Source organism: Xyrauchen texanus, chromosome 41 (genome assembly GCF_025860055.1).
Source record: "Xyrauchen texanus isolate HMW12.3.18 chromosome 41, RBS_HiC_50CHRs, whole genome shotgun sequence".
Taxonomy (NCBI): domain Eukaryota; kingdom Metazoa; phylum Chordata; class Actinopteri; order Cypriniformes; family Catostomidae; genus Xyrauchen; species Xyrauchen texanus.
Genome location: NC_068316.1, coordinates 10,239,120 through 10,383,298, shown reverse-complemented (window position 1 = coordinate 10,383,298; position 144,179 = coordinate 10,239,120). Strand labels below are relative to the sequence as shown.

General features: G+C 38.5%; 2 protein-coding genes across 2 annotated transcripts; both read left to right on the top strand.

Moving 5' to 3' along the window:
• Positions 1-7,894: 7,894 nt before the first annotated feature.
• Positions 7,895-9,065, top strand: LOC127634116 (C-C motif chemokine 20-like). Its single transcript, XM_052113523.1, has 3 exons — positions 7,895-8,072; positions 8,281-8,398; positions 8,809-9,065. Exons 1-3 carry the CDS (start codon positions 8,009-8,011, stop codon positions 8,984-8,986), a joined length of 360 nt encoding a protein of 119 aa, XP_051969483.1. The 5' UTR covers positions 7,895-8,008; the 3' UTR covers positions 8,987-9,065.
• Positions 9,066-26,659: 17,594 nt separating this feature from the next.
• Positions 26,660-128,055, top strand: LOC127634113 (ephrin type-A receptor 3). Its single transcript, XM_052113517.1, has 18 exons — positions 26,660-26,842; positions 42,181-42,245; positions 44,155-44,824; positions 80,404-80,559; positions 81,947-82,306; positions 85,446-85,558; positions 91,588-91,750; positions 94,020-94,128; positions 106,788-106,855; positions 107,683-107,808; positions 108,678-108,863; positions 117,753-117,814; positions 118,749-118,958; positions 119,682-119,831; positions 121,207-121,400; positions 123,055-123,192; positions 124,881-124,977; positions 125,097-128,055. The coding sequence occupies exons 1-18, from the start codon at positions 26,755-26,757 to the stop codon at positions 125,100-125,102; spliced, it is 2,961 nt and encodes a 986-aa protein (XP_051969477.1). The 5' UTR covers positions 26,660-26,754; the 3' UTR covers positions 125,103-128,055.
• The last annotated feature ends 16,124 nt before the right edge of the window (positions 128,056-144,179 follow it).

The window sequence follows — 144,179 nt, the reverse complement described above, 5'->3', positions numbered from 1 at the left end:
TGCTGTGTCTAAATTGTAGCTTAAGTAACAATCAGTTGGACATAGTAAATTCAGTGGTACATTTTAGACTGTTTTGAGACTTATATTACTACTGTTGTTAAATTATGGTGAAGAATGTTGTTTGTTGTTTATCCTATAGAAAAACAGAGATGCCCATTTCTGTCATGATGCAATCTCTTTCATACACTATACTTCATTGAGTTGTCCTTGTCTGTCTATTTTAAAACAAAAAGGAGAAAAAGACAGTGAGGTAAATGGGTCAGGTTTCTGTGGTCTGGGATGATGGTTGCATGTCATATCGTATGCAAAAGTACAGTGACATCATTCAAATGATCAATCTCTATGACTGGTCTTGGCACTTAAATGCAAAATTGCAATGCAAATAATGTAGCTTAAAGGTATAAAAAAAATTGACATTATTTCATAATTTACGGTATTCACTGTATTGGCTTTCCAAACCCGTTTGACTTTTTCTCTTTCATGGAACTCAATAGGAGATATCTTGGAGAATGTTCATACCACATTTTTTTCTCCATACAATCGAAATGAAAGTATAGGCCCTACTGACTAATCAGAGCCAGCCCATGGGTTTGTGGGGGCCTAGGCAAAGTCATGAAAATGGGCCTCACCGATGTAAATATTGTCATAACTTAAAAACATCAGTAGAACCACAGCAAAAGTGATGTGGATTTAAAAAAAAAAGAGAAAACACTAAAAAACAAGCACTCTATAGCTTGGTAGAGGACAAATAATGTGTCCAAGAACATCTATTCCACAACATAACGATGTTTGGTTAAAGCTGCACTATGTATAACATTAGACATAACTATTGCTGGTCTGATAAGGTCAAATGTTGTAAAGTATTTATAACTGCAGGATATTCTAGCCAAATGGACCATGGTAGTAACTAATTTATAGATTATCATTGTTACCAACAGGGTTGGGAGGGTTACTTTTTAAATGTATTCCACTACAGATTACAGAATACATGTTGTAAAATGTAATTTGTAACATATTCCGTTAGATTACTCAAGGTGAGTAACATATTCTAAGTACTTTGGATTAATGCTTCAGCACTGGTAGATATTATCACTTGTTTTTACTATAAAAACTCTGCCAGTACAGTAAGACAAAATACGTAATAAGACATAATAATATATTAAAAATGCATTCTCTGAAAAACCTAAATATCTTATGCAGTGTTGTTTCAAAAACAAGGTCAATCTAATTGATCTTGTTTTAAATATTTTTAGATATTTTTACAGGAAAACAGTACAAAAATTATTATCAAGATTATGATTTTTGCCCTAATATCAAAGGTCTTACTAGAAAAAAAGAAATTGTTATCCAATGTGAATTTTCTTGATAAAAAGATATGATCGTGTCTGGTAAAATGTGCATGTAAAATGGCTAGAAATAGCATTTTACCTTAGCGTAAAGCTGAAAATGTACACAAGGTTTGCATTTTCAATCGCTTTCCACTCATAATACATTTACAAACAAATAGCAAAAAACGAAAAGTTTATCCAATCAGAATTTATTCCTCAATGCTTACAAGCAAAGTGTGACAACTGTTTCACAAATTGCATGCCTGAAGTCTGAAGCCGAAGCGAGTCTGAGCTCCACCCCCATCAGGCCTTCAGAATTTCCACAGAATCCCTCAACAGTGTAAGTAAATAGGCATCTAATGTCAGATTGTCAGATTCATCAGCGAATCAGATTGATTTATTTGTTCTTGGTGGGTGTGGTCTTTAGGATGTGTTCTGGTCGAGGCCTTCTAGCCGGCCTTGAGTGACACAATCACGCTTTAAGTGATGTACGTAATTTGAAAGCGAAGAGCGTGAGATCTTGCTGACAAGTCGGCTGTCATCACTGCTGGAATTACCATAGAGAAATAAATCTTTATGGATTTAAAAACCAGAGACGTTCTGGATGATCATGCGATTGATTAATTAAACAGGAAATGAGGACTGATTTTAACTTCAAGTAAATTGGTAAGAGCTTTTTGCATTGTTATAGCAACATTAGGAGTTTTCTAAGTGTAAATTAGGCTGCTTGAGCATTCGGTGTCAGATCAAGTTTTGAAAAATAACCGTGTACCCTGACGAAACAACATTTATTGCAAGCTAAATTTAAATTGCAAATATTATTAGTGAGCTTTTTTGTGTTATATTAGACCTCCTAGGTTCTGGCTTTCCTGCATGACATGTTTTTAAAATGTCAATTGGTATTATTAGTTGACTGCCACACAATGTATGACACCGTATGGCATACAATGTCTTAATGTTCTTAATGGCATGAATCACATTAAAGGACTAGAATTAAAATGCACGGGCCGCCACTGTTGTGATTACACAACTATACATAAAACATATCTACAAAATATCTTACCTGATGAGTAAGAAAATCTATCTCTGGGTCGCTTTTAAATCCTTTCAGATCTCAGAGTTATCGCCTATGAAAAGCCAAGCCGATGTTGATTCGGGTTATATTACAGACTCTGTCACTTTCCCTTTTTGTTGTAGACTCTCCCTGGAGGTTTGCTGTGTTGAATGATCCATGGTAAGTTTTTCTCATTAGTTGTGACAACAAACTTTCAGCTTCAGCTACTCCCTCACACGCGCTATAGAAGCCGGATCTTATTTTCTCGTACGGATATGACGTCAAAACGCACGGGTGAATGATGTATGTATGCAATTTCCGGCGAAATCCATCACAACAGCTCTAAAATATAAATAATTATTATAGGTTTAACAAAGTGTATTTGGGTAAAGTATAGACATGGTTTGGAAGATGGATTTTTGTTGCACTCTCACATTAATATCATTTTTCTATTTAAAAAAAAAAGTTACATAGTGTAGCTTTAAAATGTTCATGTATGTATAAGTGAAAGTGTGTATATTAGGTGCTGTGACAAGTCTGAATATTTTTACTATTTGAAGTTTTTCAACTTTTTTTGAGGAGTACAAAGAAACTAGGGTCTCAATTAATGTGAGGTTTTTGAATTTGCAAATATGATAATTACAGTGTAACACTTTACAATTGTAACGAACACAAGTTGAGACAGTCACAATGTCGGGGTAAAACTGCTTTATTGAAAAAAGCAGGCAACAGTACAAAGGGCAAATCCAGAGAAGCGTAGTCAAGCGGAGCGTAAGGTCGAAGCCGGGAAATCAGTAAATATCAAAAGGGGCAAATCCACAGAAGAGTAGTCCAGGGGAGCGTTAGGTCGAAGCCGGGGAATCAGAGTATATCAAAGGGGCGAGACAAGCAAGAGGAAAATACAGGGGATACTAGGGGAACACTAGAGCTGGCAAAGCGAAGGGGTAAACTAAACAATAACCAACAAGAGTGAGACGAAAGGGCAGCGTATAATTAGGGGAAAACGAACTGTGCAGGTGAGACTAATAATCTAGTGATTAGAATGAGTGCGGGTGAAACTAATAACAGGGAATGTGCACGCTAACAAGGGGACTGTGGAGTTAAATACGGGACGAAATGGGCAAAGAAGAGGTAAGGGCAAAACGGGACAAGGTGAATGTTACAACAATAAGGTTGTATTTGTTAACATTGGTAAATGCATTAGTATCATGGACTAACAATGAACAAAATAATTTCACAGCATTTATTCATCTTCGTTAATGTTCATTTATTAAATACAATTGTTAATTGTTTGTTTAAAATGCATTAATTGATGTTAACATTTAACATTTTTAATGTTAAAAATGCATTAGTACAGTATACTGTATGTTGAAATAAACAGTATTTTTTGTTGTTAGTTTATGTTAACTGTATCACCTAGATATCTCATAGCGACTGTATCTGTTCCCCGAACTACCAAACACAAAATCATTTAGAAAAATTTGATTAAGGTCAAACTTGAGCAAAATAAATAAATTAAAGATAAACATCATATAAGGATAGGCCTACTGAACATTAGATCTCTTTCTACCAAAGCACTAATTGTAAATTAAATTATTACCGATCATAGTTTGGATGCGCTCTGTTTGACTGAAACCTGGCTTAAACAGGATGAGGAGTTGCTACAATTTACAGTGATGTTTTTAGTGTTACTCAGAGGACAGGATATAATTTGTCATTTGAACTAATAATGCTTATTGTGACACCGTCAGATATAAATAAAACTATGTTGTCTTATACCCTTGCTGCAGTGTATAGATCACCCGGGCCTTATTCTGATTTCATTGGTGAAATTGCAAATTTTTTATCAGATCTAGTAGTTACTTCTGATAGAGCTTTAATTATTGGTGACTTCAACATTCACATAGATAATGAAAATGACACATTGGGATTAGCATTTATTGATATTCTCAACACTCTTAGAGTCAGACTAATGTAACAGGACCAACTCATCGACATAATCATATGCTAGATTTAATTCTGTCATATGGAGTTGATGTTGATAATATAGAAATTCTGCAGCAGAGCGATGACATCTTGGATCATTACCGCGTCTCTTGTATGCTGCGATCAGCTAATGTTACTCAATCTACAACACGCTATCATTCAGGTATAACTATTCTTTCGACCTCTAAAGATAGCTTCACTAATAATCTTCCAGATCTATCTCATACACTCAGTAAACCCCAAAGACCAGAAGAACTAGATGAAATAAAAAATATATAAATACAGTCATCTCTAGCACTCTTGATAGTGTCACCCCCCTTTGATTAAAGAAAATTAAAGAAAAAAGCCCTGCACCATGGTACAAAGATCACACTCATGCTCTCAAGAGAGCAGCTTGGAAAATGGTGCACATGTGGAAGAATACAAAATTAGAATATTTTGCGGTGCATGGAAGGATAGTGACTGTAGCTACAGACAGGCACTAAAAGCTGCTCATATTTGAGCAAACTCATAGAAAATAACCACAACAATCCTAGGTGTTTATTCAGTACTGTGGCTAAATTGGTTAAGAATAAAGCCTCAACAGAACCAGATATTTCGTCGCAGCACAAAAGTAATGATTTCTTTAAATTCTTTACTGATAAAATTGAAATTGGAATTTTGCAATCATCTGTCATAGCACCTCAGAAAACAGTGTCTCATAATTTTCCTCTCGTGCAACTTCAATCCTTCACTGTCATAGGTCATGAAGAGCTAACTAAACTTATCGAAACATCAAAAGCCACAACATGTTTGTTAGATCCAATACCAACTAAGTTCTGAAAAGAGGTATTTCCTATAATTTCAGAACCTTTTCTTAATATTATTAACTCTTCGCAATCCATAGGACTTGTCTCAAGAAACTTTAAAATGACAGTCATCAAATTGATTATTAAGAAGACACATTCTGGAGAACTGGCTAATTATAGACCAATTTTAAATCTCCCATTTATGTTGAAAATACTAGAAAAGGTAGTATCCTCCCAAATATTTTAATTTCTACAGAGAAATAGTATATATGAACAATTTCAGTCAGGATTTAGGCCCCATCACAGTACAGAGACTGCACTTATCAGAGTTACAAATGACTTGCTCTTATCATCTGATCGCGGCTGCATTTCACTTCTAGCGCTTTTAGATTTTAGTGCTGCATTCAACACGATAGATAACAACATTCTCTTGAATAGGTTTAGAGAATTATGTTGGCCTTTGTGGAGTTGCATTAGCATGGTTTAGGTCATATTTAGCAGACCGCTACCACTTTGTCAATGTAAATGAGGAATTGTCAAAACAAACAAAAGTAAAGTATGGAGTGCCTCAGGGATCAGATGTAGGGCCTCTGCTTTTCTCCTTGTATATACTTCCCCTGGGAGATATTGTCAGGGATTGTGGAATAAGTTTCCACTGTTATGCCGACGATACCCAACTTTATATTTCTTCAAAACCTGATGAGATTTCACATTTCTCCAAATTAGCATAGTGTATCAATAAAAAAATGATTGGATGGCCAGAAAATTCCTTCATCTCAATTCCGACAAAATAGTGGAACTAATTATTGGACCAAAAACCTCTAAAAAATAAGCCGCTAAAATTTTATTTCACTCTCGATGGATGTACTGTTACATCATCTTTAACAACGAAGAACTAAGATGTTAAATTTGATACCAATCTGTCCTTTGATAATCAAATTACCAATGTTTGTAGAACAGCATTCTTCCACCTAAGAAATAATGCTAAATTACGGCATATGCTCTCTGTTGCTGATGCCAAAAAACGAATTCATGTGTTCATGACCTCAAGACTAGATTATTGTAATGCATAACTAGGAGGATGTCCAGCAGCCAGAGTGCTGACGAGAACCAAGAAATATGATCATATTAGCCTCATTTTAACATCGTTACATTGGCTACCTGTTAAATGTTGTATTAATTTTAAAATTCTGTTAACTACATACAAAGCTTTGAATGGTCTTGCTCCACAGTACTTAAGTGACATTCTGACATGCTACATTCCATCAAATCCACAAAAGTAGGTAGATCCTTTACATATTTGGATCCTAAATTATGGAATAGTCTCCCTAACACTGTTCGAGATGCAGACACACTCCCTCAGTTTAAGTCAAGATTAAAGACTCATCTATTTAGCCAGACATACACCTAATTTTTCCTTCAACCCAAAATTAGGCTGATTTAGATAGGTCTACCACAACCAGAAACCAGAAACTTTGATCATGATCTATAACTCTGCAATACATTGAATGGCATCTGTGCTAATATTATTTTATTTGTTTCCCTGTCTCAACCTCAGGATACATATCCTGAATTTTCCAGACCCTGCCAGATCCAGCTCTGGTCCTGCCTGATATCCAACTCCCACTGCTACGGGTCGCTGAGTGATGACAACTAACTGCAGCCTGTGCCAGCCAGATATAACTTCTGTTTGCTATGATGAACTTCACAGAGGATGAACTGATGCCAACTCCAACCGTGAGACAAGGGATACTTCACTGGCCACTGCCTGAACCTTGGACTAAGGATGGACTTCACTGGAAATTAACTTCTGCAAGCTTCAAGTCAAACTGCAGTGCAACTCACTGACCTCTGCCTGCATCATCTTGATCAAAGGATGGACTACAATCTATTAAAATGCAAACTAAAGCCTTCATCAACCAAATAACAAAGGACAATACATCTGTGCAGTTAATTCACCACTTCCACAGTTAATTCAGGATGGACTTCAAATACTTTTAGTTATTAATCTTACTGTTCATTCAAAATATTTTTTTTAAACATTGGCCCCTAACATTTACATAATTTAGTCATTTAAACCATGACTTGTACTACACATGTAGTCCATGTGGCCAATTTGAATAGAGATTCACTTTTTAATGCTTAATAATTAATTACAAAAAGTGATCGAATGCCTTCAGAAGACTTAGTATATATGATGCGCAACTCGCATAAACTACTTTAATGACACTTTTGGGTGCTTTATCAAGCATTAAAGTTAGTCCCATTGTTTTGACATTGTATTCAATTCAGCCAAGGACATTCACTAAATAATTTACCTTGTTTTCCGCAGTAGAAATAAATTCATGCAGGTTTGGAGCGATATGAGTAAAATTGTGACAGAATTAAAATTTTTGTATGAACTATTCCTTTAAGTTTTAAAAATGGCACTATTTTAGAAATCATAATGTATCATTTTATCATGTGATATCATGTTGTTTGTTGAAAAATTGCATCTGCCAAAAAAATGTATGTTGTATGTGTTCTCAGAGCAAGACAGCAATGCTGTTCCATAATTGGACATCTATCTGCAATGCAACTTCATTCACCTATATGCACCCACACTGTGGTGAGCTACATGGGTGGAAGACCACAGCGCTGAGACATGATCAGTGACAGCTTCTTTCCACTCATCATCACTCTCTAAGACCCACTTACTCACATGCATTTGCACACACACTGTACACACTTTCTCCATTTCTGTGTAGGGGTTGGGGGTTGTGTGCGCATGACAGTGTAGTAAAAGAAAGTGTGAAATAATACGTTGGAGTAAGTGTAGTTTCAGTCAGTTTCTGTCCACACAGCTCTCCGTCATGATGAAGCCAATTGTCTGTCTTCCTGTGTGCCTGGTGTTGTTACTGTTCTGTATCACTGCAGGTGAGTGTAACCTTGACATGTTTGTTACACATTCATGATGCCTGGAAAAAAATTCTAACTTTCTAACAATGTGCTCAAACACACTGGGCTTAAAGAAATGTTATATAAAGCTGTGATAATTCTTTGTGAAGTTGTATGAGACATAAGTATTTTTCTTTTAGAAAACTAGACTTGAACTAAAACAATGCTGTTTAATTTTGTCATGCAGTAACAAGTAAGCCTTCTTCAAACTGTTGTTTGAAGACAAGCAACAAGAAAATACATAAAAGCAAAGTGGTGGATTATATGATACAGAGAGCAGGACTTTGCCCCATCAATGCTATTGTGTAAGTTAACAGACACTCTGTTTAAGGTTGCAGATTAAATTAAGGACGCATTACAGGGATTTCCTACATTTCAAATTCAGGGTCCGGATTCATGAAACACTCTTAAGAATAAATTATTTGTAATACTATGTTCTTCTTACTTTCTACTTAAAATAAACCCTATTTTACAAATTCAAGAATATTTCTTCTTTATAACTTATAACTGAAGAATCCCCCAAACTTTTTCCTTCTTAAAAAGAGTTATGTAAATCAGACAGTAGATCCTGGAGTTCTGGATGTTACAGTGCTTTAAGAATAGTAAAGTAGTTAATAATTAAAAAAAATGTTAATAATTAAACACATTGGCTATTTTTCCAATCTCTTATTTGTTTTCCCTCTGTCTTTCTGTTTCATTTTTGTTGCTTCTCTAGCTTGTTGACAGAAAAGAGGAAAATAAGGTGTTCCGATCCAGACTCAACTTGGATCAAAAATATTATGGCAATGGTGGACCAAAGAAAAATGCAGCTGAAACAAAATTCTGATCCAAAAGTCTTGCAGAGCCAAAATAAAAGAAAAAAAAATGGAAGAGGAAAGGGAAAATGCATTTAACGCAGACAGGGGAAGCTTATTTGAAGTTAAGGTTTTGCTGAATGATTACATTTCAGATATTATAATATTATATAATAAATAATATATAATATATAAATTATATTTTATAACGTAAGTTATAAAATACAAAAAGTGTTGGATATACAATATGCTGGACTAATGACTGTTTAATGCTAAATGTTGCTCACTTTAACTCAACATGAATGTATTCTGCTTTAAAGGCTTTATTGTCTCTTTATCAAGAATGTATTATTGTATTTAATGTTTTATAGGTATTGTTTATAGTTATTAGTACTTATAGTTATCAATAGTTATTATTGTATGTAATGTTATAAAATGTATATGTTTACCTGTGTAGATTTTATTTTGAAGTGATTATTGACCTCTAATAAATGAAAAGATACCATTTAATGGCCAAAATTTTCACAATGTTTCTATATAGGTATGAAAAAAGCAAAGCTTAAAATAATAATAATAATATTAATAATAAAAACAGATTCTGCCTGTACAAACTATCAGAACAGGTACAATTAAATGTATTTGAAATGATACAGAGCAAATATTTTCACCACAAAGCCACACTGTTTCAGTTCTGTTTCAAAAAGTGACTTCCTTTTTGAAGTACATGCAGAAATACTTGGTGAAATTCTGTGAAAAAGAAGCTACACCCTACCTACACATCTGAACACAAGAACAGGGTTCGGGGCATCAATTGATTGGCAGGTCAATTGTAAATATTGGCACTGATGCTTGTACAAAATTGTTATTTTAATTTTGACCAGCAGGCGGTGTTATGGGACTGGAAATACACCATTAAAACCACCCAATACTGGTGTCTTTATGTATTGTGGTCTTCTGCAAAGCCTGCTTCTTCACATGGCACTAAGTTGAAGTATGATGTCAGTGATCATTTACCGATGATAATGATAATGTGTTAAGTTACTCAGAAAATCCTTCTCTATCATATAGCACAGCATTGCTTATGTTCAGGATGAAAATTTGATAAAACTTTGGCTACATTTACACAGCTGCAGAATATGGTTGTCAGTCCTATTTTAGAGTTCTAAATGGTTACATTTGTGACAACCGCATTATATAACCAAACTGACTTATAGTTTTCAGGACTCACACCCACATTTTAACCTCCTTTAACCTCCACATGACTGCTGTGTGCATTTTCTATTTCCCTTTTTGATTTGTAATTAGTAGCACCTAATAAACAAACAAAAATAATACAAAAAAATCTAGAGCAAAGAGTTTTCCTAAAAATGTATGTCCACATAAGTGCACAGTGAGACTACATCATGAACAACGAGCTATAAAAAATAAGATTACTTCTCATCAAATGGTTTATTATGTGTCCGGGAGTGTTGGTTATTCATGTTTTTGACATGCTACAGACATTACAGTGGATTTTCTGTTAAGCTGAATAAATAATTATTTTTCAAAATAATGTTCAGCAGAATCCAATCACTGCCAACCATGTTAAAATACAATGTAGCATTATACAATTCTGAATCTATGTACTGATAATAATTGTCTCATGTCTGACAAACATCTTGAGTGGTACAGATATCATCTGCAGCCTGAAACTGAACTTTTGGTCAGATTTTAGGATTGAATGAACTTAGATGCATAGAAGCTATAGGATGCTCCCTTTCCCCCTCTTTAGTGAATTACTTAACCTCCAGAGTGCTGTCTGTCTGCACTGGTCTCAGAAATACACCTTATATTCACCCTTACACCATATAAAGCCCCTGAAAGCAAAAATGTTCAGCTTTTGGATGAACCCATTTATTCTCAATGTGAAAATGCACAGTGAATATAGGAATTCATTCAATAATGTTAATGAACATAATTGTATTGTACAGTTATAGCTGTACAAAATATATCAATATAAGAAAATGTATATTAAAATGAAGTGTTATGACCCATAGCTGTGTTGAAAGTTATTTAAAATAAAATAAAAATATTCTACTTTTGAAGAAACATGATGCGTTATATACACAAATAAAAAATTATACCGCACACATTTTAAAATGCTAAAATAAACCCTTGTAACACATCCTTTCAAAAGTAGCTTCTGAGAAGAAGTCTTATTGGACAGGAAACTGAAGCACCTCATGGTTTCTGTTTTGGTTATTGTGGTAAGTTTCTGTACGACTGTGAGCAATTTTTTTCTTTCCTTTAAACCTTTTCTTGCCTACTGTCTTTCTTTCAATCTCTCTATCACTGTGTCGCTCTCTATGTGTCCTTTAACCATGCAAAATTGTGGGTTTGTTATGGAAGTAGTGTGTTGCATTTTCTGGTGTTTGAATGTATGTCTGTGTGTATATGTAAGAGGAGGAAGGCAGGGTTAATTAGACACCTGCTGCTTCACTGTGTTCTCATCAGTGTGTGTGTGTGTGTGTGTGTGTGTGTGTGTGTGTGTGTGTGTGTGTGTGTGTGTGTGTGAAATGCAGTGAAAAACCCACCTACTCCTTTTCAGAGGGGCAATATGGCCACTGCACTCAGAAAACAGGAAAGTACATTGGTGATAAACACTCTACAAGTGGATGATGAAAAAAATGATTTCCAATACCAGAAGGTAAAAACCTTTCTGGAAACTTTCTGTGTTACCAGGGTTTTAGAACGTTACCATGGTACTTCCATGTTTTCTGGACATGTACCATGGTAACACCATTGTTTTTGGATGCAACCATAATGGCAATACCACAGTATTCTTTTGAGTACCTTGGAGTGCCAGGTAAATACCATGTATCACGTACAAAAATGTGGCATGGTACTTCCATGGTGTTTTGAACATGTAACATCCCTTTATAAAAAAAAATACCCATACCGTACAAAAATACCATGATGGTCGCATAAAAAAAAAAATAAAAAAAAATTATATATATATATATATATATATATATATATATATATATATATATATATATATTTTTTTATTATTATTATATTTATCTGTACCATGGTAGTGCCATTGTGTATTTGGTACTGTGAGGGAACTTGTTGTCATGAATGCAGAGACAGAACCCAATGGCAGTGAAAAAAAAAAGGAATTTATTGAAAACGAAAAATAAAAGAAAAACTCATACTCCCACAAGCGGGAAAATCAATAAACATAAACTACCCCGAAGGGGAAAAAGGGTATCCATGCTAGGGTAGGTAAAACAGGTCACAGGTTACAGGACCGCCAGACCAGGTAGGGATGATAAACAGGAACGATACGAGACAGGAAACAAGACCGATTAACAAGACCAACAAACAGGACCGACTGGAATTGGAACTGGACTGGAACAAGATAAACTGGCAGTGGACAGCACACACAACGAGTCTAAAATAGGGAGAGAAATCAACAGGTTAACAAGACAGGGCAGGTGTGACTTATAAACTAATTATGGGCAAAAAAGGAAGCAGGGAAAGAGACACACGGCGATACAAAAACAAAACAAAGCCACGTGTTCTCACAAGACAACAAAACACCTGAATGGCATGAGCGCCCATGCCAACTGACAAACAAGACAAGAGAATGCATAGCAACGACAAACAAAGCGATGCTACGCATTCTCACAGTAAACAAAACCAGAGCTAGGCAAACACCACGCAATGCATGCAACAGGCGTCAAAAACAAGTCAGGACACCTGTGTAAGAGTTCAGCTAAACACACATACCCGACACCTTAGACTGAAGTGTCCAAACCTCAGCACAACATGAAGACAGCTCGAGACCCAGGTGCACAACAAAAGAGACTACTAACATGAGAAGACGCTGCCAAGATGACATAAGCGCGATGCACCCACGTCAATAACAGACAGACATGGAGCATGAGTGTCCGGATCCAGAAACACTGACCGAAACCAAACCAGACAGGAAGTCAGGATCCAGACACCATGCTCCTGACACAGCAGAGAATACAACCGAACCCGTACGCTCACACAAAGACAGACAACGAAACACAAGACGATGATGCCATGGTCCTGTCGGATAAAAACCCAGACTGACAGAGTTACAGGACCATCACACTTGTAGAGGATGGTATTACAATGGATTTGTAGACATGTACCATGGCAGTATCTTGGTTTTCAATTAAATTGTATTTTATATAGTGCTTAACACAATACACATTGTTCCAAAGCAGCTTCAAAAAGAAAAGTGTTTGTATGTTCTCAAGATGTATTCTTTTAAGTACCTTAGATTGCATGTAAATACCACAGTACATGAATTTTAGATCCATGATGTATACTAAAGTACCATGGTATTGCTATGTCATACCATTACTGTACCATAGTACCACCACATTACTTTTCAATGAGTGTTTGCAGATGAAAAAAATTCTATAAAACACCAGACGCTTGAGCGCCATTCCGACGTGGATTGACCTTATCCTTTCTGACATCTCAGGCTCAGGAGAGACAGCGTTATCATCGCAGGTTATGAATATCGACTATTTTCCTGTAGATCAATACAGAGACCTTTCACATAGCCCACAGCTATAATACAGCACAGATGAGGGAGCTCCATCATTTTCTTCTAGGTCACTCAGGTAGAACTTGAAAAGACTGAGAGGCATCTGTGCTATGGATATGTTTGACTAACAAAAGTCCATGTCTTTCTGTATCTCGGCACAGGGCCAAAGAACGTCCTGGAGCTAACATCAGTTCTCAGTAGGCAGCTCTAGTCGTACACTGTAATTCCCTAGGTCAGGTCAAAGCCTGGATCTAATCCAAAGCGTCTGCATAGCTTCTGTCTAATTGACTCAGAGGCTCATTATGCCACATTTTGGTGGTTATTACTGTAAAAACCAGATGAAATGTAATGTAATTTATGGAATAGTTCACCCCAAAATGAAAATTCTCTCATCATGTACTCATGCCATTCCAGATGTATATGGTTTTATTTCAACCATATACATCTGGAATGGCAAACTAAGGTTTTTTTTAGAAGAATATTTCAGCTCTGTTGGGGGGGTTGGGGTAATAACATGCAGAGGTAAATTGCACTCAATAAGACATGCATTAAAAAAGTCAATTGGGTCAATTATTTAAACCCCATTTTGTGTTTCCCAAATATACATCCTTCTTTAAAGCACATAAATTGAGCCAAAAACAAGTTTCTTTGGATTTAGAGAATAGGGATTCAAGGGCTTTAAGAAGACAGACATTTTTTTCTTTGGAATATAAAAACATGCTCTGATGAATAATTCATATTAATGCATTCAGCCAGTATTTTTATCCAAAATGCATTCTAGGTTTACATTTGATCTATTTGTTTGTACCCTGAGAATCAATCCCATGATCTTGCTGTTGCTTGTGCCATGCTCTACGAATTATGTTGCATGAACACTACTGGAATCATTCACAATAACTCCAGAAACATGGATTAAAAAAGTTAAAACGGTTCATTTGTTTTCATGATTCATTCACAATGACACCAGAAACATGCATCAATAGAGTGAATTGTGTTCATTTTGATTTCATGTCGACTTTAAACTCTTTTCCCGAGGCAACTATAAAAAGGCTGCAAAGAAGAGATAGTAGGCTTGGGTTAGCTTAAGGGATTTCAGTCTTTTAAATAAAGAGGTTAACTGGGGTCATGGCAGACCAGTGACGTTATAGGGGCATAAGGCCCAGCTGTGTGCCTCTGATTAGGAAACAGTCTATATGATGAGGATTTGAGGTTTGACCCTGCATCTATCCAGGGACCCTCTAGGTTTAAAAAGAAAGGGTGTTAATAATATCAACGTATGGCCAACAGTCACACTGTCATCCCAAGAGAGGGAAAGAGGGGGAGAAGGCTAAATAATGTATGTAAACACTGCATGAATGCTACACAGATATACTAGAAGACCCTACTTCATCTAAAGCAATAACTAATCCTACTGCTTCTGCAATAAATTGTAGTTTTTACAAAACAGGCCAAAGCATTCTTAAAAATATCCCTCATTCTCTTGAGTATTTGAATCGCTGTAGTCCAGAAACCTGAAGTTGCATAACTCTGAAGGAAAACCCTGCATGTTGACCTACTTAAGGAGACCGTAAGAATCGACTATAGCCAGTTTAATGCCACCCCGCTCTGCAGTTGAATGCATGCAAGATGCCTTATCACTAAATATTGATTAAATTAGGTAGAGCAGCTGTTTGATAATGAGATCTCAAGTAATTACAAAGACTAATCCCTACCGGAGCATTACAGATTGATTTGTTTTGAACAATTTCTGTGCCTTGAAATTGAGAAAAGCAGGGAGGATTTTTTTGTCAGTGCTTCTATGACACATACGATGGAAGCAAACCCAACAAACCCGAGTACAACATCACAGAGCCAGTGCTGCAAAAAGCATCAAGTCTCTCTTGATTATTATATAACCACGCCAGAGGGATGGGAGTCTTTCTTCTCCTCTGTGATCTAAAAGAGACATCCAGTGCCCACTACAGTGTTGAAGAAGAAGACATATTCAGATATATTACAAAAATCCTGGGTTGTGTTTGTGCATGAGTCTAAGGAAGCAAAATGTGTAGAAAAAGAATAGAGAATATGAAATAGTGGGAAATGGCTTTGCAAAATATATGAAACGCCTTTAAAAGGCATGTTAGCATAGTGTTAAATTGTTTTCTTTTTTAATAGTACATATTCATAATACTTCCTATCAATTGCTCATACAGTACTTGGGGTCAAGGATGTAAACAAACTTAAAGGAATATTCCAGGTTCAAAAGTTATGCTCAGTGTCACGATCCTGTGTTGTCTGCCCCGTGTTTTCTGTTTCACATGCCACTTTTCACGTTCCATGTCACGTTTTCCTTGTTGTCCGCCCGTCTGTGTAATAAAACTACATTTCCCATGGTTCCCTGCCCTCATCACCACTGCCACAGCCTTATTGTCTGCACCTGAATATCGTTTGTTATCTTCCTGTGTCACTGTATTTAACCCCGTTTGTTTCTCCATTCCCCTGTCGGTCTTTAATGTTTGTGGATGCTTGTTTCCGTGCTCTCCGTCATTGTTTCTCCTACCTGTTAAACCCATCTAATGTCTTTCGTGTTGTTTTTGTTGTTTTGCTTTATTTTTCCCCGTCGAGGGTATTTCCTTTGTTCTTGTAGTGTCTGTTACCATTTGTTTTGTTTCAATAAAAACCGCTGCACATAGATCCTCTCTCCTCGTCTGCCTTCACCTACATTCGTGACACTCAGTAGACAGCATTTGTGGCATAATATTGATTACCTCAAAAATAAACGTTGACTTGTCCCCTTCTTAAAAAAAAAAAGCTAAAATATTTTCCATGCTCCACTCGTCCCCCATCTCGGATTAACACTCAAAAAATCTGTTCACCTTAACTATTGACCTGTTTCATGTTATGTTACTGTATGACAGTGGCGCCATGTTTGTGACTACATTTCCATTTACTTTCAATACACAGTCAAATGCGACAAAAGCAGGCGTAATTTTTGTTTTTATTTATAAATCATGAAAAGGTGATACTGCTGTTTAATTACCAGAGCCTAAATGTTTTTGTTTTTTTTTTGTTAAATTTTGTTAAATTGTTATCTTTTAAGTGACACGGCTTCATTTTGACAAAGTCAAGCAGCGATGAATGGGGAGAGCAGGGATAAAAACACTTGTGGGTCTTTGCTCATTTATTCAGACAAGCCAGTTATCTGTACACGTGTCAATTATATTTATAATACCATCAGGGGTGGAAAGAGTACTGAAAAATCGTAGAAGTACTGTTACTTCCCCAAAATTTTGTGTGAGTAGATTAAAAGTAGCTGTCCTAAAAACTACTTAAGTGTAAAAGTGTAGCTCATATAAAGTACTCAAGAGTAGTGAGTATTGAGTACTGAGTTGCAAAACCTATGCTCCATTATAATGAACACTGTGTGCAAACTTTTAAAAAACATTTAAAGGGAAACATGATAACAGAAATGAAATGATTAAAAAGTTATTTGCAAAACACTAATCACCATTTTAAATCATAATGTATGAAACAATTACATAAAAATAATTTTATGTGTAGGGTCTAAATTTCCCTTAATGCTGACAGAGCGTTATTGTTGTACATAAAACATGTTCAAACAATGCAATGAATGCAAAACAAATGCTAAATAAGCAGGATCACTTGGCACATCATGCCCTGCACAATAGAGGAGGTAGAGCAGACATGGGAAAAGTTGTTTGGTACAGGCACTACATCACGCATAAAAAGGAATAATTCACCCCAAAATGAAAATTCTCTCATCATTTACTCACCCTCATGCCATCCTGGATGTGTATGACTTTCTTCTGCAGAACACAAAATAAGATTATTAGAAGAATATCTCAGCTTTTTTGGTCCATACAATGAAAGTGAATCAGCGCTAAAATATTGAATGTCAAGTCCAACATTTTGATGCAAATATGCTGTTTGTCCCACTGTTTAAGTTAACTTTAGACATAAACAACTGCGTTTACATTAAATCCTCACCAAGATGGGCATTGACGGATTTATAAAGTGTATTTGACCATTTAGGTGCGAACCCGCATTAGCACACAAACATTAGCCACCTGTCAATCAAACAGCATTTATATTTCATCTAGATCAACCAAACAGTGGTGCTCTTGCACTCGCTATCATTGTGATGAACACCCCTGTTCTAGATGTATAACATAGGCTAAATATAGAAAAGTACTCAAATTTTGATCGAGGACCGTAACGAGTTCAAGCTCGAAGATGGAAGGGAGGAGATGGAGAGCAGTGATGCATTCAAGTAAGGCTCTTTATTTCTCTGCCTTCCACATTTTGCTTACACTCTTCTCTCTGCTTTTCTCAGTTCAATTAGATCAGTGTAACACAAATTTTGTCTGAGTCTTCAGCTTCTCAATAAAGTAAAACACTCAATAAGACACGCCAGTCACTGGTGACTCTTGTCGTTTTCTCTCTCTCTCTCTCTGGCGGTGGTGTGGCTGTTTATATACCGCTCTCCTCATGCTCACAGGAATTAGAGACAGGCATTTGACAAAATTTAGCTCAGGTGTAAGCACCCTTACCACTTTCTCTCCTCATTTAAATGTTCGGCAAAGTCAAATTATAAATATAAAATATTTGTGCTGACATCAGACCTGTATACACCTTTCCTGGGACTTAGCATGGATATCGATCAAATGCATTTTTTGAGGTTTTTCTTGATATCGTTTTACGGGTGTTTTTCCATTCACCGTCATTGTTTCCTCCCGCTAATGGTCACAAATATGGCGGCTTCAGGGAAAAAGTGATGTCACTGAAACAAGTCAATAACACGATGGGTGAATGACATGAGAAGATGTTCAGAAGTGTCGTAAGGAGATATATTAATGACTTTGTGTTGTCACTTGGAGTTTCATGAGCACAGAGGCATATTAGTATGTCCACAGTGTGAAGGTAGGATCCTGTTCATTTATGACTGAAGTACTCTTGCTTTAAAATCTCCCCGCTCTACTTTCAGTTGTTATGACATCCTCTGAACACTTTAAAATACTCATGATTGCTTTTGACAACTCTACAACATGTAAATCCACTTTGCTAGCTAATTACACTTTAGCATCAACACCATAGATATCTATATAGAACCGCTAAAACAGAAGTTACGAGACAAACTTTTTAAGGTGTCTGCGCGCTAGTTTTTCTAGTGCATAAGGTAAATAACAACAAGACATAAACAATATGCATGTTAACATGCATTTAGTGTGATTAATTTGCTTGCTAACCTTTTCTGTGTAAAGTTATAGCAAAGTTTACAACTTCGTTGCCATGACAATGTAATGTCAACAAACCCTAAAACGGCACAAAAAATTACGTATTCAACAACTTAATACATATGTTTTAAATCGATGAATTAATGTAAGTGCATTAATACAATTATAAACTTCATATTTCTGCCTTTACACCCTCCAAAAATGGGCCACATTCACTTGCATTTAAAGAAAAGGATGGACAAGTCTAAACTATTGTTTGTGGTTATCAACATTATGGCACAAATGTTGTCAATTTACCTTAAAAGGAAAGGAATATTCTGGGTTCAATACAAGTTAAATAAAGTATTAAACTTGACTTATTCAAATTTGGTATGCAACTTTTTTTACAGAAATGAATGATACCTCAAATCATGTGGCTTGTTGAGGAGAAGTGTGATATTACTTTCTAAGTAATCTGATTTACAGTTTTCACCTGGCAATAATTAAATAGGTGAAAAAATCTCATTCTGGTATTCTGAGACCAATCTCTTCATTAGTTTTCGAACTCATCAATTTTAAAACTTGGCATCACAGAAAGTCTTAGACTGAACTTGCAGACTGCTAAGATTCTGTTGTGTGGACCCTGCAGAACGGAGCCATCTGGGACAGGTTAATCGAGGGCCATGCCACTCTGCAGTGATCTGCTTCTGCAGGGCCCCATACACTGACCCTGGGGCTCTGTCTTCTGAATGAGAGCATTGCCCTGTCTGCCATGGAGCGGAGGCTGGGTCTTAGGTCCCTCCCGCCTCTCTGGAGACAGGCATTGTGCACTTGCCTCTTCCCACACTCCTGCTCACCTCTGGTGGGCGGAGCCTGGACCCCTGTCAATCAGCCAGCATGCAGTCCCTGATGCACTGCAAGCCAGCACAAAAGAGCTCTTTTGTTTTTGATTGGTTTTGTGCAGTTTTACAAAAGTGTCTGGTGCAGGGAAATAGAAGGGGGGGGGGCACTGTTTGTCTCTTGCAGGTTACTGAAAGTTACTAAGGTTTTTCTTGTGGTAAAATTACACTGAACATGAACTAAGCTACTTCTAGTAAAAGAACTTCATCGCTCATGAGTGTAAAACCTCTAGAACTCATTGGCAGCAGATTTAAAGTCTAAAAAAAACCTGAATGAGTCACTCTGAATGGCCAAATGCTGAGAATTCAAGGCCACTTGCCTGACTAAAGTTCAGCGGCTCTGTTTGTTTAAATACTTTGGCACTACTTGTAGGATTGTTGAACTTGTTTAGCTGTTTGAATGTGTGGCCCACTCTTGCTTACACTGCTACAGCAATAGAAAGAGACAAGAAGTGAAAGTGCAGACAGAGGATAAAGGATTTCAGTTACAGATGTTGTTTCTTTTTGTATTTTTGTGGCTCTTTGACAGGACCAGTGTTTAAAGCTACACTAGCATCCTTCACCGGAAGTGTTCCACTAGATTTGTAAATTTTCTGAAGAAAAGTACACGAGTACATTTTCAGAATAAAATGTGAGTGGTATGAATTTGCTTGGGCATTTTAAGTGGTTGCTAGGGAATTCTGAGGAGTTGCTAGGGTGTTTTGATTGCTATGTGGTTGTTAGGCATTTTAAGTGGATGCTAAGGGCATTCTGAGAGGTTGCTAGGGTATTCTGAGTGGATATTAGCACATTGCTATGCAGTAACTAGTGCATTTTAAGTGGTTGTTCAGGCATTCTGAGAGGCTGACGTTTTCAGACGATCCCTTCCCCATCATTAAATGAATGATCTTAAAGGATTTCACCGTGACACCATAGGACCAGTTTAAATATGGGACATATTGCGTCCCATATTGATTCAATATGGGAAGCAATATTTCCTTTTTAAATATGGGACGATCCCGTATTTTATAGGACAGGTGGCAACACTAGCTATGAGGTTGCTAGGGCTTTCTGATGTGTTTTCTAGGACATATTCGGAGTGTTTTTTAACAAATTACTATGTGGTTGCTAGGGAATTCAAAGTGGTTGTTAGTGTGTTCTGAGTAGTTTTTAACACATGCAGTTGCTAGTGCATTCTGTGTGGTTTTTTTAGCACATTGCTATGTGGTTGTTTGGGTGTTCTCAGTTGTTGCTAAGGTGTTCTGATCCCTTACACGAACTATGAGCGACAGTGATATTAAGTTTTGCCATAGAAAGCAATATTTATTAAACCTTTTTCATAAACTTTTTCATCAGTTGGACATAATTTTTAAAAGCTTTTAAAAAGTGACTTTGAAATCTTACAGTGCATGCAATTTCAGTTAATTAACGATAGTAATGACAAGCTCTACTTTTGGCAACTGGTTATTTACTATAACCATCATATTCCAAGCAGCATGGGGCACCTAGAGGTGGATAGAGACATTTAGAAGAAATTATTCAACACAATTAGACCACTGCAACCCATTTAGAGGTGTTCTTCTCTATATTAAATGCTCTGCCCATATGCTGCAGCAGCAGCAGGGTTCTGGCGAACCAGAAGCAGGGGCCCCTGCTCAAAGTTCAAGAGATCCACTGTGAACCCCCCTCCCCTTCTAACCCCATCCACCATGGTTACACATTCGTGACACACAAATATAAAAGCATGTGGCTCTTGGCTGCAGCTGACATGATTGTTTGTGCTTTGTCTGGCCTCTGGAACTCACCAGGGCTCATTAGGCTCAGGCTATCATGTATTAGCCAACGGGAGGTCTTAGGTTGATGGAGGATACGTATGTATTTGTCATCCCTGTTACAACTGTCAAAGTTCAACCCTCTTGATTAATAAGAGCAATCTCGAATGCACCTCTGATTTTGGATTCAAAGGCTGATGGGTACAGATTCTCATTCCATCGTGCTGAATAATGAAAAGGGGTTATGTTAGGGATGTGGTGCAGTTTGAGATACTGTGGTAGACACGTCGTGACCACATCTCCCTAAACAGGAAGGTTCACTTGACATGGTTACCGATGCATGCAGGAGAAAGGAGGGGTTGATTTAAAAAATTCAATAAGCCTTTTAGTTATTTAAGGAAAGGGAGTGTTGGCATTTAATGTACAGACAGAAGAAATAACTCATGTGAATTTCTTTAGTGAAATACAAATGAAGATATAGTATTTTGCAGAATGCCCTACTGTAGCTGCTCTTTTCGATTAAAGGAATAGATCACCCCAAATTTATAAATCTCTCATCATTTACTCACCCCTTTGCTGTCTCAAACACATATGACGTCTCTCTTCGTGGAACAAAAACAAAGATTTTATGAAAGAAATGTTATGTGTATTTGTTCTTAAAATGCAAGTCAGTGAGGTCCACATAGTTAAAATCCAAAAAGGACATAAATGTAGCATAAAGGTAATCCATCTGACTCAAGTGGTTTAATCCATGTCTTCTGAAGTGACACGATTGTGTGCTCTGTTTGAATGTTTCTGAAGCCATCTCTATGAAAAAAATGTATAAAAATCAGTCTAAGGTGGTTTGCTGGTCTTGGTCTGGCTGGTCTGTTTGCTAGTATTAGAAGGGTTTTGGGCACTTGATATCTGGTCAGGTTGAGAGACTATCTTAAGACTAACATGGCCAGACTGGGAAGCCAGATAAACCAGTGTAAAGCAGCTATCAAATCTATTTTTGGCTTTTATTTCCAGCAGGGATATAAAAACATTGTGTGAGGAACATGTTGACATGTAACATCATGAGGGTGAGTAAATTATGACAGAGTTTTTATTTTGGGATGAAGTATTACCTTAATGGTGCAGGAGAGATTTATCTTTGTTTAAAGCACAGAAGTGCATTACAATTTCGATTTTTACACTTTATTTCGTCTTATTTATGTTGTTTTCTGCATGTGCAGAGTAGGCACATGTTTTCTCCAGGCATCCTGTCTGTCAGCAACAGGGTGATAGACAGAAACAGAAAAGACAGAAAAAGAAATGCAGACAGATAAACTGAGAGACAGACACCAAGAAACCTCACTGCATTTAAATTTCACCTTTGGTGTGTACATGCTTGTCTGAGCCATCACAAATATGCCCCACACTCCTCCACACACCCAGGGCATGGTGCCTGATTATCTGTCAGACATTGTTGGAGGGGGCTTACACTGTAGAGACGTCTCATTTACAGTACCTGCCACCACATTTTTTTGGTAGGTGACAGGGCTTCTGCGTGGGAGGGACCAGTGTGCAGCGTGGAAAATGGTGGCCTTTTTCCAAGTGCAGTAAAAGTATAGATTTGACCTTCATCTTTAAATACCATTGAGGCTTTTGTCTAAAGGGACCTGTTGTGTTTGTTCAGTTTGTGTCGCCGTGCCTGTGATATGACTTTCTGTCTGGCACGGCGAGGTTAACATGGCAGCACGTTACTGCAGCAGAGCGGCAAAGTGACTTTAACCTAAACCCTCCTCCCTGATCTAGCTGCCCATAAGTAATTGTCCCTGACAATGGGTGATGTAATCTAAGGCCATCACCAGTCCAGAAAAATTCCACTTAACTCATACCAGGCAAAGCAAATAGTAGGATGAAACATTCAAGTAACTGGCACTCTAAACACACATTGAGGAAGACAACAGCTGCCACAATGCACTTGCAGCACACTGAAACCAGATATATTAATGTGATACATAAAATACAAGGAGGTAGTTGTTTTAGGAAGTCACTTTTATCCTAAGCACCTTATAAATACACTTACTACAGGGAAAATCCACAACAAGCAACCTGAGGTTAAGTGCTGGCTCCTTGCAGGGCTCCAACCAACAACATTCTAGTAGCCAGCCTTTAAAGGATTAGTTCGCCCAAAAATGAAATTATTTACTTAACTTCAGTGATGCCATCCCAGATGTGTATAACTGTCTTTCTTCAGAAGAACACAAATTACGATTTTTAGAAGAAGATAGAGCTCTGTCATGTCCTTATAATGGAAGTACATTGGTGCCAGCAATTTGACGGTGTAAAAGTCATATTTCGACGGCATAATAGTAATCCACACAACTCTAGTCGATCAAATGAATGTCTTCTGAAGAAAATCAATATGTTTGTGTAAAAAAATAAATCAATAATTAAAACTAAAACGCTATTAACTTTGAAAAAGAGCTCCTGCCAGCAGCTGACTCAAAGTGTGACGTAAGTGCGTCGGCGAGTTCACAAGAGAATTCTGAAGCGGCAAACAAACCCCACACGAGAGTTCAGCCATTTCAAATAAGCTGAGCCTAGGATGGAAATGCCGATTTAAAGTTAAAAACGTTTTAATTATCGATTTGCTTCTTACATAAACCTATCGATTCACTTCAGTAGACATGCTGCTTAAATGAGACGTCAATGGGCTGGCACCAGTGTTCTTCCATAATAAGGACCTGACAGAGCTCTATCTTCTACTAAAAACCTTCATTTGTGTTCTGCTAAAGAAAGACAGTCATACGCATCTGGGATGGGATCAGGGTGAATAATGAGACAATTTTCCTTTTTGGGTGAACTATTCCTTTAAATTCACCACTAATAAACTGTGTCTGCTGTATTCAATACAATTTTACTTGTGGAAGTAAATCCATCCATTCATCCCTGTTTGAACACTGTATATGTATAGGCTATATATATATATATATATATATATATATATATATATATATATATATATATATATACAACAGTTAGTTCCGGTCATCAAATCTGATTGGACGAGAGACATTCCATGAGCACTGATGGTGTGACAGCATCAGCACTCAGACGCTTCACTGTTTGTATCACTCCGCTTGTGTTCATGCCGTTCTACACTAAGGCGTGAGAGCAGTACATATGTCTTAGGAGTTACCGTCTTTATTTTTGAAATTACGTATGTTTGCCATCAGGTGGTGGCAAAACATTATTTTTTGTGTGTAATATGAGCCAATTGAAGACATAAAGTGAATCCGGTAGTCTTTGTTTACTTAAAACAGCGCTCTGTGATCGCTCGTATTACCACTACATTACTTAAGTTAGGGCATTGTTTTAAATGGCTTTAAATGAACAGTTTCAGGATTAAGGTTCATTGCAACTGAGCGACACAAAGGACTGTTTGATTACAGAACTCGAGGGGCTTACCGAGTTTCCACATTGGATACACACTTTTTAAAATGGTGGAGGACATCGCTGTTTCTATAGTGATTGACTCTTGCGCGGCTACCACGAAATAGGGAGAAATACCCCCGCTTGGATGCTATTTTTCCACTGAGAAAGCTGACCTTCAGAACGCTGACAGCATATCTGCTTGGGAGTGGCAACAGGTGATCACACACACGCTCTGTGTCTCTCTCTCTCTCTCTCTCTCTCTCTCTCTCTCTCTCTCTCTCTCTCTCTCTCTCTAACACACACGCACAAACAAAGACACATAGACAGGCACACACCCATCAATACATCCTTTTTTATCCAATAACTTGTTAGAAACAGCACAAGCTGTGATACTATTTCTGAAGTGAACATTTTGAATTACTAATGGAGGCATCATTTGTTTTGAACCAGCAACAGCAGATTCTGATCGGTCACGTAATAAAGTAGCTCCATGCACAAATGCGTTTTTATGACCTTACTTTTAATTTTGTTCTTAATTATTAATTGTTCATTGAACTGTTGTATATAAGCAATATCACACTCGCTATCGTGCTATAAGGCCCTACATCAGCACTGCTGTAATTACCTACGGCACTCGGCCTGCAGCTGAATCACATCAGTGCTGATGTAGGGCCACGTTGCACTCTTGCTCGCGTGATATTACTTAAATATATATATATATATATATATATATATATATATATATATATATATATATATATATATATATAGCTGAAGTTAGAAGTTTACATATACTTAGGTTGAAGTCATTAAAACAAATGTTTTAACCACTCCACAGATTTCATATTAGCAATCTATAGTTTTGGCAAGTCGTTTAGGACATCTACTTTGTGCATGACATGAGTAATATTTCCAACAATTGTTTACAGAAAGATTGTTTCGACATAGTAACCATTGTTGTGTTTGGAGGAAAAAGGGTAAGACTTGCAAGCTGAAGAACGCCATCCCAACCGTGAAGCATGGGGGTGGCAGCATCATGTTGTGGGGGTACTTTGTTGCAGGAGGGACTGGTGCACTTCACAAAATAGATGGCATCATGAGTAAGGGAAATTATGTGGATATATTGAAGCAACATCTCAAGACATCAGCCATGAAGTTAAAGCTTGGTTGCAAATGGATCTTCCAAATGGACAATGACCCCAAGTATACCTCCAAAGTTGTGGCAAAATGGCTTAAGGACAACAAAGTCAAGGTATTGGAGTGGCCATTATAAAGCCCTGACCTCAAACTGAAAGAAAATATATGTATTTAGATAGACAGACAGACAGATAGATAGATAGATACTAATATATTCTCCTGCAATAGATGCGGTTCTCATATTATTAAAATCATAATATTCTCATATTTGTATCTATTATGTAAATTTTCTTTAACACATTTAAGCAACATTACATCAAAATGGTACATTTTGAGCAGGCTTATCTTTCTCAAATGCATGTGACATCAAATAAACAAGAATTAGGTCTGGAGTAATATAAAAGTAATCCAACGGCAATACCTTAAAAATGTAATCCAAGAGATTATGTTGCCATTTTAGTCATGTAATTTGAAATCAGATCCCAGATTACAATTCAGAAGTAATCTACCCATCACTGTACATACTGTATATATAATGAAAAGCACTATGAAAATATTTTTATCAAAACTAAAAAGAGTGACTTTTTACACAGTAATGTAGAGAAAATTGATTGACAAACTACATAACAAGTCTTCCTACCTTATTCATCCTAACACACGCACGCCTATACGCACGCATGCTCTTGACACCACGCACACACACGCGTGACGCCCCCTTCATCCAGCCGCTGTGGATGGAGCAGCTCTCACTCCAGTATTGGATTCTTCTTTGAACAGTCTCGCTGTTTCTTCGCTCCTTTCCTCTCCAGTTCAGCCCAGTTCTCCAGCGCTCTCACCGGCTCACTAGCCCAAGTTTACGCACAGGGATGCGGGCGCGTAGAGCAACCTGAATATGGCTCTCTTTAGGATTTACTCATTTCTCATTCCTTTCCACATATTAGTATTGTGTCAAGCCATAAGGAATTATCCGGATAATGAAGGTAAGCTATACAATATTCGCTGTCATTTTCGTGTTCTTTTGATGTTGGCGCTTACGGAGAGCGCATGGGTTTCAGTGGACTTTATGGCTATACATGATAAATTACTCAAGGATAACGTTAAGAAGCGTGCGCATTTGTCGCCGCTCTGTTTTTTGTTCTTTATGGTCAACATAACCCTGCATGCTGGTTGCACCCAATTACTTCTATTTGGGGGTCAAAAGCATTTTTAAATATTTTAAAACAATTATTTCACTGCTTATTTTTTTATTTTTTCAAGAAATAACAATAAAATATTATTCTGCACTAGTCATGCCAACATTTCTTTTTTTCAGGAATTTCACATTTTAATGAGACTTTGACTTATTTTTGTAAAAAACAATGTAACTGTCTCTTGACACCACATTAATAATTTTTTTATTTAAGCCCCAGAAACAATATCAGTATGACTTTAAAGTCAGAACTTGAAAATATGCTCATCATAGAAGAGGTGTATTCAAGTAAATTGTGTGTTTGAATTGCATTTTTTAATGTATTTTTAATTTAAATGATCTGGACAGAAATGAGCATCACTTCATTAAACCTAGAACATGTGGCCATAATACGCATCTGTTACCCTTTGTTATTATATTTTCAGATGAATTTTGTGAAAAGAATCCACATTATGATCAGGATTTTTTTTTTTTTTTTAGATAACTCACAGACACATTTGTTCTACTCCAGTAACTGAACTAAACAAAGTTTGGGCTGTTTCTGAAGGATGCTTAAACAGTTGTGTAAAAAGTTGTTCTACACACAAAAGGGTTTTATGAGCAAAACCCTGAAAATAGTTGAATTAAAAACATGAACATGTTGTAACTGTACACTCGTCATAGCAATATCTTACATTCTCTTCTCTTCTTTTTAGTAAATAAGACTAAATATTTTGTTGAACTGTTATTTTGGCCATTTCTGATTACCTTCTGTGGCATAAGTTTCATGTGAATTCTAGAAAGGACAAGTGAGTCAACCCATCACTAAACTCTGACATGTTTGCCAGTGTTTTCCAACAATCAGTGTCTTTTCACAGTGAAGAGAGAGCTTGAGCGCTCAAGGTTGTCAGATTGCGTGACTAAAGTGTAGCCCTGCCAGAATATTTCCAAACTGTACAAGTGTCAAGATCTAATTGGAGGATTTCACCTATAGAAATCTGGCAACCCCACACTTGAAAATAAATTGACTTTATTTAAAGTCTGCTTTTTATCAAATGTTGAAAATTCAGTATTTTACTTGCATGATTATATAAGTAATACATGACACAATTGATCTTAACTTGATGGTAAGGGGTGATGGTGGTTTTAGAAGGGGGATGCTTTTTGATATTTCTTTCAACAAGGGGGGTGCCATCTCCTCGCTTCCCCCCTCAACTCGAGCCCTGGCTGTAATAAATGAATAGACAGCACAACATATTCCAAGTAGGTTAGCAGAATTCAGAGAAACTGTTCTTACTTTTAGAACTGTGTTCAGACTAGTGCAAGCTGTTGAAATGTACAGTATTGGATGCGCTTTTATGTTTGTGGTTTGATGTGCATTTAACCAATGCCATGGACTGCTTGGACACGTATTGCTGTGAGGAATGACAAATGGAAGCGAGACACTCATTTGCTTAATTAAACAATTAATTAAAATAGATCAGAGAGTTAGTCCCAGGGAGTATTGCTAGGCAGTGACATCCAAACCTAAAGATCACATAGTTTGACCTTTGAAAGTGATCTCATTTCTGTTATGAATTTACAATCAGCCAGAGGTTGTTTTGTAAAGGGAAGGCATTAAGATTACATTTAAATTTGACTCTCAGTTATGGTTATAGAGCTCTGTGATTAAATGGTTCTGAATGCTTTGTTGACATCAAGAGAAGTAATAATACTACAAGAATGTTAATAGGAAATTCTTACATGATATTCAGACTGTATCTGTATTGGGTTTACAGAGAAAGAATGTAGTATGTCATAATTTTAGCTACAATGATCCAGATTGACTTGTTCCATGCAGACCCTTTAAATATCTAGACAATAAATGAACCTCACTGGATTAAAACACGTTTACTCCGTAATATTGTTATGAGATTAGGCTTAAGCCACACATTGTGCTCTTGACAAAAGGAACGTTCAATTGTGGATTAAATTCACATATAGACAGAATAATAGATAGGATTTTCTGTAGAGCATTTAACATGATGACTGTGGCAGACTGGAGGCTTTGCGAAATTAAAATACACTTTGCTGGGCTTTGTCAAAGGAAGTCAAATAATACAAATATTTGGGACTAGTTTTTAGTGTTGCTTGTTTTTGAATACATACACACACATGATTCACACAATAACTTTTTATGTGCAGGTGTAAATTGCAACTGAGCCCTCTTCATGTTATAAGAGGTATGCACTTTCAACAATAACCAGATGGTGGTATCCCTGAGGTGATTTTACAATGGGTTGTATATGAGTGTTTGTGTGCAAGTATGCATCTGTGCACGAATGTTGACAAAGTGTTCATTAACTTCTTGATGTGGAGCTTTTGTGTCTTGTAAGCATTTAAGGGAGTTAGAAATCTCCCATATTGACATATGTTTGATTTGTGTCCTCTGGCCAAACCAGAACACATCAGCTCGGATCAGCACATATTTAATGTTAATGACTACATTGGCCAAATGACTGACTTCCTCAGCACATTTTCTGTTTTTGGAAGACATTAGTGCAGCATTTGGATATTTGCACACCTCTGGATATAAAAATGACAACGATTATGCAGAAATGTGTAAAAAAAAAAAAAAAAGAAAATCTAAACTTTTTTTGACTGTACAAATTATCCTAAGCTGCTTCACTGGTTTCAACTGGTCTCCAGACCTGGCAAAGCTGGCTTTCACCTGGTGTAGCTAGTCAGCCAGTTAGTCAACTAGCCTGGCCAGTAGACCAGGTTAATAGACTAGTTAAGACTAGCAAACCATCTTAGGATGATTCAGCAAAGTGATCACACAATTTATATATAGGGTTGTTTAACTATTTGTGGAATTAATGATAGGTACCATTGAATAATCAAATTGAATTTTCAGTTACGATTTTGACTTTCAACGATTATGAAAACAAGATAATCAAGATTAAAACTATTATTGTGCCGCATTCCGTTTCGCAATGGAACACCCAGCATTAAATCTTTAAAGCATCCTATATTAAAGTTCAAGCGGGTTATGAAAATAAACTCTGAAACCAGCATTTAACTATCTGGCCAGCACCGCATCTATGAGTTGCGTGAAGTGACCGGGGAAGAGATCGAATCTTCTCCCGGATGATGCTCACTCTGGCGCGGGTACGCTCGTCATTCGCACGCGTTTGCTGCAGCTAGATTATAACGTGATGGCTTGTGACGAAATTAATCATAATATATGTGTCACTTCAATGTGTGTATCATATCATGAAGAAAATCGGTGATAAGCAGCTTTATTAAGAAGATAATTTTTTTTTTTTTTGGGAGTTAAAGATAGATCGAAGTGAACATAAAGGTGAGAGAGTAGCCCATTATACAGTGGAACAAAATAAGTTTTTGATTATAATTTTTCGGCTTGTTTTCCAAAATAATACCTAAAACAATGTGCATTTACTTTAAGAGCAGAAGAAAAAATTATTATCAGAGAATGTTGAATACAATATTAAATCATGGCTCGACATCACCGCTTGTCCGGGACAAGTGGATTTTTGAAGGCGCGAGTGAAAGAGAATTTTACTTGACCGACCGGACAAACAGACTGATTAAAACTTCAGCTAACTAAAAATAACCAGCTATATTTGTGATATCCTAGACCTATGTCACTTATTAGAAAGTTTGTATTCTTATTCTGCTGTTTGACAGTAATCCAGAGTACGTAATTTTATAATTTGCTAGTGATCGAGTAACAGCTGTGCCCTGTTTGATTGACAGGTGGTGTATGTGTGTGTGCTGAGCATGTGCGTGTTCCAAATTTGCTCGCATTAATGCGCACCTGAACAGCCAAATGCATTTCAAAATTCTGCCAAAATGCCAGTCTTGGTGAGGTACACACAGAAAGTGATGTCTAAAGTGAAATGTTTGAATAGTAAGTATATAAATGTAAGCTAATAGACCTGCTGCCGGAAATCCATTATTAAAAAGGCATGATTCTTTTTAAAGTTCAATAAATGCATGCTGTTTCCAAAGTCAATGAGTAATCATGTTAAATAATCATGATCTCAATATTGACCAAAATAATCGTGATTATGATTTTTGCCATAATCGAGCAGCCCTAGGTACCATTGGCACCTTTTGGGTTGTCCAAAGATCTTTTCTGTTTTAATAAGGACCGTCTGCTGCCATAGCGTTTCGCTAGTTAGCGCTAAGTTAGCTCCTTCTTTGTGCATGTTCCTACTGCATTTAGTGATGGTTTCTCATCTGCTTTTGTTTCCCTTCCCAGCACTCCGGCAGAGAAATTAGCATGAGAAAAAACACTTTATGTTTCATTCAGCAATGCTCAAAGGCTCCGTCTCTCCCTCGTTCTTTCTCTCTCCCTCTCGCCATCCCTTAGCTACTGACATTGAGAGAAGCCTGTATTTGCATCTCTCTTGTTTGAGGGTTAATGAAGTCTGTTGATTAGTCTAACCTGTGGCCTTTGTTTTGTTTTTCAAGGGAATCGGTAATTCTTTCCCTCTCGTTGGTTGAAAAAGGTTTAAACATATGCTTTAACCACTCGACTGGTATTTACTTTGTTCCTTAATTGTCAAAGATACGTTTTAAAATCTGAGGGTGCTTTCCCACTAGGCTTTTGGTGCGATTCCCATGTCCATTTAACATCAGACTTTGGTTAGTGTGAAAGTGGTTTTCCTAACTTGTGTGTGCAACTGCACTTGTATTCTATAGATGCCATGTTTTAATATATTATCGGGTTAGAAACAGGTTTGGGTTTCCAGCATTTCTACAACAACAACAAAAATGCAGCCACTGGGCCTCATTACATTTTGAATGGTGATGATTTGAAAATGTTGCCTTGTATGGATAGATCGTATGTCCAGCAGCTGTATTTGCTGATCTCATGCTGAGAGAAGAGCTGTATTGATTCATTTGTGTGCAAGTCTGATTGAACACTCAGAGCTGATTTTATCTGTAACTAAGTGTCAGAACGGTTAACATGAGAGGTATTACTTTCTGTCTCCTGCTGATCAAAGCAGCACACCTTAAACCTCCTCACTCCAAACTGTAGAACAGACGGCTCATGCGGTAGGACGAGTCTCATTGCCTGTGGCATCTCAGAACAGAGACACAAGTTCCATGATTCAGGGCTGGAGACCTGTGTGCATTCTGCTGGGTTATATGCCACGTGAATCAACTGAATGAAACAGTTCATTATCATGAGGTTATTTTATGCAATGGTTATCTTTAGTTTACCTTGACTTGAATGCACCAGCATCATATTGCATCTTGTATTGATGAGAAATGTAGTTATTTTTGTTTGTATCTCATTTCAGTCTCATTAGTTGTTTCTTTGTATTATCTTAAAATCAGAGGTTTGTTTTTTGCTTCAAGACTTAAATCTTACATTGGACATCAAGTGATGACCAGGTCTGGATTTGTAATCTGGCATACCGGGCATTTTCCCAGTGGGCCGACACTATTTGGGGCCGATCAGGGACGTACAGCGAAAGCCCCCCCCCAACATGTTTTGGGCCAGTTCCCATGTAAAATCATGCCAATTTCTCTTCCCAGTCCAACCCTGGTGTCGACCCAACACAGTACCACAATTGTTCATAGTACAGAAGTAAAAAGTTATGTCCTTAAATGAAATACTGAATTGTATTAAAATGACCATGACTGCATAGGCCCAACAATATGCTAAATTATTAACATGAAAATACTGAATAGCAAAATGCATAAACAACAACAGATGTGTGATTTACCAGCCTAAGGCATTGAACACAAAATGGGCTAAATTTCATATTTTATTAGCCATATTTTAATAGACAAATTTGCACCATGTGGATGCATAGCCTTTGATGTCAACAACAACAAAATATATAGTAAGGGGTTTCTCCTGTCTTTAAAACCCTATCTACCATAAATATTTTATGGTTAGTTGCGTTTCATTTTAGCATTGTTTTCATCCTTCCCACTTCAACCCTTTCAAAACAGACCTGTGACCTGAAGTTGATAACCGCTGATCTAAATCTCAATGAAGTTACTTCAATCAGAGGCAGAGGATCAACTTGTATCTAGCCTATCAATCAGTGGTCAAAGTTCATTGTGTTTTATCAGCCATCCTTTTTTTATGAGGGTTTCATGTATTTGCATTTAGGACATCTCAGTTCTGTCAGGTAATTAGACTTGATTTAAAAAGATCCTTGGTGTGTATGTGAGCTTATACGTATTCACATGTACAAGACCCTTTTAGCCGTCGACAGCTTTGATCTATCATTATTGTGCTGCCCACTCCCTCACCTTCATTAACATACTCTCTGCTCTCTTTTCTACCAGTTCGATTCTCAGACTTAATGTTTTTTAATGTCTGAGATGGTGTGAATTCTGTTCTGCGTTCCTCATTAACAGCACCACGCTTATCCCTGATGGCCAGCTCTTTTGGGGGTTTGAAGCTTGTGCACTCTGTTTCCCTGGAGGTTTATTGGATTGGACCCCCGCATATTGTTAATGCATAGGCTTAATTGCTTAGAGACGCATTCAGAATTTGAAAGTGTTTGGTGTTATACGCATAATGACTATCTTTTTTCTCCCATGATTGAAGTTTAATAAGTATGTTAAAACAAATTAGATTTGTATGTTGAATTATTAGTGGTGTTAGCATCACTATAACACTTGCTAGGGTTAGGGATTTGAACAAATCCCAAACCCTAAATATCACATTTCGGTGCATAGCTCTGCTATACAAATAAAACTGATTTGAATTGAAATGATACTTCAAAAAGTGTGGATGGGTGATTCTTATGAAACCTGACGAGAAAATGATGGTCCAACTGTACTCCAAAATTAAAAGAAGCAAAAAAAGAATTATGTTTTAGAAAATGAAGCCTTTTTAAGAGTATTTTAAGGTCTATTAAGATTTTAACTTTGAGATTATTTTCCCGACATTTATACACATTTGCAACAAGAATAAAGATGTCATTGTGATGTTCTCATTACCGGAATGTGATAAACAGCCTTTCATTTTTGCTGATTTTAATTTAAAATGCAACTTTTTACTGTAATATAGTACTAAATTACTTTTACAGGAATAAAAATCATAATTGAAAACAATTGGAATAGTACAAGTAAAACATCCAAATGCATTACGGTAACGAGAGTTGGGGAAGGTGGGGTGGGGTAAAATGTGCCTACTGTAGGTGTCCTGAAAATAATGTCAATGCAAAAAATATAGGCTTTGTTTTCTTTGTGCACAATATAATTTCATATATTGTTTTAATAAATTTGAGGTCAAAAATGACCAGGACATTTTCTTGACTGATTTCGTGAAATTCGCCTGGCAGAAAACTGGTCAAAAAATGTCATAGACTTATATTGACGCAGGATCCCAAGCCATATCTTGGAACCAGAAGATCATAAATGCTTTGGTGTGGGCTAATTCGTCTTTTGGCCAGTAAGCATGCAGAACCCTAGCAATGCCCTAGCAAACACTCAGTGCACCTTAACAACTGTATTGCAAACACCCACAACACCATAGCATTTTGGTAGTGAGTTTTGCATGAGCAAGCATACAGTATTTGTATTATATATATATTTGAATGTAGATCAACTGTAGATTTCTGCACCTGCAAACCTCTTCACTTTGTCATTGATGTCCTGAAAAACTAATCTTTGCAATCAGTTTAAATTATAAAGATTTGTTATGAACCACAATTTCAATTATGATGTCATCATCTCCCAGTCCAACCCAGATTAATCAATCTAAAGATTGTGCTGTTGTGTTGTTGTAACGCATTGTATGCCCTCTAAAGGCATGATGTCCAACATGGGTGCGGTTTTATGGTTCAGACTGGAGCTTACTGTGAGTCTCTGTTGTGTGACTTCAAACACATACACACTCACCAGTATGGCAGGTGGGGTCTGAGTCGTGTCTGTGCTTCTAATGAGGCATCCCAAGAGTGCCTTCCCTGCTGTCTTTTGCTAACTAACACATATGGGTCACCATTTCATGCCATGTCTGCCAGTCGCTCATTTACACCTCTCATCATTAAATAGACCTTGGCGTGGCCTGTCAGTCGTGTCTGACACGCATTACACACGTTATTAGGTTAGGAAATGGCCCCGATGTCCACAGCCTTTCACCATTATGATTCACAAGCTGATCTGCTTCCTGTTTAAAGACAGCAGTTAAAAAAATTCAATTAATAAAAACACGTTTATAGTCACAGTTTCATGAATCCAGGCTTTCCATCAGGAATTTTCATCCTGTCTCAGGCTACGTCTACATTAATCCGGATACATTTTAAAATGGTGTTTTAGTTTCAAAACGCTCTCCGTCCACACTAACGTTTTCAAGCGTTTTCCAAAAGTTACTTGTCCACACTGAAATGTATGAAAATGCTTAAACCGTGTCATTGCGCATGCGCAAAATCCCAGCTGCATGTACGTTCTGAAACGTAATTGTCCTTGTGTTCCGTCGGCCGACACCAATTCCGAGTAAACTTCCCTTCGCCTTTGAAGGAATGCAATGTGAAGGTTGTGCAAAGTGACATTTATTTTTTAACAACGCTATCAAAGTGAGTATCAGGCAAACAGCACCGCTATAACACAGGCCGCCATCTTGATTGTTTTGGTTGGTTAGATCACAAAAATGACTAAAAATGCATCATCGTTTTCCAAAGCATCCGTTTTCACAGTCCACACTACACATCCACGCGAAAACGGCATTTTCAAATTTATCCACTTTGGAGTGCGTTTAAAAAAATTCAGTTTTCGCGGACAAAAACGCCGTCTCAGTGTTGACAGAAGGCCCAAACTGAGAGAACAAGATGCGTTTTCAAATGAAAACATATTAGTTTGGACTAAGCCTCAGGCTGGTTGATGTTGGTTTGGTGCAGGTTGATGTCTAGTTGGTGGACCAACAAACAGTAGTCATGTGGTTTACCAGAAAAATGTAAAGCTTTTATATCAACTTTTCTGGTGAAACTAGTTGATCAAGGACATCTTGCTGGTGAAGCTAGTAAAGAAGCCTTTCAAGGACATCAGTACATCAGAATCTCATACTGTTTACCACCATTGCAATGATGTACATAATTTGAGATAAGTGTTGGACTAAGTTTGGCTAACATGCTAAAGCTAGCAGAAACATACTGTGTATGTTTGAAACGTCACTTCCGTCAGCTGAAAAATGCAAAAGCTTCCATGTAGTAAAAAACTAAACAAAAATGTTAGTGTTCCATTAGAGACTACACTACACTTTGAAAATTCAACAAACTAGATGTCTATAGTATAAGTGCATGGTGTATAAGGCATCATTTGGGACACAGCTTTAGTTTGTGTTTGTATAGTCCACTGAATTAGTTTATTTCAAAATATCAAAGAAAACTTTGATTTCTTTGATGTGACCCCTTTAAAGATTCATGCTTCATTCATAGTTTATTAAAACAGGGTTGTCAATGGACATTAGCAGATCAGTCATGGGTGTCAGGCTGTAGGTTTTGGATCAGATGACTGTGATGGTTGTGCAGGATGGGTTTGAATCTCTGTGGCAAATCTTATCAGTCTGTTGAGACAGAATGGAAGCTCTTTTACTGCCCTCCCTGTAGACCGGACCTCTGACTCCACAAGAGTGAGTGACTGACAGGAACTGCTGACTGCATTTCAAATATCCCCTACCACTTCTCTCAAGAGACAGCACTGCGATACCAATCTTGTATCGTAGAATTTGCTTTTTGAGCTTCGAGTGGATTCTATGGAAACTGATATATCTGTACATGCAGGCTCTTTGTGTTTTATGCTTGAGAAACCTTGCCATCTGTTTCTTTAAACTGTACAATTCTATTTTCAAATGTAACTGATTTATGAGCACATAGAGAGATTAAAAGCAGAAAGGAAAAAACAGTTGCACAAAACACACTTCATAGAGAATATCTGATGAATAGGATGAATGAATAGGAATGCATCATTTTATGGCCATAATTTGTTATAGGAGACTCAAAGGGATAGTTCACCCAAAAATGAAAACTCTGTCATCATTTACTCACTCTCATGTTGTTCCAAATCCATATGACCCTCTTTCTTCTTTCGTTTGAGCATTCCAACCAGCCCGACACAGCAACATTGATTCAACCAATGGTGTGAGTTTGGGGCAGGCTTCCTGTTTTTCTGTCCAAGGATAGGCAGAGGAGTGTTCGCGAAAGCTGTTAGAGAACAATCATTATTTTTGCAATTCCATTTATTGACTAGTGGAGTGACAATTATACAGTTCACCTATAAAAATACATCTAAAACCCAGAAGGGCTTGATTAGAAATAGTTTCTAAAGGGGGGGGTTAAATTTTTTTATTATCTGATGTATCACGATCTTCATTTTGAACGATCTTGATATCGATTTTTAAATCCCAAGATCAATATTTTACTCTATGGGCAACTCTACAACAGTGAGATGAAATCACTTGCTTCTGCAACCAAATTTCATGCCTTGTGACTTGAATTTATATATTTTGCAACTGGCTGGTAAATGCATTGATCCACTGTATAATTATCAGTATTAGCTGGGAGAGAATTTCTTTCATTTGTTATCAAAAGGGACATTATAACTGAAATATACCCATATAAATCGATATCGAATCAAGAGCTTGTAAATCGAAAGTGAATAGGGAAATCTGTATCAATTCCCAGCCCTAGATTCTGAAGCCCAATAGTTTTGCATAAGAAATAATAATATCAATAACTCTTTATCTAGTGATATTGTCACGTTCCTGTGTTGTCTGCCCTATGTTCTCTGTTTCACTAATCACGTTTATGTCACGTTTCCTTGTTGTCCGGTCCGTGTTTTCCATTTCATCCGTCACCGATCCTGTTCCATGTCACGTTTCCCCTGTTGTCTGCCCTGAGTCTCACTGTCCGTGTGTAAACTGCACTTCCCACAATTCCTGGATCACGCTCCCAGCCCTGATCACTGTGTGCCTGTATGTTATTTTGTCATTACCTTGTCTGTTTATTTAAACCCCGCTTTCTCCCCTTCCCGTTGTCGTTCGTTGATGTTCCATGTCTCAGCTTATGTATTGTTTGACGCTCTCTTCGTGTTCCCTGCCTGTCTGTCAGCCCGTTCATGGTTACCCCGTTATCTGTCCATCCAAGTTTACCCTGTCGTTCTCCGCCCTCCGTTTCCTCTTGTATTTAGTTTGCCTTTTTCCCATCGAGGACTTTCTTTTGTTCCTGTGTTTTGTTTATTCTGTTCTTTTGTTTCAATAAAGCCCACATTTGGATCCACAGTCCCGTCTGCCTTCTCCTACTTCCACAATTCATAACAGATATGAATAATGATAAATTGTATTCTCTGACTAACTGATTTACCTCTTAAATAGACAATACTTGAGCTGCAGAGAGCCAGACAGTGACTACACATAGGCTAGAGTGACCCCATTGACCTTTTCTGTTCCCCGAGGACATCCATCCAGCTGCATATCAATCTTTTCCCTCTCTCTTAGCCTTCTCCATTTTCCATTTTAGTTTTTTGCTCCTCTCTTGTTTGCGTTGGAGGTGATTGCTGACCGCTGCACTCTTGCCGGTGTAGTTGGTTAATCTCATCTGTTGCCTTAAGGTGCTGAGCTCTTTCTTTTACCCCGAGGGGATTCCAGCTTCTTCCATATCCAGAGCTGCACAGCTGAAAGCTAATGATGGAGAAAAGCCCCCATCCTCACCTCTTTCTAACCAGCTGCTGTTATAGAATTCATTACAGATATTTACCAGGTCCTGTACAAGCCTGTAACTGCATTCTCAGGATTGGAGGGGACGCAAATGTAATAGGCCAGTAAAAAAAAAAAAAAAAAAAATAAATAAATAAATAAATAAATATATATATATATATATATATATATATATATATATATATATATATATATATTAGTCACCCGCTAATCTGTATATTTGGAAGGGACGTGCCCCCCTCGATGTCTATGATGGCTATGGCCCAATTCTGTTAATACTGCCTTTAGCAATAATGTAAAATGTGTGCATTATAGTGATCTGTATTAGTGTCAGTTTTAGGGCTTTGGTACCTTGAGAGTCTAAACTGATTTTAGTTTTAAAATCTTTTCATATTTTGTGTGCTAATATCAGGTCTCTTATTAAGTTGGATGTAATAAATCTTATTAAGTTGGATCTCTCTTAAAAGGAATAGTTCACCCAAAAGTGAAAATGTATTCAGTCTCACATTGTTCCAAACCTGTATGACTTTCTTCAGTGGAACACAAAATGAGATGTTTGTAGAAAGTTACCCCCAGTAACTGTTCACTTTTATTGTATGGAAAATAAGTGTATGGTGACTAAACATGACAGTGAGTAATATTGACAGAAATTAAATTTTTGGGTGAGCTATCCCTTTAAGGACAGAACACAATCTTTGTGGAAAACCTCTCTCTCTTTCTCTATATGACAGGAGAATTAGAGGTAGGTTCTGTCATAGATTGAATGACAAAGAAGCATAACCAAGAAAAAGAAAGAAGTAGAAAGAAGTAGACTCATTTCGAAGTAGACTAATCACCCCTTTGTTTTCTTCAGGTGTCAGATCCCTAGAGAGCTTGATCTGTACAGGAGCTGATACATTTCCCCTGATAAACAGACCAGCTGAGACCAGCATGAATTTCCATGCTGGCCAGGATGGTGGTTTCCCAGAGGACAATTGTATTGCTCATAGGTTTTTTTTATTTTTATTATAGCTTTTCCATTTTAAAAATCTCATTTTAAAGTTCTTAGCTATGTTTTATCTAATAAGTATCAACTTCTTATCAAATCACTGAATTCCTTAGGAAATGAAATGGACAGAAATGAGACAGTTGTTGACAAGTAAGAGTACATAGCTAGGACATTAATATGGATGGTACTAGCTATGGTAGTCTTTACAGCAGGGCCAATATGACAATTCTTTGATAAATGCTCTTTGAGCAACAATCAATGTTTCATGTGGAATACATTTTGCCTTGCTGTGAGTTAAATGTTACCTGCTGCTTGTATTAATATGTTGTACGAGGCCTGTGGCATGGAGCTGTATTCATTTGTTTGTTTTATTAAATGTGTCTTTGAAAGGCAGAGGAAAATGTTTTCCAGATTGTGTGTAATGATATATTGGCCTGTCTGGCTTTACCCCTTCATCAGAAAACAGCCTCACTAGCACCAGTTTTTAACGGCATCATAATCTGTATTCATTTAAGAAGTAATATCCTGCATTGACTCTACATATGGTTTTCCCCTCAAGAGTGTTAAGTCATCAAATTTGCCCAATTGCTCCATATATGACCCATAAAAACAAACCTAATCCCTGTTTCCACATTAACCAACCATCAAAAAGTAGTGTTTGCATGTCACACGAACCCACTGACAGTCAGTTTTAATTAGAATTTGGATCCAGATGGTCTTTGATTTTCCTTTGTTTTTATTCGTCTGAGATTGTCACAAAAGTGCACACACATGTTCCAGGAGAGGGAGAAGTTGATGTTCAGCGTGAAAGAGGAGGAACATCTGAGGTTTGAATGTGATTAAGAATTAATCACCTCGGTTGCCAGGGCTGTAATTTGTTTGGAACGGAGCTCAAAGTGGGAAGTTCAGGACTCCGACCAATGGGAGATTATACAACTGTTATAAATAGCAACATCAACCTCTGAAAATATTGATGTGAGAACAGATTTCAAAAAGACTGTTTGAGGGGCTGTGAATTGCATGTGTCATAATGGCCAAAAATGAACATCTATGTCTAACCTATCTGGCTTTTAGGGATAGATCACCCAAAAATGTAAATTTGTAATTTACTCACCCTCAAGCCCATCGCATATGTGTATGACTTTCTTTCTTCTGCTGCGCACAAATGAAGATTTTTAGAAGAATATCTCAGCTCTGTTCATCCTTTCATTGTAAGTGAATGGTGACCAGAAATCTAAAGGTCCAAAAAGCAAATAGAAGCAGCATAAAAGTAAACCATAAAACTCCAGTGGCTTAATCCATGTCTTCAAAAGCGAGATGATAGGTGTGGGTGAGAAACAGATAAATATTGAAGTCATTTTTTATTATAAATCTCCACTATGACTTTTACATCTGAAAGTCACATGTGGCTCCTATTTAGTGGAGGTTTATAGTTAAAAAAGACTTCTATATTGATCTGTTTCTTACAAAAACCTATCATCTTACTTTTGAATACATCGGTTTAACCACTGAAGTCTTATGGATTACTTTTATGCTGCTTTTGTCTGCTTTTTACCTGCTATCCCTTTAAAGTTAAAGTGTGTAATTTCTGTGCCAGCAAACAGGTTTCACAAACACCCCCATCTTGCATTGTTTAGACAAACAGATTCTGTTGACCCAAACTCAAGGCATTGGTTAAACCAATGTTGATGCTCAGACAAACACAGCAATGTTTTGATAGTGCCACAGAGTCCCATTTTTATAAAAGTTTTTGGGGGAAATCGTCCTACAACAGGCTCACATATAGTTGTTTCAGCATATTAAGTTGGGATAGGTGAAATAAAAAAAATAAAAAATTTTTTTATCTAAATTGTTTAGTTTATGTAAATAATAACTGCACTTAATATAATGTATAATTGCCATTTAAAGGAAGCCACAGTGAAAAACCTTAAATGCAAAGTGTTGATTTGGCTGTTATTGTTACAAGTATTTTTGACATTTCCAGAGCTCTGCGGTTTATATTTTATTAAAAAAAATGCTGCAGCCTTGAATTAATTATGCTTTACATGACATCATGCTGTGTAAATACCTCATTGTTGTTTGTGAAATATCTGAGCAAAAGAAAATCTTGTTCTGATGTTCTGCGTAAAAGGGATAGTTTACCCAAAAATGAATCTTCATTTACTCACTCTCATGGTGTTGAAACCTGTTTAACATACTTCTTTTGTGGAACACCTAAGGAGATGTTAGGCAGAATGACATACTTGGTCACTATTCACAATGAAAGTGAATGGAGACTGAGACTAACCATCTGCCTAGCATTCCCTTTGGTGTTCCACAGAAGAAAGAAATTCATATGGGTTTGGAACAAAATGATGACAGAATTTCCACTTGTGAGTTGACTATCTCGTTAAGTGTAAGTGTGGTTTTTTAATAATTCTATCTATCTCTTTCCTTTTCCTTTTTTTTTTTAAATTATTATTTTTTTTTACAGTTACTCTGCTTGACTCCATGTCTGCCCCAGGTGATCTGGGTTGGGAAGCGTATCCACCAGAGGGGGTGAGTACCTGTGATATTTTAATCTTTACTCTGCAAAGACACAAATTGATCAATAATTTTAAAAAAAACATTAACAACAAAGATCTCCCTTCTTGTGCCAGTCGCCCTGGGCATTTTCTCTCTTTGCCAAGATAAGGAATCAATTAAATATGGAGGCCACTGTCCCAGGATTTCAGAATAGGGTCTATAGGATATTCAAACCATGAATGTTCAATGTTCATTGGGGAGCTCTCACGAAACCTGTCAAGCAAATTTCCCTTGGAAAAAAACCCCCCAAAAAACACACACACACACTATATTTGTGTGTGTACATGCAGTGTGACATTATTTTCAGAACACTTAAAAACATTTTACCCCCTAATTCATGTTACTGTCATGAAAATAGTGTAAAAGTGGCCCTAAAAAAGGCTTCATTTTCTATATACTAAATTAAAGGCCTTATTTGTTTCTTTTGATTTTGGAGTACAATAGGAACAGGACATTTTTTTGTGAGAACCAATCTTCTAAATATAAAGTACCTCAACAACTGTCTCTTGCTGAACTCTTTAGATAGAACTAGTAGAAGTAGCCATTTAGCAAGTGCTGTTTTCCATTGCAACGTGCATTATAGTACTTATTAAAGGTACAGTCTCCCCTGCCCAGTTGCTAGTCACCAGTATGTTTTGAATGCTGGCCTTTGAATACTTAACTAGCTTTACCTGCATGACTTCCATGATCAACCAGCATTATTTTGCTAGAAAGCAGCATGACTAATCTGGTCCACCTGCTAAACCAGCACCAAACCAGCATAAACCAGTGTGAAACAGCAAGCAAATTCAAACTGATCTGAGCTGGGAGTTTTTTCAGCAGGATGGAGTGACCTAGGTCTTGCTCACAGGCACATGACAGCTCATGGATCTCTTCTTGTTGTATTCGAACCTGCAACCTCTCACAGTTACCAGCTCAGAGATTTAGCCACTCCTTTGTGATAAAGACTTTGTGATAGTGTTGTCACACTACTGACTTTTAGCGAGTTCAGTGTCTGATCTTCTCCCAACTCACCCATTTTTGACCCTTAATGGCTTACAGCTCCGGTGACTCCTCACAGGTTCCCGCAGGGGGCCGCAGGAGTGTGGCTTGTTTCGAACAGTCTCTCTAACCCGCTGGGTAGCGATCTCCTGTCTTCTCTGTGGGAGTTAGTCCATCAGGCCACACTTTCATTTCACTCATTCAAATCCTAAGTAAAATGAAACTGGATTGTAATAGTGGCATTGGCACAAGTAGTCACTCTCAGATTTATTGTGCTTGTAAAGAGAAATATCTGGAACGCTCTTGTTTTTATGTGGTGCTACTAAATCAGGGGGAATATTCAAGTTTGGCATGTCCAGCAATATATATAAACTGCTATTCTAAAATGAAAAGAGAGATTTGTGTGCCGTGAAAAATATTAAGATTAAAAATATTAAGTTTAAACATTCCTGCTTATTCTGTCAATATGTTCAAACCTTTACTAACTCCCATGCCAAACCAACAAAACTGTGAACCAATAACTGTGTTATATTTTGTGGTTAAGATATTTTCTTTAGCCTTTGTTGGTTTTAAAGCATTTACCTTATAACAGCTGAAGTTTCCAAGCAAAATGATATGTTTTTCTCTTCAGCAGCAATGCAGGGTTGATTTATCCAAGAACAAAACAGCCGAGACTTTTACATTTGTAACTTTGAGATGATTACCCGTCAGATGCATTTTAATCATGATGACTTTTAAATGAAGCATTTACTCATAATGTGCTCATCATTCATCTGTCAAAGTCTTTCAAAACCTTATCTATTGTAAATGCCTTGAGATTTAAGATTCAAAATACTCAGAGGAGTATTTTTTCAGAGATGTCTTCCTCTTTGAATTTACTGACTTTTTGTCTGTTTGTCAGTGGGAGGAGATCAGTGTGATGGACGAAAGGAACATACCTATGAGAACCTACCAGGTGTGCAATGTAATGGAGGCCAATCAGAACAACTGGTTGCGCACTGGACTGATCCAGAGAGAGGGCGCCCAACGCATCTACGTGGAGATCAAATTCACTCTACGTGACTGCAACAGCCTGCCTGGAGTTCCTGGAACCTGTAAGGAGACGTTCAACGTATACTATCACGAATCCAACAATGCCATTGCTGCCCCTTTACGTCACATACGCGAGAGCCAGTATGTCAAGATCGACACCATAGCGGCCGATGAGAGCTTTACGCAGACAGACGTCGGAGATCGTGTCATGAAGCTAAACACGGAAGTTCGAGACATTAGTGGTCTCAGTAAGAGGGGCTTGTATTTAGCGTTTCAGGACCTGGGTGCTTGCATTGCTTTGGTGTCAGTTAGAGTCTTTTATAAACGTTGTCCTCTGGCAGTGCTCAATCTGGCCCGCTTCCCGGACACAGTGACTGGCGGTGATTCAGCACTGGTGGAAGTGCGTGGCACTTGTGTGGAGGATGCGGAAGAGCTGGAGGGACCTCGGATGTTCTGCAGTGCTGATGGAGGTTGGCTGGTTCCCATCGGCCGCTGCGTGTGCCGTCCAGGCTTCGAGGAGGTGGATGGACACTGCCAACGTAAGCATTATTGCTTTTCCTTTCTCAAATGGTTTCTTTTGAAAATAGGAATTTTTTTCTGGTTAGCTGGGCATGCTTACTCTTGATCTTAAACAATTTCTTTTGAAATAAATATTGAGACCACAGTGTGTCCTGCCCAATAGTGGTCTTTAAATAAGAAAACACTTCCAATTCTGAGGTTCTTCATATTTGCTCATGTGCTCTTCTTTTGTTTGTTACCATTACACAATTGGTTGTGTAACAGAAACTTGAGGTTTTTCTTTTAGACACTGTAGGAGATGTGGTTTAAGGTTTTGGATTGATTTAGTTACCCCCACAGAAATCTGATGACTGGCAGAAGGAGATTAAAGGTGGATTCTTGTTAGATTATTATTGAGATGTGACAGCCTGACACTGATCATATACTTTACTGAGCTAGATGAGATTTAAATGTGTGTATGTCTGTGTAAAGGAGTGTGAGTGTGTTTTATGAACTGAAGTGCATTGTTTCCTGAATACTGTTTTATTCTGTATATAACTTTGCTACCAAGTGCAGATTTCTTTTTTTATTGTGTCTAGATGGTAAACCTCATTCTGTGGATTGTGTGACAGTCAAATCTGCTGCTACAATGTTGGGATTAGGGATAAGGGTAGGGTTAGGTTTAAGCGAGTGGCACACCAGATGCACATGTATTGCAAACAGAATGCATTGGTGTAGTGAATAGAGGTGACAGCCCAAAACAGAGAATCCCATTGACTCTTCGTTAAGCCCCGCCTTAAACACATTACTTACAATTAGATTTTAGCAACTGTTGCGTCCAACATTTCTCTGACAAGTTCTTGCTTTTTTCCAAAGAGACTACAGGAGTAATGTGAGTAGTTTTAAGCTGAATTTCATAGAAATTATACAAAATTGTAAAAAACTTTGTTGCTAGGTCACTTGTAATAATGATCTGAGGTTCCTAGAGAAAAAACAAACAGTGTTATTTTCCCCTCCTTTTTCAAATCTTTAAATAAATCTTGAGAAGAGCATGCTATGGATTAAGGCCCAGATATACTTCATAAGAAATCGAAAAAAGAACTGGTTTGACGTAATTTAGAAAAAAACCTGGCCAAAAAGAAGGTGCTTTTGCATTCGTTTCGGTGGTTCGTAACAGCTTGTCTGGGCAAATGTATAGGAAAACATCTTATTGGTTGCTAAACACCTTCTTACTGCCATCGGTAGGTGTGACCTGAAGCTCCACCTACAACTATGTATAAATTGTTCAGTCTGTATTTAACTTGAGCACACTGGTGTGTAGAGTTATTAGCGAGCTGGTGCACATTTACCTACATCAGTACAATAGTTCACATATTTTCCAAGAACATGTCATGTGAAGGAGGAAGCAGGGACCAACTGAACAGTCCACATAATTCTTTATTTTGCACACTTTTCAGTTTATGGTCTGTCACCATATCTTTTTTCTGTATTATGAAGATTAACACTACTATACGCCAATTGTTGCAATAGAATCAGTCATCATAAATTATAATAACAGAGTTTAATCGGCCTATATTATGGCCATATATATCGTGGTAATGCATAAGTGTCATTAATTTGCAATGTAAACAAGACAAATTAAACATTATCTACTGCATGTACTGTGTATTACTTTAAATCATAATCGAGTGGTTAAAACAGCCTCTTTTACTGACCGTGACTTCTACTGAAAGAATGAGGCAATTAGTAATTGATAACATTTTAAAGGTTTTACATGTAGCATCCTAATATTTAAATACTTCTCTAATCACCTCCTACAGCAGTGTGGTGGGTGTCTGAATGTTCGCAAACAGTATAATTTACATTTATACATTTGGCAGACGCTTTTATCCAAAGCAACTTACAGAGCCCTTATTACAGGGACAATCCCCCCAGAGCAACCTGGAGATAAGTGCCTTGCTCAAGGACACAATGGTGGTGGCGGGGATCGAACCAGTGACCTTCTGATTAACAGTGCTTTAGACCACTACACCACCACCATTGCTCAGCTGTTTAGAACTTATTTTTAGAATTAAACACTTGTCCATGTGTTAGCCCTCATTCCCAAATGAACATGTATAAAATCGTCTTGGGTTACATGTGTAACCCTTGTTCCCTGAAAAAGGCGGAACGAGATGTTGCGCTGCTAAGCGCTATGGGGGAACAGCTTTCGCTGTGAGCCGAGCTGAATAATGTGTGGAACACGTCAATGGACATTGACCGGAATTTATAGCCTCGGCTGATGTAATCATTAGATGCACCTGAGGCCAGGCTATAAATGGATACGTCACCAGGTGTCATCAGATACTTCTTTTTGAAGAGCAGTCCTGGGACGTCCCAGTGCGGCAAAGCAGCACAACATCTCGTTCCGCCTTTTTCAGGGAACAAGGGTTACACATGTAACCCGAGACGGTCCCTTTACAAAAGGCTTCACTACGATGTTGCGCTGCTAAGCGCTACGGGGAACGCAATACCCACGCCGCCGCACTTGGGGCTGTCCGGACCCCTACGGTTGTGCAGTGTACTCACAAAAACGCGAGAGGTCTCAGACATGAGCTTGAGATGTCGACTCAAGGGCATAAGAGCCCGGAGTAGCATAAATATCTAAACCATTAATTTTTTGATGAATGTGTGCGGAGAAGACAGTCTGCCGCATCACAAACTTGTTCAGGCATGGGCTGAGATGTCGACTCAAGGGCATAAGAGCCCGGAGTAGCAAAGCATCTAACCCACAAAGTTCGATGAATGTGTGCGAAGAGAACCCTATCGCAGCACAAACATGTCATAAAAACTGATGAATGTGAGCGGAGAGGACCAGCCTGCCGCATCACAAACTTGTTCAGGCATGAGTTGAGATGTCGACTCAAGGGCATAAGAGCCCGGAGTAGCATAAACATCTAAACCATCTAAACCATTAATTTTTTGATGAATGTGTGCGGAGGGGACAACCTGCCGCATCACAAACTTGTTCAGGCATGAGTTGAGATGTCGACTCAAGGGCATAAGAGCCCAGAGTAGCAAAGCATCTAACCCATAAAGTTCGATGAATGTGTGCGAAGAGAACCCTATCGCAACACAAACTTGTCATAAAAACTGATGAATGTGAGCGGAGAGGACCAGCCTGCCGCATCACAAACTTGTTCAGGCATGAGCTGAGATGTCGACTCAAGGGCATAAGAGCCCAGAGTAGCAAAGCATCTAACCCACAAAGTTCGATGAATGTGTGCGAAGAGAACCCTATCACAACACAAACTTGTCATAAAAACTGATGAATGTGAGCGGAGAGGACCAGCCTGCCGCATCACAAACTTGTTCAGGCATGAGCTGAGATGTCGACTCAAGGGCATAAGAGCCCAGAGTAGCAAAGCATCTAACCCATAAAGTTCGATGAATGTGTGCGAAGAGAACCCTATCGCAACACAAACTTGTCATAAAAACTGATGAATGTGAGCGGAGAGGACCAGCCTGCCGCATCACAAACTTGTTTAGGCATGGGCTGAGATGTCGACTCAAGGACATAAGAGTCCAGAGTAGCAAAGCATCTAAACCATAAAATGTGATAAGTGTGTGCGGAGAGTGCCAACCTGCCGCACCACAAACTTGTTCGGTGTCAACTCAAGGGCGTAAGAGCCAAGAGTGGCAAGAACATCCAAACTATAAAAGTTTAATGAATGTGCGCAGAGAGGACCAACCTGCCGCACCACAAACTTGCTGCAGAGGGAGACCTCTAGCCAAGGCTTTAGAGGAGGAGAGCCCTCTGGAAGAGTGCGCCCTAAAACCTACTGGCTGAAGCTTGAACGCTGCCTCGTGAGGCCCGGGCAGTAAGGTCCCTCACCCAAAGTGACAACCCGGTCACGGCTTCAAAGTGAAGAACTGCTGCCCTGACTTTACGCCACTAGAAAATGCGGTGGACATAATTCTGAAGGGCACAGACTGGACAAAGTCTGAGTAGTCTTTAGCTGCTCCGGCATTACAAACGGCAGGGAGCAGAAGGCTTAAAGAATGACTGGCCAAGGGTCGAGAAAGGCACCTTGGGCAGGTAGTCAGGGTGAGGGTGCAAAGAATGCTCTTGGTCCTACCTGGGGCAACTCAAAACAGGTCGGCAAAAGAGACAGAGCCTGTAGGTACCCAAGTCTCCTTAGAGACGTAATTGCCATATGAAAAACCATCTTGAGAGTCAGAAGTCTACCAAACGCTGACTCTAGAGGTTTTAAAAAGGGGGGGTCTTACCCTATGAAGAGGTCCTAGCAAGGATGCCTCTTAGAGGGCACCCCGCCCACCAAGGCGTGGCAAACCGAAGTGGAAGCCACATAGAACCTGGCAGTGGCGAGGCAAGTGCCCGCCGTCGAGATCATGTGAAGAAACAGCTGGGTTTGGGGAGAGAGTGAGAGAAAGGGATCAACCCGTCTCTTGCTCCTCAGCCAAAACCATGCAAGAGCCCCACGAACGATCTTCTTTTCGAGAGTGCTGACTCCCGGAAGCAAGTGAGGCGAGCACGACGCACTCTGCCTGTTAAAGCAAATCGCAGTGCTCGCACCCACCCTGCTGCAACGCGAGAGCAGCGTGCTCCCAAACAAACAGCAAAAACTGATGTGTGTCGTCTTCAGCTATAGAGCGAGAAGAGGGGAACACGCACCGCTTGCGGCTTTCAGTCATTCTCTCTTTTTAGAAATATATATATATATATATATATATATATATATATATATATATATATATATATATATTATATTTTCTAAACAGAAGAGAAAAGAGAACAAAGAACAAAGTTCACTGCACACTGTCTAACTGATTCTAACTCCTAACAGAGGAAAGAAAGTTTTGACAGGGTGTGTGAAACACACAGAAACAGAATCGCTCTGAAAAAAGAGTTTCTGACGACACCTGGTGACGTATCCATTTATAGCCTGGCCTCAGGTGCATCTAATGATTACATCAGCTGAGGCTATAAATTCCGGTCAATGTCCATTGACGTGTTCCACACATTATTCAGCTCGGCTCACAGCGAAAGCTGTTCCCCATAGCGCTTAGCAGCGCAAAATCTTAGTGAAGCCTTTTGTAAAGGGAACAGCAAGAACACCTACATTTGCTCCAAATGTTAATAACTTAACATTAATTAATGTATTGATTCAGGTATTTGTAAAGGCGATCGTAAATAGAGTTCACAGCATCATAGTGAGTGTGTTATGAGACGTTATGAGCAGATCTGTTCACTAACACTAATGTTACTAGGTGTATAATCACCATCAAATTATGCTTATCTCTTTTCAAGTGACTGATAATCAGTTGCCTTGATTCAGTGTCACAGTCTCCACAATTTTCAATCAAATTACTTTCACAGTCTCCACAATTTTCAATCAAATTACTATGTAATTGAACAATTTATTTTTCAGAAAAATGTCAGATAAATATGCTTTAAAATGTCACTGTTCATTCCAGCCCACTTAAGAATATTATCAGTTCCAGTTATGAGAATGTTTAGCCAAAAAGTGTGCCGTTCACGGCAATCTCCCATTCATTCCCATGGGGAGTTCTGTAGAGCTTGTCAGACTAAGCAACGGTAACCGAGGGGGTGGAGCTTAGCGAAAGGTTAAATTACTGCACAGATAAAAATACGAAGGATTTATACTCATTGAAGAAAGTGAAATTGGTAATTTTTCAGGTTGATGTATGAAAAAAAAAAAACAGTGAGCTGTGCAAATTTAAAGATTAGAAAGGGCCTTGGATATGCTTCATTCAAACTGTCAAACCACAAAAAGACATACTTGTTACTGAAAATACCTTGTGTAGGCTATTTGAAGGATACATATACATATTGTATATTCTAACTAAAGTAAAAATGGCTCAAGTAAAAAATATATGTCCCTAGAAATATACTTTGGCTCAGTGATGTGGCAGCATCCAAAGTCGTAGTTGGGTGTTGCAAATGGACAACGAGCTGCGGCTTTGTAGTGCATACATTCATAACTTTCTTATGATTTACCTACCATTAGGCCATTTAAAACTCATATGACTTTCCTCTTTGGAACATTAACAAAGATATTTTGATGTTTTTGTCTATATATTGCAAGTCATTGGGGACCAACACTTTCAAGCACAAAAAATACATTAAGGCAACATAAAGGTAATCCAAACAGATCAGTTGGTTTAATCCATGTCTTCTGAAGCAATGAAAAACTATTTGCAGTATGAGGGTTACCGTCTATACAGTACATAATAACGGCATGTCGAATTTCCACAACTCAGCCATGTGTGTATAATTGGTTAAAACTCATCATTTTTCTTGCTGTCTTTTCATCTCGGAAGGTGCTAATGGCTTCACTAATGTACCCTGCTTTCTAGCCAATATGATGCTCCTCTGTAATTAATTTTCTTTTGCATTTGTATCTGTCTTCTCTGTGTTTTTTTTTTTTTTCAAGCCGTGTCATTCCTTGTCCCTGTTTGTCTGACTTACGCCAACTTTGGGCTGAGAAGGCTGCCTGTTTTAAATATTCATACAGCCATTCTGGACTGTTTTCTTGTGGGTGGAAGTGATTGTGAAGGAGGGGGTTTGGGGAGCATTACAAGGCATATTTAAGTGGCAGGGAAGTAGGCGAGAGAGAGAGAGAGAGAGAGAGAGAGAGAGAGAGAGAGAGAGAGAGAGAGAGAGAGAGAGAGATTGATTGGAGAGGTGGGGGTGGGATAGCCATCACAACCTAACTCAATGCTCTTTGGTCTGGACCACAGCTGATAGACATCTACAGCTCATGTCAGTGATTGTACAGTATCTGTTAATTGGGCTGTTAGCGATAGGCGCATGTCATGTTTGAAAACCCTCCTTAACTGCTGTGTGTGGTTGTAATTGCATGTGTGCCATAGTGACGGGAAAGAAAAAAAGACAGCTCTTCTTAGTGTCTACATTTACATGCACCCTTATAAGTAATGCCTTTAAATTGAAGCTCATATAATCAAAATACTGTGATGTTAATGTGATCATGCTCGTAATTTGAGTAACCAGAATCGCTGTGAAGTTTGTTGAGTACTGCAGTTTTAATTGCACTACAGGCATGTATACACTTTAATCGGTTGGGAATAATCAGACTATTGGTGTACATATAAACAATATTTAGCCTGACTATGGCCGCATTCACACTAATTCGTTTTCAGTTAAAAACCTATTCTTTTTTCTAGGTTTTGGCCTTCCGTCCATACTGAGACAGCATTTTTGACAGCGAAAAAGGAGCTTTTTAAAACACTCTCAAGTGGATACATTTGAAAACGCCGTCTTTGTGTGGGAGTGTGGACAGGGGAAACTGAGATATCTGAAAACGATGACATGTTTGTTGTCATGTGATCAATTTAATCCAAAACAATCAAGATGGCGTTCCATGTTGTAGCAGCATTGTTGTGTCTGATGTTCACTTTAATAGCATTGTTAAAGATGTAAGATGTTCTTTTTACAAACTTGACATTCCATTCCTTCAAATGTGATGGGAAGTTTACTCGGAATTGCTGTCCAGCGACAGAACATGAGGACAGTTTTGTTTCAGACTGTACATGAAACTGCAATTTTTTGCATGCGCAGGAAGGTGATTTAACAGTTTTTATTAAATCTGTCAGAATGAACGCACTAACACATACGATTAATTAAAAAAGTTTAGAGATTTAATTTTTCTTAAATCACAATTAATGCATTTACCGTTAATACAGCATAAACCAGAATAAACACTGGTTGGAAGGGTGAAACATTTGCAATGTGTCCTCCCGAGTCATTACACTGACACACACTTCACAACACACTCAAACACAACAGTACGTAAGTGTCTTTGATAAAATTATGGAGAATACCATTTAATGCTATTTGAGCCCAGATGAGACATGTTATAGAAATTTTCAGCCTATGTAAGGCGCATTTTAATAAACACAGAACCACCAAACTAGATTTCGCAGCCTTAAAGCCCAGGGCCCCCTGGTAGTCAAAGGACCCTGGGCACTGACCCCATTGGCCCGGTCGGTAATCCATCCCTGCCCTCAACATCCAATCAAACAGGTCCCAGACGTGCTCAATGGGATTGAGATCCGGGCCCTTCGCTGGCCATGGCACTGAGAAAACTGATATTCATGTCTGGCAGGAAATCACACACAGAAAGAGCAGTATGGCTGGTGGCAGGAGGGTCATTTCAGGATGAGCCTGCATGAAGGGTACCACATAAGGGAGGAGGATGTCAACCCTGTAAAATAGAGCATTGAGATTGTCTGCAATGACAACAAGCTCAGTTCGATGATGCTGTGACACACCGTCCCAGACCATGACGGACACTCCACCTCCAAATCGATCTCACTCCAGTGTACAGGCCTCGGTGTAACGCTCATTCCTTCGACAATAAACGTGAGTCTGACTATCACTCCTGGTGAGACAAAACCGCGACTCATCAGTGAAGAGCACTTTTAGCCAGTCCTGTCTAGTCCAGTGAAGGTGGGTTTGTGCCCTTAGGTGACGTTGTTGCCGGTGATGTCTGGTAAGGACCTGTCTTACAACATGCCTACAAACCCTCAGTCCAGCCTCTCTCAGCTTATTGCGGACAGTCTGAACATTGATGGAGGGATTGTGCAGTCCTGGTGTAACTCAGGCAGTTGTTGTCTCCATCCTGTACCTGTCCCGCAGGTGTGATATTCGGATGTACTGATACAGTGCAGGAGTTATTACACATGGTCTGCCAGTGCGAGGATGAACAGCTGTCCTTCCTGTCTCCCTGTAGCTCTGTCTTAGGCGTCTCACAGTACAGATATTGAAATGTTTTGCCCTGGCCACATCTGCAGTCCTCATGCCTCCATGCAGCATGCCTAAGGCACGTTCACACAGATGAACAGGGACTTTCTTTCTTTTGGTGTCAGTAGAAATGTCTCTTTAGTGTCCTAAGTTTTTTTTAACTGTGACCTTAATTGCCTACTGTCTGTAAGCTGTTAGTGTCTTAATGACCGTTCCACAGATGCATGTTCATTAATTGTTTTTGGTTCATTGAACAAGCATGGAAAACAATGTTCAAACCCTTTTCAATAAAGATCTGTAAAGTTATTTGGATTTTTACAAAATTAAAACAGTTATTATTATAATAGCCTTTCTTATCTCATCACATTCGAGTCAGACTGCAAACTTACAATATAATTTCTTTAGCCATTGCACCACGGCTGAATAGCAGTGTAGGAAAAACTGGTTGGGGCTACATTCAGCACTAATGTAAGAAGGTTAACATTTTAACAGCCATTCATTACAGTGAATGATTGAGACTGGGCTGCAACACAAAAATAACCTCAAAGTAAAAGATTTACGTGGACCGAACTGAGAGATTGTTCAGTTCATGAGTGTGTTTGGCTCTGTCAGCTGACAGAAAATTCATGGCTCCAATTTTGTATCTCCATAAGAAACTGAACATTGGCAAGGGAAATGACTCGTGGTGTGTTTTCACCTTGCGGTCTCTATGTGGGCTCTGTAATTGCTTGCTGGTGCTGTTTGCCAGGGCTGAATAACGACTTAAAGAGGCCATATTATGCTGATTTACAGGTTTATCATTTTATTTTGGGGGTCTACTAGAATAGGTTTACATGCTTACATGTTCAAAAAACATATTTTTTTCTCATACTGTACATTGCTGCAGCACATCTTTTCACCCTCTGTTTGAAACACTCTGTTGTAGCTCCTGTCTCTTTAAAGTCCCCCTTTCCAAAAAGTCTGCTCAGATTGGTCTGATGGCCCCGTCTGTTGTGATTGGTCAACAACTTATAGCGTGTGTCAGAAATGTTATAACCGAGTTTCAGCTCCCGAGGCTTCCTGACCAGCACATTCCTGATGCAGGCATTATGCAAATGTGTTACATAGTGACGTAGCTATGTCATGGAAGAAATGGCTGGACTGCTAAGCAGGCTTTCAGGCAGTTCAGGAGCAGTGTTTTCTGTGGAAGAGAGTAAGTCCCATTGGCGTGGAATTTGTGCTTTGTAACTCTGCAGACCTTTTACATTCACAAACAGCTATATAACACGCTAAAGGAAAGGTAAAATCCCCAAAAACGTGATAGGGCCTCTTTCAATTTCAGTCTGTATATGCCTTCAGAAACATTTAATATGACGCACAAGTCATAATTTTATGACACTTTTCTGTGCTTTTGTACACTGCTTATTTCCATTGTCTTTTGTCTCACTCCATTCCTATTCAGTCTCTTGGATAATCTATACATCTCTCCGAACAGTGCCACAGTCTAGCCCACTTACCATTTACAGCCGCCACACAGGGCCTAAAATGATAGAGAAAGACTGAAACATAAAGAGAGACAGCTACTGTTTGGATTCATCTTCTCCCACATCCTCGGCTCAGTGACCTGCCTCTTACATTTATCTCTTCCATTTGTTTCTCTTTCATTTTTTCTTTGGTGCCTGCTCTTAAAGGCTCTTCAGAAACCTCATTCCTCTCTTGTTACCCTCAGTTTAATACTGCTTGTCCTGCCATTCATAAATTCATCCTTCTTTTCTGCTTTTTTCCATTTAATTCTCTACATCTGCACTTAACCTTTCATTCTCTGATTGTTTGCTTAAAAAACACGTTTCTGATATAAACCCTCTTGTAAGAAGTCCCCTCACAGGTGCGGTTCATTCTCACACATACATTACCCACACAGCTCTTTTGTTGGGTTTGAAAGGTTTTTGAGTGGTCTGGTGGAGCACAACATCCTTTGAGTTTGGGTCTGGCATGGGGTCTGACCCGATGGCCCCCCATCAGTGAGCATGCCATTTGGAGATGGGCATTCTTTCTCTCTCCTGGTGCGTATTTTTCGACAGCCCTAAGCTCACAGAGTTGTGGCTGAATGAAGTGCTTTTCATCGGGGCAGGAGCTGTAGAAATTAGCTCTTTGTGACAGTAATCTTACTGTGAGGAGCTCTAGAGTGTCTTCTTCCATAGGATTTGAGCTTGGAAACTGGGTCATGGGATTGTCAGCACCCCAAAGGAGATTCACAGCAGGGGCGGCTTTAAGCAATGATTATGTGTGTGCTCTTGTCCCTCTGGTTTTTAAAACCCAATTTCGGGAGTGTAGATTCGTGAGGTTAACGGAGTTAAGAGACATCAGCTTTGCACACACACACTGGTTCTATTCATCTTTATAGGAGGCTGTAGTAATCACATACTTAGACCTTTAGTTGGGTTTTCACATCTATAATCTTTGACACGTGATGCTTGCCTGCTGGGTGACAGAATGATGGTTGAATTGCAAGAGTTATATCTTCTGCCAGTGATTTGGTTAAATGTACCAGGGACCAGTTATCAGTACCAGTTCTTACCACCCCAATAAACCCTCTTGGCTTGGGAAATTTGAGTATTTTTCTTTTATTTATAGTAGGAATGGGAATGAGCCAGCTCAGAGTCATTCAGAATGGCACTACAGTGGTAGTGGTCATGTTTATTTATTTATTATTCATTTATTTGTCAGGGACCATGCACAAAAACATTAATCTCACAAGAGAAGATATGCTTTAATTTCCATCTGCAGTCCCTGGGCAGGTAAATAAAACAATATATACAAAAAACACGCAAATATATACACATAAATACACACATATACATTAACAATAAAATTCTAACATTGTACAAAATTAATGATGACAAGTTTGAAGTCCTAAATGCCCATTTTTAACATAGAACGTATACAAATCTAAACAAATTTTAAGATCATCAGGTAGTTTTTTCCATTCTTTATGAAAAGGCAGATTGTGCAAATGCTGAATTTCTTTTAGGAATTCTGCAATCTCTCCGTGCAGTAGATCTAGAAACCCTTGTCATCTGTTCTGAACAAAGATGTACAAATCGTTTAAAAGGGGGAGGAGCAATGTTATGAACTATTTTTAAAACAAACCTTACATTTGAATAAACAATACCATTTTCAAAGCTTAATAACCTGTATTTATTTAATATACTGCAATGGTGATACTGCAAATATCTCCTATCTGATACTTTTATGGCCTGTTTATAAAGTGATATAAAGGCTTTAAAGTTATCTTATTTGTTTGCGACCAACAAGAAAGGCAGTATTTATTATGAGAAAATATAATTGCATTCAAATAAGCCCATGATGCCTCATAATTAAGAGAGTTTCTCTTGTATTCTGAGTTCCCAAGCCTATTTTATGGGTTTTTTGACTATTATGGATAGAGCAGTTTAGAGTGACAGTGGAGGAAAGTGGAGGGAGGGACAGGGGAAGTGGGGTTGCATGACCTGCGCCAGATTTGGGATTTGCAAAGAGAATGATTATTTTCAAACAGATTTCCCGAACACCAGTTTTGCTGCCATTTGTCAGGTAGATAGTCCTGCCCCAAATTCACACCATTGGTTGAGCCAGTGTGATTATATAAGGCTGACCAGGATGCTCAAACAAACAGAGCAATGTTTTGATGCCACCACAGTGTTTAGGGTGTTCTGCATATTAATCTCCTGAGACCAGCGCGTGACTTCTGTGCATTTTCCATTACGTTGTTTTGTTTTTTTTTAAATATAACAAAATTTTGATTAAAATGAAGCAAAATGACCCAAATATTTTTTACTGTGAATAGTTATTTAAATTAACGAACATGTTTTATAACGTCTGTCAGAAAACAGCTCTATAGCACTCTTCCAAGTACTTCATGTTTATCAGCATGCTGATGTGTGAAAAATGAACAGATTTTTCAAAGCGGCATATCAAACTAAACTAGAGAATGCCTCTTCACAATCAAATAGCTTTCAATATAAAAACCTTAGAGATTTCTTATCAGTGGCTTTTTTGTTGGTGCTGCATCCTTAAGGAAATCGACAGCATGCTGTTGTGTCATGTGAATCGATGCGGCAGAACTTAACCCTTTAAATGGCAGTCTAAAGTCTTGTGAACAGTATTCAGTCTATTCAGGTTTTTATTCATTTCAATTATGCTTTGTGTATAGCGAATCCAAAATAGTGAGTGCTCACATGAGGTCATGGGTCGCATTAGGTTAAGATGGGATAGAAGAACGATTTCACACTTTATATTTAATATTTGGAGAAAGAAATGTACTTAGTCTGTACTAACAACAAAACCGGTCATTAAGCATTAGCATGCTGTTGCTGTGCCATCAACATAACCCACTTTACATACTGGGTCATTTAAGTGTCACTGTTACCTGCAGTTAGCATGTAAAGCTCAGAGAACCATGAAGCTGACTGTTCAACAATCAACCATATGTCAGTGGCTTGAGCTTTTTTCTTCAAGCCCTCCGTTCCTTATTGCTATCTATTGGCTAACGGCTTATTGCCAGTGTGTGAGGCTGCGTTTAGTGTAAGTTTTGCTTCCAAGATGTTAGTTTTATTGACCAATGCAGATATTTTGAAAGCATTAACAGATGCAAAAGCCATTTAATTTAAGATAGTAATATCTTTTCTGGAACAGAATTTCCAATGGCAAAAAATACTTGCTTATATGTACACTACCAGTCAAAAGTTGTGCACAGCTGACTAAATTTATGTTCCATGTGATTTTAAAAACCTTTCAATCTAAATCAAGGCTTATGCTTCAATCTTTTAATTTAGTTTAATAGACAAATTTGTGAAATAATCAGTCTATTGAAAAGATCTCTTCATATGTAGCCTACATAGGAATTTCTTCACAAAATTATAGGTTTGAAAAATGATTTTTTTAAAATAGTGATAGTGAAAGAAAAGCATCCAGTATAGAACTACCGGACAGAAGTTTGGATATACATGTTCAGTAAAACAGTAAAGATTGTATATTACACAGATGCCAATTATATTAGTAGTATATTGTTAATCAGTTGCTGACAGAAGTGTCTATCCATCTCTGCCCTCCATCATACTGTCTAGCCCATGTCATCTGCCCATTTCTGTACCTCCAGCTGCTGCTCAGATCAATAACACTTTAGTATCCCGATAGTAAACAACATGGAATAACCTGTCAGTGGATGGCAAAATGCCAATCTGCAATTTAAGCACATTGTACAACTATCACAACACAGAGGATTCATGATACTTGTTTTCCTCTGTGTCCAGTTGTCTTCCAGGAAATTGTAGAACATGTTACAGTTTCACATTGCCAGCGTACTAAAAACTGGGTAAAGCAAAATATAAATGACACCCAAATCAAACGCTGACAGAAAACTAGCAGTTGCGTCACTAATGACAATTACATGGAGCATAGCTGGTATTAAATTCAGGTCAGTTCCTTTGTGGGTGAAATATTTTCTTTGTAAGTTTAAAGGCTGGAAAGATTTAAGATTAGAATCACTTTGGGACATTCCTTCTCAGAAATCAGTGAAATGAAGACTGCTGTGAGCTCTGTTGGAGAACATCAGGATGTTATCAGATGTATCTGGTAAGATCTTTCTCTGGCTGTTCTTGGGTTCTTCTCCCCTATAGGAGAAACACAAGCAGTAATAGAGCGTTTCCATAGCCTATGCATTAAAGATGGAGAGCGCCATCAATTATTCAGAGACATTTACAGCTTATAGAACTCTAACATTTTCGTCCAGGACATTTAGCACATCATTAGCCCATTCGATTGTTCCTTTTCCTTGTCTTCAAGATAAACTTATTGATGTTTTTGCATGTATTTACTAGTAGTTATATTTCTCAGGCTATAAAACCGACAGTCTGGCTTAACATATTTTCTTTTCATCGAAGGTTCAGGAAACTAGACATTTCTAACCCCCTCCCCCACCCCATTCACCCTCCGTTTAAAAGTCACAAGAGGCCTCTTATTCCAGTAAACCTTGAGTAAATCAAACCTTGAATGGAAGGAATATTAACTGCAGGATTTGAAAAACAGTTTAACACATATTACAACACTAATTCTGGTGTGATTTCAGGAAGTTTGCTCAAAATAACTACTAAAATGACCATAAGGGGAAGTTAACATCTTAAAAGTAAAGTGTATAATTTTTGCACCAATAGAATAAACAGACCCCATCTGCCACTGATCGAAAAATCAGGAAGTCACATCCCAAATTAACCCCATTGGTTGAACGAATGTTGCTGTGTAAGGCTGGTTGGGATGCTCAAATAAATAGAGCTATGTTTTAATAACCACAGTGCTTACAGTGCTTGGTTTTTTATTATATGAAGCTGAGATAGAAGGTCATATTTTTACACACAGAAATCTTCAGCTTTAATTGTTTCATTTTCAGGATGAGCATTCTAACATGTAAAATACAGAGATGACACAACTCTTTACAGTGTTTACATGTGCTTATGCTGATGTTGCCTCGCAGTGACATTCTAAATAGGATTTGTTTCCGCATCCGTTCTGTCTTAATGGTACTCTGATGTATTTTTTTGAGTGTTTGTGTGTGTCTTGAAGAAAAAGGCGGCACGTGTAAGTGCCCCCACGTGCAGCATCCAACAGTCATCTTGCATTTATTTATTTTTTTAAAACCCTTCAATAATTTATTCGATGGGCTGCAGATGACAAGAGGGCCTTATGACCAGGAGAAACAATCCAATTACTATTTTTTAAAGGAATATAAAATAGGTTATATTGTGATTGTCATTTATACATTGAAGCTGAAGTGTAGATTTTTTTTTTATGATATTAAAATAATTTCTCCTATTTCCCAGATTAATATGCAGAGACAAATATAAGTATGCAATTTGTTCGTTGGTATCACAAAAAAATATGTAAACATGCTCTAAGGCACCATCAAAAAGATATCTGTTTGATTGAGCATCCTGACCAGCTTGACACAGCAACATTGGCTCAACCAATTGTCTGTTTGTTTGACCAATGGATGACAGGGGGAGCATTCATGAAACCAGTTTGAAAATGACCATTATCATTGCAATTCCATTTGGTGACTCTAATCGTGTAAAAGTGACACACTTTTTCCCTTATTAAAAAAAGGCAGAGCCACTGGACAAACCATATTTAAATGCTCAATAGCATTTGCACATGTGATGAAATGGAGCAACTATAAATAAAATGAGAGAGAGAGAGTCTTTTAAGAGGAGCCAGTTTCTGAATGCTGATTCTGAGTCTGGAACTTACTAGTTTAAAAGCCTGATCTACAGTTTGTGATTACAGACCAGCACAACCTTTGCAAATCTGGATTTCTGCAATTGACCTGTATGATGAGAAGGAACAGCAATATTCTGACAGTTTACAAGTGAGATTCCACAAGACTGCATTTGAGTACACTCTTGGGAGGCTTATCATATAGATCAATGTGAATAGATATTAAATTGTAATGAGTCATTTTTTTTCCATGTCGGTGTACGTTCAAAGCAAGCAGTGGTGAGAGTGAGACTTCAGCAGGTATTTTTAATGGCTGTTCTATGTTGAGAAATAATGCATTGCTTAAACACTGTTTGGTGTCTCTTCTTTAAATTCTTGTCATTTGTCATTAATATAGTGAGGCTATAGCTTTGCACGCTCACTCAGAAAGACAAAAAGGAACAAGTATGCAGAAAAGAATGTTTTTATTGTTACTTTTCTCACATGTATGGATAATCTCTTCTAAAGCTCTCCTACCAAGAACTGCGGTCATTTTTTATTATAACTGCTGAACAGTTTGTTATAAAATCATCAAATTGGTCTCATTAGATTCAGTGGGATGTATATAGCGAGTCCAACTATATGAAATTCCTATGTCGACCATTTTGGATGTCGGCCATTTTGAATTTAGACATAAAATGCTGTATTTTACAAACGATTTGGCCTATCATTACGGAACTCGGTATGTGTCTTTGGCACCATTCTCTGAAGGGACTCAAAAAGTTTTGGGACCTTGTGGTCAAAAATGATTATGCTATTTCTAAAAATGCTTTAAGCTATTGACTCATTTCGCCTACTGTCATGAGACTGGTCTTGACAGATTCCATGGTTCATGCCGAGTACGTCATGACTGCTATGTTGCTCGGAACTGCACACAAGAATTTCACCCACTGGTGCACTTGTGCATATGGTCGTGTGACAATAACGTGATTTGATTTGTACAATGATACTATTTATGTTATGATCAAGAAAATTTCCTGTCCTCCATTTTTAAATATTTTGAAAACCTACTTTTTCGAACTCCTAGACTGTTTGTCCGATTTGCACAGAAATTGGCCTGCATTATTTAGAGGCACTCATGACAAAAAGTTATTCACAGAATTTTGATAAACCATACTGTTTTCGAGTGGTGCTTCAACAAATTCGACAAAGAACATGCAAAATTGAACTTGAGGCTGTTTTGAGGGATTGGCATGAAACTTGGTATGTGCCATCACTATTAGGCCCTGCGGTTACATGCATAATTGTGGTGCACTGCCCCCTACTGGTCAGAAGATTTTGGCTTTTAACTCTTGAGCGTTTTCCAGCATGATAATCATCATGCCCAGATGTACCTCAGCAGTTTCAGAACAGTGCCACATACTGGACAAAAATGATAAAAACTAGCTATTTTATTTTTATTTTTTTTTATGATTGAAAGTTTACTTTTTCTAACTCCTCATACACTGTTCACTGGACTCTAACCAAAAACATGTCACAAAGCTTCTTTTGCTGCTCATGGTGCCCATAATTAGCTTGACCCCGGTATCACTGCTTGCAGCTATATTTACTATTATAATTAGTGCCTTTGCAAGCACCTCTATTACTTTTGTTCAGAATTAAGGTTCATTCCGTGTCAACTCAACTGGAGGTCCTTGGCTCAAAATTTTGTTTTTGAAATTTTCTTTTACTGATGAAAGATATATATAAATAATGATGAAAGCCAAAATATTTATACACTGTTTTTTTGTTTTTTAAGAAATAAACATTTTCATCTATGATTTTGGTGCAAATCTACACATAAAATAATATCCAAAGAAAGGAGAAAGCAGCATTATTTTATTGAAACACAGAGAAAGGGTTGACTACTAAAATCCAATTGACTTCAGGGCTGCTTGTTGTATTGTGCCAATGGTGTGAGTCCAAAAATGGGGAAACAACTTTTTTTGTGTGTTGCATTTCCAAAGTTCGAGTGCCTATAACTCCAGATGCATACATCCATCCATCCATCTTCAACCGCTTATCCGAAGTCGGGTCGCGGGGGCAGCTGCTCCAGCAGGGGGCCCCAAACTTCCCTATCCCGAGCCACATTAACCAGCTCTGACTGGGGGACCCCGAGGCGTTCACAGGCCAGTGTGGAGATGTAATCTCTCCACCTAGTCCTGGGTCTTCCCCGAGGCCTCCTCCCAGCTGGATGTGCCTGAAACACCTCCCAAGGGAGGTGGCCAGGGGGCATCCTTACCAGATGCCCAAACCACCTCAACTGGCTCCTTTCGACGCAAAGGAGCAGCGGCTTTACTCCGAGCACCCCACGGATGACTGAGCTCCTCACCCTATCTCTAAGGGAGAAGCCTGCCACCCTTCTGAGGAAGCCCATATCGGCCGCTTGTACTCGCGACCTAGTTCTTTCGGTCATGACCCAACCTTCATGACCATAGGTGAGGGTAGGAACAAAAATTGACCGGTAGATCGAGAGCTTTGCTTTCGGCTCAGCTCTCTTTTCGTGACAACAGTGCGATAGAGCGAGTGCAATACCACCCCCGCTGCCCCGATTCTCCGGCCAACCTCCCGCTCCATTGTCCCCTCACTCGTGAACAAGACCCCGAGGTACTTGAACTCCTTCACTTGGGGCAAAACCTCATTCCCTACCTGGAGTACACACTCCATCGGTTTCCTGCTGAGAACCATGGCCTCAGATTTAGAGGTGCTAATCCTCATCCCAGCTGCTTCACACGCGACTGCCAAGCGATCCAGTGAGAGCTGAAGGTCACGGACCGATAATGACATGAAGACAACATCATCTGCAAAAAGCAGCGATGAGATCCCCAGCCCACCGAACCGCACACCTTCCCCACCCTGACTACGCCTCGATATCCTGTCCATGAATATCACAAACAGGATTGGTGACAAAGCGCAGCCTTGGTGGAGACCAACCCCCACATGGAGTAAACTCGACTTCGTGCCGAGGACCCGGACACAGCTCTCGCTTTGGACGTACAGGGATTGGATCGCCCTAAGAAGGGATCCCCCCACCCCGTACTCCCGCAGCACTTCCCACAGTCTCTCCCGGGGGACCCGGTCATACACCTTCTCCAGATCCACAAAACACATGTAGACCGGATGGGCATACTCCCAGGCCCCCTCCAGGATCCTTGCGAGAGTAAAGATCTGGTCCGTCGTTCCACGGCCAGGACGAAAACCGCATTGATCCTCTTTAATCCGAGGTTCGACAATCGACTGAACCCTCCTCTCCAGCACCTTGGAGTAAACTTTACCAGGGAGGCTGAGAAGTGTGATACCCCTGTAGTTGGCACACACTCTCTGATCCCCCTTTTTGAAGAGGGGAACAACCACCCCGTTCTGCCACTCCTTAGGCACTGTCCCAGATTTCCACACAATGTTGAAGAGGCGTGTCATCCATGACACCCCCTCCACATCCAAAGCTTTCAGCATTTCTGGTCGGATCTCATCAATCCCTGGGGCTTTGCCACTGCGGAGTTGTTTGACTACCTCAGTGACCTCCCCCTGGGAAATAGAATCTGATCCCCCATCAGCCTCCGGCTCTGCCTCTACCATAGAGGGCGTGTTGGGATTTAGGAGTTCTTCAAAGTGTTCCTTCCACCGCCCAATAACCTCCTCGGTTGAGGTCAACAGCGTCCCATCTTTGCTGTATACAGCTTGGATGGTTCCCCGTTTCCCCCTCCTAAGGTGGCGGATGGTTTTCCAGAAGCACTTTGGTGCGGACTGAAAGTCCTTCTCCATGGCTTCTCTGAACTTTTCCCACACCCACTGCTTTGTCTCCCTCACGGCCGAGGCCGCAGCCCTTCGGGCCTGTCGGTACCTTGCAACTGCCTCCGGAGACCTCCGGGACAACAAATCCCGGAAGGCCTCTTTCTTCAGTCGGACGGCTTCCCTGACCACCAGTGTCCACCACGGTGTTCGAGGGTTACCACCCCTTGCGGCACCTAAAACCTTGGGGCCGCAGCTCTCCACCGCGGCTTTGGCAATGGAAGCTTTGAACATTGCCCACTCCGGTTCAATGTCCCCAACCTCCGCAGGGATGCCTGAAAAGCTCCGCCGAAGGTGTGAGTTGAAGATCTCGCAGACAGGGACCTCCTACAAACGTTCCCAGTTCACCCGCACTACTCGCTTGGGCTTCCCAGGTCTGTCCAAAGTCTTTCCCCACCCCCTGACCCAACTCACCACCAGATGGTGATCGGTTGACAGCTCTGCCCCTCTCTTCACCCGAGTGTCCAAAACATATGGCCTCAGATCCGACGACACGATTACAAAATCGATCATCGACCTTCGGCCTAGGGTGCTCTGGTACCACGTACACTTATGAGCATCCTTATGTTCGAACATAGTGTTTGTTATAGATAATCCATGACTAGCACAGAAGTCTAATAACAAACATCCACTTGAGTTCTGATCAGGGAGGCCGTTCCTCCCAATCACGCCTTTCCAGGTGTCCCTGTCATTTTCCACGTGTGCGGTGAAGTCACCCAGCATCACTATGGAGTCCCCTACTGGGGCCCTATTCAGGACTCCATTCAGGGTCTCCAAGAAGGCCGAATACTCTGAACTGCTGTTCGGTGCATATGCACAGACAACAGTCAGAGTTTCCCCCCCACAACCCGTAGGGGTAGGGAGGCGACCCTCTCGTCCACCGGGGTAAACTCCAACGTAGTGGCGCTCAGCCGGGACTCGTGAGTATCCCCACACCTGCCCGTCGCCTCACACCCTGGGAAACTCCAGAGAAGAATAGAGTCCATCCCCTATCCAGGAGTACGGATCCAGAGCCAAAACTGTGTGTCGATGTAAGCCCCACCAGATCCAACTGGTAACGCTCCACCTCCCTCACTAGTTCCGGCTCCTTCCCCCCCAGTGAGGTGACATTCCACGTCCCCAGAGCAAGCCTTTGCTGCCCGGGTCTGGTCCGTCGAGGCCCACGGCCTTCACTGCGCCCATATGGCAGCGCACCCAACTCCTGCGGTTTCTCCAATGGGTGGTGGGCCCAAGGGATGTAGAGGGGGGTTTCACGTCGCTTCTTCGGGCTGTGCCCGGCCGGGCTCCGTGACAAGCCCGGCCACCAGGCGCTCGCCGACGAGCCCTCCATCTGGGCCTGGCTGCAGACGGGGGCCCCGGGCTTCCTCCGGGCAGGGTAACTCCTCCTCTTTCCGTTTTTTCCATGGAGTCATTGTGAACCATTCTTAGTCTGGCCCTTCACCTGAGACCACTTTGCCTTGGGAGACCCTACCAGGAGCACATGGCTCCAGGCAACACAACCCTCAGGATCATAAGAGCACACAAACCTCTCCACCACGATAAGGTGCTGGTTCCCGGAGAGGAATACAATAGGTTCTAGATCTTTATTTTTAAGGCCTTATATGCTTCAGTCCCAAGAGACATGGGCCTCTCAATGTGGCTCCATCTGTAAATTGTTACATTTTACTCATAGTAAAGGCTCTAAAATCATAGTTGAAAATTGTCTTTTTGACCCCCTCTACAAAATAATGGACTACTCAGTAAATATTGATCCATGGCATTTCATAGTTTGGCTTTCATCATTACTTATGTTATTATTTATTTATTTATTTTTCCAGAAAAAGTATAACAAAATAAAGAAAATTCAGCTGGGACATTTCTTAGATTTGATTGATTTGGAATGGAATAACCTATATGGGTTTTTCAGAATTGTTTCTTTTGAAAAAAGTCTGAATTTTTGCTTTGCGGATGAGAAAATGGGTAAAAAGGGGTAGGGACACATAGCACATTTTGGGACCAGAATAGAGACTTGGAATGAACTCTTTTGACTTGGGCCATTAAGCAACACCCTAGCAACTACATAGCAACAAGCTACAGTAACAGCCAGTCAGTACACCATAGTTACACCCTGGCAACCAATCAGAACTTTATAGCATCATGGCTGTGAGTTTTGCATGGGCTCAAAACCACTCAATGTTATTTACTGTAATTGCTTTCTTGCTAGTTTATATTACAGGCTACAGAATGTGATTTCACAAGTCACAAGTTATTTTTCTCTGTTTGGTTCTCAAAAGTGGAAAATATGCTGTAGGTGGAATTGCTGTTGAAGGACACCAAGTAAAATTATAGAGCTCCACTTTTGGGATTGTGAGATAGTTGTCCACCTTGTCTCTTTCAATTGTTTCATGGGATTAAGTAGTCTTTTTGTCTCTGGTGGACATTATATCCCACCAGGTTGATGGGATGCTCCAGCTAGGCGTACCAGCAAAGCCGTTGAGATTGGCCCTGTCACCTTGTGCATGATGGATGGAAAGAGTGAAATAGCCTTTGGAAAGAAAGGGCACTCCTGGGCGATTGAGAGCAGATTAAGACAAAGGAGAAATCTAGCAGTGGAGATGTTTAAACCCTCTCCTGACACTAGCTGCTGCAATTGGACAGGTATTTTGGATGGCCAGGTGGAGGTGGTGCTATGTGAAGTGTGTGTGTGAGTTTTAGAGGTTTGAGCAGCCAGTTTTCCATGATTATTAGAAAAGGTTAAAGGGTTTTACCTCTGACATGCAAATGCATACCTTATAAAAGCCATCTAATATCCAAAATTACTTCTGGGATCAATAGGGTTGAAATAGTACATCTGATAGTAGTGTTATTTTGGGCAATTTAGCTCTTGCCTAAATAATGAAAATTCTTTCCGAAAATATAGCTAAAATATATTCAGTGCATGTTTCAAGATTTAAGTAATTTAGAAAGTGTAAATATGGTGGGCTATAGCAAGTCTACAGCGAGTTCAATGTTTGAGGCCAGATATTGGCTGAGTGCAATGTTTACGTCTCTTTAGAGTGTGTGGATGTGAGAATATTGCGAATGGCCTTCTAGCCGCATTCCCAGCAGGTGCGCTCTGAACAAAGTCTGGTTCTACCATTCTCTAGTCATCTCCTCATCAGCCTGCATCTGTGATTTATCAGATTATTAAATAATCAGTGCGATATTGCGATGGCCAGGGTAAAAATGGCTGAAAAGATTTTTAAAAAGTCTCAGCTTTGCAACTGGATGCTAAATCAATACTGTTATAATCACTAGAACACTTCCATTCCTGTAGGTGAGACTGAGTTCTCGTAATGTGAAGAACATCATTTATACGTGCAAGTTAAAGGTCTGCAGGTCATTACTTACTCGACAGAAGTGCAAATATGAATATCTAAAGACACAATTTCCAAATTACCCATGAGGCTGTTATTATTCGCTTAATACACCTTAGGGAAAATTGGTGTATTTTGACTACAGTTCAGGTTGAGTAAACATTAAAGATTTGCTGTAAGAAACCTACTCTTGGAGCTTCAGGAAACACTATATCCACTACACTATATAAGTTTTTGTTGAAGTATTTTGGTCGACTATCAATTTTCATGTAGTAAATGCAGAATAATACGCTAGAATAAAAAGAAAATGAAGACAATGCCTTATGGTTGCACATCAAACACAGTAAGGTTGAATGAAAGTAAAGATTGTGAGTAGATGAATTCATGGGAAATTTGGGGGAGGCCATATTCATGTATTTGAAGGCCAAGCACCTGAAACAAATCTCTGAAGTCGGCTATAAAGAGTTAAAAGGGAAGAGGAAAATTCATTGAAAGACTTTGAGATGTAATGATGTGATTTTCATTGCTTTAGTTAGTCAGAATCCTTCGCTATGTGTGGATAAAATAAACAATTTCACTCCTCAATCCCTCTAGAGCTCTTTAACTTAAGTCTTGATTCACACTCAGTGAAGAGAACAGTTTTGGAATTATGTTGCCATGGAAACTAGTACATAAGCCTCTCTCCTGAGATAATATAATGCTCTATTTCTGTGGGGACAGTACCCTGCGTCGTCACTCACCTTGCCCTACCTTAGCTATGCTCCTCTCCCTTTTGAGGTAGGCCTGCCATGTTGTTAAATTTAAAAGGGCATTTGAAGTGCTAGAATGGATGTCACTCTCACTGTCTCAGTCTTCTCGTCTGTCTCTCATATTTGAGAAATACTCCCTTAATCTTTTACATTGAAGACTAGCATACGTAGTCGCCTGACTGGATTGACTACATGGTTTTCATTTTCAATTCCTATTTAACATAAAAATTGTATCATAGTTCTAAGGAAAATGTCATAGCTCAGAGGTTGCTCTTTCACAGCTCAGGAGAGTTAATGGATTTACATATTATGTATCAACTTTGTCTCAGATGTTTCTAGTAAAGTTAATTTAAATAAAAAAAAAAGACACAAATCAATGTATAGAGTTTTAAAATTGATGTGGATAGAAATATTTAATGAGAGTTGTTTGAGTTCATATCTGAATTTCGACTTTGGTATCTTGGCAAATCTGAGACATTGTTGAGATTTATTCTAAAAATATTGATTAGACACATGCGAGAGGTGTCTATTTTTCAAGAGAGGAGTCCCTCTAATGTGTCTAGTCCAATGCTGTCTAGGAGAAACAAATTCAATTTAAAAGAGATTTTTTAATTTCTCAATACAGTATTTAACTGGTACTCCAAGGTACTTAAAATAATACCATGGTATTTCATTGTACCAAAACAAAATTTGTAATACCAATGCACTTTTTTGTGTAGTTTGTCCCTTTGATTGGGGTAATATTGTGGGTGTAATGGAGGCTAACTCCAGATCCCCATTCCATGTGATGGGGAATAGTCTCTTTTAGCTGGCTGTTCAGGTGGTGGGCTGATGTCTATTGATTTGCCTCATTCAATATGAACCAAAGGCTGTAGACAGAATGAGAAATACACTAACACCAACCATTTGTCCCCATGGACCAGAGCATTAACACACTCTCCAAACACATCTCTCATCTGCCGCTCACAGGAAGAAATAAAAAAATACAAACTCTCTGCTGTTCATTTTTCTCCTGCTTGCTTTTTCTCTCTTTATTCCCAGCATGGTGTTGCTCTTTCTGTCTTTCTGTCTGAAGGTATCATATAAAAGCTATTGATTATCTTGTGCCAAGGGGACACCAATGTAAATATTTGATAAGGGAGCCATTTCAGATCTCTCTGAGATGTGCTCAATGTTTTTTCTAGCTTTTTGTCTCTTCTGCTCATCTAAGGAGATACAATCTCAAGAAGTTTTGTTCTTGTACCTATTGCTTTGCTCATCCATAATTTGTGATGACTTTTTGTTGATTGCTATAGAAAAAAACATTTTGAATTCAGCGACAGTAGTTTGAAAATTCTTTAGCTGAAATTGGTCTTTACTTACTGAAATTAGAAACACTGCTCCCAGTGGCCAAAGCCTGAATTGATCATGAGTGTATGGGCTTGTGTGAGTGGGTGGAAAGTTGTAATTTTAGTTGCTAATAGTGTAATAAAGTCCATAGGAATGCATATTTTATAAACCATACACCCTACCCTAAACCTAACTGTAACAGGTTCTTTAGCTTTCTTGTGAAGGAGGAAGCGGGGGCCAGGTAGACAGTTGACATAAGTCTTTTATTTAGAATGCTTTTCAGTGTTCTACACAAATGTTTTCTATTCAGCACAACAATCACACACACAGACACACACAAGACAGCTGCTTGCGTAGCTCACTCTCCCCTCCGGATGTCTGGATTGCCCTATTATCCCTCTTCACTCTCACTGCAAACACAAAACAGATGTTAGGTGATTTGCCACAGGTGTCAATCCTTAACTTTCAGTCTCTTCCGGCCATGCTCTCTGCAAACATTGCTTGGCCACGCCCCCATCACCACATACCCCCATCGCCCGACTCAGGCCGGGGACTTCCAGCCTGCCATTTATCCCACCCCCCACCCTTTTCTGGAGAGGAAATCAGCAAAAGCCATCTGCACCCCAGGCATGTGGATCACCTCGAACTTACAAGGCTGGAGAGCTAGGTACCAACGGGTGATCCGTACATTGCTATCCCTCATGCAATGGAGCCAGCAGAGGGGGTGTGGTCCAAAAAAAGGGTGAAAGCACGTCCAAACTGATAGTTTGAGGACTGCCCACTTGATGGCTAAACACTCCTTCTCGATGGTGCTTTATTTAGTCTCTCTCAGCAAGAGCTTACGACTAATGTACAGCATGGGAAGCTCCTCCCCCTCCATCATCTGGGATATTACCACTCCCTACCCCCTGTCTGTTGCGTCTGTCTGTAAGATAAAAAGAAGAAAAAAGTCAGAAGTGCAGCCTTCACCCGCATGAACGCCTGCTGACATGGCTTCATCCACTGGACTGATCTGGTGCCCCTTTTTAGTGAGATCAGTTAATAGGCTGGTGATAGTCGAATAGTTAGGCACAAACCTACGATAATAGCCAGCCAGCCCCAGGAACTGTCTCACCTCCTTTTTGGTCTCAGGTCTCGGGCAGGCTGCAATCGCTGCAGTCTTTTCAATTTGGAGCTGCTCCTGTCCATGACCCAAGTGGAAGCACAGATACCACACTTCCACCCATCCAATTGCACACTTCTTAGGGTTTGCAGTGAGTTCCGCCCATCTCAACGACTTCAGGACAGCCCTCAGATGCTGCAGGTACCGCTGCCAGTCATTAATGTAAATAATAATATTGTCCAGCGGTCTGATGATTCTGTCCATGAGCCAATGGAAAGCAACCGGGTCTCCGAACAAACCAAAAGGAAGTATGACAAATGGGTGTAAGCCAAACGTGTGGAAAATTATGTTTTTTTCATGGACATGGGAGTTATGGGGATCTGACAATATCCCTTTGTCTAATCCAGTGTCAAATAAAAGCGAGCTGCGCCTAACCGATTGAGCAGTTCATCAATCCAAGGCATTGGGTATGCATCAAATTTAGACACCGCATTTACCTTTTTATAATCCACACAGAACCAGACCGAGCTGTCACTCTTCGGAACCAGCACCATCGGCCTTGTCACTGTGGAATCCTTCTATTACCCCAATATCTAGCATGGCCTTTAATTCTTCCTGAGCCACTTTTTTGTATTCGGGTAATCGGTAGGGATGACTGTGCACCACTGCCCCTGGGGTTGTTTTGATATGGTGCTGTATGAGATTCGTACAACCAGGAAGAGGCGAGGACACGTCGGATAATTCTCCTTGCAACCTGTCAACCTCCGTGTTTTGTGATGTGAGAGGTGGTCTCTGTAAGTGACCGGGGTGACTTGATTGGTGGCATTTAAGTTCACCTCCGGTCCAAGCTCCTCCCTCTCCGGATCCCACCATTGCGGGATCCACTTCTCTCCATGGTTTTAGTAAATTAAGGTGGCAAATCTGATGTTCTTCACCTGTCCCTTTTTTTAACCTCATAAACGCTTTCCCCGACTCACCGTGTGACCTCAAAGGGCCGTTGCCACTTGGCGAGTAATTTAGAGCTTGATGTGGGGAGTAATACACAAACTTTTAATCCTGGTGCAAATTCACGTAGCTGAGCACCCCTATTATACAGCTGGCTTTGACATTCCTGAGCCTGGAGCAAATTCTCCTGTGTTAACTGCCCCAGTGTGTGGAGTTTTGCTCTCAGGTCAAGAATGTATTGAATTTCTCTTTTGCTGTTTGAAGTTTCCCTCCTCCTAATTTTCCTGATAGCTCTTCGGTACTAACAATTGGTTTGTATCCTCCTTTGTCTGAGTATCCTGTATCACTCGCACAACCGATTCTTAATAATGGAAAAATACAGAAATGTGAGTGCAACGTCTGGCTGGAGGCACTGACCATCAATAACTTCCACTTTATCTTAAGGCGTGCCTAAGTGCCTCGTCTCACATCTGCTCCAGAAGGAAATTCCCAGCAGGGAATCCTCTAAGGTTTGGGGAAGCCAAGACTTCCGTTGCGGCGTAGATGGCCCTGGCTCTGTCTCCATAGCCAGAAAGTCACACACTGATACACTTTGTTGCAGGACCCATCCACACAAATTCCACATAATAAGGTAGTAAATGCTGGCTAATTCATTCCCAAGTTTAGTGGATGGGTGAGGTGGGAATTAACCGCATCTTTGACACTATGTTTTTGTCCCCAAAATTGAATAATGTATATCATTACAGGGTAATTTTGGATATTCCAAGCTTTGGTGAATGGAAGTTTGATTACAACCTGAATCCACCAGGGCTTGATATGTACCCCCCCCCCCCCCCTAAATAATCACATGTATCCGGTACACTCCTGCCCAATAGGGGGCGACCTGTTGTGCGTCGGGGACCCAGACCAGTGTCTCCATCTCCATCGTGGGGCATCGTTCTTGGAAATAACCAAGTTCCCCTCATCTTCAGCAGACTGGCCCACACTTCATACACATATCACCTTGTAGCTCCAGACCAGTTGCCCACTGAAGCTAAGCAGGGTTGAGCCTGGTCAGTACCTGGATGGGAGACCTCCTGGGTAAAACTAAGGTTGCTGCTTTAAGAGGTATTAGAGAGGCCAGCAGGGGGTGCTCACACTTTGCTCTGTGTGGGTCCTAATGCCCCAGTATACTGATGGGAACATTATACTGTAAAAAGGCACCATCCTTCAGGTGAGATGTTAAATGAGGTCCTGCCTCTCTGTGGTAATTAAAAATCCTAGAGCACTTCTCGCAAAGAGTAGGTGTGTAACTTCGGTGTCCTGGCTAAATGCCCCACATTGGCCCTTCACAATCATGGCTTCCTAATAATCCCCATCCACTAATTGGCTGTATAACTCTACTCTCTCCTCTCCACCAATAACTGGTGTGTGATGAGCATAGTGGCACACTATGGCTGCCGTCACATCATCCAGATGGATGCTACACACTGGTGGTGGTTGAGGAGAGTCCCCTGTTCACTGTGTAAGCTTTGAGTGTAGTGTCAGAAAAGCGCTATATAAATGTAACATTCCTTCATTCATTCACACCCGTGGCAGCAGATTCACCAGTCTGTGGGGGAAAGCAGAGAGGGTTAGTGTTGAATGGCCCATGGGACCGGTTTTGGGGTCTGAATTCTCAGTTTCCGTGGAACAGGAACAGGATGAGGGAAAGGAGAGTGAGCAGAGAAAGAGTGAGTGAGAGAGAAGATGAGGTCTCGCTGGCCCCCAAATATGCTGCCATATGGTCCTCAGCTAGCTGGACTGCCTCATCTGATGATGGCACTGGACCCACTCTGCCGTTCCTTTCGGTAGCTGGGCGACGAACTGCCCCAGTACCACCAGATCACGCACTCCTTCTGTGTCACATTCCTCAGCCAGCAGCCACCTTCGGCAGGTGTCATGGAGCTGTCGAGGGAATGTGAACAGGCGGCCGAGCATCAGCGAGCGGAAATGTTGAAGTTGTTGCTCTGGGCTGATGGCTTTCTTCAAATCTTCATGCACTAGGAGATTGGACGCAGGTAGTTGGTTTGCCACAAATTGGGCTTTCTCGGGCAACAGCGGCGTGAGATGGGGGGTCCCATCTTAGTCAGCTTAACGTGTGGTTTGGCCGTAGGTGGGTCTGGGGTCCTAGTGGAAGACCCCTACTGGTGAACGAAGCTCCATAGCACCTGACAGTCCTCTGCTTGAGCCTGAAACAGTGCCTGGAACCACTCTCTACAAATGTCACTTGGCCATGCCCCCACCACCACACTAACCATCATTGGAGAAATAATGCTATTTTATAGTGAAAATGTAACCTCCAAAATGCATTAGCATTGTTTATAGGAACGCGATTACTTGCTTTCTATGGGACCAGAACCCATGTCTCTGAAGCTGCACAGGAAAACACATTTGAATTGATGCAGATATGTATGATGGGTGATGGCACTTAATTCAGATGTTAATTTCAGGGAACATTCAGAAGTAAAATGTCAATTTCCTGTGTGGTCATGTTGATTTTTGTAGCCATACTGAATAAACAGCATCGCTGTTTACTAGCAATTGTTATGTTTTGGATGCCAGCGAACAGATGTCCCCTCGAGTTGCCATGAAACCACATCCGCAACCCATTTTACTCCAGTAATGTGATTTATTTCCAAATGAAACACCTACACAATGTTTCGTTTCAGGTATAGTTACAAACCACTGCAGAGTTTTCACACCTCTTACTACACACTGACTACCACAGACAACTATAAGAATGTCTTAGATGAATGTGCCACAGGTCTTAGTTTAGTACACTATGGAGGCAGTGGTTTTACACCCCAAGCAGAATTACTTCACCTAATAGCCCTGAAAACAGAAATATTGTATGTTTTAGCTAATAATTATTTAGGTCAGTGAGAGTGCCCGGATTTGTGCCAGAAAGTGGTAAGCCTGTTGGCATAAAGCTTTAGTTAGAACAGCAGTATATGCAATTGGGAAAGTGGGTTTTTGTATGTGTGTGCCAACACCTGGGTGTATATCTGCACATTTACACATTTTATATTTGTGCAAGATAGAAAAGCAGGGACTTTGCAGTGCTCAAATCTTTGGCATTGGAAAACAATGGCGGTTTTCTGTGTATTGATGGTCATTTGGATTGTAACATATCCATAAAAAAAGAGAACATACTACATAACTGCAGCCAGAATGACCCTGAGAAAGGAAGGATTCAGTAATGTCACATTATGGAGCAATTAAAATATCCACACCCTCCCTGCAAGAGTGCTACTAAAGGAATAGTTCATGTCATCATATATTTACCCTCATGTCATTCGAAAGCCATACCTGTATGGATTTCTTTTTTCTGTGGAACACAAACTATGTTGGGCTGATGTTCGCTTTTATTCTATTAAAATAATTAAAAAGATGCAATGAAAGTGAATGGTGACTGAGGCTACCATTCTCCATATCGTCTCATTTTGTGTTCTATAGAAGAAAGAAAGTCATATGGGTTTGGAATGACATGTGGATGAGTATATGATGACAGTTTCCATTTTTCTTTTTTTATCCCTAGTTACTGGTATTTTGGTTTCACTATAAACTGCATCTTTAATTTAATTCAATTTGGACTCTTGTAGCCCCTGTCTGGCCCTCCCCATCACAAGAAGGAAAGACTAAGAACATTTAATATAGGCTACCAATTTTAAAAACTTTTGGCAGATTAATTGCCGTTCAGCACATTATAATATCAGCGATATCCATCCATCCATCCATCCATCCATCGTCAACCGCTTATCCTGTGTACAGGGTCGCGGGGGGCTGGAGCCTATCCCAGCTAACATTGGGCGAAAGGCGGGGGACACCCTGGACAGGTCGCCAGTCCATCGCAGCAGCGATGTCCAATTATTTGTATTTATTTATATAATGGTACATAAACCAATTTTAATGTGATATAAATATGGAAAACATGTCTTGAGAGTTTCACATTTTCATTCAGCCTACCGTGTTTTACTGATAAACAATTTTAAGGCCCTGTTGAATGTGCGCCCCTGCCTTTTAAAGTAAGAGTTTGTGATACATGATTTATTTTGAGATTGTGGGATTGTTTTTGTATGGGGATACAGTATTAATTTAATTTGTTTAGTTCTTGAAGAAAGTCTTAAAAAGTCTTAAATTTGATTTTAGAAACTCTGTAGAATGACCTGCCCCGGAGAGGGTCTTATCTTTATTAGAGCATTATCAGTTTCTTATGTGTGTGCATCTGTGTGAATGGCTTAGAATTTTCTGTCATTTGCACTGTATGAAGTCTACCTGTGCTGCATAATATCCACACTCCTACACTCTTTGCAACTCCTGTGGTTCTATCTAGATTTGAATTGGGAGCCAAATGGGCCAAATACATTCAAAAGAATAACTTTGCCGGAAACAGAGAAAGCAGCTCCTTATAGAGATTTATATGCTTTAATTTAAAATTGAATCAACAAATGTGTGACATGACTGACAGATTTGCTTATGTTTTGACTGTCTGACCTTTTACATGGCTTCATATTAGTGTAGCAATATACCACGGTTGATTGGGTAATGAGGGAAGTGAAAGATGTTGACTAATTCATTATTAGGGAAAGCAGTCTCATTGATCATGAAGTGGCGATGGCCATTCATTAATGCTAATGTGGTGGTAAATCTGAGCATCAGTTAAAGGATTGGTGGAGGTGGATGTGCTTGTAAGTGTAAATTATACTATATAAAGCAGATTGTTCTGAAATTGTGATTGAATGAATCATGTTCAAAGCTATAAAATATTCGTTATACGTATAGCTGTGAATTAATTCTATGTTAAAGTTACTAGGTTGCATGGTAACCATAAGTCTAATGCCATCTGTTGCAGGGCTCCCTGTTCTTCTATTCGATTTGAAAAATGAAAGTATTGGAGTCTAAAATGTCTATTTACTATTGACATTAAGCTGAAGATATACATAACAAATAATGTTTTGAAACATCTTATGTGCCTGAGAATTTATAAATATTATATATGAGGAATTTTATTAATATATGTATTAGGGCTGTTGATTTAACGTGTTAATTCAGTGTGAATAATTATATAAAAATAACGTGTTTAAAAAATTAACGCAATTAACCATGTCCCCGGACCGTAATTTGGAATATTCCTACCATCGGAGCATTAAAAGCTTGAAATACCCCCTCTTCTCCAGGGGGCAGTGAGCTAAACGTATAGCTAACAGCTTATATACAGAGAACAAACCACACTTACTGACAGCAGTAAGTGTAGTAATAATTATTTAAAGCATGGAATAATCCATGTAATATATGGCTTCTCATGGCTTGTTTCTTAATTCTTTTGATATTGATTATTATATTATTATATTAACTGTTATGTGACATTCTTTGTGATGCATTGTAACACAACATTACAGTACATTTAAGCTTGCAAAGATTTAAGTATTTTATACATTTTATAAAGTTTTTTTTTTTTTTACCTATTATTAATATAATTTTGTCATTTTGTCACAAAAACAGCCATAGAAGCTAGCATGGTATTAAAAAAACTAAAAGCTTTTACAAACAGATATTATTATATCTTTGCATAGTATATTTTATTACAGTAAAATAATAAAATAAATTGTGTGAGTGCAAGTAATATTGTGCATAGAGAAATTACAGTATGAAAGTTTAAGTTAATAATCACAGTTCAGTGTGAGTCAGCCTGTGCAAAATTCCAGCATGACTTAATGTTGCCAAATTTTACAAGCGACACCTTTGAAAACCACATTCGCCTTTAGCTGCAACCGAAAGCTGCCTTCAATCTACACACCATTAGCACAGTCCATAGTTCATTATAGGGTTGTCAAGGTGTGTTACCAGTTTTACTCAGTACAAGGGACAACACCGGTGTGAAATTTTATACTGGTAAATGGGTGAACATTATAAATGGAACTTCCGATATCAATACAATAGCCTAGCGAATAGAATAGCCTTAAATAAAGAATTGTTGCTTAGTGAAGTTTGTGACCCATGATAAATTAACCTAAATAACGCATTGAAGGCCAGATGTTCTTTACCAGTGTATCAAATTACACAGGCAGCAAAGTACACACACTGACAGATGACATTTAATTGCAGGTAGCGAATATAATGTGCATGGTGGGTAACTGTAAGATGTCTCGGATTAGGAATGATACAAGCAATGATGTTAGACACACAGACATGTGCTTGAAGAAACACACTTTATTATATTATGTTTTTGCAAGAATAGTATCGTCTATGAGAATGTGGCAAATTACCTCAGCTTAGGAGGTGCTTTGAGTTTAGTTAACTTTATTTCACATACAGGCCAACGCAGAGCAGATTGTTGTGGGCGCAACTCTGCAGGGTCACTTGATATATTGTCTATATATCTGTGATTAAATTGTAAAATAATAGAAAAACACATTCACCTCAAACCATGATTTATATTTGAGTGATTATTATCATCATTATAATTATCTTTACATTTATTATTGTTTTGAGATCTTTGTATTAGTAATTTTCCACCTGTTGTCATAGATGGATACTTGCATGACAGTAAATTGAATGGTGCTGATATATGATTTTCTTTTTTTTTTGACCACTTTGTTATTTTAATTGATTTTTCATTTCATTTGGAGTGCAATTTAGAAATGTCTTTGGTTTAAGTTTTAGTTTTTAAATAAATTACATTTTCAATGCAAAATCACTAAAGCAAGAATATTCACCAATCCTTCAACCAGAGGGTTGACGATGTTATTGGATATTGTAATATAAAAATTGTGTATGTATATATATATATATATATATATATATATATATACACATATTTATATGATTTTTTTCTAAAAAATATTGTATTTCTAAATAGGACCTAAACCATGCTAATGAAACTCCACAATTACCAACATAATTCTCTAGCCTCTTTAAGAGAATGTCATGATCTATCATGTTGAATGCAGCACTAAGATCTAAAAGTACTAGAAGTGAAATGCATTTGCGATCAGATGATAAGAGCAAGTTATTTTTAACTCTGATAAGTGCAGTCTCTGTACTGTTGAGGCCTAAATCCTGACTGAAATTGTTCATATATACTATTTCTCTGTAGAAATGAACATATTTGGGAGGATACTACCTTATCTAGTATTTTCGAAAGAAACGGGAGATTTGAAATCGGACTATAATTAGCCAGATCTCCAGGATTATGTTCTGTCTTCTTAATAAGCGGTTTGATAACCGCCATTTTAAAGTTGCTTGGGACATGCGAGTAGCGAGATAGTGAGTAGTTAATAATATTAAGAAGAGGTTCTGCGATTACAGGGAATACCTCTTTTAAGAGGTGGTTGGTATTGGATCTAACAAACATGTTGTGACTTTTGATATTTAGATAAGTTTTGTTAGCTCTTCATGACCTATGACAGTGAAGGATTGAAGTTGTATGTGAGGAAAATTATGAGACACAGTACTGAATAAACACCTTGGATTGTTGTGGTTATTTTCAATGAGTTCAAAGTTTTAAATAAAGCTGCCTTGTATCATTGTGTAGGCTATTGCTTAACGAAAATAACCCCCATAGTACCACTTAGCATCCAACCATTGGTTTGTACGTGAAAACCGCACCGGTTTGAAAATTATGATATCTTGGCAAGTCTAGATCAGTATTAGTCATTCGGAAAAGCCTTCCTCTTTCTCGCTTTCCAACTTTGAGGGAAATATGTTGGAGGCATTGTGCTGTAGCTAATAAGAACTGACATGTTTGTGGAGTGCTTGCAGAAATATAGAGTTTGCTTTTAGTTCAGGGGCAACATGGGAGTCTGGCATGGAATCCCAGAGGGGAAGTGCTTTAATGCACACACACACACACCAATCACTCAAACTTAACCCTACTCACACACAAACACAAACATGTCCGGCACGTGCCTCCAGTCAGGCTAATGCTGCAACGGGATGTTAGTCATGCCTCACTGTAAAAGGTGACGAGAGCTGAGGGGCAACCTTATTTTGATAACATCTCAGTGAAAATCTCTTCTCTTCTCTTCTCTTCTCTTCTCTTCTCTTCTCTTCTCTTCTCTTCTCTTCTCTTCTCTTCTCTTCTCTTCTCTTCTCTTCTCTTCTCTTCTCTTCTGTTCTTCACATTACATTACACCTGTATTTTAAGTAAGCAAGGAAAATCCTATTTGTAATATGTCACCTTTAAAACCAAACATGGCAACTAAAATGACTGAGTATATGACAAGGTTTTGGAATGTATTTTGGGTTCTCTATTTGATTATGCTAAGTGAGCACATTTTCCCCCCTCTCTATTCAATAGCATGCCGGTCAGGCTTCTATAAGGCCTCTGCCATGGATGCATACTGCGTGAAGTGCCCTCCACACAGCTACTCCCACCAGGACAAGGCCTCCGAGTGTGTGTGTGAGAGAGGTTTCTACAGGGCTGAATCAGACCCCCTGTCTATGGCTTGCACAAGTAAGATACATTGGAGATATATATATATATATATATGTGGTTAAACAGTCTATGGATTTTCAATATATACAGATGAGCCAAAACATTATGACCACTCACAGTCAAAGCAAATAACTTTGATCATCTCCTAACAATGCCAGATATCAAGGTCTGGGTAGATGGATTAGATGGTAAATGAAAAATCGGTTCTTGTTGTCAACGTGTTGAATGCAGGAGAAATTGGCAGGATTAAAGACCTGAGTGATCATGTCAAAGGCCAAATGGTCATGGCCAAATGACTTGGTTAGAGCTTCTCTGAAGCAGCAAGGCTTGTGGGGTGCTCCCAGTCAGCAGTAGTGAGTACCTACCGACAATGGTCCCAGTCAGCAGTACAAACCACAAACAGAGAAATTGATGTGCATTGATGTGCGAGGGCAACGAAGGCTATCCCATCTGGTCCAAACCGACAGAAGGTCTACTGTGGCACAAGTCACAGAATATTTTAATGATGGTTATGGGAGGAATGTGTCACAACACACAGTGCATCACAACCTGCTGCGCCCACAGTGCCCATGATGACCCCTCTCCACCATTTACAAGGAGAAAACCCTTGCTTACAATGGGCTTGCGAGCATCTGAACTGGACCTTGGAGCAGTGGAAGAAGGTTGCCTTGTCCGATGAGTTCCATTTTCTTTTACATCATGGCCATGTATGTGTGCCATTTACCTGGGGAAGTCTTGGCAATTTGATGCACTGTGGAAAGACAACAAGCCAGTGGAGGGAGTGTGATGCTCTGGGCAATTTTCTGCTGGGAAACTGTGGGTCCAGCCGTTCATGTGGATGTCAATTTGACACGTGCCACCTACCTAAACATAAATACTGACCAGGTACACCCCTTCATGGCAATGGTATTCCCTAATGGCAGTGGTCCCTTTCAGCAGTATAGTACACCCTGCCACACTGCACACATTGTTCAGGAATTATTTGAGGAACAAGGTGTTGCCCTGGACTCCAAATTCTCCAGATCTCAATCTGATTGAGAATCTGTGGGATGTGCTGAGCCAACAAGTCCGATCCACGGGGGCTCCACCTTGCAACTTACAGGACTTGAAGGATCTATTGCTAAAGTTTTGGTGCCAGATACCACAAGACACCTTCAGTGGTCTTTTAAAGTTCATGTCTTGGCGGGTCGGTGCTGTTTTGGCAGCACGCGAATGACCAACAGCATATTAGGTAGGTAATCATAATGTTTTGGCTCATCAGTGTACGATAAACTCATTAATAAATGCTGTGAAATTTTGTTAATTCTTAGTTCATGACATCTAATGCATAAACTAATATTTATGAATAAAGCGTTACCATTTAAGTTCACAATCCTTGTGGTTAATTTATGTATATGTTCATCAGGACCACCCTCTTCACCTGGCAACCCTATTTCCATGGCCAACGAGACCGCGGTTACTCTCGAATGGAGTCCTCCTCGCGACAGTGGTGGACGTGGGGATGTCACCTACAGTGTCCACTGCAAGAAGTGCTCGGGAGAAACGGGGGCGTGGGCCAGTCGAAATGGAGAGAGGTGTGTTCCTTGCGGCAGCGGTCCTCACTTCAACCCAAGACAGTTTGTCTTGACACATCCAAGAGTTCTAGTCACAGAGCTGCAACCTCACACCAATTACACCTTCAGTATAGAAGCCCTGAATGGAGTCTCGGATCTCAGCCCCAGTCCACGTCTACTAGTGTCGGTCAATGTCACGACCAGCCAAACAGGTGAGATGACACATTTATATCAAGTTTTGTGGCTTTTAGTCAATGACTGTTAGCTTTGAAGCTATTTATATGCTGATGTGCTCCTAACCGTAGACAAAACTAACAAATATTGGCATTGAAAATGATCCTGGAACATAGACCAAAAATATTGATGTCTCATCTTGAACTACATAAGAGTTTTCTCTAATAAGATTCTTTCTAGAACTGACTAGCATATCAAGTAGCAATTAGACTAGCAAGTAGCATTTCATGGTTAATAGCTTTGATGCAACTAAAGTTTGTTGGCTATTTTGAAAAAGTGATGAGCTCTTTGATCTGTCCCACCCATAATACATGTTTTAATAGGAATTACTTCAACCCAACACTTGTTAAGCAGTTTTTGGAGTGTTTTATTTATTTTTGTTCTGTTTTGGAAAAATGTGTTAACAACAGAGCTTAAAACCTAGCACAATGTAAATTTCAATGATGAAGGTTTTAAGAACATATTTTTTTTTTTTCCTTTTTATATAATTTATTCATAATAAGGCACGGAATGTACAGTGGATATACAGTACAGTATGTATGTATGTATATGTCTGTGAAAAGATAGTCACAGATAATTCTCTTATCCCGCTGCCTCTTCTGCTAATGAACATTACACAGGTGCAATGTTCTTCAATTGGCTCCTCTATCTCACATGACCTTTAAACCCATTCACAGTGTGCCTCGCAGCTTTCATTGGTCAAGATGACGAACTGGCTATCCTGATCTGTGGTTTAGTATGATGCAGCTCTTCTCAATAGAGAAACAGAAAGAGAGAGAGAGAGAGACTAGGAGCGAGAGTTAGCGTAATAGGAAGCCTGCGAGTCGAGTTGCCCAGGATGCCCAGGTCAACAGCCTCTCACTCTTATGAGACCTGACAGTGCTGTAACCGTGGTAACAGAGAGGGGCGGGGCCAGATCGAGGTAAACGTAACTGTGATTGGCCTACATTTCGAGTACTTGGCCTCTGGTCCACACTGCTTGAAATATTCAAGAGAAAATACAGCGTGTGTCAAGAGACCTCTGGGATGATGTAGTGGATGTATTTGCATGTTCTGCAAGATGAGAATGTTGACAGATGTTTCAACATGCATGTTTTATCAGCAGGTGTTTATTTGATGGCAGACAGAATATTTATAAATGCAGATTGTAAAGTGACATAAAATAACCCAGATAAATCTTATAGAGCTGACAAATCTGTGGCTTCATTAAGAGCATACAGAATGCAGAAGTTTCAGATGCTATGTCTTTGAACAAATAATGAGTTTATTTCAGGCAGAGTTTACATTGACATTCTCTGTTAAAAAGACAACATAAAATCCAAATTTACCCAATATATTTCTTAATAAAATGTTAAATGTGCTCATTTAATCAATTCTAAATAAAGGATTTGTTTTCATAATCTTTTATCAAAATGTAATAACTTTCACTTGTTGCTTAATATTATATTAACAACACGATTTTTACATGTTCTAATAATCTCACTGCCACAATACTAGGGTGTTGTGGGTTTGCCAGGGTGTTTGCTAGAGTGTTGTTTGCTAAAATTGCTAACAATAAGTATGAGCAATAGTAAAAGTGGTTCTTGCCTTAGCGACTACTATTACTAATACTATAATTATTATTTGTAATGTTCTTCTTAATAATAATAATAATAAGTATTAATGTTATTATTATTATTATTATTATTATTAATAGTAATAATAATTATATGCATGAATATTATATTTATTATTTATTGTGAGTATAATCATAAATATTTGTATTATAGTTGTGTTTATTATTTTATTATAGACGATTATATTATTGTTATTAACAACTATATTTTTAAGAAAATTAATAATAATACCATTTGTTATTATTTTTAGGCTATGCTATTCTAATATGATATTATTAGGAGTATAATTAGTATAATAATAAAAGCATAGCCTGTCATGATCAAATAAAATCCCGCTAAACAAAATCAAGTCCCGTCCAACATAATTTCCCTCTAAATATTCTGTTTCACTACAATATGTCTCATTAAGTAAGTTAAATATGTTGTGAATGCCATTTCATTTTTTCTTCAAATGAAAATGCGTCATATCTGTTGTTCTGAACATGTTTTTTAGTGTTGCGCACTAAACACCTGCCACCTGGATATTTCACAACACTTTTCCACTCATTACACTCAGCTTTTCTCTCGGAGTATCAGTGTAGCTGTTTGTTTAGCAGTATAAGTGTGTTTGTGTATGTACAGCAGTTAGCAGTGTCATTGTGTCAGCGCTGTGTTAATACTCTCTTACTCTTCTTGCACACACACACACACAGCTCATTAAAGATGGAAACTTCAGCTCCTTCATTCATCACTTGCTGCTGGGGCCCAAAATGGGAGGCCCTGTTTGTACTCGCAATCTGACACCATCATTAGCACCTCTGTGTGTCTCTCTCTCTCTCTCTCTCTCTCTCTCTCTCTCTCTCTCTCTCTCTCACTCACTCACTCACTCACTCACTCACTCACTCACTCACTCACTCACTCACTCACTCACTCACTCTCTCTCTCTCTCTCTCTCTCTCTCTCTCTCTCTCTCTCTCTCAGCTTAGGGTTGAGAACACTGCTGTTGTACGAATAGACTGGTTGAGGTGCTGTGGCTGTATGCCAGCAATGTAGTACAGGTGAAAATTACTTAACTGCAGAATAATTTAGTACTCCCAAAAAAGAAGATGCTTGCTCTACCAGCCCTCTCATACTCTTTAATTAGAAGTGCAATTAATCCTCCTCTTTTGCATAGGTGATCAATCTCAATTCATCACTCTTTTCTTTTTCTCTGTCTTTCTCTCTGTCTCTCTCTCTCTCAAAATTCAAGTTGATTTCAAGATCCTCTGATTTTCAAACGTCTTAGAATGCTATTTTGAGATGCAGGTTGGTGCTGTTTTGCCAACATGAGGGGGACCTACACAATATTAGGCAGGTGGTTTTAATGTTGTGGCTAATTTGTGTATATATATATATATATATATATATATATATTATAAGCGCCTAAAACTTTTGCACAGTACTGTATATCTTTTGTAAAGCACTTTAACACTTTCAAAACATAAAATTTAATTGGATTAATTATGTACTACTTCTCTTTCAGTGAGTGTAATCATAAAGGAACGGAAGGGAACCGACAGCGTAACATTGGCATGGCAGGGTCCAGAGCCTTCCGATGGGACTGTTGTGGAATATGAGGTCACCTATTATGAAAAGGTTAGTGGCTTTGGTCTTTCTTCAGTGCATGCTAATGGTCTAATCTCACGACCTTTTGTCCCTATATGAGTCTTCTCTGCACTGATTGGACATATGGCACACTGACTTTTATCAGACCCCGGGGAGAAGCTGTAATGTTAATATACAGACATGCTCTTTTCGGTCCTAATTAACTTTCATGGATGTCCACTGCCTCCCAAAACCCTTTGAGGTTGTCACATTTTAGAATTGATGTCCTTATTTTCCTGAACAGTCACACTTATGAGAGGTTTTGTTCAAACAGACATCAAAAAGTCAGATTTTTCTTCATCTTTCTGACATATCTATTTAGTTTTTATTTTATTTTATTTTTAAGTCTGAATGGCTCACTCTTTTTCGCTCACTCTTTCATCATATAGTGAACTATGTGACATTTCCTATGCATTTACTAGTGCACTGGTGAACAAATCAGTGGTTTTGGTCATAGTATATGCGAATGAGTGAATGCATAAAATGCATAAATGTTGTATATGTTCAGCACTGAGATATATTGATGGACATTTGTGGCCATTTATGGAAAATTGCAATTATTCAGTTTTTTCTTAACAGCACACTGACAACCTCTATCAGGCCACGTCCACACGAATATGTTTTCAGTTAATGTTTTCTACTTTTAACACTAGAAGTGCGGAGCCACTGTAACCTACTCTTAGCGCGACTTAAGGGGTCAGAAGACCACCTAGTCTTCAGACAGGGACACTGCAACTGACACATAATGATCGCTAGATGGTTCCTCTTGCATGTAGCCAATGGATTGGTCTTAAAAATGTCACTGCGAGTTATGCAGCAGTTGGCCTATAAATGCTTCTAGACTGAATTTATCAACATTCTGTCTATGGTTGATCCAGATCCATTTGTCTTTTATTTTAGGATATGCTCCTATATTTAGTTTGTATAATTTAGTTCTCCTTTGGCATAAATTACATTGTGATCGAAGGCTTGTAGCTGGAGGAGCGCGAGGGTGATATGAATATTTATCACCATTATACAAGCCAAAATATGATTGAGTAAATATTACAATTTCATCATGGACATTTTTTTTTTCTTGGGCACTGAGAAATCTTTCACAATTTCTGCTAATTTATTTGCGTTAACTTCGATCTGTTTATACAATAGAATTGAATCTGTTTGAATTATTAATGAATTATCATTTATATTCGTTTTTAGCAAAGGCGTGCTTTATACAATCAATAATAATTGTAGTGTTTATATTATAAATAATAATAATAATTTTTGTGCTGTTATTCGTAATTAAATCGTTGAATTCTCGACATCGTAACATGTATTTACATGGAAATAAGCTGAAATAAAAGCTTTATTTTCTGTGCATTTGTTTACACGTATATGTGCATGTAATCTGTCATTACCTTGACTTTAATAATCAATTAATAATAAAATACCATTCATGTATTTTCAGTCTTTACATTTGTTTTTCATCGAATAAATGTAATTCTTTATGTCCAGATTTATTCTGTTTGCATTACCATTTCAGAGTATTTAAGAAGTCATTATTATCTTATTATTATAACTATTATTATAATATAAGAACAATGATAATATTTTTTAAATAAGTCCAATTTGTTTGAAACTTTAAAATGTTCAAGCGTTTCTGGCTTTTTGGTAAATAGTAAATATTTAGTAAATAGGGATATAGGCTACATAAATATATGAATTTTCCATTATACTATACATTCTGCTATAAAACGTGAGATAAAATACAAATATATTCTACCCGAATAAAAAAAAAAAACAGATAAAAAAAAATAAAATACTATATTAGTTCTATTTATGTATTCTATGTGCCGTTATACTCAACCGACAGCCGAAATCTAGAGTGCACTCCCCCTCAATGACCGCGTCATGCGTCATTTTCCAAACCGACTAACTTTGTCAACATTTCAAACACACCTTTGGTGGCTTCTTGGAGCATGTGCCACAGACAAGTCGCTTACATGCCTGGCAGATCTCAAATGTTTTGTTCCCTGAACATCTGCCGACTTGACATTGTCTCCTTTTGGCAGGCAGGGAAGGGGTTAGATGAAAAAGTAGCTTTTGTGCTACTACACCCACTGCCTTTGCCATTTTTTAATGCGCACAAATCTCCTTTACCAGCTCAAGAATAAATTGCTTTCTGCTGATGGTTACGTTCATGCACTGTTTGTACAGAATGTGTGCATTAATTGCAGCCAGGTCCAAGACATTGTAAAACGCAGCTACAGGCCAGCGATGGGATCCACCCTTTACCGAGTACAGTCTTGCAATCTGGTCCATTACATCAACGCCAACTTTAGTGCTATTATAGTGGGAAAATTGTATTGGGCAGTTTCTTTGCACCATTATCAGTTGAAACTGCGTTGTACTCAGGATGCATACATTTTTCTTTGGCTTTGCCTGGTAAATAGTGAGTGTGACTTTTCCAGCCCTCATTACCTTGGTGGAAAATCTTTCAGGCATCTCTCGTCTGATTTTATTCATTGTGCCAACAATGGTGGTTTTGTTCGCAAAAAGATTGTTTGCCAGTTGCAACAATGTGAAGAAATTGTCTGTCGTTACATTACTTCAATTTCCCAGGAAAGGCTCGAGCATATGCATGACAACGTTGTCCGATATCCGATGACCAGCCAGCCTACTGTCATCTACATGGTTCATGGACAAAGGCCCATTTAGGGATGTGTGTTCAGCATGTATTTTGCTTCAACATCAGCGGCCACCCAGAATTTTATGCCAGATTTGTCCGTTTTATTGGCCATGTACTGTGTGAAACGATGGTAGGGAACAGTTGTTCATCAACTGTTATGTTTTCACTGGCCGTGTATGAAGCAATGCTGTTTATCACAAATTTGTCAAATATCTCAGAAATCATGGCAAATCTATCTGTCACAAGGCTGGCAGCTCTTGTCATCAAAGCACAGATAGCGCATGATATCCCGGAATTTCTGTCGCGATATGGTCTCTTTGAAAAAAGAGTGTCCAAATTACTTAGACCAAAAGTCACCCAATCTCAAGCTTTTGCCTCCCGTAACACCTCTCAAATAAACGAGACCAACAAATGCTTTTAGTTCGTCATCTGTCAGTTTGAACTTTTCAGCATTATTCCGCCCAGCTTCCGCATCAGTGTACTTTTGTATGTTTTGACACATTTCTGTGTCAATCAAACACAGTAAGCTGCTCAATGGACTTGTAATATTGTCCTTGGCATAAGTTGCCCTGGGGGTTCGCTCATTATATTGGGCTTTTGGGCTCTACCCCGAGGGTTGCCAGGATTTTGTTCAACCCATACTGTGCCATCTCTTGCAACCTCTTGAAATGAGTCCCCAGCACACTCAGTTTCAGAGTCCGATTCTGAATCTGAATCAGATTCAATATCAATGCCACCTCCATCGTCTCTCTCTTCCTCTACATCGAACACCTTACATTCTTCACCCTTCGATTCCATCTCATTAATATTTTTTTAGCAAGTCCAACGCTTGCTGTGCCATCATACGCAACATTCGAGTCATTGTAAGTATGCACATATACCACGCAACTGTGCAACCGCCCAAACTGTGAGCTCCAGGCAATCTGTGGCTACTTTATATCTCTCGATACAATGATCATATGATCATCTCCCATTTATCAGCTTCCTTGTTAATTGCCCTCAAATAATTTTCGATGCGTCATTATATATTGAATAGGTGACATTTGCGTACATATTTATCACATTAGCATGTTTGCAAATTGACCTCATATTTCGATTCGTGGTTCATTAGTATGAATTTTATATACTAAAATATATATATATATATATATATATATATATATATATATATATATATATGTATATATGTGTATATATATATATATATATATGTATATATGTATATATATATATATATATATATATATATATATATATATATATATATATATATATATATATATATATATATATATATATATATATATATGTGTATATATACATAAATGCACTATAAGAATTTATAGGTCAACTTTTTTAATAAACACGAAATCTGTTCATTTTATTTTATTATTAAAATATTTATGTTTTAATTATTTTTTTATTACTGTTTTATTATTAATTGATTATTAATTTCAGTCAAGGTAATGACAGATTAAACGCACATGTAGGTGTAAACACATGCACAGAAAAGAAAGCTTTTACATTGACTCTACAATGAGTTTTTCACAAATGTATTTATGTTTCACTGCTTTACCTGTAAAGTGTATTATCTTATAGCTAAATACAATATCAATTAAAAATATATACCTATATTAGCCTATATTTTTAAATGTAACTTTAAATATAATTTTAAATTAACGCAAGTATCTATGTTTTGCCATTTATTGTTGCAACTGAAATACGGCACAAGGAAAGTGAAAAAGTCGACATCTGTATCTATATATAAATATATATAGTACAAAAATGTATGAATATATGCACAATATATTCACAAAGATATTTGTGTTATTTAAAATATATAGACTATAGGCCTACTGTCTATATATTCGTTATAAAATAATACACTTTACAGGTATATACACACAAACATACAAAATTATTGTAGGACTACAACTGAGCCCCTTCGTCATCTGACGGGAGAAAAGAGAATTGCAGCCTTGAACGGCGCAAATAAACATGACGTAGACGCGAGGCGGCCGTCAATTCACAGAATTAGAAGAAAAATACCTTTAAACTAGCTTTTCCTGGTGCGATTTATTTAAATGTAAGCGCACTGGGCGATAAAACTCAAATATCTAGGAAAAGTCAAGAAAGTAGGACCCTGGAATTTGATCGAGTGCAAAGATAAATTTTTTCTTAAAGCACAACGGTCAGATGACCGCATGCTCGGCCCTTCTAGTGTTAAGCCTCTCCTTTTGCATTGGAGACTTTCTAAAAAAACTGTTGTATGAGAAAGTCTCTTGGCATCTTGCTGATGCTTATATCAATAGCAACCAATGTTGATACATTAAATATTAACTACACTGTCTGAACAAACCGATAAGATTTCATTACTTGCAAAATGACACTGCGCACAATCAGTCCAGTCCTTGGATTTGAAAACCAAATCATATTTGAGTGCTGTGTGAACAAACCCTTAAACATCATTTACATTTAACATTTCTATATGCAGGTAAAAGTGATTTTAGTGCTGTTAGTTGTTAAGATCCCTCGGTGACACCCTCCTGTACCGCAATATTTGGCTGTGTGGCAGAAAGACAGGGTGACGGGTAATTATTATGATTTATTCAGGTGATTATGGGCTTTGTGACTTTTAGATGGCACGCACAGATGGACAAGCTTGGCTGCTGCGGTGTTCCCTATCCGTTTGATGCTGCCTGTTTGGCCTATTTTGGATTTAATAGCACCACAGGAAATATGGCAATTCCTCTCTAGTAGGGAGTGGTGTTCCTTCCTGGAATGTTAGTTTTCCCTAAGCAAATTACCACATGCAATTTTAGTGAAGAGCTTAAATGAAGGAAGATGAAGGGATATCAATAAAGTTTAAAATATTAACATGAATACATCGTAGGTAATTCTCTTTAGGATTGTACAATGAAAATTGAACAATGAGGCAACAGCTTCCAGTCAATAGGATTGATGTAATTTATCTGGATACATTCCAGTTACTGGGAAGCCGAAAAGCTGTTAGGTCCTTAAAAAATGCAGAAATCTGCAGTTTCTTGTCAGTTCCATCAGTCTACGTGAAAAGCATTGTGTTAGCAATTGGCAAAGGGTGCTTGAATGAGCACTAAATTCCAGGGAAGCCATCTGAACTAATTGCTAATTGGCAATTGACTGATTTGAATCCAATCTGCATGCTTTGTTCTTTGTTTTTTCTTTAATTTCAATGAATGTGAGCCAAGACATTATGGAGAGCTCATGCAGTCTCATAGGGCTTGCTTTTACAACATCAATGCGTTCATGTATTATTGCGATTTTCATAGAAAGCAGCTTTTTTCACTTATTTTTCTTTTCTTTTCCACTTTAGAATCAGCAGGATCAGAACTACACTGTGCTAAAGACCAAATCTAACACTATGACAGTGGATGGACTGAAGCCAGGAACCACGTACGTGTTTAGGGTTCGAGCCCGTACAGACGGTGGCTATGGGAACTACAAGGGGGAGATCGAGTTGGAGACCAGCCACGAAGGTGAGTGGAAACCATCCTTCACAAACTTTTAAAAATCATACCTCTTTATATCCTCCAGTGTGCTGTCTGTCTGCACTGGTCTCAGAACAGTTTGAAATGCACCTTATAATTGAATCACCTTTAATCCCAACTAAATTTAAAGCCTCTGAAATAAAAAATGTTCAGCTTTAGGATGAACCCATTAATTTCTCAATGTGATAATGCACAGTAAATTAGGATTTCTAAGGAGTAACTTGAAAAAATGCACTAAAGAATACATTTGTGTACATTGTTTTAGCAGCATGGTGTTTTGCGATAAACCGCTCAAATGTTTAAAAATGAGTTATCGGATGAAACTAGAGACTAATCTTTTGACTCAAACAGGATTCAATGTAAAAACTTAATTAGGTTTCTAACCAGATGTAGTTTTATTTGTGTTTCTCCTAAAGACAAACTCTGCTGTGATCGGTGCCATGTTGATTTGTCACATGACTCAGTACATTGAAAGTTTAACCCTTTACTGACCGCCCAGATTCTTCTGAACTGAGCTCAGTCGGTAATTAAATGATGGGTGCGTATAACGAAGCCAAAATACAAATTTCACACATATGTACTCAGGGTCGTACAAGGTTAAAGTACCTGCATTTAAGTGCTGAACATCTGTAGTTACACTTTTAACCTTACCCCTAATCCGAAACCTATCCATATCCCAACCCTTACTCTAAACCCTAACTCTACCACCAAACCTACCTGTACCTCAAGCTCAGTTGCAGCATATTTGAATCTTGTGAGAATTTTGCAGATCAAAATGTAGTCACAATAAGTACATTGTGTTTTATATATTTTTATGTTAGGACATAGTAGTTAAAGACACCTAAGATCATCGTTTTTCAAAGTTTGAGGTAATTGAGAGCATTTTCGAAATCCTTTGTTTTTGGTGAAGGAAAGTGATGTTCTAGTGTTGATGAAGGGCGTAAACATAATGAAGTCAATGCATTTTCAAACGAATCGAAATGGCCTAAAACTGTTATTTTCAAAATACAAAATTCCACCAAGTAATGCAGTTAGCCTAACTGTACACTATCATTACTTGGTGGGAGAATTGTTTATTGTGATTATTATGAATATATACAATTATTTTTGAACATCGTGCCTTTTATCATATTGATGTTGCCACCATTTTATAAAAGAAAAACAGTGATGTTACTGTGTTAAAGGGGATTTCAGGCACTCTACTTCATGGGTTTTTGTTTTATTTGAATCCAAGCAGAATGACACATGATTTTGTATATCCCTTTTAAACTTTCTGACATTGCAATGGTCACTAAAACCCCCAAATCTCTCCTTCGCAGCATAATATTTAAAATATTTTCAAGGGCACTCTTTGAATAGGCCTTGCTTTCGGCCAAACCCTTACCTGTGTCAGATCCTTTTATTTCTTCATCACACATTGCTGATTGAATTTCCGATCTGCTGTGTGCATAGAAAGAGCCTGTGAAATATTCATACTAGTGAACACGCACAATTAGTCCCCTGAGATAGACGGAGCTCGTCACACATGGCAGTTTGCTCTCCTACTGGAGTGTTTGAAGTCTGAACATGTACATTTTCTGTCAGTGTTCCTCTGATGTGTGAGAATCTGAAAGTAGGCAGATGTCCCGCTGTGTTTGTCTCATAGTTTATGTACCATATGGTTTATACCACCATTCTGTGCACATAATTAGAGGGGGACGCTTTCTTAAATCTTTTATTTGATTTCTTCTCCAGATATTCAGCTTATTTTACATCCTTCACTGTTTTTTTGTACACAAATATTTTAATAAATGGCAGTTTTGTTTGTGATATCTCTTGTTGGTAATGTCAGTTAAAAATTATTTTATGATCCTAAAAATCTATTATGGGTTTACTTGTATCTCCATAATAACTGTAGTAGCTATAGTATTTTGGCAAAAATGTTGTAGATTCATACTAAACTTCCTATTTTATGGGAGTGAGGGAATCTATGTCATTTTTATTACGACTTCAGCAGTTTCTAAATGTGTTCAGGCCACTAATTTCTTAACAAATACCATAGTTTATTTTATAGGAACATGGACACACTGATCTAACCACAGTAAGGAGCCAGTCATGGTTTTTAATGAGTTTTCTGGGATCAATCTAAAAATACTGCAATTTTATTGTGATTATTATGGAAGAACAGTGGTTAATTGTGATATATACTTTACTGTAATGGTAAGAACTATTGAATAGAATCTCTGTTCTAATTTAAGCCACTCTATCTTTCTATCAGACATGTTGACAGTCGGAGACCCTAACCAGCAAACCATCCTGGCCATCTCGGTGGCTGGTGGTGCAGTCCTGCTGGTCTTACTGGTGGCCTGTTTTGTTGTGAGTGGACGGTAAGAGTAAATTGTTCTTCTCTAATCTTGCTCTTATTGTAGAATCAGGTCTTAGATTCTTTATCAATAACTACTAATTCTAATATTTAATACTACATATTAATACTATAACTAAATTGCAATCAAGCAGTATCACAATCTATTTTAATGTGGGGCAATATTTGCTCCCTAGGGCTGATTTTCAGGGGCATTTTACCTTTTGGAAGGGATCATTTTATTATCATATAAACTATGTCATGGGTCATCCTTTTATGTAACACACATTATAGGAATATTCCAGGTTCAATACAAGTTAAGCTCAATCGGCAGCATTTGTGGCATTATATTGATTACAACAAACATTAATGTTTGACTTGCCTCTCCTTTACTTTAAAAAATGCCAATAATTTGGGTTCCATGGAGGCACGTACAATGGAAGTGAATGGGACAAAACATAAACATTAAAACACTCACTATTTTTAAAATATAGTCACAATATATAAACAATATGCATGTTAACATGACTTTAGTTTGATAAAATAACTTACTAACCTTTTCTTTGTAAAGTTAAAGCTAATTTTTAAACTTCGTTGCTATGAAAATGAATGTCAACAAACCTTAAAATTACTGTAAAAATTATGATTTAAACAACTTTAATTCTTCTGTTTAAACTCATGTATTATTTGAGCAGTAATGTAAGTTCTTTCATAACATTATAAGCTTCACGTGTCTGGATTTAAACCCTCCAAAAATTGTCCCCATTCACTTCCACTGTAAGTGCCTCACTGTATTTGCGATTTTATTTTTTTAAGAAAACGAATCTAAATTATTATTTTTTTTATTATTATTTTTTTATCAACATTGCTGTTGAATGAGCTTAAATTGTATTGAACCTGGAATATTCCTTTAAATCACTGATTAAAATAAATTATCATTCTGAGTAATGAAGTTGTTAACTATAAAATTAAATCAACTCCTATTATGTAATTATATGTACAAATAGGCCTAGAATAAAAATAAATAGGAAATCTATCATAATAAACAAATAAAAAGAGCAATTTATCAAAGGCAAATTTGAACCAGCACATATTGAATTTCAAGGGAATTGCTATGACTTTCAATTGCATTTTTGGCCTAAGACAAAATAATTTATGACCCTACAGCCAAGTGTACAATCTTCTGTAGGAATAAAAAGAATTAAATTGGAGCTTCTGAATAGTCCAATTTGGATAAATCAGTGCTAATCAGGGTTGTTTAACAGTCAACAGATTCATATGAAGGTTGCAGGAAGCATGTTTCATTCAGAGGGGAACCACAAATATAGAAAGACAGAATAGACCAAATGAGTTGTTGTTGTGTGTCTATGTGTGTCTGTGCGCCTTTGTTTGTGTGCATGTGTCCATTTAGACTAAATCAAAAGGACGCAGAATTGTTTAGCCCTATGATTGCAGACACTGATCTGTGGAGATGAAAGCAAACACTTGAGAACACAATTGAGAGAGAGATGTAGTGACATGAGGGAGAAATGCAAGCGTATACGTGCTGAGAATGAGGGAGCTAATGAAATGGAAATGAAAGGAAAAGGAAGATCAGAGGAGAGGATAAACAGAAAGAAACAAAATAAACCTCTCTCAAAAACTTGAAATGGTCAGGTTTAGATGAGTCATGAGCTGATCTTTGTGTAGGTGGGTGTCCTTTGAAAAAACCTTAGATTGTTATATCTTTTCTCTGTAGAGATGCTAACCGTTAGGAGGAATTTAAAGTGATGGTTCACCTAAAAATGAAACCAAATCTGTCATAATTTACTCACCTTTATGTTGTTCCAAACCCATGTTACATGTATCTTCTTCTGTGGAACACAAAAATAGATGTTTAGGCAGAATGTTCGTCTCAGTCACCATTCACTTTCATTGTATGGAGAAAAAAACACATGCAATGAAAATGAGTGATTGAGGCTAACATTTGTGTTCCAATGAAGAAAGAAAGTCATACAGGTTTGAAACAACATTTGGGTGAACTATCCCTTTTACGATTGTGGTTGATTGTTGATTGTTGGACACTATATGATTCAGTGTGTTCAAACACAGAATTAGATTTCCCTATACTTTACAATGTGTAAGCCATAATGCACTGTGACAGACAGGTCCCATAGGATATGTTATGCTGGCCAAGTTAATGCCTTCAAGCCAAAACTTTGGTGCTGCCAAATCTTAATCATGGTTTTCGCCATCACCCCCATTTTGGTATGTGTGACTGCTTGTAAAAGACCCTCATAGAGGCAACAAAATTAGTTTTTAAACTGATTATAGAAGACATACTTCAAATGCAGTGAAGAGGCCAATGTATTGTAATGGTAAATGAAGCTAAACTCTTTTATTGCATTGGGTCCCTTGGCATCGGATTATGCTGTGCCATATACAGTACATGACTTAACAGAGCATTCAGTTCATATAGTACCCTGGCTTCTTTTTACTGCTTTGATAACTTAAACTATGCTCTCAGAGAGGGTGGTCTCTCCACAATTGACAGTTCTAGGTAATTGATTCCTGATTCCCTTGCTAAACTGAAAACATAAAAAAAAAATTATGAAGTGGAACTGGACTGGAAATACTGTAAGCAAGATGTTAGTGTTTGTAATGTTATACTTGAGAATGGTCATGGAAATTTTGCAGGTATTCTCATAATCATATTCCTACATTCTTAAAGGGTTAGTTCACCCAAAAATGAAAATTATCCCATAATTTACCCTCAAGCCTTCCTAGATGTATATGACTTTCTTCTTTCAGCCAAACACAATCTGAGTTATATTAAAAAATATCCTGGCTCTTTCAAGCGTTATAATGGGAGTGAATGTGACTTTAGATTTTGAAGCCCAAAAAATCGCATCCATACGGCTCCTGGGGGTTAATAAAGGCCTTCTGAAGCGAAGCAATACATTACAATACATCGGAAGCCAGTGATAATAGTTTATAAAGTTATAAATATGGATATTTTTCTTACAAAATCACATCGCTTCACAAGGCCTTTATTAACCCCCTGGAGCTGTATGGATTACTTTTTTGATGGAAGGATGCGCTTTATTGGGCTTCAAAATCTAAGGTACCATTCATTCCTATTATAAAGCTTGGAAGAGCTTTATAATTCACACCCGCTTCTAGGGTGTGAGTTTCTTTTTTCAAGTCAACCATTGTAATGGCAGAGCAACAATATTGCTGAGCATTTGACAAAGTACTTTGTAGCAACTTACCTGAAAAATAACTTATCCAGTTTATTGGCACAATAACTCTATCACCCCCTTGAGTCCTGAGGTTTGTTACCGCTACAGTAATGCAAAAAATGCACATTAAGCATGTTTGACCAAACCATGCGCTGGCAATGCATTGGACAAGTTCTCGAATCTGCATATGCATACTTGTGTGAAGTATGTTTCTGTCTTTAGATTTTTGACCATATAGCAGCTCAGATTTGTGACAAGTCTGTAAGACTTTCTATGGTCATGTAAAACCTGGAAATATCAGTAAATTGAACAATTGTAATTTCCAGGCCTAGAAATGTAATGGAAATTAAATCTAATGGAAAATTCAACTGAAAACTCCCACAGTCAATATACAGTAACTTTAGCTAATTACTCTCAGATCTAAAATATTTTATCTGCTAGAAATTGCTCTTTTTGATTGCTATGTCTATATATACTCTCTGAGCACTTTATTAGGAACACTAGGCTGGACGTGTTGTGCATTCTGAGATACTATTCTGCTCGCTACAATTGTACAGAGTGGTTATCTGAGTTACCGTAGCCTTTCTGTCGGCTCGAACCAGTCTGGCCATTGTCTGTTGACCTCACTCATCAACAAGGCATTTCCGCCTGCAGAACTGCCACTCACTGGATGTTTTGTTTTTTTCTGAGTAAACTCTATACTGTAGTGCATGAAAATCCCAGGAGATCAGCAGTTACAGAAATACTCAAACCAGTCCATCTGACACCAACAATCATGCCATGGACTAAATCAAAGAGATGAGATCATCCCCATACTGATGGTTGATGTGAACATTAACTGAAGCTCCTGACATGTATGTTCATTATTTTATTCTGTGCACTCCTGCTACACTATTGGCTGATTGGATAATCGTGTGTGTGTGTGTGTGTGTGTGTGTGTGTGTGTGTGTGTGTGTGTGTGAGCCTGTATTTATCACTTTGTGGGGACCAAATGTCCCCATAAGGATAGTAAAACCCGAAATTTTTGACCTTGTGGGGACATTTTGTCGGTCCCCATGAGGAAAACAGCTTATAAATCATATTAAATTATGTTTTTTGAAAATGTAAAAATGCAGAAAGTTTTCTGTGAGGGTTAGGTTTAGGGGTAGGGTTAGGTTTAGGGGATAGAATATAAAGTTTGTACAGTATAAAAACCATTATGTCTATGGAAAGTCCCCATAAAACATGGAAACACAACATGTGTGTTGTGTGTGTGTGTGTGTGTGTGTGTGTGTGTGTGTGTGTGTGTGTGTGTGTGTGTGTGTGTGTGTGTGTGTGTGTGTGTGTGTGTGGATATGAATTTTAATATGAATATACATATCCAGTAATCATGAATGACTGGAAAAGTTTCATTACTAAATTCATTCATTCACTAAATTTCATTAGTCAAAAAGGTGTGGACTGTGGTCAATGCGTTTGCCTTCTGTTTGCACATCAAATTTGAAGTTGGTTCAAGGAATGTGAAGAGTTGAGGCATGTTTTATGACTTCAACGAGTTAAGTTGGCAAAGATTGAAATTGGACAAGTTTATGCTACTTGATAAAAAATGTCTCTGACTGGCTGGTAATGATCCTGGCAGATGGTCCTCGTTCTTCTTTCAGTTTTTCTTCCAGTTTCTTCTTGTATCTGGAAAAGCAATCAAAATTTGTGGACATGCTTTAAAGATGTAGGATTCTCTTGATTTTTCCTCTGGAACGTTCCAGCGCAATGACAGATGCTGCAGTACCTCTAACAGAAGCTTACTAAGGACATGCACATTTGTAAGCCTGAGAAGCATCTTGTACCAGTCTTGATTCCTTTTATGTTCAGTTGGCTGAGAAGCAGACCATTCCCTAAAACTCATATTGGATGAAATTATGCAGCTTAATTATGAAACCTTGAAGCAGCATGGTTGTTTGTTACATAATGATGAATTGATTGTTGGTTATCACATATAATATATATGGTTGAGGTTACATATCTGATTTATCTTATTTTGAGTTTGAGTTGCATTAGGAACCCTTCAGTGTTTTTTTTTTCTTCTTTAATATTGGGCACAGATTTATTGTGTGATAAACAATGCCACAGAGACAAATTAAGAATTGTGTAACAAAATAAATTCACACCTCATAAAGCAGTAAACAATTTAACAGCTGCTCTCTGACAGTTCATTATTCCACAGGACTCTTTTGAAACTTAATGACAGAGTAAATGATTCAATTCTATGAAATTGTACAAACAGAAAATTGCCCTTTGAGTACAAAGGTTTAGCCTGAAAACATCATTACATAAAAAAATGAATTGTACCTTGGAACCAAAAGGCACACATATTGTGGGCTGTTTCTCTGTGCTAGTTTTGAATACTAGTTTTGAGATGGTACCAAAAATGGTTTGGTGCATCAGAAACTAAAAAGTATCATGGCCTGCCATAGTGTGGCCCAATAACAAGCTTGTGTTATTGCCTGTGTAGCAGTGGTGTAATTGTGAATGAGAGAAATCTGCATCTTCTAAATGGCATCAATGTACTGACAATGTGAGTAAGCAGGGGTTGTTAATGTGCTTTGTTATTCAATTCTATGTTTGAATAATGTTGATCGAGGCACAGCCGGAGGCTTAATGTGGCTTTTTCGGTTGATTTAATACAGGCATTACCTGCATCTCCCTCTGGGGTTTGAGAGCATACTGTCCACCATATTCAGAGGGAGACTATTCAGTCAGTCCATTTGTATGCGAGTTAACACGGAAATATGGCAACACATGCAAGTGCACACACCAGAATTACTGTGCCATTCTGAAATGGTTGCATGAGCGTGGTTGGCTTTTACAGGCTTATTTTTTTTCCTAACAGCTCCATCTGGTTATTACACTGCCTTTCCAGGCAGAAATCGCTGCCCGTGTCGATCCTGAACACAGCCGTGCTTCAGTTAGAATTGCATTTCCATCCGTTTGATGGCGGGCCAGCTGTAGACTTGTCCAGACGTGTCACCGGAACATTCAGGAATATAGAGGTGGTTAATGTATTGGATACAGGTGCCATAGATGTATAAAGGACAAGCTGGAGAATCCATTACTTAATTCTTTTTCTAGATTTTAATTAGTGTAATGAACCCATGCCTAACTGATAGAGTCAGTGTTTTTAAAACACCTGTCAGAGGAGCTCAAAATTTATGAGTGTCCATTTCCTCTAAACACAGTCATTTCCTCTTTTTATAATTAGCCTCACTGTAAATCTAGCTGATTTGCTCCTCAGGTTGGAGAACAAGATAAAAGATGAGTCTCTAGGAACTGTATTGTCATTTCCTAGGTGCAAGAGATAGTAGATGATTTCTGAGCACATCAAACTTGACTGAATTACTCACAGAAAACAATTAAGATATATTTTGGAGGGATTCAACACCATTAAATGTATTTGTAAAAACATGAAATTTTGATAACTGTAGCAACATTTTTGCTAAAATATTTTACATGGTTCCTTAAAAGTATCGCAGCAATTCCTAGTTTAAATGTTCAATGTGTGGTGCGAAAAGCGAGCTCGATTTTCCCCTCAACAGATAATGTTTTTAAGGTTAATGCTCCATCGAGTTTCAAATCAACAAAACCTACATCCCTACCCAAGACCTACATGAAAATGTCATGAAAAGCAAATGTGAAATGAAAACAGATGAGGTTTTAAGGTTAATGCTGTAATGCTGAGTTTTAAATTAATTAAAAATCCAACCTCCCTACTTTAAATCTTAAACCTAACCGATAGTATCATAAAAAGCATATGTGAAATGAAGAAGCACAATTCCTGACAGAAGCATAATCATTTTGTGGTGCTTGATCCTTTTGGCTCATACGCTTACTCTCATTCTCTTCTGGACTTCTGGAGTGCAACGCTCTATCAGCTGAGGTATCACATCATTTGATTGCATTTGAACAAGCTTGTAAATGTAGTTGGTTATGTTGTGCAAATGTTACAATGTATCCCCTTAAGTCACGCGTTATAGTAAAAGTGTTTAGATGTCATAAGATAGCATGGTGTGAGGAACAGGGCGAAAATTAATGAACTGATAATCTACCATTTTATTTGTGATTTGTGTGAAAGTGCATGAAATTCATTGTTGTTGTTGTAGCGCCTCCAGTGTTCATTTCATCAGGAAACTGCCACGATACATATAATAACAAACCATATAATAATCATTCTGCAAAATGTAGGTATAGTCACATGATTCTTCAAAACAAGGTTGTCATTTTTGTCTTTGTGAAATGTGTCAATATGTCCTTGTGCTGCAAGCTCTCAGAAAGCTCATAACAAGGTAAACATGGCTAAAAGTCATTAATAAACGATGATATAGATGGCAAACACTACGACTCACAAATGTATCATCTCTTTATTTCAAGTTCTCTAGGTAAATAACATGCTTCGGTGAACCATAGAAAATTAGTTTTGTCCTTGTTGAAAAACTGTTGCACAATCCCACTCAGTTCTCTGTCAACATTTTTGTCTCACAATAATTAGTATAATGCCAATGGTTGGTGTAGTCTAGTCTAGTGGTTAATGACCTGGGCTGGTGATGCAAAGGTTGTTGGTTCAAATCCCTCAAGGAGATGATTCATGAGCTAACAACATTGTGCCTTTGTATAAGATACTTGAAGGAATAGTTCACTCAAAAATTTAAATTCTGTCATCATGTCGTTCCATTCCCATAAAGTATGATTGTTTTCTTCTGTGAAACACAGAAGAAAGGGAGATGAGTTATCTTTTCCAATGAAAGTAAATGGGGACTTGGTCTGTTGAACTCCAAAAATGATAATACTGCACCTAAAAGTAACATAAACGTGGTCAATGTGAGTTATGTGCCATATTGCAAGTCTTCTGAAGCCATACAATAGCTTTGTGTGAGGAACAGAATTAAATTAAGTCATTATTCACTGATATTCTTCCCATTTGAATTAAATAACAGTGTTAAATATGATGCGTCTTCATATTGTATGGACTTCTTTTACTTTTGTTGACAGGGTTCTTCCCTATTCACTTTCATTGTATGGAAAAGAGCAGCATAAACAGTCTACCTAACATCTTTTGTGTTCCATTGCAGAAAGTAAGTCATACGGGTTTGAAATGGCATGAGAGTGAGTAAATGAAGACAGAATTTTATGCTATTACTGTAAGCACAGGTTACTCCTTGAGCACATAGTATACATAAAAGTGTCAACTAAATCACAAATTTGTGCTGACTACTTTATATCCTCATTCTCTCTTCTCTGTCTCTCTCTAAATGCTTATGGCAGGCGGTCTGAGTCAGCTCTCACTCTTAGTTCATTAATGTTGTCCAGACAGTTTAATAGACCCTCTGATTTCGCACCAATATACTCCACATCCCTCTCAAACATGTACACAGATACACAGACACTCACAAGTGAAGGAAGATATGAGCCCTGTCAGCAGATACAAAGCCAAACCACTCCACTGTCACCTGCAGATATAAGCTTCACACTGTGGGAGCAGAAGAATAGAAAAGCAAGAAAGAAGAAAGAGAGAAAGAAACTGGGTCAGAGACAAAAGAGCTTCCAGCGGTGTAGGACTGCGCAAAGTCTTTATTACTGCACAAAAGGGGATTTCAGGAATGCTTCAGAGCTGAAAATGTGTTAATTGCATACTCCCAGACACTCGTCTGTCACTTTTTTTTTTGTATATAATCCGGCGTTTAAACAGAATATGCAAATAAAAATGAGTGCACTCGGGAACACAAATATGAGTGACAGAGAGGTTGAAGGGTGGGATCGCACTTCGCTTTAGAAGTCCCGGGTGTCCCGCTGCGAGGGAAGTGTTTCATCAGTGCGCCGAGCTGCAGGTGCAAGGGGGAGGGATTTGTCTGTGGTACCTCAAGTGACAACCAGGGCAGGTTAGGGAGCATGCGGGTTGCATTTGGGAGGGTCTATTTACTCTCCCTGATTACCAAATGCTCCAGACGGTGAAGCCCACCCTTCTTACTCCTTGAACCCCTCCAGCCCTGCGCCCCTGTGCCAGCATGTTCCGCTTAATAGACCATGTTTTGCACATGGGGCAGTTAAAAATTTAAAGGGAGGGTGGGGGGGTTACCTGCACACAGATGCTCACTAGGCCTCAAGCATTTATTAAGGGGTGTTGTATGTGTGGGTAACAGATGAACAGGTGGGGTCTCTCTTGAGACCTCCAGTCTCATTAAAAGCAGCAGATAGGAAACAACACACATGTACCCCTAAACCCCTCACCAGACGCGGCTCTACAACAGCTGAAAGAGAAAGATTTACCCCCATAGGTCCATAGGGAGATAACACAGACTGGATTAGAGCTGACATGAATGAACCCATTGGTCTTCTCATTATGTAATAGACCCCCAAGTCTGCTCTCGCCCCAACCCCGGCCCGTAATACTTTGAATACTTTGGGGGCAGCTGAGCACACTCAAGCTCTTGAAAGAGGAATTCAGTATCCTATATTGATTAGGACTGTTAACCATGTATAAAATCAATAACCAAACCAAAATATTGTCAACCCTTGCGTGTGATCGTTTTGCCGCAGCTGCTACAAGAGTAAAGGCAGCTCAATTAGTGGTCTGATTGCAGAGTTGTTGATGGTTTTCAGTAATCAATGTGGTCTGATGACAAACACTCAAGGTTTTGGTTTGCAGCTGGATTATGTTCTTGGCCAGGCTCACTTTGCATTAAGGCCTGCCATAATGAAGTGATAGTTTGTAACGGGGGTTAAATTGGGATTTTAAAAATGGGGGAACCCTATAATGTTGTCCGGTGAAATGATTCTTTCTGATGTTAATAGTACAAGGTTCAAATGATGAACTTAGACTGTGGTGACACATCTCTGCCTTTATTTAGCAGCATAAATGTAGCAAACTGTTTCATATATTACATTTGTTTCTAATTATTTAGTGTTAATTATTCTTTGTGTTATAGTCACAACTGTTGTGATGGGGTTGGGACTTGATTGATTGGATTGACTAATATATATATATATATATATATATATATATATATATATATATATATATATATATATATATACAGTGGGTACGGAAAGTATTCAGACCCCTTAAATTTTTCACTCTTTGTTATATTGCAGCCATTTGCTAAAATCATTTAAGTTCATTTTTTTCCCTCATTATTGTACACACAGCACCCCATATTGACAGAAAAACACAGAATTGTTGAAATTTTTGCACATTTATTAAAAAAGAAAAACTGAAATATCACATGGTCCTAAGTATTCAGACCCTTTGTTCAGTATTTAGTAGAAGCACCCTTTTGATCTAATACAGCCATGAGTCTTTTTGGGAAAGATGCAACAAGTTTTTCACATCTGGATTTGGGTATCCTCTGCCATTCCTCCTTGCAGATCCTCTCCAGTTCTGTCAGGTTGGATGGTAAACGTTGGTGGACAGCCATTTTCAGGTCTCTCCAGAGATGCTCAATTGGGTTTAAGTCAGGGATCTGGCTGGGCCATTCAAGAACAGTCACAGAGTTGTTGTGAAGCCACTCCTTCAGTTATTTTAGTGGTGTGCTTAGGGTCATTGTCTTGTTGGAAGGTGAACCTTCGGCCCAGTCTGAGGTCCAGAGCACTCTGGAGAAGGTTTTCGTCCAGGATATCCCTGTACTTGGCCGCATTCATCTTTCCCTCGATTGCAACCAGTCGTCCTGTCCCTGCAGCTGAAAAACACCCCCACAGCATGATGCTGCCACCACCATGCTTCACTGTTGAGACTGTATTGGACAGGTGATGAGCAGTGCCTGGTTTTCTCCACACATACCACTTAGAATTAAGGCCAAAAAGTTCTATCTTGGTCTCATTAGACCAGAGAATCTTATTTATCACCATCTTGGAGTCCTTCAGGTGTTTTTTAGCAAACTCCATGCGGGAGGAGAGGCTTCCGTCGGGCCACTCTGCCATAAGGCCCCGACTGGTGGATGGCTGCAGTGATGGTTGACTTACTACAACTTTCTCCCATCTCCCGACTGCATCTCTGGAGCTCAGCCACAGTGATCTTTGGGTTCTTCTTTACCTCTCTCACCAAGGCTCTTCTCCCCCGATAGCTCAGTTTGGTCGGACGGCCAGCTCTAGGAAGGGTTCTGGTCGTTATGGAGGCCACTGTGCTCTTATGGACCTTAAGGGCAGCAAAAATATTTTTGTAACCTTGGCCAGATCTGTGCCTTGCCACAACTCTGTCTCTGAGCTCTTCAGGCAGTTCCTTTGACCTCATGATTCTCATTTGCTCTGACATGCACTGTGAGCTGTAAGGTCTTATATAGACAGGTGTGTGGCTTTCCTAATCAAGTCCAGTCAGTATAATCAAACACAGCTGGACTCAGTTGAAGGTGTAGAACCATCTCAAGGATGATCAGAAGAAATGGAAAGCACCTGAGTTAAATATATGAGTGTAACAGCAAAGGGTCTGAATACTTAGGACCATGTGATATTTCAGTTTTCCTTTTTTAATAAATGTGCAAAAATGTCAACAATTCTGTGTTTTTCTGTCAATATGGGGGTGCTGTGTGTACAATAATGAGGGAAAAAATGAACTTAAATGATTTTAGCAAATGGCTGCAATATAACAAAGAGTGAAAAATTTAAGGGGGTCTGAATACTTTCCGTACCCACTGTATATGCCCAATTTTAACCCCTGTATACCATCTCTACCCTTTTATGCTCAATCTATGATCTACTCTAGCACTCATTTCTATTCATATGTGGGTATTGACCTGTATTGTACTGAGCCACAGTCCTGTAAGATACAGTATGTAGTGCAGATTTTTTTATCCACCTGGTCCCCAATAGAAGTGCCAGTTTAAAGACATTCAACAGTCATTCACCAAATAGGTCTTGTCAGAGGCCATTCTAATTTCAATGGACTGTAATTACTATGGTTAGTCAGTCTCTGACATTACATTTTTGGCAATATATTCTATTAGACAATATAGACACAAAAAGGAATGTGTGTGTCTGTGTCGGTGTGTGTGTCATAAAGAGGATTAAATGAATAATGAACATAATTATCAGTCCTACATTGGCCACCTTTCCTCCCCAGTGAATTGGAATATTCATCATCTGAGGCATTTCCTTATTCATGATCCCACTGTGAGAGTGATGATGTAGTTAATGATAAAGTCAGAGGTTACAGGAATGTATTTTACTGCTCTGTTGCAGGAACTGGTGCAAAAGAGAGGATTAGGACAGTGAAATGTGGTGCTGGGGGGTGGAGAACTGGACTCTAAAGGCACATTATAGATAAACTGCTCTGTAAAAAGATGAGAGAAGAATATATATAGCCATACCAGGCCTCTGTAGATTTAAATCTACATTCATCAACATTTTCTTTTTCTGATGGAAGTTAATTAATGTCTCTAAGAGAGATATGGTGTATTCTATTGTGTAAGTCTATTTTTTAATTGTGCTTATCCTATTGTTTAAGGCGCTGTGGATATATCAAAGCAAAGCAAGACCCAGAAGATGAGAAAATGCAGTTTCAGCATGGACGAGGTAATGCATGCAGATGCATGTTTCAGTCCTGCAAAATAATCTTTTCAACAGAGATCAGCAAAATATTGGGCAGAAATGTTTAATAAACGAATATTCTGCCCAAAAATGACAAATGACAACAGTTGTTATCATTTACTCACACACATGTAATTTCAAACTCGTATTACTTGTATTCTTTTTTTTTTTTTAAAGGGAGACATTTTCAAAAATGTATGCCTACTCTTTGCTCTTTTTATGAAATTGCAATACTGATTGCAACTGAAGGTTTAAAAAATGACTCCAAAGCACTAGAAAGTATCATAAGAGTAGTCAATATGACTTGTGAGCTATATTCCAAGTCTTCTGAAGCCATACAATAGCTTTGTGTGAGGAACAGATCCAGATTTAATTCATACATTTTTGGCAGAACCATTACTTAAAGAGCTCTGATGTAATTTATCAAACACTAAAAAGGAGAGGTAAGAGAGATGACCTCGACAAATTTCTTTTTGGCCAGCTCTACAGTGCAGATTGTAATTCCGTCTGACTGGCTAGATGGGTACAGAAAATGCATGTTTTTCAAGCAAATGTTCTACTTGTCAGTAAGTGAGCAGAGTCTCTACAGCTCTGATGCATCTGCTGATAAATTATATCTCTCATCGCTCTAGTTGCCTAATGTGTGTTTTCTCTAATGACACTTTTCCTGCCTGCCAAAGACAATGTTTAATGAGGTTGAAAATGTGGCACTCTCCTCCTTTAGGAAAATGAATTGTTCAGTCTGAGTAACTAAAGTGACTGCAAAATAACCCAACTGTTATCCTCACTTCTGTCGTGTTCTTGAATTGCAGTCAAACTTCCTGAAACTCGGACATACATACACCCACACACATATGAGGACCCCAACCAGGCAGTCCGAGATTTTGCAAAAGAAATCGATGTCTCCAACATTAGAATTGAGAGAGTTATTGGGGCAGGTAAGTCAAAACACAGAAAGTAACGTACAGAAGTAGGACATCTTTCAAGATGAGCATCTTTTGTGTACATTTTTCAATCAACCAATCATAGCCCTAACCCTACTCCTATAATCAGAGCATATACATGTTTTATAGGAATAATGAACAAAAGGCACAGGTATATTTTGCTTTTAAGCGTTCCAGATCAGCTTGCATCTGGTCGACCGCATTGCCTTTGTGAGTATACTCTTCTGAGCTGGAGCGAATACGAACTCGTTTGACACATGCCCACTGCAACTACTTTTAGTAGAGTAAATGGCCGGTGCATGCGCCGACGATGAGCACAGATGACGAAATGTACGTACCGAATACTGTGCACAAAATATACTTAGGCCTTTAGACCTACTTTCCAAATAATGCCCAAAAGAAACTTTGGTATAATTCAAACACCTATGTTCACACATGTCCTATTTTGTAAATCACTTTAAAGCTGAAGTATGTAACGTTTTCTGTGTTAAAATACTTTCTCTTATCCCAGCTTAATATGCAGAGACAACTATAAGTAAGCCTTTCATAGAATTGTTTTTCCTCAAAAACAGTAAGCACTCTCTTTCTGTGGCGTTATGAAAATAGTTTTGTTTTTTTTCAGCAGCATGCTTATATCCACCCCAAGTGAGTTGGAGGTGGGACTATCACTTTGTTTGATCATCTGTGTACAGAAGGTGTATTCAGAAAGCTTTGAAAACAACGTTTATTTTTTAATTCTGTTTAGTGGCGCAGAATTTACAGTACATACTTCAGCTTTAAACAAGTGATACCACCTTTCTACCCGTGAAGAGCCCACCAGGGGAACGATTCCATTAATTGGTGGTCTCTTTTTTGACTTCCAGGTGAGTTTGGAGAGGTGTGCAGCGGGCGTTTGAGGCTGCCCAGTAGGAGAGAGATTCAGGTGGCCATTAAGAGTCTGAAAGCTGGATACTCTGAGCAGCAGAGACGAGACTTCCTGAGTGAGGCCAGCATCATGGGCCAGTTTGACCACCCCAACATCATAAGACTGGAGGGAGTTGTCACCAGATGTGAGCATTAACCCTTACACACACAGGCACTCAAAAATATAATTTTAAGATTTACGCATTTCAATTTCATTACATTTTTTTGTTAATTTATTTTTTAAATCAATACACAATCATTAACAATAATCATTTTGTTATATATCTTAAATGCGTAAATCTTAAAAATAGACTAGAATATTTTTTTTTGTATTTTGAGTGCACTTAGTTTTTATACTATTGTAGGGGTCTCCCATTGACATCTATTGTTCTTAAATTAAACCAACCCTAACCTTTGGCATTTGCTAGTGTGAAATAACTATTTATATATTTTATAATTATTTAATCATAATATACATTTATAGAAAGACTTGAAAGGTCTAGAATGAATAGAATGTTTAGTCCCTTTATGAAGTTAATAACAGGTCTTCACAATGTATGTTTTCTAGCTTTTACCATCTTTGAGGGAATTTCTTTTATGTTTTGTTTTTTGGTCCTTGAGATGCTCAAAATAGTTGGTTTCCCCCTGTGTTTTCCTTAGAGATACTTGATCTAACAATCTTATCTTTGGCGAATACAACATAGCAGATCATGAATATTCATTTGAATAAATATCTATTACAATATTTATATCAGTAATTTGCTTACTTCTTCAGAATACAAATGTGCTATGACAGCCTGACTTTGCCTTCCTTTGCTTTTATTACAATTAATTATCACACTAGCTGATATGATTATGTCTATGGAAAGGTCATAGATTACACTATCTCTCACCATGATAATGAGTTAATTATTCGAAGGAATAAGAAATTCATTTACAATGTTCTGTTGGACTGTGCATTTCATAAGGGCATATTGAATCTGTATTACCACTGATTGTCTGTATTGCCACTCTAGACATCCTGAAATAGATGCTTAATTCTCTCGGATAATAATGAGGATGCTAATATCATCTGTTATTAGAATAGCTCCAGTGGACCTTGCTTGAATTTCCCAGCTTATTGAGTTTGCTGTGACAGTACCATTGTTTGCATTTCAAGTCTGTGTGTGTGTGTGTGTGTGTGTGTGTGTGTGTGTGTGTGTGTGTGTGTGTGTGTGTGTGTGTGTGTGTGTGTGTGTGTGTGTGTGTGTGTGTGTGTGTGTGTGTGTGTGTGTGTGTGTGTGTGTGTGTGTGTGTGTTTTTAAAGCAGTGTCTTGCAACAGGTGTTTTGGTCACTATTGAGTGGTAATGTCCTCTACAGATCCCTCTTTGTGTTTATTCCCCTTCAAGCTTCTGTGGATTCAACTGACAGGCTCTGTAACAAAAAAAAAACATCCATATTCATGCCGGCTGCATGACTATCGATAATACAAACATTTAATTGGATGTGGGTTTTGGGGGGGGTCATGAATATTTGGTGTCATGAATATTAACATTAATCCTTGCTAAATTTCCTCCCACTTCCTCTTACTCATGCAAAATGCAAATGGTGGCCTTTAGTTTCATTATGTTCAAATACTTAATGTTGGCAGAGCAGAACAACTTTTCACCTATAATTAAGTACAGACATTTTGTCCTTTTTTGTTTTGTGCTGGTTCTACTTAATTACAAAGTGATGAATATAGACTGTTACAACCCCCTTTATGTCTAGGGGTAATAGTGTTATAACATTAAATAAAAGATAAATAGTAAACTATTTGAGTGCTGGGAAGTAAGGACATACCCAAGATGCACCAAAAGAAAAATTAGTTTATTATTTACAATGACTTCAGTGGTAAGGGCAAATAAAGTGTAGAAGAAATATTTACAATATATAATTTACAAAAATATACAAATCGATGTAAACAAAGACACACTAGGCAAGGAGGGGAGAAGGGACATTGACGGTGCCAAGGAAAAGAACTTAACAAAACACAAACTGTATATAATAAAGAAAATAATCTTCAGAATCTGTGACGCCTTATCTAAACTACCCTATCCAAGAAATAAAAATTACAGAGCGTTGCACTCGTGCCTAAGTATAGTGAATCTATACAAAATCATGGATCTTAAGTGTTGCACAGTGTATGCCACTTGACAGTTCTTACCTGTCATCTTTCCCCGTCTGTGATAACATGAAGGTTTACAAGTAACGAGTTCAGAGACAGTAAATCATACAACAATAGACTGGTACAACAGTAAGTAAACATTCAATACCAAAACAACACCATTATAAAGTTACAAAAGTGAGCAAATGAGCAAGTAAACTACCATTCTAGCTGTGGCGTGCTCATTTATGGCAATGAGTTTGGCTCCAATTTGCGAGAGGAGGACAGGGATATCACTCGGTTAATGACGATTGACAGGAGTGGTGGTGGTGTAGTGAGCTAAACCGCATAAATGTTAATCAGAAGGCTGCTGGTTAGATCCCCTCGGCCACCACCATTGTGTCCTTGAGCAAGGCACTTAACTCCAGGTTGGTCTGGGGGGACTGTCCCTGAAATAAGGGCACTGTAAGTCACTTTGGATAAAAGCGTCTGCCAAATGCTTACAAATGTAAAACATTTCGGCCTGAAACATCAGAATTTGGTCATATTCTGTCTATTATAGGATCATGTAAATGTGGAAACCTGGTTTCCATAACCCAATTAAGCCAATATTTAATTTCTAGAAATCTGTAAAAGACATCTGGCTTATACCTGTATTAATCAGAATATTCCATGAGCTGACAAGTATCTACACCTCTTTCTCAGAATTAAGAATAAACCAGAATATTGACTTTAATCAGAAAATAGTGTGCATTTAATCAGTCAATGATACATTGCTCTGCCACTAAAATAGTGTAACACAGGTGTGTGCGTTTGCTTGTTGGTAAACGTGTCCCCGTCCACCATTGATTGGGTGACATATGATAGCTGGAGTAATTTCACACGTCACAGATCAGCCTGATGGCAGAGAGGATGGGGATAGGAGAGGTCAGCGACCCCTCGCGATGCATTATGGAAGCAGCTGTCAATCCAGCACCCTCATGGTATGCAAAGACTAATCACGGCACTGATAGAGCTAAGCTGCCGTGTGTTTATACTGCCTGATGGAGCGATGGCGAAATGAAGACAAAGAGTTTCGTGATGTAATATAAAAAGCATCTGTCACATAACACAACTTTCAGAGAGGCGCTCTGTCATTACCACCTCAGACGGAAAAAATTAGACTGTGATTGAGCTTTTTGTAATGCAAATTACTCCAAAGCTTCAAGAATGAATTCGGAATAGACCTTAATGCCCCATTCAGTTCTTTATCCATTCATCTGTACAAAAACACAGAGCTGTCATCGTCTCTATTATGAACCCATTGTGCTGCTAACCATCAGATTAGAACTCCAGTCTACAATCTGATAACGCCTTCACCATCCACAGCTCCTGGGTTTTGTGCCTACTTATTTTGAGGTCCATTCTACTGTAGCTGAGTCTTGAAGTTTTCTTTGTGCCATCAACAATGATAACAATACATAAGAGAATGGGCTTCTAAATTATAGGAAGTATTGCTTTGTTAGAAAAATGCTTCCTTTTAAATTTGTTTTTTAGAGGGATAGTTCACCCAAAAATGAAAATTACCTAATTTACACACCCTCATACCATCCCTGAGTGACACAAACAAAGATTATTAGAAGAATATTTCAGCTCTGTATGTCCTCACAATGCAAGTGAATGGGTACCACATTTTTTTAAGCTCCAAAAAAAGAATATAAAGGCAGCATAAAAGTAACCCATAAGACTCCAGTGGTTAAATCGATATCTTCTGAAGCGATATGATTGTGTGGGTGAGAAAAAGATCATTTTTAAGTCCTTTTTTACTATCATTTTCAAATTCTTCTTTGTTTTCGGTGAATCACATTCTTTGTGCATATTGCCATCTACTGGGCATGAAGGAGAATTGATTGTAAAAAGGACATAAATATGGATCTGTTTCTCGCCCACACCTTTCAGACTTTTTTTGGAAGATATGGATCTAACTACTGGAGTCTTATGGATTTCTTTTATGCTGCCTTTATGTGCATTTGCAGCTTCAAAGTGTTAATACCCATTCACTTTGTATGGACCTACTAAGCTAATTTTCATTTTTGGGTGAACTATCCCTTTAAGCTTGAGATTTGTCCTCATGTTAGATTATTAAAATAATGTTCTGGCTTCAATACAAGTTCAGCATCAGTGGCATGCAGTCGATTTCACCAGAAAATAATTTCAGCTCGTCCTTCAGTTTATAAAAACAAAGGACAGAAAACTAGTTTTCCCATTCATCCCAATGGCAGTTTTACAGCTGGCACATCAGACTGATCTCACTGTGAATCGAAGGGTCAAAAGTTCAGCTGAAATCTGTCTGTGTTTACCGTAATTTAAACTACTGCCCCCAGTGGTCGAAGCTGGATGTGTTGAATGTATGGGCATATAGGAGCTCCAGTTTCTGGGTGAAATGTTCACAAAATGATGCCAAAAGCGAGTTGATATAATACAGTCAAAACGAATGCATGTTTCAGCAGAATTGGGTTAGTGTTTGGGTACCAAAACATTCGGTAATAATATGACATAAGTTCCCATGCGATCATGTGATCCCGGAAGTACAGTATGACATTTGAAATCGCAGGAAAATTACATCATTACAAGACTGAACAGCTCACGGCACCAACAGAATGCACACAGTCCCAATCCCTGAAATGAAAGTCAATTTCACACTTATACCCAATTATTTCTAGTTATATCCAATTATTTATTTTCTTACATGACAATTTATAGCCGGTCAAGCCGGTAAACATGCCATAGATATTGTTGAGATCAACTTATTTTGAACCTAAACCATCCTTTAACCTCTGATATTTCGTAACAAATTGCTGTTATTGCATTTGATGTCTGATACACACTGAAGTTGCAGACTTATAATCACTCTTGACTTTCTTCAGATAGCATTCAAATCACAAACACGTCTCTCATAGTCTATCCATTTCTAAGGAAGTTCTTCCTCTCTGCTTTGATAATGACTGTAATTATGGTCTTTCCACAGCCGTTAGACGTTTAGAGCAGATCGACCCACCGCAGGACATAATCTGCTCATCACCTTGTTTTAATCACAGACCTTTGAGTGTGTGTGAATACTGTCTAATTGAAGTGCTCCTAAAACTGCTGGCCAGTTGATTGTGCCGCATTCATCACCCTCAAATCTGCATGCACGGATAAGTAGCTAGGTAGTTTAATTAATGAACTTATCATAAGAGCCGTCTGCCTTTCCTAAAGAATTGACATTTGTCGGCACAGCTGTAGAGTACAGAGATTATCTTTTTTACTTGATTTGTTGGTGTGAATAAAGGCAGTGTCAGTGAGCTGTTGCAATGTGATTTATAGTTTGTGTCCTTTTGGCCAAGATGCAATCAGAGCTTTGTAGGTTGAAGCAGGCAGGCCAGGCTGTCCAACATGCTCAGCATCAAAGCGATTCATCACATGTCGATAAGTTAACACACGATTTGTTTCGAAACCCCTCGCCACGCTTGTTGTGTGACTTTGTTTCTGAAGGGTGTGACCAATCCATTGGTGATTTTACTTACAGTGACAGCTTGGACATACAGTGCAAGCCCCATTCAATTCAAATCCCCAAATGGCAAAGTGTGAGGGCTAGATGTTATAAATAGCTTGGTAGGGCTGAAGGGAGTTTTAATAGGTTAAATTAGGTTTCAAGTCCTTTGTTCTCGTGTCCTAGTGAAGTAGAGATTATAAAACAATAATGGATCCATTGGCTCTTTGCTTGTACCCTGAACCGCCATTCTTCAGGTCGCAGAATTAAAGGAATATTTCAGGTTCAATACGAGTTAAGCTTGGTAGCATTTGTAGCTTAATGTTGATTTCCTCAAATTCATTTTGACTCGTCCGTTCATTTCTTTAAAAAAAAAAAAAGCACATTTTGAGGTTACAGTGAGGCACTTATTAATTTGTGTAATTTCTTATTTTATATGTTAAAACGTCATTCCTATGGACATTTAGGGTTTAAGTGTTTTGAGCATTACATCTTCATGGTAATGAAGTTGTAAAATTGGATATAACTTTACACATATACCTAGTTACTGGATTTCAATGCTGTGACTCCCAGTATGGCGGCACTGGGACTGGGAGTAATGCAGATGCAAAGAGTTAAGATTACAGTAAATGAAAGGTTCTAGATAGGGGTAGAGTTTTGTCTTGTTTTAAAGTATAGACTCACTGAGCACTTTATTTGAAACCCTATGGTCATAATAAAGTTCCCAAAGTGGTCTTCTGCTGTTGTAGCCCATCCACCTCAAGGTTCAACATGCTGTGCATTCTGAGATGCTCTTCTGCTCACTGCAATTGTACAGAGTGGTTATCTGAGTTACCATAGCCTTTCTGTCAACTCAAACCAGTCTGGGCTGTGTTTCCCAACAACGTTCGATCTTAGTGATTAAGACTTTTTTTTTTTTTTACGAACGTTACATTCTTTTCTCAAATTTGCACTTATATTGAATGTGCAAGGATGTGTTTTAAGAGAGTCGCTGTCCAGGTGAAAATGCTGAAATGTTACCGTATAGTGCTGCTTGTCATTGCAACTTCATTATATTTGTGCAATAATTTTACAATTTGTAATTTACCTCACTAAAAAATGTTTTAATTTTTTTTTCTTAAATATTCGACCTAGTGAACTGCATATTTACATATTGTTTCCATAATCAGGTGTGCATTTGTAAGATTTCATTTTCACAAATTCCTCTCGATATAAAAGATTCTTGGATTAGTGATGACAGTGGAGGTCCAGTGTATGATCCTGCTAATTAAAAGCATTCATTGAATATTATTCTGTGTTATCACGGAGTCCAAAATAAGGAGACATTTAGAAGATGCACTTTAGGGACATTCATCAATAAAGCCGAGGTGTGCTCTTTACTCCCAAAAGTGGTAATGGTGACAGTTATGCTGCAGGTGCGGTGCTACTCAACTTGTAGTGCTGGCGAGAGAGCCTTTGGGTGTCACAGAGGAGGAAGAGGAGACGAGGATAAAAGCGTCTGCCAAATAAATGTAGGATGATTAGCAAATATATACAGATGATTTTCATGCAGGGCAGCAAGTTAATTACTTTTTCTTTTCTTTCTAATGTTCATTTATACAGTTGTCTGCATCAATCATGCCACATCTTTGTTGTTACCAGCTTGTCCAACTTGTCCACACAAATATCTTTATTATCTATTCATCCATTTATACTATCCATTTTATGTATTTCATAATAATAATAATAATAATTATTATTATTTTTATTATTAGACTTGAATGTTAAAATAAAAATAAATAAAACACATATACTCTGATATTAAATTCTCAGCATATAGTGTAGCTATTGGTATTTAAATCGAATGAAGTGTAATTTCATGTTTGTCCTGCAGGTGTCTGCATAAGTCTGTGTATTTACGATGCTCGTAGCGGTGCACGATTGCTCCAAAGCACTCGTTAATCTACGAGCCTTTTCAAATACTACTTAAGTTATGATGCTTTAGGTAAATAAGGCCCTAGCCATTCTCCGTTGACCACTCTCATCAACAAGGCATTTCTGTCGGCAGAACTGCCGCTCACTGGATGTTTTTTGTTTTTGGCACCATTCTGAGTAAACTCTAGAGACTGTTGTGCATGAAAATACCAGGAGATCAGCAGTTACAGAAATACTCAAACCAGCCCATCTGGCACCAACAAACATGCCACTGTCAAAATCACATTTTATGCATTGCACTGCTGCCACATGATTGGCTGATTAAGTAGGTATTCAGAGATTACTATTAAAGCACTCAGTGAGTGTATTTTTACTTGAAAACAAGACAGGAATTCTGATTACTGTTGACTTAGTTGAAGAGTAGATGGAGTCAGTGGAATTGGTTTCCACTTTTTTCAAGTAACATCACCATGATAATTTTCCAGGACAATCCCCCAGGAGTAAACCTTAAGGAGAAATAGTGATACCTCAAGGTAGGCCTACTTGCAGTGTTCAAACCGGAGACCTTTTCGTTACCAGCCCAGATTGTAGCCACTAGGCTACAGCACCCCTATTGCTCAACGTAAAGGGTTGCTCAATGAAATGTGAAACAAACCGGGTGAACGTCTCTAGGGTTAAACTTCATTTTGTGTTGACGTGTGTATAATACCCTGAGGTGAAAGTTTTAGGCATAAGTTACATCCGTCAAGCTTCTCTGATGAATGTTACATTTATATATCTGCTAATCAGGGTGGATTAGCATGTAGTTCTCCCTGTCACATGCAAGAGGGGGATGGTCTCTGATTGACAGCGTGTTATTTAGGTGGAATCGGGGGAGAATTTTTAATCACTTTTAGCAACACCGGTGCAAACCCTCTCCACACCGCCCCAGCCCCTATATGGGGCTCTTGCAGCTGTGTCTGCAGCATAGTTGGAGAGGTGAACACTTTCCCCATTAGCAGATATTTACACCCATTCCGTCTTCTTCATCATCATCATCTCACCAACCACCCCACCACCACCCTCCGGGGCAATTAATTACCTCACCCCCTTGAAAACTATCCCCTCACTCGTTTCCACACCCTACCCCCTTTATCCTCCTCTCTCCTAAAGGAACTCATTACCATTTTAGGTATGTCTGGACAAAGATATTCTCAGTGGACTGCTCGCTCTAATTATCTGCCTGACTGTTATTGAGAGCTTTGATTAGGGGCTGTCACTATGAGTAACAGGCAGCAGGTAGAGGAAAAGGGGAGGCTGGAATGAAGGTCTCTGAATTCAAGAGGAGTTGGGGAGGGGACCACTCCTTTTATCTACATGTTTTTTTTTTCTCTGTCAACTTTGAAAATGAATTAAATGTACCTTTTCTGCTTCTCTGCTGTGTCTTCTTATTCAGTTGTGAAAACAACAACAAGAACCGCTCTCTCTCTCTCTCTGTCCCTTAGGTAAGCCTGTGATGATAGTGACTGAGTACATGGAAAATGGATCTCTGGACACTTTTTTGAAGGTGAGCATTTTCTATTTTGCTGCTGCTGATGAAGGCCAATTTGCACCAAAGGAAATGCTGTGTGTATCACAGGAACACAAAGCAGTCAGCGGGCTCCCACTGATTGGACTTGACAACTCGCATGTTGTTCGATCTCACCCCTCTCTCTGCCTGATTTTCTTTTTGTCCCTCAGCAAGTGTTTTTCAATAACTGCATCAGAAACACATTATTACCATGAAACAGGGTATATCTTTGAAAATGTTCTAGTTTAAAAAAAATATTTTTAATTATAGTTATTTTAATTATTCCTTATATAACACAACGCCACAAATCGCTCCATCTTCTTATAATGATACGTGCAACACTTTAACAGAAAATACTACAAGCAAACTGTGATAGGTTGTTTTACATGTAAATCAGACAGCTGCTTCTTGTCTAATTGGGTTAGACTTGCAAGAATATTTAAAACAAGTCCATTCAACATTAATTGGAAAATTTGAAAACTAAAGTTTCTTTCTCTGTAGTTTAGAATTTCCATTGTATTTTCATGCACTTTTGTTTTTGGTTTAGTTTTCGTTCTCTTTGCAACTCTAGTTTTATTATTTTATTTTAATTAAACAAAAATGAACGATAATGACCTTGCTTTGCATACGCCGTCAGCAATCAAAATATTTCAAGACTATAAATAAAACATTATAAATAGGTCACTTAAGTATTTCCCATTGCTCGCATCATAAAAGCCTTAATGATTACACAGTCATTGCAGTTAATAGATTGTGCCCTGCAACATATGAGAAGCATGTTTAATTAGGGAGCCAATGAATTATGAATTACTCATGAGACAAATTTAAAACCTGATCGGCTGTGCCAGGATCCACAGAAGTTGCACACAACAGTAAAAAAATATGGACGTAGTGATGAGAATTTGAAAAGAGAACTGTTTATTATGTGCAGAAACATGATGGGCAGTTCACAGGGATCCAGCTGGTGGGGATGATGCGTGGGATAGCCACAGGAATGCAGTACCTCTCAGAGATGAACTACGTGCACCGGGATTTGGCAGCACGGAACATTCTGGTGAACGGAAACCTGGTGTGTAAAGTGTCTGACTTTGGACTGTCACGTGTGCTGGAGGATGATCCTGAGGCGGCGTATACAACGCGGGTGAGAGATCGATTTTCTGCTTTGGATGTTTTTATTTCCTTGGGAAACTTCAGGATGCACAGGAAGTTCTTCCTGGGAAAGTACAGGAAATACTAATCTCACTCTGTTTTAGGACGTATTTAGATTGGATTTATTGTCTGATATTAAGTGTTATGCAACGGTTCTATTTCTACATTTAATGTATTATTTATACATATTAAGATGTATAATGAGACTGTGTAATTTAGGAATGTCTTCATTGTAATAGACTATTATTAAGCTAGAGGGACTGGGTAAAAAAATAGATTTTCTGATTAATCGCCATCTTCATTTGAACAATCCTGAAGGCGATTCTTAAAATCCCAACTCTATGCGCAACCCTCAACAATGCGTGTAGGTCACTTGCATATGAGCTCAATGAATTGCCGCTATTCTTAAAGAGACAGTACCATTGTAGCACTTGTTCATATTAATGTTAATACTTGTAAATAGTACAAATGATGCATTTAAACAATAAACATATCACTATGTATACAGTATATGTTTTTGTATATTATAATATTTGTCAGATTTCAGCTTTTTTTAAACTAATGATAAAATAAACATTTACAAAAGTTTTATTTTTGTAAGTTAGATGGTCCCATGTATAAATTAACAGCATTAAATGAGAGAGAATTACTTTTTCTTTCTTGCTTGATTTGATAAAACTGCTTACCACTTGTGATTTTGTGATCTTTCGGTAAGGGTGGTAAGATTCCCATTCGATGGACGGCACCTGAAGCCATCACCTACAGGAAGTTCACATCAGCCAGTGACGTGTGGAGTTATGGAATTGTCATGTGGGAAGTGTTATCCTATGGGGAGCGGCCGTACTGGGAAATGTCCAATCAGGATGTGAGTGTATTGAATTTAAATTTACACACAGATGAAATTTGATGAGCATAAACAGTGGTTGAATTACCCAAAGATCTCTCAATAAGCCATGATATAAACATCAGTACATTTAAAATCCAAAGGTTTTTGATGTAACTATTCACACCCCCCACCCACTTTACATGTAAACAAAGTCCCTTTACAGCAAGTAAGTTCACTCGTCGCCATATTGTCAACACCTCTGGCTCAAACTGTTGGTCAATATTATGGTCCAGTAACATATTTCAAATCAGAAATAAAATCAGACAATATAAATGGAGCTGTTTTAGCTCAAAATACAGACAAAAAAAGCAACTGTATTTTTCAGGTTTGTATAACTAATGCACATTCTTGAGAAGAAAAAATAGGCAATTGGCTGTTTCAACCCTAAAGCAGCACTTCCACTCCTACAGCCACCATATTGAGCATCAATCAGAAAGGCGATTGGCTCTTTTAGCTGTATGGCGGGACTAGAGCCGCCATATTTAGCATTACAATTTCTCCCTTATAATGTCTCTGGTGAATCCTCATCAATTTGTAATAAAAGACCTCTTCCAGAGTACTTTAGGGGGGATTCACATAAAATCCTCAGTTTCCGGTCCACAATGGTAAAAAGATTAAATGCATCTGCAGGGTGAACATTTCCAGATTTTAATTCGCAGGCCCCTTTCAAACAGGAGAATTTGAATCTACGGCAGTGGCTTCTTGGCAGATTTTCCACTTCAGAAACCATTTTCATTTATTTATTTTCACCTTGGGAAGAGATCTTGCCTTGGGATTTGGAGAGAGGCTGCTTGGGAGAGAGAGACAGAGACCGTGTTAGAGATCGAGAGAAAAATAAAGACATTTGGGAATGATTTTGGACTGTATACTCGTTGCGTTAAACTGGAGCATGGAAACATTTGCATGCTTGTTAACTGATGCACTTTTATTGTGTCGGGGGAGCAGAATTTGAAAGAGTTTTTTCACAGCATAAATCACAAATCCATCTGTGTTCCTTCCTTTGCCATGGTAACGGGCAATCATGCATTTCTACTGTAACAGTCTTCCAGGCACAAGTTAAAATAATATGAATGTTTACATCAAGCTAGTTTCTTCTTTCTCCTTACAGCAGTATCATTTCTTAGAAAGAAAGAAATTAATCTAGCTCTCCTTTGCTCTGACAAAGACAGCCCCTTTCGAAATCTCATTCACACTCAAGTTCACAGTCACTGATGGGTAAAAAAATTAATGAATCCATCCGTACACAAAAGCCAAATGCATTAAGTGAATGAAGAAATCTGTTCATTATTCACAAGGTGTATACCTGCTAATAAATGTATGATTTTTAATGTGGAATGTTCTTTCAACCCTTCAGGTGATAAAAGCTATAGATGAAGGCTACAGGCTGCCGGCTCCGATGGACTGTCCGGTGGTACTGCACCAGCTCATGTTAGACTGCTGGGAAAAGAACCGCAGCGATCGACCAAAATTCGGGCAGATTGTCAGCACTTTGGACAGGCTGATCCGGAATCCTAGCAGCTTGAAGCAGCTGGCCAACACTGCAGTCTGGTAAGCAACTGCCCTCTGCAGAATAGATCTGAATTCAGTTGTGGTTTTCTGTTTGGCACTGGGTTCTATATTGTTGTCGTCCTTCATTAAAGGTGCTGTAAGCGATTTTAGCCCTTCTAGAATTCCCACAAGCTGAGCCTTTGGATTAGCCATGCCCCCTTTCCAAAACCCTGCACTCCAAATATACCAAATGAGTTTGATGGAGACCATTGTCAAAAACAACAGTAGCTAAATAGTGCCCTCAACTGACAACTGTTATGAGCAACATGGCATAAAAATGGAATTATACCTCAATAATTTGCTGCAACTACAAGTGTTATTGTCCATGGTCCGAGGACTCTTTACTGAGTCTAGAGCTGTCACAGAGACCAGTGAGATATCTCAAGACACTTATTTCATTAATATCTTTTGCATACCTTTCCATGAAAAAAAAAAGCTTAAGTAAATGTAATATTAAATTAAAGTAAATTGTGTGAAAATGGATCGCCGGTCTGTTCTGTTTGTCACAGAAAAGCAAGGGAAATAAATGCTAAATGCAAATAATAAAAAATAAACCAGTTGACAACCACTGGTACAGATCATAACAGGTCTTCTGATATTTCTCAGGTGGGTGATTAAAATCTGAGGCCATTTTTTTTATTTGCTGTAATCCAGTAAATTCAGAATAAATGAGAACGATAAGATATCCAAAGATAATCTAGATTGAAGCCAGATGTATATCTACAATTCCCAGTGTTCATATTCCCTGTGCTTATTTTTCTTAGTTGGGAGGGTTTGGAGCTGGTCTTGGCAGATATCTGATTGCCTGTCTATCCCTCTGCCGACTTTTGAGGGTTGCCAAAATAGTAGGCAAATGGGGCTGGATTGTTTAGCCAGTGCTTGCCACCATTGTAGCAGAATGTGCAAACTGAGTTTTCCTACAAACCATTGGGAAACCCCAGCCCTGTGTCCCTACCATTAAATAAAATAGGCTTAGCTCCAAATTGCTAATGGGTGAGTTTTTTTGTTGGAGACAAATTGATAGAGACATTGTTGTGTTGCAATCCAGCTTCCTTCTGGGTCTGAAAGGACCCGCCAATGTGTAACATTAATTCTTGCACCAAAACAGTCTTAATTTTGCTTCATATGACTATTTTCCACTCTCCTTTTGACCCTTTTAATTAAACCGGAATTAAAGTATCAGTTTTTGCTACTGTACCTATCATCTATATGTAAAAGTCCTTATTAGTGGCTAACCTCCATATACCAGCATAGTTCACACTGTCATTCATCAGGATAGGCAAAGCTGCTGAATACTGTGTTGGCATTGATATATGCATATGGTTGTGGTGCCAATACTGTGACAATTTCTAAGTTTATTTCAAAAGAGCAAGGCAACGCTTTCTTAACATATGTCCCCTTTTAATTACTAAGTAAGCTATGACAGCATAAATATTATTTTTTGTGTCGGCACAGGCTGTTGTACAGTCTAAAAAGATAGTTATCAAAAAATGACAGCAAACGAATGTATACCTCTAACATCCCTACAGGCCAATGCAGAATGCTTTCTTTGAAATAATTATGACATATTCCATTCTAGATGTCTCTTAGAAAGAGCTGTAACTTGACATGTGGTTATGTAAAATAGTTTTTCTGGCTACACTTCCAACCACAGGGAGGACCCAGTGACCCCTGAGGCTGGGGTTAGCACAGTGGAGGACTGGCTGGACTTAATTAAAATGGGTCAATACAAAGAGCACTTTTCCGGTGCTGGTTATGTCACTCTGGACTCGGTTCTGTACGTCAGTGCCAGGTAAACAATATCTGCATGTCTTATTTTTCTCAGTATGAGATTTTGATTCCATTTCAATATTTGTTTTCAGAATTGAAATGGAATCAAAATGTTTGAAATGGAATATTAGCAAAGGTTACTGCATACTGTGCATAGTATATAATCTATATTGCATCAAAGTCCCTGTCAACGCAAGTCAGTCCACTCGGCGGCCATCTTTGGAATGCACCCAGGGAATCTGAGCAGCTATTTTCTATGTAAACAAGCAACATAAAAGTAAAGTTTCAATCTACTTGAATGGGGAAAGACCAAAATCTCCAAATGGTTGGTCAAGATTATGATCAAAGAACATATTTCAAATCAGCAGTAAAGTCTGACAACAATAGTATCATAACTTGTGCTTCTTTAGCTCAGGTCTTGCTAAAAATTGCCTTTTTTCAGGATAGTTCAGCTACTGTCAATGCATGTTCTCAAGTTGGTTGACAGATGATCTCTGTATCTAAAAAAGAGTTGGCTCTTTTACCTGTAAGGGGGGACTTCCTTTTCAACAACCGCTGGGTGTTCTAATTTCTCCAATTCATATTAACAGAAGTGGTCCGTCTCTGCAAAATAGTTGCTCACTACATACATTCTTTTAAAGTTGTATTTGAAACAGTACACAATATGCACAATGTCATTACATTGCATATTTTAAGGAATGTTTCAGGGACACAATATGCACAATATGATTTTTTTTAAACATTGCATATTTAAAGGAATGTTTCGGGTTCAACTAATTTTAGCTCAATTGACAACATTTGTGGAATAATGTCTGATTACTCAAAAAAAAAGAAAAAGTTGAGAAACAAAAAATGAAGTTTCAGTAAGGCACTTACAATGAAGTCCATAAACATTAAAATATTAATTGTTTCTAAAGTGTAACTAATAAGTCATAAACATTATATGTGCTTACATCATTTTAGTGTAATAGAACTTTACCATCATTACAGGGTTTACCAGTGTTATACCATCATGAACGCAAGGTTGTAATATTGTATGCAACTTTATACAGATACAGTTAGTAGGTGATTTTACCACACTAAAATCATGTTAACATGTTTAATGTTTATGTCTTGTTGCTGAACTTTTGAGACCATGTGTGTATTTTAATGTTTATGGACTGGTCCCATTCACTTCAGTTGTAAGGGCTTTTCTGTAAGTGTTTATATATATATATATATATATATATATATATATATATATATATATATATATATATATATATATATATATATATATATATATATATATATATATATATATATATATGTATGAAGTAGTCAAAATAATTTTTTGTGTGTAATCAGCATTGTGCCACAAATGCTGTTGATTGAGCTTAACTTGTATTAAACCCAGAATATTCCTTTTATTCAAATAGTGCCATCCAATTAACATTTTAATCCAATTTTGTGTAAAAATGTCTTAACTTTAGCAGTTTGATCAAAATGTGTCCAAAAAAAAATTACAATTGAAACTGAAAGTCAAGTCAGGCCCATTTGGCAAATATAGTTTGTAATTCTGTGTATACTGTGCTATGCATACATACTACAGTATATAATGCATCAAACGAGTAGTATGGCAGTATGCTATTCCAAAAATAACTTTTGTCTCACTAAGGTAGTTTTTAAAATCTTCTCTTATACCCTCTTTTCCTCCCATCTCGCTCATAGTGAACTGGATAAGATGGGTGTTGCACTGGCGGGCCATCAGAAAAAGATCCTATCTAGTATCCAGTGTCTTCATGCACAGCACGGGACTCAAGTTCAGGTATAGCCCTCACTTCAACGCCCTAACCAGTTCCGCTTCCACCAAGAAGGAGATTGGGAGCATTTGTGCCACATGGAGGCGCCTCGCTGCAAAATGACTTTGTCTTATCTCTATACCAGCACTGATTTTTTAAGGCCCTACAGGAGAATGGGGCGATACCTTCCCTTTTGCGATCATCATCCAGAAATCTTCAGAGACAGCGGATCGCTTTGGTTGCTCAAAGACTGGATGTTCACACCACTCAGAAGTGATATCTGATCCAGGGGAAGCGAGGACAAGAATCGACACCATGTGACATCACAGCACTGTGAACATCATGCCCCAATCCTCATTGTACAGAAGAAAGACCTTGAGAAGAACCACCGATTGTGTCTTGTGATTCTTTTAACTGTTTTACAAGCAAAACTAGATCGATCTTTTGAATATGACACTTTTGTCTTGGTGGGCTTAAATCTGGAGTATGAGGAACCTTCAGGTGTCCTTTCATACTTCTGTACATGGTAATAGTTTATAAGTGTTTATAAAAGACTGCTTGCCAGTAGATGCAGAAAGCAGTGAAGCACTGATCTCTCTTTCCCACAAACACACATAGTAGGTCAGCCCCTTGACCCCAAATGCCACATCTGACGTCTCTTGTCAAGTCCTTGGCAGAGTCTGTGGAATATGTCGATTTCAGAGTGGAGATTTGGAGAACCCACCTCTTCCCCTACGCTTGTCACTTTTGACAAGTTCTGACATCCAGTGTACACCAACAGAGAAACCAGAGATGCTAAAGGAATAAAAAGTAATTGTTGCTTCTCAAAAACGGACATGTCACGAATAAGGCAGATGTCAGGAATGGAACTCCAACATCCTTCTTTTGACATTGGCAGCAACTTTCTGTCCTTTTTTTTTGAACAGCCTTCCCATTTGATGTGGCTTTTCTTCTCATTTCACTGCATTTTTAACATCTTGTCAAGGCATAGCTTTGTTTATGCCTTATATGTATTTCATCACAAGCGTCAGCTGCTACATCTGAGGTCTTTGATGGAATAAGGAAGCCGGGAGCATTTAATGAAAGGGTCTTTTTCCCTGAATTGACCTGGTGTTGACAGAGCTGCACGTGGTAGACTGTAGAACCTATATTTGTCTTGGACATTTTAGTGTAAAGCTCTACTGGTGACAGTTTACCATAAAATTGGCATGTCATTTCATGCACCATGTTCAGAATCCCCCATTTTCTGGTTTATCGTCCTACATTTCTTGGCAGTGCTTTGATTTGCTACGTGTTGAAATGGCTACGTGTAATACTACAATAAAGAAGATTGTTCTGCAGTAGAAATTGAGACATTTGTACAGTGTTGGTTATTGTATATGTATAGTAATAACTTGGTGTTTTGAAGGTTTCGTCAGTTGTAAATTGAAGCAAGGTTGTAACTCATATTTTAACCTTCAACTCTAGCTTTGGACAGACAAGGATTGTGAGGCTGTAGAATGTAATGGGATTTTTAGCTTTATGGTGTTTGGGAAAGCTAAGCATTCTCAGGATTTTATTTTTTTCACTAATAACAATTTCAAGATGGCAGAAGTACAGATTTAGTGAGATTCCTGTTAGATGCCTTCCAGTTTTGCCATTCTTATTTATGTTTTGACATTACAGATGTTTCATTTATAGATTGAAATGATTTATGTAAACAGTATTGATTTTATAAGCACAACTTGAGCACTATGTGAGGGTAAGGAAATAAAACCTACTTTTTGTTTTACAGTTACGTTATTTATAATCTTTGCAAACACTTTTAAAGTGACTTAAATAAAAAATAGAGTTAACCTCTCATTCTGTAACCTCTGTTGGAAATAGTTTGTTTGGGTCATTGAGCTAAATTTAATTGAAAAGATAAAGAATATTTCCTCAGAAATAGTTATTGATGAAAGAGTCAAAGTTATTATCGAAAAAACGGGCACATCTGCTCTGTCTTTTACTAGTTCTTAATTAAGAGCCACTTCTAATTGTCAAATAACTGAAACATATGTGCCTATTCAGATCTGTAATTTCCCATGTGACAATAACAGCGAATAATTTAATGAGGCATTGCAAAAAGCATCCTTCTTCCCAAAATAATTAGTGCTTTGACACAGAATAAACTTAAAATCATGCATTTCTTTGAGGGATTTAAAAGTTGTCATTATTGAGTTGTTTTGAGTTTTTCGTTATTTCCAACTTGACAAAATACAAAAAGTCAAAACAAAAAAGTGAAAACACAGACATGCATATAGACGTATTTTCTGTCTTGAAGTTCTCAAAGCTATTTACATCCCTTTTGATTTTTAAGAAATGGTTAATGCTATTGTTTGTGTTTAATTTCAAGTTTTTATTATACACTGGTAATATCATGCAGTCTTGGTCTGGCAGTTACACAGTCCACACTACCAGTTACCTTCACATTGCATCAGGACATTGGCTAGATATTTTTAGCTAAAATACATCACCAAAAGTGAACACACGACTTAAAATTGATTGCCAGGTTTGAATATCAACAAAGATTAGCACTCAGTCAGGAGAAAGAATAGCCTATATGTCAGTCAAGTGATGTAGCGCTTTATGAAAAATACTGTCTGGAATCAATTAACCTGGAAGACCACACTTTTGTGGCCAAAAGCATTAGTATTACAAATTGGTCAGATGGTTTTGCAGTCAACCTCTGGAACTCTCTATGTATTTGCCCATCAGGACTTTTGTTTTGTTGTACGGGTAACCGCACAGTACATTACAGAATTAAATCATATCTGGTATACTGATGCTGTGGTGTACACATGTGATGCACTTTGCCGCCCACCTCTAAACTGGGATACTTTAGCCCTAAGTGTAAAAAGATTCTCTGGCTTGTACAAGATCGGTAATGGATACATGATCAGATAACTTTATGAAGGATCACTGAGTCAATGACTTTAGCGAACCAAGTCCTCAGTCAGTACCTGAAGAAGTTACCTCTAATTTTGTGTGGATCTTTTTGCTTTCAATTTTCAGCATGCTGATCATTTGTATACCGCTTATTATTTCACTAAGCTCTTGTTGAATTGTATGTATTTTAAACATTGTGTCCAATAAATATGTTCATATTTTTAATTTTGTGTTCTTCGACTTTGCCCTCCCCACACACACAAAAAAAATGGAATGGAAAAAGATATACTATCATTATATTACCAGCACAAAACTTTTAAGTGAAAAGTTTAAAAAAATTAACCTGATCTCATGAGAAGTTGTAATAGTAGTATGAGATGACGAAATCGAATGAGCTGGTTCGTATGAAAGTGTACTCCCATAGAGCGAAGAAGTACTGAAGAAGTAATCCAGAGTATTCAGATTACGATACTGAAGTAATCTAATGGAATACATTACAAATTACATTTTACAGCATGTATTCTAAAATTAACCCTCCCAACATTGTAAATGAGTATCCACATTTGTTCACTGACATACTTTTCTTAAAATATAAGTGTTGGTTAGGAGGATAGCTACAATTTTATGTCGGTATTGTATAGATTTGAAATTCAGTTTGTTAATTGGTTGGTGTAAGAGTCGTTCCTTTTCGTATAGGCCAAGTCATTCTATATGTACCGATTTCGAATTATTACTTTGGAGTTTTGGAAACATTTACATACATTTCAGAACTTAGCATTCAATATGTACCCCTTTTGCTTTAATGATAACATGCAATCACTTTTTTTAATTGCATCTTTTTTCATAGACGTCATAAAGGCTTGTAGCTCATGAGGGTGAGTAAATGACGACAGAATATTAATTTCTGGGAGAATTATAGCTTTAAAGGGATTATTATGCTGTAGATAGAGTGGGCCATAACTATTTTACAAATTAAATGACTTGAAATTAAATTGAAATTGAAATTGTTTTCTATAAATATCATGAAGGAAAGGTCCATTCCTAAGAAAACATTAAACATCTGTCACCGCAAAACAGTTCCTGAACCTAGACTCCCCAGAGCGATAGTGAATAAACACTCAGGTAAACAGACTGTCAGATGCTTGTCTCTCTCTCTCCCTTCCCTTCTGCCTCTTTCAGGAGATGCTCGTGAGATCCATGCAAACAAACAGAGCAGAGGTCTTTGCTATTCCCATCATGCTCTGCTCAAACACTGGGCCACCATCTGGAATGGCTTCGTTGAATGGCAGCGAACGTTTCCTCACCATGAAAATGGCTCCCAGTTTAAGCTTTGTCCCAGCTGTTGCGTTATTTTCATTCTGCCTGTCTGTTACAGGGTGCCCATAAGAGCTTGTTCTCCAATCTGTATCAGCCAGTTATTAATTCCCAGCTTGGTTCTTTACAATTAGACTCAAGCAAACATTGATTCATGTTTTGTGAGTGTAATAATGAGAGAGATAAAATATGCCTGGGTGTGTGTACATTTGAAACATTCCAAGTATGAATCATCTTAATCAACAGATTGATGACATCAGCAGAAAAGCAGCCAAGTCTTTCAAACATCAGAGGAGAATTGAGGGAAAATCTTTTAGTCCTCAATTTTTTTTCTTGCAGAAAACAAATAAAGCATTAATTTTGTTCATGGCCAAACTTTAAAGAACATTTATCGCCTGATTGGTATTCATGATCCAAGCATCTGCCTCTATACAATTTCAATTGAACTTGATGTTTTTTGGTTGTTGTTTTTTTCCTCTTTGAATATGCTTCAAGGGCAGACAGTTATGGAGGCAATCCAACAGTGCCATGCTGTAGTGCTGCCAATCTTTCATTTAATTTAAGCCACAGAATGAATCCAACAACTCCATTCCAATACACAGTGAGCTGCCTTGCCTCTCTATTGCTTACAGTATTTCGGCAGCTACCTTCTAAGACTGCATCCCAACCAAAAAGGAATCTCATATGTAACTGATCTGAAATATTCTACATAGGCAGCAATTCATTTACTATCACTCACACGCAACACAGAAATAGCGCTCATCACAAGAGACTTGACTAACCCACACAATTGATTCCAATAGAGTACAGTCAAAACTAAAATCCCTATTCATTTTTTACATAGGGTAATTGATTACTAATGATTGCTTATACCTACCATGAGCTAAAGGTTGTTAATATATGGTACACTATATGCTTAATTCTGCTGAAGCCATAAGTCCTTCCTTTTGTTAAAACTTGGAATTCCTGATGAAGAACTGCACTACTCATAATCCAGCCAAGAAAGTTCCACCAATCATGACCAACAAAGTGCACCAAAAGTGCTCTGCAGCAACTGCCCACTCCAATGAGACACTTTGTACAAAGCAACTGAGTCGGTCTCTCTACACTTTCAAAATACTACTATATTTGTACTTTACTCTATATACTGTATCTTAATATTTTGCAATAAACTTCAAATATGCTGATTCTATACTAACCTAAAATTAATAGTTTCATATTTTTCCATCATCCTTAATTCAATTACAGTACGTCTTTCACAATGCTTCAAGGGATTGTAGTTTATTCCCTCATTAAACACATTATGTACACAGTCTTTCTGTCTTTAGATGTCCTTTTCTGCATATGGCTGCGCCATTTTGTGGTCCGTTCTGCATTGTGGTCTCGTTTTAGTTTATCACAGCTCATTCGGCCTGTTTTGCGGCCAACCCACCAGCCAGCTCGGTTCTCCCGATGGCCAGTCTGCCACTGATCGGCCCCAAAGTGCGTCAGCCCACCGGGAAAATGCCCGGTATGCCAGATTTCAAGTCCAGCCCTGCAGTTCAACAGGTTTTGGAATGATGATTACGAATAGATCAAATGTCGTGGCCTATAAATGCACTGCCAACATATTCCTTGTTTCTCAGACACAGGCAGATCAGATTAAGTCTTTTCTTGCATTAAATTGCACTGTCAAAGATAATTATCCAATGAGGTTTCTTAACTCCACAGGACTTGGTTTAATCTGTCTCTGAGAAATTGACCCTGAAAGCTTGTGATTTTGGGATTAGGTGTTAAAATTAAAGTAGCAGTCTTTATAATAGACAAATGTGAGAATATTCTAGGATTAGTTGAAAAAGCTCCCAGAGACATAGTGATTTTATGACTTTTTTTGTCCAGTGGTATTCATGTGTATAGTACATAAGAATTTACTTTAATGTCATACTGTCAGTCAAGTCACAGGGGATTCAAATCGATATCACTTTTCTTCGAACCGTGAGCTAAGCAGTCCATTCACTGTCCATGCAAGAGGCACAAACAAAAAATCTCTCTACAGCTGCTGAGTGCACACACAAACACACATTGCATAGTATTGCATCAGACAGACATATCTTGTAATGATTTGTATATCATTTGTCTTTGTCCTGTTGTAAAAGAGAAATATTCAAAGTAACACTACAATAACATCATATTCTTTGTTTAATTTACAACCTGAATAAACAAAGACTGTTAATAGAGCACTATACCTTCTTGGCTATGTTCGGAATAGCATAGTGCTATTGCTATGCTATAATAGCATAGTTTCTGTAGGCATAGAAAACATTGCCAAAATGTGCATAATAGGGCACAACTTCTCGACATTATATATGTTATATCCCACAATGATATGATTTTGAAAACTCTCATGAATGAACCGAAAGTAATATGAACTGCAATTGTATTTCTTTATTTTTTCTGATGTATCACTTCTGGTGGTGGCGTGGCTCTTTATATGCTGCTCTCCCCATGCTCACAGTTGTTAGACATAATTTAGCTCAGGTGCAAGTGTCCTTACCGCTTTCTCTCTCTCTCCGGTCAAACACGCCCCCGCTGCCACAAACATGTAGGGAAGTCATATGACAGCAATGTAGCAAAGCCTACTACTTTATGGTTCCATATTGCTTACTGGTTCACAAACTATTTGTCAAAAATAATAGGCAATACAGAATATATACTGTACAACATTAAGTAAACAGCATTTTAGTATTAAATTTAGAACATCTTTTAGTAAAAAATCTTTTTACATTCTGCTTCTCTCTCAATCTGACTGTCCATGTCTCTCTCTCGCTCTTCTTTTCTTTTTCTCTCATAATGACAGCACTCTCTGACAGTCTGTCTGTTGTTTTGGAAGTGCACCTGCAGGCTGGGTGGGCTCTGACAGTAGTCCAGCTCTCTAGAGCTGCTAAAAGCTCACCTCTGGATCTGGAAGCAAGCTTTGTGTCTGTGATTCCTTAGTCTGTCTTTGTTTCTGCTACTGGTAATGGCATGATTAGACCGCAAATTCAGGCAGGTTATGCAAAACAAACTATATAACTTGGAAGGTAGACACTGTATTTTCCTTAAACCGTTTAAAAAATACACAAAATCCAATTTTTCGGGAAACAAAAGTTCCACGATTCATAATGGAAGCAAACATGCTTTTATGGAGATTGTAACAAGAAAAAGGTCAAGCTGCAATTAAAATTAGTATGTCGTCCCCCAGTGGTTAGTCAGGAAAACTGTGCATTGGCTGAAAGAAGTTCTCTATTCGATGCTTGATTAGAAATGGTACACATCGACACACACATAGCTCAGTGTGTCTCCCTTTGGTGTCTCTCCTCCTTATCTCTCTCTCCTGCTGTTTGGGGCAACTCGGTGCCAGGCATGTATCCTCATGGCCCGGCCATGCCCTCCTCCTTGTCACATAACTCCAACGGCCGATTCATGCCAGCGGACCAACTGGCCTGACCTACATCACCTTTACATCACAGTCAGGAACTCTCTTTCTTGGTCAGACTAAATATTATCTTAATTTGAATTCAAGCCCTTTCGATGAATGTTGACACTGATGTATCGATGTGTTTAAATTAAAGTTTTAAAAAATGCATCAATCACAGTTATTGTAATACAATTAAAATGTGTGCTGGGGGGACAAACCCATCTCCCTCAAGAGATTTGCTGTGTTAAGTAAGGAATACATTAATGTTGAGCTTAGTCAAAGGACATGCCCTCACTCAATTAACCTTAAAGAAATGGAGAGACAGAAGACAATAATGCTCCACTTAAAGTGTTAAGGACATCTTAAGGAGAGAACTCAAGCCTACTTGATCTCTGACCTTTCAGAATTGATGCAAGGCCAAGAGGTCCAAAATATTGATCACATTTTGTCTCATTAGAGTCTGTCCTTCTAGCCATGTGGTATCTTTCTGATGATTTCTTTTGACTCAATAGTCTCAGCTGAGTAGACAAAAGGGCTCCCTACACTATGATATATTTTATAAGACATTTGCTTTTTTGGTGTCTCCGGAGACATTTCAGTTTTATGATTTTATAAATTGAATAAAGGGGCCACAGTTCAAATAAAAAAACACATTTGACAAAAGCTCTGTTAACATCTGGTATCATGCTGAATTCCATTTAACTCAGAAAATCTAAATTTCCAGCTTCCTACTTGAATAGGGGCAATTGAATGGCACTTAAAGTTGTATTTTAAAGTTATCGTAAACCTACAAAACAAATTCTAACATTGGTTATTTTGTTTCTGATGTAATCACAGGCCCGTAGACAGGGGTGTTCGGGTAGTTCGAACATATGTTCAAAAAGACTGCCAAACAGGGTACAGTTGTTATACTTGGTAAGCAATTTGACAACATTGTAGTAAATATTTTCAGTGTATCAAAAAGCGTGCTCGTTAAGATACCAGCAGACAAGATAACCCAGCACAAATTAGTGCATAAAAAGTCACCAAAATTAAGTATTTGAACCTCATAATTAAATACAAAATGAGGGGGAAAACTGCAAAAAGGTCAATTTAAAAAAAAAAAAAGAAAGAAAAGGAACCCCCCCTTCCACTAAGCTGGCTTCGGGCCTGTGTCATTAGTCTGAGATATCAAGCTGAAATACCTTGCATCCAATTTATACCAGATTGCTGCATTAACATCCATTTGAGTGACCTGATTACAAGTGCTCAGCTGAGACCGATTGCTGTTCACACCTGGTATTAACATTCATCACAAATGCATCTCCGGTGACCACTTGTGATGGGATTTTGCAGAGGGTAGAATCTCTGATTTCATGACCACATACATCACTTACTACATCATGTGCCACTGCATGTTGATGTCAATCATCCTGAAGTCTTGTGCATGTATTAGAATGGGCTTTTCCAAATTATTCAATCCTATAAGTTTTTCTTTTCTTTAAGCTCTACCAGCTGACAAAGTTTAATCCCCTTGTTTTAGCACAATGAGTACATTGTAAGGGGGTACTTTTTGTAAGGGGGTACTTTTTCTGTTGTCAGCTAGCTCAGCTACCAATGTTGTCTGTACAAGAACTACTGTATAAGAAATCTGTCCCTGATGCTCAACTGGTAGATTTTGGCACTAGCAATGGCACGTTTAAATGGTAAATGATCTTCACTTACATAGTGCTTATTGTGAAACCTTGGCAGTTTTCAAAGCACTCTAAACAGTGACTCATTCGTCATTCACCCATTATCACACACACACTCTTAGCTGCCATGCAGGGCGCTAACCTGCCATTGGGAGCAACTTGGGGTTCAGTGTCTTGCCCAAGGACACTTCGGCATGTGGGGTCATGTGGGCCAGGAGTCAAACTGCCAACCCTACGATTAGTAGCCAACCCTCTCTACCACCTGAGCCACAGCCGCCTCCTGTTTCCAGGAACGTACCAGGAATGCACATATTGATGAAGTAGCTGTCATGCACTGTTAATCACTTTAGTTATTCGGCGTTACAAATGCAATGTGGCCTTATGCATCCTTGACCAACTCAGAAGGTGATTTGAGTGTTTTGATCTCAGTGCATCTCAAAGATGCACATTACCACTTAGACTACTTGGAGTTTGGTTGACAATGAAGAAGGAGGCTGATCAAAGGTTTGAGATTCAGCTTATTTGTGTTCATGGTCTGCCAGGATAAACAGAGATCTCAAGATCAATTTTCTTGGACAGGAAGGATTAAAATTAGAACAGGTGTGATTAGCGCTTACTGGACACACCGGCCAGCTAATGAATCAGTGTTATCCATCATAATTTAGTCTGCATGCACAGCAGCTGTGTGATGGAGGTAGAATCACTCTTTAAGAATCAATCTCCATCTCAGCTCCTTCTACCTGTTTCTCCCACAATGCCCCCCCCCCCCCCACGACACGCTGCTATGGTTAATTGATTGACTTCTGGTAAATACAACATTACCACAAAGTCTGAGGCAGGAATTTATCATCATTTGTGTATCTTCCATCCGAGAATTCATTATAAAGCTTAAACAAATAACAAACCGACAGCAACAAATGTCTACTTGTGATGCACAGCATGTGAAAGAGTGCTGTAGAGAGTCTGAAGAAGGTTTGGGGAGATTTAATCCTTGCTGGATTAAATGTAGGTGTTTTTTGTCTGTAAAGATGCATATATTTCTGTTAGCTAAAAGAGAATACTGTATCTAGCACTTCCATGAATAGTGTAAAAAATTTAATCTGAAACTCTTCAAAACTCTTTTCTTTTTCAAACAATAGTCAGTGTAATGAGTCACCCTCGTAATTTTTCAAACCCATCTGAATTTCTTTCTTTTGCAAGAACTTAAAAGGCAACACATAATAATAATAATAATAATAATAATAATAATGGTAATAATAGTGTCTAATAATAGGCTAAATTAAGCTGTCACTCTGTAGGGGCTGCCTTGTTTGGGACTAAATTCTGCTTTAGTCATTGATACATTGATTCCATAATTTAAATACATTTGTTTTTCTTAAAATAACTTGGGTAGTAACAGAGTTGAATGGATGAGGGGCACCAAAGTGTACCAAATCCGTGCATGCCATGCAGCTCTTTGTTTTCAGTGTTCCAAGAAGCATTGAACTTTATATGATTATAATGCAATATAAATACAGTTGCATAAACGAAAACATCTCCTTGGAAGCTAGTTCGTTAGGTTTTGTTTTTACACTTAAAAACTCATTTCCCCTTTCTTTTGACTTTCATTCTTCTAACTCAAAGCTTCTTTGAGTTCAGTCTTCTGGTGAAATATTTGCCTCCCACCAGAGTAAAAATATTTGTTTAATATCAGTGACAGAGTGTAGACAGGAGGTGGGCAAAAAGGACTGTGGTGCCTTGTGTTTCAGGCTTGTGTTTCAGACTTGATGACAGTTTAATGAAATATATGGGGTCTGTTGCCACACAGGAGCTTTTTTCACATTACAGAGGAATTAACAGATTTTGTCTCTGCAAAACAATTGAGACTGAATGCTCAAAGCAGTGGTTACACAGGCTCCCATTCTACTCTTGGACAAAGATTCAGAGTGTCAACATTTCAGATAAACCCACCACTAAACAGCAAATAAAAAGAGTTGCTTTACATGTTGGTCAAACAATTTCTTCCATAAGTGGACTACAAAAAAAGAAACTGATATAATTGTTGATTTTGCAATGGTGGGTCAAAATTTCTGCTTACCGAAATTTGAATCACTGCCCCACCCCGATTCCCAGTGGCTGAAGCTAGAAGTATTACTGAATGTATGGGCACATGTAAAGTAGGTATAGTTGCAGGCTGGAGAACTCCAAATGGCAGCGGAATCTCTAGAAGGGGGTTGCGCCAACTCCAAAAGGGTTAAGGTTAGGGAAAGGGTTAGGTTAGGGACTCCCTATATCTTTAATGGTGATTTGGAGTTCACGCACCTTTTTGGATCTATACCTGCAGCTATACCCTTCTCATTTTCTTGGTGAACTGTCCACAGAGTGGAATTAAAAGTAAGTTGTACTTTTTAGTTGTAAATCATGTAATACATTTCTCCAGGACTTTACGTTTAAAAACACTTCCCGCTTCGGCCACTGGGGGCAGTGGTTTGAATTTCAGTGCTCAAATACCAATTTCAGCTGAAGATTTTTCAACCTACTACCGAATTCACAGTGAGATCAGTCCACATATTGATAACCAATCAAGTCCACCCTACATTATTTTCCAATTAATATTCAGTTTGCATTGGAAATATGTAATGGAAGTTAAATGCATTTTGAATACCATTCCATGTTTTATTTAAATTTAGTCGATTACTAAACAGTAAGGATGCCAAAGGATGACCTCACAGGAGTTATGATAAATGCTTGGTTCTTGTTGGTGTGTTGTGTTTGAATAGAAGTGACTCAGCTGGATGTTGTGAAAGGGTAGGCGTAAAGAAAGAACCAGTGTATCCCAAAACAGCCTTTTGATTGGCCAGACAGGTTTCATTGTTGGGAGTCAGAGAACTCTGGCTTTTATGGCAATAAATGGACAAATTAGCTTTAGCAACCAGATAAATCAGACTAGACAAGGGTTCCTCACTTTCTCAAACACTTTCTAACGATGTATGTTTACAGCTCACGTGTCTAGCACAGCTGTGTATCTTAAAAGGGCAAAAGAAGTTAAACCTTTTGAGGGAGAACTCGAATACTATGTGACTCCTTAGATCTACCTTTGTAGATCTTACCTTCTCTCTCTCACGGTTCCTGCAAGATGTTCTTGAGTGTTTGTGTGCTGTTCTGCCCTAAATGTGTTCTCACCGAGACTACATAGCCATAAAACAGTAGGCTCCATATCTTTATAAATAGAAAAACTATTCACAAGCCATAGGTGGGCACAGCCTGATGTCGCCCACGGCTGCACTCACAGTCAATCACTGGCAGACTGGTGTGGGTGCCTTTATTATGTGCATATCTTTTTACATCCTAGGGAGCTTGTTACAGTCCGGCCCCATGTAATGGCATGCATGACAAGCCCTGCTATGACAGCTTAAAGAGGGGATATGAATTGTCCCATTTTCACATTCTCTGCCTCATGGTGCCTGAAGACTGACAGTTGACCTTATCAGCGCTCTGCTGAGGATATTTACTGTGCTGCCCTTTTTAAAGTATGCATTTTAAACACCCATCTTTTGCGCTGCTGAAGCATGCAGGTGCGTGTGTGTGGCTTCCTTTGCTTTGGATATGACATGGCACTGTGCTTTCATGATCTGGTGTCTGTCTATGTGGAAGCCTGAGGCTGTTTAAAAAAATCACAGCAAATATCAAGTCTGTTTACATCTTAGATCTCCCTCAAATATCCGATCTTGTAGGTTGTGGGGCAATACATGGTTAATGCTTGTATACAAGGTAATTTGTGCTCTAGAACAGGGAGTAGTTAACCAAGTCACAAATCTACTAACCTACCTAAATTTTTCAGTAGCATGACAGTAGTTTGTAACAAGCTACATTTTCCTGTTGTGAGGTAGTGTCACAACATGCTACATTTGTCATATTACATTGCAAACAGAGCAATGGATCCAAGGGAGTAATTAAACTTGCTCACCTAAACCATCTTCTCTCTCATGTGTAGCACTGGGAAAACCAAATAATTAAAGTTAAACCAGGTCTTTTTGACAGTATATGTTAACTGAAATAAACAATTACAATTCCCTTATATTTAGCGGGATAACTGGTACAGTACAACCAACGTTACATTCGTGCTGGCTAGAGGTAGCTCTACAGTTTGAAGAACAGTGTGGTAAAATGTCTCTTTATTCAATATGATAGCAACCCCTTTGAGAAATATTTATGGAAATCATATGCAGCACTGTCCTCTTGTAACAGTTGTAAATAGAGAGCAATGTCTGTTCTTTTGAATGCTCTGTAAGCTGTTCATAAATGTCATTGTCCAAGCATTCAGGGATTTAGTCGATGCTTTGTGATATTGTTTTCTTGGATTTGTTTGTGTTTGTTTGTGGCAGTATCAGGTTTCTTGCACTCTAGCATGCCACCTAAGACAATTATAGTTATCTTACAAAATAAATAAATAAATATATTTTCTCATAAATTTTCCATCTTGCTCCTGGTGTAAAGCAGACTATTTGCCCCTTGAGGGTGGATGTAATAAAGTAAGGATGCAAGTAGAGCAGCTCACTATATTGAGAAAGTAATTTTACATTCTACTGCATGAAATACTGTAGTGGCAAAACTCATGATTGTAAGGGTTGAACATAGTTTAGCATTATTTGTACTGGCCTTCAACATTAACATTATGCCTAACTAACAATGATAACTGAATTATATGGCTTTTAAAGGTTCAAAGAAATAAGGTATTTGAGGCCATGTATTACAGTCAGTTTTCCTTGATTAACCCTCCTATTCTGATCAAGTAGGGGCACTTACAGGGGCATCAAGTAGATGGCTGCAGTGTTCTATGCAGCCACCTACTGTTGTGTAAATCTACATTTGATCACAAGTTATGCATTTAGATATATGTTTAGTTTGATATGATCAAAATGTTATTTGTCAAAGTTTAGCATTTTTTAAGTGTTTATGCAATAATATCAGATTATGCTTCTATAAAAATAATATAATTAAATAATACTTTTGTTACCAATCATCTTTTTCAAACATCAAAATGTAATAGCTAAAAGTAAATTAATAATAATGTCACAAAGAACAGTTAATTCAAAATGAACAATAATAAACAGAAATGAACAGCAATGGACTGTGAAAATCCAATTAGTGTATAAAACAGAATACTCAGACTTTGTTTTTTACTCTCTTTGTGTGCGTTCGTGCCTGTGTTTGTGTGTGTGTTATATTCTGCATTCTGCCTTCAGGCTGTGTTAGTCTTTACCATTTATTTCTCTCTCTCTATCTCTTTTTATCTGCATGTGTGTGTGGGCAGGTTTAAGTGGTTTACGAGGACTTTTTTAAAGTTATAAACTGGTAATTACAAGGGTACTATGCTATAAATGTGGTTTATAAGGACATTGTAAGGACGTGTCCCTGTTATTCAAATAACTTAAAAATCATACTAAACAATTTACATTGAACAATTTTTGATACATTTTTTTAATGAAAATGCAGAAAGTTTTTTGTGAGGGTTAAGTTTAGGGGTAGGGTTAGGTTTAGGGGTAGGGTAAAGTTTAGGGGTAGGTTTAGGGGTAGGGTTAGGTTTAGGGATAGGGATAAGTTAAGGGGTAGGATTAGGTTTATGGGTAGAGTTAGGGGTAGGGTTAGGTTTAGGGGTAGGGTTAAAATTAGGGGTAGGGTTAGGTTTAGGGTTTGGGTTAGGGGTAGAGTTAAGTTTAGGGGTAGGGTTACGTTTAGGGGCTGAGATAGGGTTAGGGTTAGGTTTAGGGGTAGGGTTAGGTTTAGGGGTAGGATTATGGGTAGGGGTAGGGTTAGAGGTAGAGTTAGGTTTAGTGGTAGGGTTAAGTTTAGGGGTAGGGTTAGGTTTAGGTGTAGAGTAAGGGTTAGAAGTTGGGTTAGGTTTAGGGGTAGGGTTAGGTTTAGTGGTAGGGTTAAGTTTAGGGGTAGGGTTAGATTTAGGGGTAGGGGTAGGGCTAAGTTAAGTGGTAGGGTTAGGTTTAGGGGTAGGGTTAAGATTAGGATTAGGTTTAGGGGTAGGGTTAGAGGTACAGTTAGGGTTAGGTTTAGTGGTAGGGTTAAGTTTAGGGGTAGGGTTAAGTTTAGTGGTAGGGTTAAGTTTAGGGGTAGGGTTAGGTTTAGGGGTAGGGTTGGGGTTAGGTTTAGGGGTAGAGTAGGGTTAGGGGTAGGGTTAGGTTTAGTGGTAGGTTTAGTTGTAGGGTTAGGTTTAGTGGTAGAGTTAAGTTTAGGGATAGGGTTAGGTTTAGGGGTAGGGTTAAGGTTAGGGTTAGGGTTAGGGTTAGGGTATTGGTAAGTTTAGGGGTAGGCTTAGGTAGAGGGGTAGAGTTAGGGTAAGGTTTAGGGGTAGGGTTAAGTGTTGGGGTAATGTTAGGTTTTGGGGTAGGGTTAGGGTTCGTGGTAGAGTTAGGGTTAGGGGTAGAGTTAGGGTTAGGGTTTGGTTTAGTGTTAGGGTTAGGTTAAGGGGTAGGTTTAGGGGTAGGGTTAGGTTTAGGGGTTAGGGTTAGGATTAGGTTTAGGGTATTGTTAAGTTTAGGGGTAGGCTTAGGTACAGGGGTAGAGTTAGGGTTAGGTTTAGGGGTAGGGTTAAGTGTTGGGGTAATGTTAGGTTTTGGGGTAGGGTTAGGGTTAGAGGTAGAGTTAGGGTTAGGGGTAGAGTTAGTGTTTGGGTAGGGTTAGGTTTAGGGTTTGGTTTAGTGGTAGGGTTAGGTTAAGGGGTAGGTTTAGGGGTAGGGTTAGGTTTAGGGGTTAGGTTAAGTTTAAGGGAAGGGTTAGGTTTAGGGGTAGGGTTAGAGGTAGAGTTAGGTTTAGGGTTAGAATTAAGTTTAGGGGTAGGGTTTGGTTTAGGGGTAATGTTAGGGTTAGGTTTAGGGGTAGGGTTAAGATTAGGGGTAGGGTTAGGTTTAGGGGTAGGGTTAGGTTTAGGGGTAGGGTTAGGTTTAAGGGTAGAGTTAGAGGTAGAGTTAGGGTTAGTGTTTGGGGTAGAGTTAGGGGTAGGGGTAGGGTTAGGTTTTGGGGAAGGTTTAGTTTTAGTGTTAGGTTTAGTGGTATGGTTAATTTTAGTGTTGGGTTAGGTTTAGGGGTAAGGTTAAGTTTAGGACTAGGGTTAAGTTTAGGGGTAGAGTTAGGTTTAGGGGTAGGTTTAGGTTTAGGGGTTAGGTTAGGGAAAGGTTTACAGTAGAGTTAGGGTTAGGGGTAGAGTTGTGGTTAGGGTTAGGGTTAGGTTTAGTGGTAGGTTTAAGTTTAAGGGTAGGGTTAAGTTTAGTGGTAGAGTTAGGGTTCGGGGTAGGGTTAGGTGTAGGGGTAGATTTAGGGTTAGGGGTAATGTTAAGTTTAGGGGTAGGGTTAAGTTTAGGTTAAGGGTTAGGTTTAGGTTTATGGTTAGGGTTAAGTTTAGGGGTAGGGTTAGGTTTAAGGGTTAGGTTAAGTGGTAGGGTTAAGTTTAGGGTTAGGGTTACCTAACCCTACGACTAAACCTAACCCTACAAATAAACCTACCCCTAAACCTAACCCTACCCTAAACCCCTAATTCTAACCCTCTAACCCTACACCTAAACCTAACCCTACCCCTAAATTTAACCATACCCCTAAAGCTAATCCTAACTCTACCCCTAAACCTTACCTTACCCCTAAAAGTAACCCTGAACCTAACCCTACCCCTAAACTTAACCATAACAAAATCTCTAAAACTAACACTAACCCTAAACTTAACCCTACCCCTTTACCTAACCTTACCCCTAAACCTAACCTTGCACTTAACCCTAAGCCTAACCCCTAACCCTTAACTAACCCTAACCCTAAACCCTAACCTTATCATAACTCAAATCTAACCCTCACCCTAACCTAACCCCTAACCCTACAACTAAACCTACCCCTAACCCTACTCTAACCCTAACTCTACCTCTAACCCTACCCCTAAACGTAACCCTACACCTAAATCTAACCCTAACTTTACCCCATACCTAACCCTACCCCTAAACCTAACCCTGCATTTAACCCTACCCCTAAACCTAACCCTACCCGTAATCTTAACCCTACCCCTAATCTTAAGCCTACCCTTAAACATAACCCTACCCCGAACCCTAACTCTACCCCTACACCTACCCCTAAACTTAACCCTACCACTAAACTTAACCCTACTCCTAAACCTAACCATACCCCTAAACTTAACCCTACCCCTAACACTAACCAAAACCATAAACCTAACACTAACTTAACCCTAACCGTAACCCTAATCCTAACACTAACCCTAACCCAAAACCTTACCATACCCCTAAAATTAATCCTACCCCTAAACCTAACCCTGCTACTAAACCTAACGCTAACCCTAATCCTAACTCTACCCCTAAACTAAATCCTACCCCTAAATTTAAACCTACCCCTAAAACTAATCCTACCCCTAACCCTAACCCTAACTCTACCTCTAACTCAACCCCTAAATTTAACCCTACCCCTGAACCTAAACCTAATCAAAACCATAAACTAACCCTAACTCTACCCGTGAACCCTAACACTACCCCTACACCTAACCCTACCCCAAAACTTAACCCTACCCCTTATCCTAACCCTACCCCTTATCATAACCCTGCCCTTAACCCTACCCCTAAACCTAACCCTACCCTTAATCTTAACCTTACACCTAAACTTAACATTAACAATAACCATAACCCTAACCTTAACCCTAACCCTATCTCTAACCCTAATCTGACACTTAATCTTAACCCTACCCCTAAAACTAACCCTACCACTAAACCTAACCCTACCACTAAACTTAACCCTACCCCTGAATTTAACCTTACCCTAACCCTTACCCTAACCTTAACTCTATCCCTAACCTTAACCTAACCCAAACCCTAACCCTAACCCTTATCCTAAACCTAAACTTAACCCTACCCCTAACCCTAACACTAACTCTACCCCTACACCTAACCCTACCCCTAACACTAACTCTACACCTACACCTAAACCTACCCCTAATCTTAACTCTAACCCTAATCCTAACCCTAAACCTACCCCTAATCTTAACCCTACCCCTAAACCTAACACAAACACTAAACCTAACCCTACCCCTAAACATTACCTTACCCATATACTTAACCCTACCCTTAAACTTAACCCTACCCCTAAACCTAACCCTACCCCTAACACTAACTCTACCCCTACACCTAACCCTACCACTACCCCCAACCCTAACTCTACCCCTAAACCTAACCCTAACCATAGCCAAAACCATAACAATAACCATAACATAACCCTATACCTAACGTAACCCTAACCCTACCCATAAAATTAACCCTAACTCTAACCATAACTCTTACCCTAACTCTACCCCTAAACCTAACCGTTCCCTTGAATTTAACCTTACACCTAACCCTTACCATAACCCTAACTCTATCCCTAACCCTAACCCTTACCTAACCCAAACCCTAACCCTAACCCTTATCCTTATCCTAATCTTAACCCTACCCCTAACCCTTATCCTTATCCTAATCTTAACCCTACCCCTAACCCTAACTCTACCTCTAAACCTAACCCTACTCCTAACCCTAACTCTACCTCTACAACTAACCCTACCCCTATTCTTTTCCTATCCCTAACCCTATCTCTACCCCTATACCTAACCCTACCACTAACCCTAACTCTACCCCTACAACTAACCCTATCCCTAATCTTAAACCTACAACTAAACCTTTCCCTACCCCTAAACTTACCCCTACCCGTAAACATAACCCGAACAATAACCATAACCCTAACACTAATCTAACCTAACCCTAACCCTACCCATAAACTTAAACCATAACCCTAACCATAACCCTAACTCTACCCCTAAACCTAACACAACCGCTCAATTTAATCCTACGTCTAACCCTAACTCTATTTCTATCCTTAACCGTAACCCTAA

Bases quoted from the DNA above. Each gene is read 5' to 3' on its own strand.
- LOC127634116 (XM_052113523.1), top strand. From the start codon at position 8,009: ATGATGAAGCCAATTGTCTGTCTTCCTGTGTGCCTGGTGTTGTTACTG. The intron at 8,073-8,280 runs GTGAGTGTAACC...TTTGTCATGCAG, and splicing joins ACTGTTCTGTATCACTGCAG to TAACAAGTAAGCCTTCTTCA. The intron at 8,399-8,808 runs GTAAGTTAACAG...TTGCTTCTCTAG, and splicing joins TGCCCCATCAATGCTATTGT to CTTGTTGACAGAAAAGAGGA.
- LOC127634113 (XM_052113517.1), top strand. From the start codon at position 26,755: ATGGCTCTCTTTAGGATTTACTCATTTCTCATTCCTTTCCACATATTA. The intron at 80,560-81,946 runs GTAAGATACATT...TATGTTCATCAG, and splicing joins CCTGTCTATGGCTTGCACAA to GACCACCCTCTTCACCTGGC. The intron at 118,959-119,681 runs GTGAGAGATCGA...TCTTTCGGTAAG, and splicing joins AGGCGGCGTATACAACGCGG to GGTGGTAAGATTCCCATTCG.